The sequence below is a fragment of the Phoca vitulina genome, unplaced genomic scaffold (assembly GCF_004348235.1).
Source record: "Phoca vitulina isolate PV1807 unplaced genomic scaffold, GSC_HSeal_1.0 scaffold33, whole genome shotgun sequence".
Taxonomy (NCBI): domain Eukaryota; kingdom Metazoa; phylum Chordata; class Mammalia; order Carnivora; family Phocidae; genus Phoca; species Phoca vitulina.
Window position 1 is genome coordinate 11991852 of NW_022589736.1, and position 144179 is coordinate 12136030.

Here is a 144179-nt window from a genome sequence, read left to right on the forward strand (position 1 = left end):
GCCCCTCCCCCGCCGTCTATCCTCCCGAATATCGCCTCGGATTCACTTCTCCGCACATTCTACCTTCCAGAAAGTGGTCGCTTTTCTGTTCAGAGAGTTGTTGCTCTTCTTTTCTTCGATCTCCTGTTGAGTTTGTAGGTGTTCAGAATGGTTTGATCCCTATCCAGCTGAATTCCTGAGAGGAGATGAAATCCAGGTCTCCTACTCCTCTGCCATCTTGCTCCGCCCCCTCACCTGATTTTTTTAAGCATCATCTTGGGGGAAGGAATTGTGTCTTATTACTTCCAGTGAGGAGGAGTCATCCATGACTGAGAGGTTTTGGCTGTGCTTCTGCTGATAATAACCTATGGATATTGGAGCAGGAACAAGAAATGAAAAAGAAATTGGTGATATAGACTTCAACTTCCAGAAATTGAACAAAGTTGTTTTCCCTTGCATGTTTTAAAATTTGTTTACAAAACAGGCTCCATTTGTTGTTTTCTATTTTATTCTTTAATGTTCACTCCAGCCATTTTTTTAAATTGGATAGGAAGCCATTTTCTTGTAGAGAAATGCTTAATTTAGGAGCTTAAATAACCTTCAAGTTCATGGTTGCTGACTTTGCTGCAATTTAAATAACTCTTAAGTGATGTGACTTTCCCTGCTTTCTATTGATATTATGACCTACTGATGATTCATATTTCTGAGAGGAGTATAAAGTCAGGTAGACAGGGGTGCCTGAGTGGCTCAGATGGTTGAGCTTCTGCCTTTGGCTGGGGTCATGATCCCAGGGTCCTGGGATCGAGCCCCGCATTGGGCTCCTTGCTCAGCAGGGAGCCTGCTTTTCCCTCTACCTATGCCTGTCCCCCTGCTTGTGCACTTTCTCTCTCTCTCTGTGTGTCAAATAAATAAATAAAATCTTTAAAAAAAAAAGTTAGGTAGACAGCAATTTATCGAGATTATTACTATTTATGTTTTATCATTGACTATGATACTGAAGAAAAAATACGATGAAAGATAAGATCTCTCAGAACAAAATGAAAGATCTGGCTAGTTTTATAAGATTACATCATTTGAGAAGATAGCTATCTGAGGAATATTTACTGATTGGACAGTTCTGTAGTGAGAAATTTAAAGGACATACTAAAATTTAAGAGGTACACAGGGCGGGTATGAGTCTTAAAAGAGAGAGAGACAGATCTAAAAGAATACCTAGGAAGGTCAGAGGCCAGACGAAGGATCAAAGAAAGAGAAAGAAAGGATAATTTAGAGGACGGATTCCCAAATGATTGAATGTCGCCTCCTGCCAGTTTCCAAACTGGAGCTAAAACTCAGTGTCAGTGTGACCCCTTCATTTCCCTTACCTCCAGATTACCTAATTAATCATCATTTTCTTTTAGCCTCAAAAATGTTTTTTTCCTTTAAAAAAAACCCCACAGTCATGTTCACATTTCAGACTCATACCAGCATCTGACGTACTACGTAATGCGAGTTTCTCATAAAAGACATTACTAACCTTATGGCTTCAGAACCAATCCGCTATTGTTTCCAAATACATCTCTCTAAAGTTCAAATCCAACACATCCTTGCCTCCACTTTCGAATACTGATAGGTCTGTCTCTTCCTTTTCCTCTTCTTCCCCATCCCATTTACCTATGTTTCCCTTTTTGGAAATTCGCTCCTAAGGTCATTAGGTGGAACCTAGCAAGAACAGGATGCCCCAGGACAGAGGGGCACTGAAGATGGGGTGCTGGAGCAGCCAGCCCCCAGCACCAACACAGGGTGTTGGAGACTGACCAGGTAGGGTCTTGTTGGCACTGTATGGCATCTCTCTACCCATGTCAGAGCCTAGCAGGATGAGAAAGGCATTCATGCAAGGTGTGGGGAGGCCGACCAGGGGAGAGATGTGTGAGGCAGGGCCAGGTGAGGAGGGAATCTGTACAGGGCTGGAGGTCAGAGGAGATCCTTTTACCCAATGTTGGAACAAGGTGTGGAAGGTGATGCTGGGGAAGGCTGCCCATCACAGAGACTTGGAGCCCAAGAAGGGTGATGAGGGCTTCCTTAATAGGAACCTTAACAGGGCCCCTCCAGGTGTTTCTGAGCCTGGGCAGGGTGAGGGGGATGCACCACAACCAAGGGTGGTGGTGGCGTAAGCAGGGTTCTGGAGGCAGAGTAGGGTAAAAAGATACTGGTAGGGTTGGGGCAATTGTATGACAAAAAGAGATCGATGTATGTAGGAAGAATAATTGAGTAAGTAAAGATAATGACAGTCATGCTTATCAATCTCCGAGAATAGAACTACAAATAGAGAAAGGGGAAAGAAGAAAAACAAACAGAATGAGCCGATTGGGAATTAAAGATGTTGGTGTGCACTCAACCTGTATGGGTAGATCCAGAACACAGATGTAAATGTGAGTAAGAGTGTGTATGCGTGTATGCCTCTGTGTACACAGATACATCCACACACGTCTCCTGGCTCTACCCACCGAGAGAACCTGGGAACAGCAGTAATGCAACAGCAATGAGCTGACCTAGTGCTTGGATCTTGATTAATAAATATCATTCTTCCCTTAGAAGAACCTGGCTGATTCCAGGTATGGGGAAGAGAATTTATAAGATCTCAGAATATCTTGTTTCTAAAACTAAGGAGGTGTGTGCTCAAAGAATGGCAGGAACAAGTAAAAGGACACAGGGGCCAGCTTGTAGGGGCTCCCACTGATTAAATATAGGACAGCCTGAGCATCAAAATAAGTAATAAGAAGAAATAATAACCCACTGAATAAAATAGGACCCCAGGGAAGAAATTAAAATTTGATAAGGAATGGGAAGGGGCGCCTGGGTGGCTCAGATGGTTAAGCGTCTGCCTTCAGCTCAGGTCATGATCCCAGGGTCCTGGGATCGAGCCCCGCATCGGGCTCCCTGCTCCGCGGGGAGCCTGCTTCTCCCTCTGCCTCTCTCTCTCTCTCTCTGTCTCTCATGAATAAATAAATAAAAATCTAAAAAAAAAAAAAAAAAAAAACTTGATAAGGAATGGGAAATGCGTGTGTCTACAAATACACCTTCCTACAAAAAATTAATTACATATGAATGAAAAAGAAACTTTATGATAGAAAAGCCTAGCAGATACCACCTAGATGGAGTAATCAAACTTAATATTGCCAGTCCGGGGACATATGAGAAAATTGTTGTGCCACTTTATAAGACACAATGAGAAGAACTGTTATAACTTCATAAAATTCCTGTCAAAGATGCATACCCTGAAAATAGTCCTAAAGAGACATCAGGGAGAACCCAGGTAAGAAACATTCTATGCAGTAACTGGCCCATACTGTTCAAAAGTGCTAAATTCAAGGAAAAAAAAAAAAAAGACTAAGGACCTAACTGAAGGAATCTAAAAAGAAATGACAACAAAATGTGGTACATGATCGTGGATATGGTCCATTTGCTGTAAATGGCACTGACAGAATTTGGATGGGGAGTGAAGATGAGATGGTGGTCATGCATTGATGTTAATTTCCTGATTGTTCTGGTTGTATTTTCATAATACCCTTATTTGTAGAAAATACAATTAAAGTATTCAGAAGTATGTATTTTTTAAAAGATGGTTTTAATGACACTAAAGCATGTGTCAGGCACAGGTAATGGCCCAATTTCCTTTTCTAAACTCCACACACACACATATCCTACTCTCCCACCCATACCATATATATTATCATCACACTTCGGTTTTGCACATACAGTCTTACCTGATTTTCTTCTGCTGTTCTATTTGTAAATCTCTTGCTTATTAAGATAAAACTCAATGGTAATGCATTTATAAAAAGTTGTATGACTCCACTAGGCACTTTACATTATTCTCTCCCTAGTAGAGACAATGCATTCTTCTTTAAAAATCAGCAGTTAACCTGGGATGCCTGGGTGGCTCAATGGGTTAAATGTCTGCCTTTGGCTCAGGTCGTGATCTCAGGGTTGTGGGATTGAGCCCCTGGTTGGGCTCCCTGCTCAATGAGGAGTCTCCTTTCCCTCTGCCCACCCGCCCCGGTCGTGCTCTCTCTCTCTCTTAAATAAATAGATAAAATCTCTTTAAAAAATTAGCAGTTAGCCCTGCTTTGCATTTTAATAATTTGTTGATGACACTTATTTTTCCTCTAGAATGTAAGGAATTTTATTATTATTATTATTATTATTAATTATTGACATATTGTTAAATTTCCAGTGCTCACTTCCCATAATATCCAACAGTAGTAGGTGCTCAAATATATTTTGAATAAATGAATGAGTGAATGAATATTCATTCATTATGTCAACCTTAGGTGTTTTGTATGTCACAGCTATTAGCCTGTCTTTCTGTGACAGTAATATTTTAATTAGATGAGCATGTCGATATACTGCTGAACAAAATTGTGGATGTCAAAAAGCTTTTTGACATAGATGATACTTTATAATGCATTTTAACATTTTCTGCTTGAAGATCACAAAGAAATCCACTGCTTTGTCTCCTGACCTGCTTCCCTCTCCTCAGGGTCCCTTTCCAAACCACAAATAAATCAAGAGATCTCAGTGTTCCCTCCATAGCCACCCTGCAATTGCAGAGGCCAGGGGTTCTCAGACTCGAGCATGTATCACAGTCACCTGGAGGGTTTGTTAAAAAATGAATTTCTGGGCCCAACCCCAGAGTTTCTTTTCCAGTAGGTCTGGGCTGGGAGCCAACAATGTGCATTCCTAACAAATTCACAGTTGGTACGATGCTGTTGTCTTGGTGACCACCCTTTGAGAACCACTAGCCTAGGTTTTTTCCCACAACCATGAGGTCAGCTAATTCTGACCGTGACTCGGATCATGAATCCTCTCAGTCAATGTGAAAAAGGGAGGACCCCCTGCCCCTACAGATCAATCATACTTTCCCAAGCAATCATTTAGACTGGGTAAGCAGAGGTGATGTACACTGTGCAATATCTCCACTCCTCCATCATTTCCAGACTGTTCCACTGAGTTTTGGGGTAATCCCATAACAGACTTCCCAGGTCCACCTAAGTCATTGTTGGACTGGATGGAACTCAATTCTCCCTTCCACATCCACTCCTCCATAACCCACTCTAGGAGAGGCTGGTCTTCTTCCATAAGGCCCAGTATCTCAATTTTCAATGGGACTGTTGCATCCCAGCAATTAATCCCTTATATTCTTGTTGAATCTTTGCTCCTTTAAAGCTCAAGACTTGTCTTCCTTTCCAGCTTGATCATCTATCTACCACCTCTTCAGATATTGAAGACTTTGCATCACATTCTTCCTCTCCTCTAAAGTATGGCTCTCCTCGCAGGAGACCTCAGTGCCTAGGGATTATGATGGCTTCTCATCTCCATCAACTCCCTCAATTCCAAAGACAATTTCCCCTACTTTAAGAGACTCCTTCCCAAAGGAAAATTCTGAGCCTTGTCATCTCTGAAATTATAAAATCATGCATTCCATTCTCCAAAAATCATCTGTCTTTTAATATACCTCATTTACACTTAAAATAATGTGTATTGATGCCTCTACTGTCTTCTCATAGAGAAGAATTAAAGGGCTTCACCATCTTATTTACCACCCCCCTGCCTACACACATCGTGTTTATTGGGCAGCCTGGTTCTTTTTCTTCCCTCTGTAGAAAATGCCAAATTCTCACATTCTTAGTAAAAAAGGTATTCCGCCTACACCCTGCTCCTTGGATTTCACCTTCTACAATCTAGTGTATAAATATTACTGGTGAAGCCCTTTCTGTTCTTTATTGTCAACCAGTCCCTCTCTAACTGTATCCTCCCATCATTATACATGTTCCAACCCCTATAGCATTACATGCCTCATAGCTACATGTCTTACATAAACTCTCTACATTTGCTCTCACCTTTCTTTCACATCCCCCAAACTCTGTAATTCACTGTAGCCCTCAGCACATGCCACCAAACCCACTCTTTCCAAGGTTAACAAATAGTACAAACTAGATCACACTCTCTCGGTTCTTCTCTTTCCTTCTCTCCTTGTAGATCCCTCTCCTGCCTTCTGTCACTTATGTGCAATTATTCAGTAGAGCGGTACCTAAACCTTCTCTTAGTTACCTCATTCACTACAATGTTCCACTGTTTCCTCCAAATATTGGATTAAGGGGGGACTTGTTAGCTAGAATTATATACTAGATGAATCCCTGTTCAACAATCAGAAAAAAATAGTTATTTTCAGACAAACTGAGAGGCTTTAATATTCACAGACTAATTTCTAAAAAGTGTACCTCACAAAAAGGAAATATAGTTGGGACTTGCTAGTTGTTCCAGTCTGAGAAATTCTGCTTTTTAATTCAATTGTTTATTGTAATGATTGGCATGGTTGAGTTCATACCTACTATTGTGCCTTCTGTTTTCTATTTGTTCTATCACACATTTTTTTTTGTACTCATGTTTCTTCTTTCCTGCCTTTTTAGTTATCAATTGATATATTTTAAAGTATTCTTTTTTTTATTTCCACTATTGGTTATTTGGCTTTATTTTTACTGGGTGCTCTAGGAATTCAAAATATATCTTTAAATTATTAGCATACACTCAGAATTGATATGGTACCACTTCACCTAAAATATACAACAGTATAAATTCAATTTTTCCCAATCCTTTGTGCTATTTTTATCATACTTTACCACTGGATATGTAATAAACCCATAATGTGATGTGTGTTATGTTTAACAGTTCCTTGTCTTTTAAAAAATTAAGAAGTCAGTTTTTAATATTTACCCACCTATTTGCCATTTTGTTTCTCATTCCATCATGTTAATCAGAGTTTCTTCTATTACTACTTTTTTTTAACCAGAATAACATCCTTTAGAATTTCTCATAGTCAAGATCTGCTAGTGACAAATTATTTCAGCTTTTGTTTGTTTAAAAACTTATTTATTTCGCACTCATATTTGAAAGACATTTTGCCAGATATAAAATTCTAGGATGGCTGGTTTTATTTTTCCTGTTAGCACTTTTGTAATCTCATTGCAATATCCTATGGTGTCCATTTTTTCCCTAGTAAAAGTCACCATTTGTTTCATTTTACTGTTTTCCTGTAATATGTATAGGTATGCTTTTTGTTTTTTATCTGTTTGTACTTCTTAAGATTTGTTGAACTTCTGAAATCTGTAAGGTGGTAATTTTAACCCAATTTCAGGAAATTTTGGTATATATATCTCCTATTCTTTTGCTATTCTTGTTTTGTACGTTAGATCCTGTAATGTTGTTGTACAGATCCCTGGGACTCTCTTCATTTTTATTCTTCTTCCCCCACCCTTTTAACTTTCTCATTTCTGATGGTATAATTTCTGTTTATTTGTTTCAAGTTTATTGATCCTATCTTCCACAGTTCTCATCTGTTCTTAGGTTTCCCTAGTTTATTTTTTATTTCAGTTATTTACGTTTTAATTCTAGAATCTTTTCCTTATTGCTTGCCATTCTCTGCTGTAATTCCCACTCTAATTTTTCACCCTATACTTTCCTTTACATCTTTGAACATATTTATAATCACTCTCTTAAAATCCTCATCTGCTAATTCCACCTTCGGTTAGGTTTATTTTGCCAGGTTCGTTCATCCATCCTTCCTTCCTTGATTATAGGACAACTGTATCTTGCTGTTTCACTGTCTTCTAATTTCTTTTGATCTAACTTGAACATTATAGTTGGAAAATGAACATAGCAGAGCTATGTTGTCTGCCATTAAAGGATGCTGAGATTTGTTCTTATAGTTAATTAAATTATTTTGTAATCCTGAGAGTCTTTAGAATATTTATTTTTAGGTAAGATCTGTTTTGGTTTTGTGGTTAGTCCTAGCACATGGCTCTTGTATGTCTCTTTACCTCCCAGTTCTGCTGCAGCTTATCATTACTAGGCCTCCAAAAGTCACCATGCCCTGTATGCCCCAGGACACCAATGGGAAATCTACACTAAGAATTCTATATTCCCTCTTTTGTGCAGATCCCTCACACCAGGGTCCTGCCCCACAAATAATCCCAATTGTTTCAATAGCCTAACTTCTGTACTCTGATCAAGGCCTCCTCAGATTAGTGATATCATCATGTTCTGGGTGGGCTACCATCCTCTGCTGTGGTCGGGAAGACACCCCAGGCACAAAGCCAGGTCAGATATGAAACATACCTCATATGTTGTCCTTCTTCTCAGAATTAGTCTTGCTATGCAGGAAAATAGTTACTTTATATATTTTGTCAAGACTGAGAGAAATTATTCTATCAGGTTGGGTTGCAGAAATCTGCATTGAATTTTAACCTTTATTTGCTCGGTTACTGCTGGTGCACATTTTTTGCAGGCTTACCTTTTTTGCTAATTTTATCAATTTGAAAAAAAGAGATTTTGCAGTCAGGTTTGTCTGCCATATTCCATTAGAAATCTCCAATTATTATTTTAATTATTTATTTTTTTAAAAAGGTTGACAGTATGGTAACAACAGTATCATTTTCCATGCATTTGTAGAAAATGGAATTCAATGGGTATAAAATTTGATTTCCAATTCATTTTACTCAAAAGACTGTAGATATTTTCCCTTCATATTTTCTTTTCAAATTTAATGATGTATAAAATCTGAGAGGCCTACCTAATTTTGTTTCCTTGAATGTAACCTGTTTTTGCTACATAACCATTGATAGGATTCTTTCTTTGACTCTTTAAATATTTTTGTAAAGATATCTGGCTACATGCCAGTTTATTGATTTTCCTTGGCAGACGATAAATCTTATCAATCTTCATACACAAATATTTCTTTGAATTAGGTAATACTGTATCCATTAGATCTTTGACTACTGCATCTTCTCAAATGTTTTTTGTTATATCTTTTAAACAAATACAAACTCTTTACATGTTGGTTCTTCTTGTTTTGTCCTTCATAACCATTGTTTCTCTATCACTTTTTTTCTGTACATTCTGATTCAATTTTTTGATGAATCAGTCATGTTAGTAATTATAGTCCATGTAGATCTTTGTTATACTATTGACTTATCTCCTTCCAAATCTTGAGCATATCTTTCCATCTCCTTCTTCATTTCAACCTGATGATTTTGCAGGTCTGTCTTTTATCTGTAGTTAGTTGGCTGTGTAGTTTTGAACAGAAGTAGTTTACTTTCTCATAGATAGAAAGTGAAAATATAAAGGCAAGTTAGAAATTAGTGAATTAATATTATAAGGTTAATTAACATGTACAGGTCCTTAAATCCTTAAGAAGCAATAGACACAATAAGGAGGAAAACTTAGGTATGTTTGCCATCACAAAAAGTAGAGAGCTGATGTTTCACCAAATGGAAGAAAAGTTGCAGGTGAGATTGTTCAGAGCATGCTCCAGTGTGTATTGCCTTACATTTGGATCTCCTTACATTTTAAGCATTGCTAGAGCCAAGTAATGATTATGGTCAGACTGATAAAAAAGGAAACTCTAAATAAAGCAAAGTGTTTAAGTGGGCAAACCGTATGTGGTCTAAATCTCCATTGTGATGATTTTTTTGATGTGTCAACTTGTGTAGGTTACAGTCTAGTTATTCAATCAGACACTAATCGAGGTGTTACTGCAGATATAATTAAAATTTAACCAAATAAGTAAGATTATCCTGGGTTATCTATACAGACATGATTCAATCAGTTAAAATGCATTAAAAGCAAAGCTGAAGCTTCCCCAAGAAAACGCAATTCAGTCTGTGGTCAGTAGCTTCTACCCATGTCTGTGAGTTTGAGTTTGCCCATGATATTCCCTTATCCCTTTCCTGGAGGCCTAGCCTAGAGACTTCAGACCCTCACAGTAGTTCTGAAAGCAAATTTCTTATAATAAATCTGTGTGTGTGTGTGTGTGTATCTGTCTGTCTGTTCCTCCCCCTCCTTTGTGTATATCTGTTATATATCATATATTACATATTATATATGTGTTTGTGTGCATTAGATGTGTGTGTGTGTGTGTGTGTGTGTGTGTGTGTGTGTGTGTATAGATAGAGAATTAGTTAGGGTGCAACCAGAGAGGTAGAAAATATATTCAGGACTGTGCCTGATCCATCCATCTTTAGGGAAGGTCTTTGGAAGAAGTGTTTTTGGTTTTGGGTTAGATTTTGGGGAGAAGTGGGAATGGTTGTTCTGCAGATAGTCACTGAAGTTATGAAGAGAAAAACTGAGGTTAATGATAAAAGGAATAAATTACATCTGCATTCTCAAGAGCTTCCTTGGGGCTGTATTTTTTTTTTCCACCTGATTTTGGTAGATCCAGTGTAAAGAGGACAGCAGTTGATGGATCTACAAATTGGCCTCAAGTCCCCTCTCTGCCTTGTACTGCACAAAAAGTTGCTTTATGGGAGCAGAACTGTATATTACAACACAGTACTGCTTATTTTAAATGGTAATGCATCACGAAATAACTGTCATCTGACTATAGAAAAAAAATTCCACTTTTAATCTTATAAACAATATGGAAAATGACTGTTACTTGAGAGTTTTTCCCATTGAGCCATTTATGAAACTATCTGACCCATCGATAATAGTCTATTTAGGTTCATTAACCTAAAATTTCATTCATGAGGCATAGTGGAATGAGCTCTAAAATTGTATGTTAATTATTGAAATATGAGTTTCTATAAGCTCATTAATTTTCAAAAGTTATTTAGAAACCCTCAGGGGTTCCATTAACCCCATGCTGTAGCTACATTCTGCAGGCAGGCAGTAGAGATTAAGAAGACCACTTCTATTTATGTAACTTAGAGGTTTGGGGTCAGCCTTGAGTTTGAAGTCCAACTCTGCTGTTTATTATCAGTCTGAACTAGCTAGAAAAACTCTGCCATAGTATTATCCTTTGCAAAAATGCAAGAAATATTTATAGAATTGAGTGCTATGTGGATTAAATACAACAGAAGAAATGTTTTAAAAGAAGTGAAATTTATCCCTTGTGTTATTTTATGGGACTTTTGTAAGCTTTTATTTGCAAATGAAAAGCCTTTCCTCTAGTTCTAAAATTATATTTACCTATGTAGATCTTTACTATGTCACAGATCAGAGTTTTTCCTGTGTTTGTCTTTTTCTAATGATTCTAATGATTTCTAATGTTAAGCTATATATATAGTACATGTATGTGTATATATGTGAATAAATGTGTGTATACATGTGTATTTGAATCATATATATACTGTGTGTGTACATATATATATATTACCTAAAAGTTGCAGCAACATAGTTCAATATGTTTTTAGGCTTGTCCAGTCAAACTCTGTAGAAAAGAAGATTGATTGAAAGGAAGAAAGAGAGAGAGAGAATAGAGAAATTACCATAATGTTGATTTTGAGAAGAAGTCTTAGGTAAATTAGTGACATAATAACAGTAATTTGTTTTATGGCCTCTATAAGCCAGAAAGAAACCCATTTCTCTGTTATCAGGATTCTCATGAAAAAATTTCGGTAGTATTCTAGAAGATGGAAAGATGTGCCATTTCCCCTCGCGAATTAACTTTATAGGTTGGCATCATAGGGATTTACTTGTTCTGCATAATTGAAAAATTTCAAGCTTATTTTTTAAGATATTTATTTAAGGCAAAGGATATGTATCTATCAGAATAGCCAGGTATGTTATGTTAAGGAACAGCCTCAAAATATCAGTGGCTTAAAGCAGTAAAAGTGTATTTCTTGCTCTTGCTGTCCTATCTCATGCCTAGTCTCCAGGAAAGAGAGCCTCTGTCTCTCTCCCTATCTCCCTGTCATTTGGGGGCTCCCTGTCATTCTTCCCTCTTAACCTGTGAATATGTACAATCGCTGACCTAGGAGTAGAGAAAGATGGAGAATTACCATCAGTGCCCACATGTCATTGTGAAAACAAGTCATGCAGTCACTTAACCTCAGGGTTTCAGGGAAGCACAGTCTTGTGTGTCCACAGAGAAAAGCCAGCAGAGTTGCTGACTCTCACTAAGGACTACCATGATGACCAGTCTTGCATCTTCAATGTCATCACAGACCAGTAGAACAGGCAACGTGGGATTAGATAAGCCTGTTATTTGTGTAATATTCAACATTTTATTTTATTCTCTGTGATTTCAATTGCAGTGATGCTTTGTTTCATCTAGCAATGACTTCTTTTTTAAGATGTATTTATTAATTTGAGAGAGAGAGAGAGGACAGAGGGAGAGGGAGAGAAATCCTCAAGCAGACTCCCCACTGAGCATGGAGCTATATGCAGGGCTCCATCCCAGAACCCCAAGATCATAACCTGAGGCGAAATCAAGAGTCAGATGCTCAACTGACAGAGCCACCCAGGCCCCCCTCATCTAGTAATGACTTCTGATCAAAATTACCATTTACTTTTTTCCTGGCGGTCTTATGAATGAAATGTTTAAGTTTTATTAAGCTCAGATGAATGATTCTAAGTATAATTGTTACCATTTTGTTTCATACTTAATAAATGTTATTCAATTCTGAGTCAAAGTAGCAGACAACATGTATGAAATGGAGCACACAGAAAGTATACTGGACCTTCACTTCATTCTGCTAATAGGAAAAAGTCTATAATCTTTTTTTTTTTTTTCAGTCTGCACTGTCATGAAACATCAAAAACTACCCAAACATATCCTAATTTCTGGATATTCTATTTTTTGGACAGTAATAGAGAAAAAAAGAAATCTCAAACTTTCCAAAAATGTTGCCAAAACTTTTGGGGGTCAGCTTGGTTGACAGAAATCTAGTTTACCTAAGCGCGTCTTGTACAGAAGATACACATTGTATTACTTAAAATGTCATTATCATGCAGAAAGCAGAAGAAAGTGAATTACAGGCTTATTTGTAACAATGTATACATTTGAAGTGATAACATTGTTTTCTTCTGAATGCTTAACCTTATAGTTTATACCATCATAGACTTTGAAAATAAATATGAAATCTAGTTAATTGAGATATATGTTTGTTTATAAGAAGTATGAAAGCCTCTAATAGAATGAGAGCCCTCTTTCCCACAAAATCAAATATGAACACTTTTGTTTTAGTGTCAATATGTGTGATAAGGAATGTTTTGAGGGTAGTAGAGGATTGTATCTACCTCAGGTAAGAGAATTGAAACTAAGGAATGATGCTTTGATTTACTTACAGTTCATGGATATGTAAGGCCAATTGCTGTATGTTTTGGAAAACACAGACTCTGATTGTTAATATTCTTTATTCTTCATTCTATTAAAGAAAACAATAATTCTAAGGGTGCCTGGGTGGCTCAGTAGGTTAAGCATCTGCCTTCAGCTCATGTTATGATACCAGGGTCCTGGGATCAAGCCCAGAATCTGGCTCCCTGCTCAGCCGGGAACCTGCTTCTCCCTCTCCTGCCCCCCGCCCCTGCTTGTGTTCTCTCTGCCAAATAAATAAAAAAGAAATCTTAAAAAAGAAGAAAGAAAGAAAGAAAGAAAGAAAACAATATTTCCAGAAAGTCAAAGGAAAGACTTGTACACCTGGCTGTATTTGCCAAATATCTTTTAATATATTAAAATAATTATATGCCAGTGCTATTGCTTTTATGCCCATTTCTTTTTTCATTTTTACAAGTGACTTTCATTCTCAATCATCTGAAAATCTTCTGAAGCACTCATGCATTAATTTTTAAATGAAACTTTCTTATGCACTCAGGCTCTGTGTGTAAATCAGATCAGGAATTTTATGTTTTATTTTTGAAACCAGCTGTATCTTTGTGCTCTACCAGTCTTAGAAGTGGATCTTTGCTTAGTCTTTCAATGATAGGAAAGCAGTGGACCTCAGATTTAAGGAGTGGTGGTAACAAGATCAATTAGAAAGGCACCATTGCTTCTTTGTTCTAGATGCAATGTATTTTCCAAAGTCATCCCACACTGTAAAGGCATTTCTGAGTCTTTGTCCATTTATTCAGAGAGGCAACATGGCTCAGTGGTCTGAAATAACAGGCTGGAAGATCAAGGACTGTGAGTTCTGGTATTACATAGAAGAAAAAAAAAAGAAAAAGTGTTGCTTGGGCTTTTGAGATGCCTTTAAAATGCTTCTTTAATATTGTGTTCCATTTATTCTTTCCTTTCTTGTTATCATTCAGGTGGCATTTATCATATGGGTCATGGATACAAAAGTAAAAGTCAAGGCTGCCCCAATGACTAAGAAACACCATAGGAACACATAGAGATGGATCTTGCAGAGACAGCAGCTTCCTTCTTGTTTGATTAACACCTGGAAGATTCTCAAAATAGTTGAAAAGTAAGTATTGGCGTAATAGAAGGAATGGGATGCAATTAAGAATCAAGGCTCAGAAAGCTGGGTAAAAGCAATGCGTTATTGCAAAATTGAAACTATGGGGATATTTATGTAATGCTCATTTAAAATAGGGCATGAGGGTATGCCCCAATTAAGATGTCCATTCCCTTCTATATTTCTCTAAAACTGTCAGAATAAGTCATTCTAATATCAGGTTCCCTTTTCAGATCATATGTAAATTTTAGTGTGTTCTGCTGAGTTATGTTTGTAATCATACATCATTTTTTTTCTCTTTCATGCCTGATGTGGGCTTTCAACATTCTAAATTTCATGAAATTAAAAGTGAGGAAGCTATTCAGTAATGGCATAAATTGAAACAGAGCCAAATAAATGCTGAGTAGAAATGAGCTTCAGCAGTTTCTGACAGATCAGAGTTGGATTTACTACTCTAATTTATAAGGCAAGGCCAATATAAGGCACTCCTTCCTTTCAACAATTTCTTCAGAGTGGAAATTATTTACAGAGCCACAATCTGCGTCTTGCAAAGATTTTCTTTCTGTTGCTTTTGAAGGCCTCCTTTATGACCCTAGAATATAATTAAACTCAGTTGCAGTCACGTATATTTATCTGTCCTCTGCTAATAATGAGTTTTTATTTTAAAGGATCCATAGTAAGATTTCTGATGTGATTTTAAGTGTTACACATTGTGAGGAAGAATTCTATTGTGTACATATGATAGAAATTGCCAAGAGCTTCATCAGTGCCACACTATATATTTTAAAAGGCAAACTGTTTCTGCAACTCAGTCTATTTTTTAATTCCAAGACAGGTGATTTTTTAATGTCAAAGAAACTCTAAGCTGAAATAATTTAGGAACTGGAAGCAATAGGAAATAGATGTGTCATAGAAGTGTAAATGCCATGATTAACATGTTTTCTTCAGCCTTCCTCAGGAAAAAAAATAAACACGTGTAATTAAACGATGCATAAATCTTATTTACTTGGTGTCCTGTCCCGGTGAAATCATATCAAATTTCTCAGCTTGGAAATTTTCTTAAATGTGCTAAATTCTTCACTTTTGCCTTACCAGAATAAATGTCCTACTTCTGTTAGTAATAGTTCACAAAAAAATTATAATGCAGGTTTATAAAATTTCAACATTTTGGCTGTTTTTGATCAGCGAACATCCATTGTGGAACAGGCTGTCTAACATGTTCATGGTTGATTTCTTTTTCAGAAGTCTTAAAGCATAAAAATTATTTTTATGAACAATTTTAAAACTGCAAACACTTCCCTAGCTACAAAACAAGTTTCGTGGCTTGGAAATGCTGAAATCATGGATCTTCATGTTGAAATTCATAGAAGTTTTATAAAACGGCAAAGTTTGAAATGAATTCTTGTTAATCAATTCATTTTATGTGGTTTAGGCCAATGTTACCTTCACAGGATTAAAAAAAAAATCATTAATGATAAAAAATATTTTTAGACTAGTAAGCACTCAACAAGTATTAATTCTCCCTTTAGATTAATCATCTTCTAATCCAATAATTTTCCAAATGTAGTAATTTCATTGCAACATCTCTGATAGGTATCTTGGAAATCAACGGCATTCTATTTCAATCTTCTTGTTTTAGAAATGGAAAAACTATTTAGAAATGGTCCTATTGAAGTGATTAGACCAAGATTACATAGCTAAGAGCTGATAAAGTACCAGAATTTAGGGGGTTTTTTTCATCCAAAATCTGTAGTGTTATTTTCAAATGCTTTTCTTTTGTCTGTTTCTTTAAATAGCATTAAAACAACTGAAAGGAGCCTATTGGAGCTAATGCAACAAAATAGAAACAATGATCTATGTCTCATTTTTATTATAAAATGTATATACTTCCCTTTTCAGCATTTGACAAGAAATGTCTTTGTTCTGAGGCTGCCTGCCATGCAGGTGTACACACATTCACACACATGGGCACGCACCAGACTCTAGCACAGCATTCTGTATTTAAGCTCATCCCACCTTCCTGCCTTTTGCCCCCTGTCCCCTGTCTCTACTCCACAATGCTTCCAGTTTGATCTTTCTAGACTAAAAACCTGACCGTGTTTCTCCTCCAATGAAAATTCTTTCAGTATCTCATAGATGACATATAAAATATTTTTTGACAAAGCCATTAGTCTGCTGTTGAGCCAAACTTTGTTCCAATCTCTTCTTGATTTCTTTTAAAGAAATTTTTATTTTGGAGTAAGTTTAGACTTACATAAAAGTTGCGATGATAGTACAAGCTCTCATAGACCCCCTCACCCAATTTGCCCGAAGGTAAATATCTTATGTTACCATGGTATAGTTAACAGAACGAGGAAGCCAACGTTGAAACATGACTCTTAACCAAACTCCTTATTTTATTCAGATTGTGCTAGTTTTCACCTAATGTCATTTATTAGGTGAAAATAATTCCCAGATTCACCCCCAGGATACTACACTACACTGCATCATCCTGTTTCCCTAGTCATTTCTGGCCTATGACAGTTTCTCAGTCTTTCTAATTTGTCCTGACCTTGATAGTTTTTGAGTGCTAGTCAGGTATTTTGTAGAATGCCCCTTAGTTTGGGTTTAGCTGATGGTTCCCTCATGATTACACTGGGGTGATAGGTTTGGGGGAAAGCATTACAGAGATGAAGTCTCTCTCTCATCACATCATACATCATAGGAGTACGTGATATCAAAATGACTCCATTAACCTTGGTGACTTGGTCAAGGTAGTGTTAGAAAGCTTTCTTCCTGGGAAGTTACTATTTTGTTTTTCCTTTCCATACTCTATTTGGAAGTGAAACTGCCCATACTCAAAAAAGTTGGGAGTTTTTTAAAAACTCTATCTCCTAGAGGGGGAAATATCTACAAATACTATTTATAATTCTTCACATATATTTGTTTCATACCTTGGGTTATAATCTAATACTGTGTCATTTGTCTTACTGTTTGAATTGTTCCATCTTTGGCCATTTGGAGCTCTTTTTGGCAGGTGAAGTTTCTTTGGATTTTCTGGCCTGACAAAACACTCCAGGCTCATCTTGTGTATTTGCTACCCTAGCCCTGCAATCATCCTCTCATCCAAGAAGTTTTAGGTTGTTTTATAGGGAAATGAAGTTTAGTCCTTGTACTCTTTACTCCCAATTTGTAGCATTCTGTCTCAGCACTTGTGCATAGCATTTGTTTGTGCTACACTCAACATCATGTTTCCACAAAGCAATTAACATTTTCATAGCATTTTCAAGTCTAATAGGATATTCTGACAGAATTTCCCACTTTGTAGAAAATTTCTGCTAAGACACTAAAAAGGACCAGGATGCCCTGCATTTTAAATTCAGAGGACCTCCAAGGATTGGTTCTCATTCAGGATCAGGCATTTTCCCACAGTTGTTGCTACAAGTTGTGAGGACAGCTCCATAACCAAACTACCCAACTTCCCAGCCAACAGAAGAAGAACCCTGCAAAGAGGGGGGAAATAATTAGAATTATTAGAGCATACAAAAATGTTTTTCTTTTTCCTCCTAGATATTCCCTTTTCTCTCCCTAAAGCCAAGTTAAGGGAAGTCCAAGAGGATCCTTTATGATGTTCAGGTATATCTAAAAGAAGAAAATGTGGCTGACTTCTCTTCTGGTGCTTCCCCAGCACACTCCCCCTTTTTGCTATCTAAAACCATCCTATCCTGGTTTTACTTAAGTTTTTTTTGGTAATGTACTCATCCCCTGAGAATGAATCATGATGGTTCTGGGCCAGTTGGTCATTTCCTTCCCCTTTGCCAGTGATGAGTCTAGATGTGGTCGTGTGACTTAGTCATGTGACTGTAAGTCCTTGATGGGACTCAGGGGCTTCCTGACAAAAGTGAACACTGCACAAGAAGGTCCTTTGGTCCCCTTCTCTTGCAGACTGTTTCAAAAGGACGCTATTGTGTACGAAAACAATGCCTAATCCTGAGTCTTGGTAATCATCATAAGTACAAAAGTAAAATGTATAAGAAAAATAATGATAAAAGATATCTAGTTGCTTGATGACATTTTGAGTCCATTGGCCTCTGGACATCCTGTTAGGCAAACAGTGAATGTTAGGATCATCATCAGTGGAGTTTTTCTGATTATTATATGTCAATATAGAGACATTGAGAGCTTTTCCCCTGGATGAATGTTTGCCAAGCTGTAGAACCTCCAGACTCCCCTTGGTACTGCTTTCCAAGCAGGGATTCATTGGAAAGAGTTCAAGGAGTCCAGGAGTATGTCCAGTTGTCTCGTTCAGACCCTTTTGTGCCTCTTCAGTGCTTGACATATGTTTCCTGAAGGTGGGGAGTATACTTGTACATACAGTGTCATCCCTTTTCTGATCCACAGACTTCTGAATGAAGGAGATCTACTTTAGCATCCCATGACACAGTGCTTGAAGGAACTGTCATATTTTGGATCTAGGAAGGCTATGAGGATACTCCTCACCCCATTCCAGTACTCTCTGGTTCTCCAAGAGTGAACAAGAGGGCCTCATCTGTTCATATGGCTCCATATGGGGGAGCCCAGAGGTACAGATGAGCATGAGCTATAGGGATGCTCAGATGACTGCTCTGTCAAAGATGGTGAACCCAACCTGGACAACAGACCAGGAATATGAACTGCTGCAGGGCCAAAGGGAGTTAATGCTGTTTCTCTGAGGAGGAGTTCCTCAGCAATGGAGATACACAGTGAGGGTGAACAGTTGGTCCCCCAAATCAGACACATACCACCTATCTGGAGACAGTTCCTACAGCAGAGGCCACCAGCACCAGATGGAATCAGCCAGACTAGCACAGTCAGTTTCATAAGGGGGCCTCTGCCACCCAGCTGTCTGCCGCATACCCTCCTTGTCACACCAAGGTTCTGGGAGCACAGCTCCAGGCTGAGCTCAGGAAAGAGAAGAGCTGTGCTCTAAGCTGATTATCACACTCTAAATGACAGGAATGAGTGGCGATACATCAATAAATGATTACACTTGGCATATTTCTTTTCCCTCAGACTGTTCATTTTTTGGAGTGAGGAACCATATTTTTTGTTTTATGTCTGTAGCCTCTGTTTAAGACCTCTCAACCTGGGATCGGGGGAATGGTGGTGGTGGTTATTCTTCCTCCTTTAGAATGTTCAGAAATGAGTAGTTTTTGTTTTGGGCTTTTTTGCTTTTTGGTTGTCACTATGACTAGGGAATGCTCAAGGCATTTAGTTGGTGGGAACGAGTAATGAATTCTAAATGGCGTGCAAGATAGTGCTCCATGGTGGAGAGATGATTGAATGAATGAATTTATCTATCTCTTGTTTATATAATAAATGCAATCAAATTTTTTTCTAACAATGGAAAACATGGCTTCCAGAACAAATGAAAAGGGATTTTGAAGTCTTTAAAACTCAAACATTAATATAAAAATAAAGCCACATTTTAAAAAATAAAAATAAAGCTATACTTTATATAGAACAAAGAGGTGATCTACTTTACCACCTTCTGTAGTCACATTTTAATGTGAATTTTGTTAATTTGTTTACTAGAAGACAGAACATACTTTTAATCAACTAAAATTACAAATTTTCTTCCTTTAATATATCTCCCTAAGGATCTCCTCATAGTATAGCTCATACATACGCTGTCCTAAAAACAGAATTCCTATCCAACGTGCCACTTTCTTCCACATCCAACCTCTTACTCGGTGTCCCTTCTTTGTGCCCCTTTTCAGTGCTATCTTCAATCATCCAAAATCTAACACTGCTGTAGGGCTGCGATTAAGAGAGTGTGAATCCAAATAGAAGCTCTGCCCTGAGTTTTATTTTTGTCACTCAACATATTCAGCTTATTCCATCTGCATGATTGCTGAGCCTCTGAGAATGCTAATTTCTCAAGCTATTCTTCTAAGTGCAAGGCTCTTCAGGAAGGATGAGGCTACCCAACCCAGTAAAATGATAGGAAATAGAGGGAGTCAGGGAGCTGAGAGTGCTGACATTTCTTTAACAAAGTCACTACTCTCTTCTGTGAAGTGTCAATGTCTTGGTCTCTTTCTTCCTGCCAAAACTGTGCACGTATGGGACTCCAGCCTTCGTTACAAGGGGAGCCATGACCCCCATCGGGCCACCATCTGTCTGCTTGGAGCAGGTGGTCTCATAGGGAAAGCAGCTCACTGTGGTTATAGCTCATTAGAAGATGTGCTGACATTGATTTCAGGTCTTTGCATTCAATTATTTTCTTCAAGTCTGTTTACCTATACATTGAGGGAATCTGTGGTATAATAATAGAAAAAGACATTTTCTGTGCTATAAAGATATTCTAATACATAATGGAAGCCGCTGGTCTGACTTCCGAAGCAGCGCTCAAATAGGGGACACATCTATTTCCAACATTTCTGTAATATGAAATATTCAGTGAGCCACCACCTCCCACCCCAAACAAAGGGGTAAGTATTTGGAAAGTCTTCAAAGTATTTTCAAGGTAAAGATGCCTTTTTTTCTTTTCTTTTCTTTTTCTTTTTTTTTTTTGCCAGAATTTGAAATTCCATTTTCTTACTTAAATCTGATTCAAAACATGACTAGAAATAGTACAAGTACTGGCATACTGGGACATTTTAATTCCTCAAAGTTCCGGCTGGAAATTCAGCAAAAACTGTTTTCTCTTGGCACTTCCCAAGAAATGGCCCAGATTTCAGAACAGGCGATGAAGTAGAAGAAAAATAGGGAGCCCAACTACCTCCAAAACAACAGTAGCAAGAAGAGCTATCAAATGTTTTGGTATCTAAGGTTCAGCTTTTTTTAAGTTGCAGCAGGAGAGCTGTCTCAGTTCCTGAGACTACAGATGGATAAAAACAGATTTGGAGAAAGGTGGAGACTTTCTTATTCCCTAGTTATAAAACCAGCACCAGAGGGAATATTTTACTTTATCCTAAAGCCTTTAATCCCCTGCCCGTGCCTCCCTAATGCCCCTCACCAGCAAATTTGCATCGCATCTTGGAATAGGTGGTATGTAAATAGAGCTCCCTGAACACATTTCCTCCTCCTCCACAAAGCATCACTCCAGAAGAAGCACAGTGGTTTAGTTTACAGCTCAAAAAAGCCCTTGTCCCTGCTCCCCTGGCCACTGGCTGTTTTCCATGTCCCTGACAATTATATATATCTGAATATTCTAAGAATCAAGTTTTAATGCTCTGTCGTCATTGTTCAAAAGTACATTTGTACGTGGTAGATCATGAGCCTGTTTTTTTTTAAATATCAGAATGCCATTCAAAGTACTTACACCCATTTCCTTGCCTACTTTGCATGCTTGAGAAATCTTAAAGCATCGTTTTTCTCTGGAAGTTTACCTTGTCTTGGTCTGTTCTATTTTTAAATTAGATTTGACTCCGACTCTTGTGTATATGAGTGTTTGTGTGCATGTGTGTCTGTGTGTCTGTCCTGCATGTCTCTGTGTCTGCTTCAGGTCTGGGTGTGTATGTGTGTGTGACAGGGAGTGGGGTACTCTGGACTGGGGGTGAGACATCAGAGTATGTAAAACCCACAGAGAGATCATGGATTATCTGGTGGACTGAAATGTCACAGAGCTCCCCAAACAGATATTCTTCTCCAGTCATACACACGAGGAAATGCTCAGCAAGGTCCTACTTCCTAGTCTAGAGAAGGTGTAACATTTCTCAGTGGGGTTAATCGTAATGGATCAGATGACAATATAGCACAGTGATTTTCTTAAGAGAAAATGCTCTGGAAAATTAACACTTTTCGACAATATAAGGAATAACAGCCTCAATCCTTTGCCCTAGAAGGGCATAGGACTCTGCATGTACACGGGCTGCTCTGAATCTCAAGTAATGATTTCTCTGATGTGGTAATATTACAGCTACCATGCGCTCCAAGAACGCAGGGCTAATTGTACGGTGTCAGATGGTAGGTGTGTCAGTGGTAAAATTTTAAGAGGCACATCAGTGAAGCTTTCTAGAGCATAATAGCACTGATTAGCCAGCCCTGTGGCGTGGCAGCAGTGTACTTCGCCGCCGACTGTTAGCTGCTAGTGCTGGGCCCACTTGAGCCTCAGAAAAACACAGTGATGCCCCGGGAGAAAGTAGCTGCCGCTCCAGCATTTTTCATGGGGGATTAGCTATTGGTGTGGGAAAAGATCGGGTTAGGGGCAATTGCAATACTCCCCTGGCAGGCTTTGCGGATGCCTGATTGTTGCATTCTGGTCAGCTCTGACTTGAACAGAGACCCCTTTCATGCTGTCCTCACCAAGGCCGGCAATGCCACACCTGGGTGGGGTCCTAGCCTCCTGTTCCTAGGCAGCGCTATAGAGAAGTCACCCAGAGTTTTGACAGGTGGTGAAAGCAGGGCTGTGGGGGGCTGTAGTTACTGCCTGGGTCATAGGCCACATTTCCTGAATCCCCCAGTGTTATAATGTCCCTGTTTGGCATGGAACCAGTGCATGGCCATAGACAGGTGCCAACTTCTTTCCTTGTGTGGTGTTTGCATGACGTCACCCACCCAGCTATGCCTACTGTTTCCTCTGTAATTTTTTTTTTAAGATTTTATTTATTTATTTGAGAGAGAGGATGAGAGGAGAAAGAGAGCACATGAGAGGGGGGAGGGTCAGAGGGAGAAACAGACCCCCCGCTGAGCAGGGAGCCCGATGCGGGAGATCCCAGGACTCCAGGATCATGACCTGAGCCGAAGGCAGTTGCTCAACCAACTGAGCCACCCAGGCGCCCCTCTTCTGTAATTTTTTTTTTTCCTGCTTCACACCATGCTTTCCATTTCCGGAGTTTTGCGCCTAAACCAGACCCTCATGCCCTGACTCTAGGCCCAGGAAACCAACCACAGCAGGACCCACCACTGCCAGAACAGGGTTCCTTCCACAGCAGGTGTCAGACCTGCCTTGTCTGCATTTCAGGCTGTGTATCAACTGTCTAATTCCCTCTGCCTCTACTGCCTCATCCCTCCCCTCCTTCGCCAGGCAAAGCTTTTAACACTGATAGGCCAGCGTCTTTTCCTCTCTTGTACACATGGTTTGCTCCCTTTCCATTGTATGTCTTTGTTCTTGCTTCTCTAGTCCACTTGTGGAATACTCGCTTCTCTATCGCCTTCTGTGAAAGCTACAACATATACTAACTGTTCAAAATTTGTCTCCCTTAAAATAGTCTTTCCTGGGGGCGCCTGGGTGGCTCAGTCGTTAAGCGTCTGCCTTCGGCTCAGGTCATGATCCCAGAGTCCTGGGATCGAGCCCCACATCGGGCTCCCTGCTCGGTGGGAAGCCTGCTTCTCCCTCTCCCACTCCCCCTGCTTGTGTTCCCTCTCTCGCTGTGTCTCTCTCTGTCAAATAAATAAAATATTAAAAAAAAAAAGTCTTTCCTGAAAAGTCATTTTTATTGGATTACAGGCTGCATCCACTGTGGACCCTCACTGGTTAAGAATCAAGACCCTGACCCCTTTAAACCCAAGTTAAGATCCTGGTTCTCCTATTTGGTGTATGTCTCAGATTTCTGACTCATAAAACATAGAGGATGTCACAGTAATGTAGAGAGGATTTAATGGGATAATGTCCATAAAATGCTAGACACATGGTAAATATTCAAGAAATAGTACTAATCACTGTTACTGTTTTTGCTGTTGAGCTAGTATTCTTATCCAGGTTTTTATAGCACTTCTGTACATGGGTTGAACTTATTACCATTCATTAATAAAATATCACATATGTAGATTCATTTGAGCCTTCAATAGCCCAAAGACAGGGACCATAACCCTGCATTCTTTGACTTTTCCCTCAAAACACATAGCTTTAGACTTGTGCCTGGGGTCAGCATTCAGTCAATACTGAGGAGTGACTGCCTGCTATTAAGAATTTGCAAATGGAAAAACATACTCTGGGTTTTTTTTTGTTGTTTACATAAGAAATATATTATTTCATTACATCATTTTCATCTTGTCTCTTTTCTCCGAACCTACAAAAAGTATGGGAAAGAGCTGATTTGTGTACATCTTTTAAAATTCAAATGTTCAATAAGTGATAAGCCAGACTTCTTGTTCCTTCAATCCTTCAATATTTTTTTCTCCACATCACTAAAATTAGGATTTTAAATTTATATAAGCAAATTAAAAAAAACTTAATCCCAACCATGGATTATAAATCAGCCCTTGTATTTTTATTGTTGTTGTTGTTGCTTATATTTCATAGTGTTTTTAAGTGACAATATCATAATATTCCCTATGATGTGAGATTTACTAGAGCTGTACGTGTTTCCTCCTAATCTTGAATGTGTACTCTGAATCCTCCCTACCCCCAAAGGTTGCCACTTTACCATTGTGCTTATGGAATCTCCTATTTTAAGAACATAAAGAACATGAATAATAATAGACAATATGCATCAAGCACTTACTCTGGCTAAGCTCTTCACATGCTTTGTGTTACTGCAGACCCTCCAACATGGGATTAGACAGGCACGAGATTTATTGAGAAAACAGCTGTGAAGGATAAAGGGAAGGGAGCCAAAGAAAACAGGAAGAACCTTTAGTCAGTGATACAGGAGACTGGGGAGCAGTGTCTCAATCTCTAAGGCAGTCCAAAGAAAGATTCAGCCAGGAACTTTGAGAGGAGCTCTTATGCCAAATTTCCCCATTAAAGGTCTTCCTCATCTCGTAGGAATTGGGTTTGCCTTCGTACCTTTGTTGAACACAGGGGTGAATCCAGGAAGTCAGCACCTGGGGCCATCAGTCAATCTGCTCCCTGCAGTGGGAGAGCTGAGCCGTGCACTTGCATGGTGATTACATGCACAAACTCCTTTAATCTCACAGCAGATTAAAAAAAAAAACAAAACAAAAACAAACACAGAGAGGTTACACAGCTTACCCAAAGTCATACAGCTAATGAGTGACATAGCTTGGATGGTAACACAAGTAGTCTGATTTCAGAGCCCCTAACAGGTGGGTAGCTAGCTAGCTAGAGTGTTCACAAAACAAAGTAGCTGTGGTAGATCTGATATTCAGTGTTATCTAATTCAAACTGTAACCAACTCTATTCCTTTTAGAAATGTCATAAATCATTATTAATCTCCCAAATTAGTCATAAGAAGTTATGATAAGTACTTTTGGAGAGTACCTTGTATACTTCAATATAGATAGCTTATTTAGACCAAATGTTGAGATATTTAGGAAGGAAATAAAACTTCAATCTCTTTTTTCTTTTGTCTTTAAAATCAGCCATTTGCCTGGATGATAGATGGTAGTATTTCATCCTTTAAATAAATGAATAACAGGAATTTCCTGAAATGATGCTATATTTTTATCAACCAATTTCCTTTTGAAAATTATTCTTTCTGTGGCTTGCTCTTTTACAAGGACCAAGTATTTCCTTTCAGAAGGATGTCACTATTTTGCTTATTTGTTTGTTTCCTATCTTCAGTTCTACTTTACATACTTCTGTTGACCACTTGTATTAGTTAGGATAGGCTAGGGTTAAGTAACAAAAAATCCCAGACATAGAAGTAGTCATGTTGACATAAATGTGATTATACATGGATCCAAGCTCCTTCCATCTTGTGGCTACTCCCATGAGAGAAATTCATGGTGGTCCACCATCAGTGGTTTTTTATGGATCAGAGCTAGAAGTGGCACATACCATTCTTGCTTACATTTGAGGGTCCTAATTCATGTGAACACATCTAACTACATGGCAGACTTGTGAGATATAGTCTAGGGCCAACAAGTTTTGGTTAGCTAGTTAGCATTCTCTGCCAAGTCTTATTGATGTTCCTGTAATCTCTTTAGTACTCCAAGTTATCTCAGTGAGGACCACCCCCTCCATCTTTATCTTTTCAGTTTGGAACCGGTTCCAATAGCTTTTCTTTCTAAGATTTATTTATTTATTTATTTTAGAGAAAGAGAGAGAAAGAGAACATGAGGAGGGGTAGAGGGGAAGGGAGAGAATCTCAAGCCTTCTCCACACTGAGCATGGAGCCTGATGCAGGGCTTGATCTCACAACCCATGAGATCATGACCTGAGCTGAAACCAAGAGTCGGACACTTAACTGACTGAGCCAGCTAAGTGCCCTTCCGATAGCCTTTCTATACGTATATGAAGTCTCATGTAAACATCTGGGTTATAAGGTGTGACACAAGCAATCACAATAGCCCAACCCATTATGGCAAACTATTGCAGTCGTTTTATCAACTTACTCCAGAAAATCTGGCTTAAGAAATAGTACTCATTCCAAAAATGTTCAAAATAGGCCCTTAGGGGCAAAAGCCTTAGCTGTCACTTTTATTGACCATTTCTATTTTTGAGGTAGGGAACCAATATGACTGTGGCCCCTTCAGGATAAAGACTATCTCTATCAGCACTGGAATGATGTAGTTACTGGGTGTGATTCAGTAGAATGAACACTAGATTGAAAATTAGGAAAGAGTAGAGCTGGTTTCAGACTTGCCTCTTATTAGTCATGGAAACATAAAAATGTAATTGATCTCTCTGAGCTCATGTTCGCCCATCGGTACATGGGAATCTTGCCCCTCTGGTTTCACAGTTATGGTGGGTTAGGTACATGAATGTGCTTTTGAAAACCATGGCTTGGGTGCCAAGGGGTGGCAATGTTTGTTATATTCACATCAGAAGATAACAGATCAACCTTTGTTGAACTCCTAGTTTGTTCACATCCTGTACAAGGAACTATAGAGTGATAAACATGAATTAGGAACCATAAGTTAAGTGTTCAAGATAAAAGAAACAGGCACAAAAATATGATAAAAGATAAAAGATAGAGGCTCAAAGAAAATATGAAAGCAATTGCAAACTAAAACTGCTTGGCAGAGCTGAGAGGATGCTAGAGATAATCTTTTGATCAGTGTGGTATGGAATGAATTAGGAGAGCCTTGCTGATCACCTCTGCTGGAGTTTGTGGTCCATGCCTTGAAGTAACCAACACTGCTGGAGCTGCCAATCCCACATCGGATTCCTTGTGTGTATCCCTTGAGATTCACAAACTCCGAATTTAATTCTTTCAAGTGTACTACTAAAAGTTCTAGTATTTGAAAGTGTGCTGCCAACACAGAAAAGCTGAAAATAACCACAAATACTGGAATAAAATAATATTGGCTAACATTTAGTAATAATACCTTATTGGTTAGAGCTATGGTAGCTGCTGGACCAAATAAACTAAAAATCGTCAATGAATTAAGACAATAGAGATTTAATTGCTACTTATGTAAAGTCAGTTGGTAGCAGGATGGAATGGGGACTCTGTTCCATGAGGTTATTCAGGCACCCAAGCTGTTGAAGGCTCTACCATTTTTCAGTACATAGTTTCCAGGGCTACTCTGGTTATTGACATCTAATCAACTGACATGGAGAGAGAGAGAGAATCTGTATGGGTAATTTCTTATGAGTTAGACCTGAAAGTAATGTGTGTCACTTTCTGCCCATCCCACTGGTTATAACTCAGTTAAATAGACTCATGAAACTGCAAAGGATGCTTTGAAATATAACATATTCGAGCACCCTCCCCCCAAAATACACAGTTTCAAAGATGAAACATTTAAGGTTTTTTCATATAGGAACTTACATTTGTATAGTTCTTGTACCATTATAGATCTCTTTCATCCACTTTGACTCATTGGATTACAAATGAGTCAAAATCCTGTGAATTATTTTAGTCAACATCCTTATTTTTGGAAACAGAATCAGAGGTTCATGGCTATATGAATTGCTGTGGTCACATACCTGAAAATTTGAGGGTCCAGTACTTAAAGTACTTCAAGTCTTCTAACTACAAAGCCCACTTTCTTTATATCGCTGATTGCACTCCCCCTTGTCACATGCTTTCGTGGGAAAGAAAGAAAAACACAGGAATTAATGGATCCTGTCTTAAAATTCCTTATAAGAAAGTACATAAAGCTACTTAGGAATAACCGTAAAAGCAGTATATGGAGTAATAGAACCTAATATATTAAGGCCAAAAGCAATGAGATTTGGTAAGATAATTCATTGAGGCTACCACTCATATAGTATCTACTCATTCTGAAACCTGAGATTTATCTCTAGGTTTTCAGTAAGGTTTCTTGGAAATAGAGAATGTTCCAGACATAGCTCTGGAAAAGCTATTTCTTGTCCTGGTCCTGAAAATGGGTTCTACCAAAAACTGTTTCCATTCCTGGGATCTGATGTATCCTCAAGCATGATTCGTGGAGCATGCTAAAAGGAGAACAGTTCTGTATGAAAACACCAACAAGAACAAAACAAAAAACCCATAAAAATAAAAAAAACTATGAGAAAAAAATAGGTTTAATAGTTTTCGATTCAGCCAACATATATTATCTAATATAAACTAGACACTGCAGATGATTTCACACATATTATTTTGTTTGTTCAAATGAAATTATGTAGAAGCAAAATAGGATTTGTATTGTCTAGAGATATAAATTATTTATGTTATCCTTGGATCTCTTTAGTATGAGTAAATGGTATTTGGCTTGAGTATTTTTTGCTGGGTTATTGCAAACTTTCTAAAAGTTGGCTTAATTTTTTAATAAAATGGCAGATTAGGCAGCAGGAGGAGATACCAAAAGTGCATGTGGTTTTTTACCCTCTACCTTTAGAAAATGAGTACTGTTTCCATACTCGTTGGCTCTGTAACCATGAGCAATTCATTTTTCTGAGCCTCAGGATCTTCATATAGTAAATGATCATCTTAATCAACTTTTCCTGTCTCTGGTGCTGATTTAGCTATAAGCATCAAATGTTCATTGTGTTTCCTAAGCTATAAAGCATTATGTTGATGTCAGGTGGTATCTGATGGCCATTGGACAGATGAGACAGCCGAGGTCCTGAGTGGCATCAGGACTTGCTAGGTGTCACAGAGTCAGGGGGAAGATAATGCAAACCTAGACTCACTACCTCTAGGATGACCTTCTTCATTTTTTACTTGAAATTTAATTGCTTTATATTCAAAGGACTTGAATAGAATGTTTATAGTTTCTTTTGATCTTTCCTAAGATTAAAGTGGATAAAATATAAAACCACAAACATTTTGTTTAGTGGATAGAAGAAGCAGGGGCAATGGCCTCCCCCATTACACTGAGTGGCTGGCTCCATGAACCAATGTTTATGCATTTAAATCACAAAAAGCTCAAGAGGCCCCAACTTAGCTGTATTTTGTAAGCATTTGAACAGGAGACACATACACAAACACAAATGTGCACACGCGTGAGCGCCCGTGCACCCACGCATGCTACTTCGGAAATTGGAGCCCTCTTCCCATGGCCTGGGTAAAATGGCCCAAATTTGTATGGGGGTGAGTTTTAGGGACTCAAAGGATATGATTTTTGTCCTGTGATAAAATAAACATTAGCTCCTCCTTATATTTTCACTGCAATTAGTGTCTGAAATCCGTGTCTGAGGGTCAACTTTGGGAATTCATTTCATATTCTGGTAAGAATTAGGCAATAACAATTTGGAACATAGAATGTTGGCTGAACAAATAGACCCTCGAAGCAGGCTTTTTAAATAAATGGTGTGTTGGGGGCGAATAGCATTGCTAAGTGTGCCCAGAGTCATTGTGGCATTAGGGGCATTTTGATCAATTGAAATAACAAAGTAATTAACACCTGCTGTGTGTTACAGCAGGGAATAAGGTAAATTGCCATTCTCCTGGAAGCTTCTGCCTTCTACAAACGTTGTGTTGAAGTAGAGGCACCAGGAATATCGATGTGCTTGTATGCAGATCTCTTACAGAAAGAAGAGGCCTGCAGAATATGTTTGTAAATTTAAATACACACATATGTCTCTTCTTCCAAGAAGATTTTGGTCTCCAAGGATAAGTTTAAAGGCTAGGCCAAATAATACTTAACTCTACCGAACAGCAATTTCTCTCTTAGATGTAGCATTTCCATCAGTTTCAAAAGACAGAGGCTCCTAATATGTCAGTAAGCTGTTCCTTAAAAACCTGATGTTATGAGCTCAGTTGTATCCCCAAAAATGTATATGTTAAAGTCCTAACCCTCAGTATCTCAGAATGTGACTATATTTGGAGATAAGATCTTTAAAGAGATAATTACATTAAAATGAGGCTATTAGACTGGGCACTAATCCAGTATGACTGGAGTCCTTATAAGAAGAGAAGATTAAGGGGCACCTGGGTGGCTCCATCAGTTGAGTGTCTAATTCTTGGTTTCAGCTCAGGTCGTGATTTCATGGGTTCCCTGCTTTGGGCTCTGTGCTCAGTGGGGAGTGTGCTTGAAGAGGTCTCTCCCTCTGCCCCTCCCCCAACTCGTGTGTGTGTGTGTGTGTGTGTGTGTGTGTGTGTGTGTGAGCGCGTGCATTTGCTCTCTCAAATAAATAAATAAATCTTTAAAAAAAAGAAGATTAAGACACAGACACAAAGGGAAGACTATGTGAAGACACAGAAAGAAGATAGACTAAGAAGAGGGGCCTTAGGAAAAACCAACCCTTCTAATACCTTGATCTTGGACTTCTAGCCTCCAGAATTGTGAGAAAATGTTTCTGTTGATTAAGCCATCCAGTCTGTGGTACTTTGTTGTGGCAGCCCTAGCAAACTAATACATCTGAATTCACAAGAAGAACACTAAGTTAGGTTCCTGGACCCAATTCCAGTGTGTGTGTGTGTGTGTGTGTGTGCGCGTGTGTGTGTGTGTATGTGTGTGTAGGTTTCCACTCAGCAGCAAGCAGCGTGTCTGAGAATTCAGCTCAATTCTGACACTACCTGCCCAAAGACAGAATCATATTCCACAGGTAAAGGGCTCAGTCCCAGAAGGCCACTCTCCACTACAGAGGCCAGTCATAAGCTCAGGTTGTTACTTGTGCTTCTGACTGACCAGCTATAAAATGGAGATTCCCTTGACCCCTTCCCTGGGTTCAATTAATTTGCTAGAGGGACCATAGATGGCCAGTTTATTACAAAGGATATTAAAGAACACAAATCAACAGATACATGGAGGTACCTAGGGTAAGATCCTGAACAAAGGGGTTTCCGTCCTTGTGGAGCTTGGGTCCTAGCATGGTGGTTTGTGAAGGTGTCTGGTTCCCCAATGTGGAAACTCTCTGAAACCCCTCCTTTTGGGTTTTTATGGAGACTTTCTTTTGCAGGTGTGACTGATTAAATAATTTGCCATTGGTGAGTGATTGAACCTCCAGCCCCTCTCCCATCCCCTGAATCAGAGGGTGGGACTAGAAGTTCCAACCCTCCATTCCTCGTTGGTTCCCCTGGCAACCAACCCTCATTCTTAGGAGCTTTGCAAAAATTACCTTCATTAACATAAATCCAGTTGTGGTAGAAAGAGCTTGTTCAGAATAACAAGACACCCATGTTACCTTGATAGTTCTGAAGCGATTTCAGGAATTGAGGACAAGAAACCAAATATTCTGGGGCGCCTGGGTGGCTCAGTTGGTTAAGCGACTGCCTTCGGCTCAGGTCATGATCCTGGAGTCCCAGGATCGAGTCCCACATCGGGCTCCCTGCTCGGCAGGGAGTCTGCTTCTCCCTCTGACCCTCCTCCCTCTCATGCTCTCTGTCTCTCATTCTCTCTCTCTCAAATAAATAAATAAAATCTTTAAAAAAAAAATAAAATAAAATAAAATTAAAAAAAAGAAACCAAATATTCTAACAAAAGATTGTCTCATTGCTCCTATTGCTCAGGAAATTCCAAGGGTTTGGGGAGCTGTAAGCCAGGAACTGTGGATAAAGACATATACATATATATATATATATATATATATAAAACATTTCTTACAAGTTCTAATACCATAGACACCATATCTGAAGCCACCATTTTATTTTTGATTGAAATTATTGTCATTATTTGAAAGACACATCTGAGTTAGGCATGTGGGTTGGTGCTTGGGATGCATTAGTGAAAAGACAGTGTGCTGTTTCTAAGACATAAACAGGTTACTGGAACCTGGCATCTCCCTTATGAAAAGGGGCAAAACAAATTAAATAGCTATATTTTAAGATTCTATTATTCCAAAAATCATCATTGAAGTTGTAGGGGTAAGAAGAGAAATGAAAAAAAAAAAAGTGACATTATCAATTTAGTAAATAAGCAAAAGATTGGATTTAGCATTGGGGTAAGAAAAGCAAAAACAAACAAACAAACAAAAAAACCAAACAAACTACCTTTTAAATCAGAAAAGCTGAAAGTTTTGCCCAGAGTCTAGTATTACATAATTCTTACGTCTTAGATAATTTTTTTCATCTTTTGGGCTTTAATTTCCTCTCAGACCCCTTCAAACTGTGATACTTTCCAACTCCTGACTTTACATTTTTCACAAATGAATATTATATTTTAAATATTAGGTTTAGGGGGTGCCTGGGTGGCTCAGTCAGTTAAGTGTCTGCCTTTGGCTCAGGTCATGATCTCAGGGTCCTGGGATCGAGTCCCAGATCAGGCTCCCTGCTTGGAGAGGAGTCTGCTTCTCCCTCTCCTCTGCTCCTCCCCACCACTCATGCTCTTTCTTGTACTCTCTATCTCTCAAATAAATAAATAAAATCTTAAAAAAATAAGAAGTAAATAAATAAATATTAGGTATAGGTTTATACAGTATTATACTAGTGCATACTTGCTAATCTACTTGGGAAAGTGTATTTTCTTGCTTCTTATGAAAATACATACTCATTGATGACACTTAAAAAGGAGAAGTAAAAAATAAAAATAATAAAAAATTTAAAAATAAAATAAGAATTTTAAAAATTTTTTAAAAGGAAAGAAAGAAAAGTCACCTATTCTGTCACTTTCCAGAAAAAAAATGACAGTATTCATTCCAGGCTCTTTTTTATATTTAAGTGTAGGTACACATTCCTGATTTATTTTCCCATATTGGTAGCACAGTTGTTCTAGAACATGATTTATAACCTGATTTTTACTTATTATTACCCATATTTTCATTTTTTAATTTTTTTTAAAGATTTTATTTATTTAGTAGAGAGAGAGAGCACAAGCAGGGGAGACGGAGAAGTAGGCTCCCTGCTCTGCTGAGGCTCGATGTGGGGCTCGATCCCAGGGGTCATGACCTGAGCCAAAGGCAGATACTTAACTGACTGAGTGACCCAGGCACCCCATATATTACCCATATTTTCAATGTGGTGAATAGTCATTAGTACTACTAACCAAATATTTCTAGTTCTCCTAATTTCAGGTACATGGTAGAGTTCCTGGAGCCCTAAGGTTTGGGTGGGGCCATAAGTTTAGTTTGACCAATGAAGTTTTAGTGGAAATAACTTGTGTTACTTCTGGGAAAGAACACTTAATTTCCAGAGGATAACCCGCCAAAGCTCTTTTCCTTTCTGCCATGGTGCTGGCAAGGATCAAGATAGTGCCTGTTCTGTTCACCTCTCTATTAGGTTTTCATTGCTACTGCAACAAATCACCACAAACTTGGTGGCTTTAAACAACACAAATTTATTCTCTTACAGTTCTCTAGGCCAGAAGTTGAAAATGAGTATTACAAGACTAAAATCAAGATGTCAGCAGGGGACTGTGCTCCTTCTGGAGACCCTAAGGAAGAACTCATTTCCTTGCCTTTTCCATCATCTATGGCTGCATTTCTTGACTTCCTCCTTCTCACTTTGACTCTGCTTCCCTCTGCTTCTGTCATATGGCCTTCTTTTCTCCTGCCAGGAATCAAATCTCCCTTTCCTCCCTCCTATAAGGATATTTGTGATTATATATAGGGCCCACCTGAATAATCCAAGGATAATCTCCCCATCTCAAGATCCTTAATGTAACCACATCTAGGGAAGACCCCTTTCCAATTAAGGTAACATTCACAGATTCCACAGATCTGGATCTGGATACGACTGAGGCTCATTATTCACCCTACCTCAGGTTTATCCCACAGTAAGGAAAAGTGGAGCAAAACTCCCATTAAGCCCACCAAGGACATGTGATGTAAACTATGTACAAACCTATATTTCTATAATCCACTAGGATATGAGAATTTTTTTTAAAGATTTATTTATTTATTTATTTGAAAGAGAAAGAGAGAGCACGAATGGGAGGGGCAGAGGGAAAGGGAGAGAGAATCCCAGGCAGACTCCATGCTGAAGCATGGAGCATGACATGGGGCTCGATCTCATGCCCCTGAGATCACTACCCAAGCTGAAACCTGGTGACTGCACCACCCAGGAACCCTGAGAATTTGTTGTTTTTATCACAAGATAACCTAGAACATACTGATAATGGTATTAATTTAATATTTGTTGACATTATTACTTTCAGTGGTTGAATCTTTTTAGAATCTTGCCATATATCATAGCTAATGTAATAAATAACATAATGGAAGTTAAGTTGCATCTAATGTTTCAGTGAATATCCTAACTGATACATTCTTGTGCACATCTCTGCTTACCCTCTTAGAGAAAAGCTCTAGATAATGGACTCCTGGATCAAGGGATATATACACTCCTAAGGATGGTCCACCTATGGTTAAAGGGCTTCTAGAAATGTATGCCCAGACTCCTCAACAGTAGCATTTCAGGAGAACAATTAATTAATTAGCTAATTAATTAATTAATTTTTGCCCTTTCTTAGGGAAGCCTTTTGTTAACTAGTCTGATAAGATAAACTTGGGTAATTGAACTGATCAAGACTCTGTGGAACTTCCCAGTTCTCTTGTGGATTAGCCTAATAGGGCAGAGGGTGTATTTCATGATTCTGCTTTAAAAAGATCTATACTGACATGTTTTCTGTATATAGAAATGTGAAGAGCATTGGGATGAAAGAGGGGGTGATTACAAAAAAGAAATTAGTGAATATATAACCTCACTCAGATAGAGTCTGACTGAAAGGAAAACAAAACTAGTATCTACTGACACTTTTTATGGGAAGGTCCTGTGTTGCAAACTATCCCCTTTATTTTCAGTGACTTCTCTTCTTTCCCCAACCTTTTGTAACTCTTGAATGGCATCCACTTTTGTTTGCAGAATTGGTTCTCTGATGGGAGGGAGAGAATGTGTTTGGGCCAATGGAATGGTGACTTTCCCACCACCCCATCAATCATGGGGGTGAAACTGACAAAGCACAGCAACTCAGCCTCCATCCCAGCAGGAACTAAGTATATCATCTGCCCAAGCACCTGATCTCCACTTGCCAGGGCTGAGAAAATCCAGGAGCCCTAGGAAGGCAGATGTCAAAAGGACATGCTGCCAGGTGGAGATGACAATAATTTTTCCATAAATTGGCTATTTCTGCTTCTATCCGCCTCCCCCATCCCTGTCATACTTTCCAGTACTATTTAGAACAGTCATTTCAGCCTTAGTCTGTTGGATCACCTGCCCCCTTTGTCAGACCTGGTGAGCCATTTGGCGGGGATGGCATTGGCCATCTGTGCTGTTAGAATGAGGCTCTTTTTCATTGCTTACCTGTCTCTTCCATTCCAGAGATTCTTGGCTTAGGGGAGTCAGGTGCTTCACTTTTCTGGGCTTCTTGCCATTAACTGGGTAGGTTTCAAATCTTAGATTGGCCTTTCAGGTAGGAAAATCTACAGGAGATTACATTTTCTTGGCAATTTCCTTTCCATTCCCAGAGTGCTGAAATTTACTTGGCTGTCCCCATTGGCTCATTCTATTGAACCATCCACTTTAAAGGATTAACTCTTATCTTAAAAGTCTGATCAGCCAAGGTAAATGAGATTCCATATAATCTGAACAATAAAGTGATGAATGGGCTGCTTTCCATTTCTTGGGGGGGAATATATACATACACACACACACACACACACACACACACACATGCTCAGGAGTGGAATTAAGATTATTGCACAGGATTTTCCAGGTTTTAAAATACTGTTAACAGATAGTTAGGCCTGTAGGAATAGCCTCAATTAAGTATGTACCACTCACACTGTTTTAGGTTTTCTTGGATTGCACATGCTTTCATTTCAAGTAAAAGGCAAACCTGGAAAACCAAAATCCTTCACTTTTGGACCAAATATAGGGGAGCCTGTTTTATAAAAATGTACCACCTGGGGGGAAATGATCCTCATATAACCCAGAAATCACATGAGTTCAGCAGTTTTCTGCCATGGCTTAATTTTCTTTTGGAAAATATAGGCAAAAATCAGTAAAACCCATGATTAAGTTGGAATATTTTAAAATCTATTTGGTGAAGTAGGAGCACAACATGAAAGTAACCTTTATAGGGCAATGCACAATAACCCAGTTTGGAAAACTGGTTCAGGACTTGTCTCTATCTCATGGTTGATCTTAACAAATTACTCAAAACCGCCTGTCCCTTTCTTTGTTTATATTTAAACCAGGGGAAAATAATGTTTCTCTTCTCCCTAGCTCATAGCAATATCATAAGCATAAAAGTAATTAATGGTTATGCAGACCTTAGAAGTACTGCAGTACCATAAAAATAAAAAGAAAATGTATTAGACTGTAATAAATCCTCATTTACCTAGACAGTTTTAATTTAGAATGTGGTGTAATATAGAGAGACACACTTATGAAGTTTACATTTGTATTATATGGGAAGTAGTTTGCTAAGCAAATTGAAAGGGTAAATAGTCTTTCTAGAAGAATATATCTAAGAACTATATGCAATTAAAAGCTCTTGAGTAATTATTTAAAATAGAGGATGGGGTGCCTGGGTGGCTCAGTCAGTTAAGCATCTGCTGTTGGTGCTCTGTTCGTGATTTCAGGGTCCTGGGATCTAGCCCCACATTGGGCTCCCTGCTCACGGGAGTCTGCTTCTCCCTCTCCCTCTGCACAACCCCCCCACTTGTGCTGTCTCTCTCTCTCAAATAAATAAATAAATAAAATCTTCAAAAAAATTAAATAAGATAAAATAAAATACAGGATGAAAGATCTCCAAATTAACTATCTATTGGTACAACCATACCTTTATTTTTTTTTTTTTGAAAGGTTTTATTTATTTATTTGACAGAGAGAGACACAGCGAGAGAGGGAACACAAGCAGGGGGAGTGGGAGAGGGAGAAGCAGGCCTCCTGCAGAGCAGGGAGCCCGATGTGGGGCTCGATCCCAGGACCCTGAGATCATGACCTGAGCTGAAGGCAGACGCTTAACGACTGAGCCACCCAGGCGCCCCACAACCATACCTTTAAAAAGACCATTATTTATACAAAATAAATTAATAAGATAACATATTAGTCCTAGACATTTAGTAGTTTTGTTTTCCCCTTTTTCCCATCTCCATTTTAGAACCTGACTATAATATGACCCCAAAATTATATTTTCATTTTTCATTAAAGTATGAAGACATTGGAGCTCACGATGAATTGAGGGAGAGCTACCTATAAATATGCAGGGAATATGGTTGCAAAACAACATGTTGTGGTAGTATGAAAAAAGGGAGCATTTAATACTCACTATTAAGATGTCAGTTGGACTTTAGAAATGAGTAGAATTTCAGTAACACAGATGGGGAAAAGAGTATCCCAAGGGGACAGCTTAAAAAGAAAGCCATGTAAGTGCATGATGTATTCAGAAATTACCAAATAGTTCACCATTGTTGGATAACAAGGTGCAAAAAGTAAATTTAAAAAAAAAATAGAGCAGGCATGTGGGTGACTCAGTTCGTTGAGCATCTAACTCTTGATTTCAGCTCAAGTCATGATCTCAGGTCATGGGATGAAGCCGTACATGGGGCTCCATGCTCAGTGGGGAGTCTGCTTCTCTCCCTCTTCCCCTCCCTCTCCCTTTGCCCCTCCCACCATTCACTTGCACATTCTCTCCCTCTCTAAAATAAATAAATCTTTCAAAAAAAAATACAGCATGTGACATAGACCTGCTTTGTGTGCCATGCTATGAAATTTAGAGTTTATTCTGAAGAAAAGGAGAACATCTGAGTACATGTAAGAAGGGGATGGTATGAGATATGTGATTTTTCGAAAAGCTTCAGAGTGAGATTTTAGAATGGCCTTTACTATGGAGAGGAGTTTGGGCTAGTATTCAGGTCAGAAATGAAGAATCAGCAAGGAAATCTGATGCAGACTTAGACTGGTAAAGTTTAATGGTCTGCTTTGGAGGCTACCTCAAAGAAGACCCAAGATGAAGCAGTTCATCAAAACAACATCCAAATTTCATGTTTCCTGGATTGAGACACTGAGAAATAGTTGAGAATTTGCCTGTTTAGCTATAAAGGGAGATAAAAATATAATTTGTGACCATTCAACTGAAGAATATTAAGTCCCCAAAGCGTGTAAAATCAGAAGAAATGAGGATTGAGAGCATACCAGAAAAGCTTATAACAAATGGGACGTAAAGAAGAAGAGTCAGTGAAGGAACCCACAAAAGAATCTCTATAGGGAAATTAAAAGTACAAGGTGCCTGGAGTGTTACTGAGGCCAAGGGAAAAGAGAATTCAGGAAAAAACATTCTCAGAACTTTCAGATGCCACGGACTAGGGTTAAACCATTGGTATTTGATAATGTAAAGATATTGATGACCTTTGAAAGTATAATTTCAAAGGAGAGAATAAGAAAAAATAAAGAACAGGGAGTAGAGCAAACAGTAGGTGTTGAATGATAAGGACCATAGGGAATAGGCATTTTCCTCTTAAAACTAAAAGCAGAGAATGGAAGATGTTTATGGAGGATAAAGAAAAAATCACTGAAGAGGGTAAGACTAGAGATTGAAGAGATCAAAGAGGTAGTTCATGGAGATAAGTCCTATGGAATGTAAGAGTAGATGGTTTTAAGATGTAAATCTTAAATCTTAGAGGTGTAAATCTTAGGGAGGTGCAGTGTAAATCTTAGAAAAATGGCTTCAAAGTTCTTGGAGACAGGAAAATAGTCAATATTACTGAAGCTATGGAGTTCTGAAGTGATAACAAAGAAATTGGAGGAATTGACATTAGTTGTACTTGCTTTTCTTCCTTGAGATCGAAGCTCCATTAGTGGAAAAAAGTGAGTGTAGGGTGATTGCATATGCAGAGAAGATTAGGAAATATTCAGATGTGGGATGGGCTAGGGAATTAACTAGGGATGAAAATGATATTGGCTAGTAGCACCTTGAGCAAAGCTAATGTCAAATCACGACTCTATCATTTCATTATGCATATTAATCTTTTTTTTATAAAAGTAAGATCTGTTTAGCATGAAAACATGGAAAAGAGATTATAATGCTAAAAATACGTGTCAGATGTCTTACTGTATTTTATTACTTAACAATTTAAATATATATATAAGTATGTGTATATTTGTATGTGAGGGTGATTATATATTGTAAGGGTCATGACAGGAAAAAGGCAACACCCTATCAAATGCAGTAATTGAGGAGAATTTCGCAAAGGTTCATTTACAAACACGTTGGTAGGGTAAAGAGAAATCAAGAAGAATTGGCGAACTGTCCTGGGAATGAAGTATCCTAGAGCAAGCCACAGGTTGGCTAGCTGCCCTTCCCTGAGAGGGAAATAGGAAAGAGCATTAATGAGATCTGTAGCTTTAGAGAGGGCCTTTCAATAGGAACTATGATGCTTGGCAGACATTGGTAAGTCTGGGAGATTAAATCCAGGGAAGCCAGTCTCTAGCAGGACAGAGATGGCTAGAATGGATCTGCAGGGAGCAACAGACAATAAAGAACAAAATATGTTTTTTTCAGAATTGGATTTCAGCATCTCTGAAGCAGAAACAAAGAAATAGATGCTTGGATTTACTTCGTGTCTGAAATTGGGGAGTAGGGGTGTGTAGGGAGGAGCAGTAGGATTTAGTAGGAGGCAGGGGAATCTAGACCACGATGAGAGAAGCTTGAATAACTCAGATCATAGCTCAACAGTGTTCAAGGGACAAGTGTTCAAGTTTGATAAGACCAGCAAATTTTTTTCCTCTTTATCATTAAATGGAGGGAGTAGCAATAGCCTGCTGGACCTAGAAACTCTTTCACTGGACTGGACAATTTCCTGAACATTTTGAAGAAAAAGTAAAGGCAACTCTGGTTTGAAGTCATTTAAATATCTCAGGTAAAAATCTGAGTATTGTAAATGTACTATTTTTTTCATATTTTTATTTTCTGAATCAAAATGTGTCTTACTGTGGATCTTTCTTTTTTTCTTCTTCTTCCAAAGAACTGTTTTTATATTTATCTTAACTCTTAAAATCAAGGACACTTTAACATATAGGAAGTATTGTGGTGGAGAAGTTATAAAAAAAGAAAAACAAGAAAGCCTGAGGTTGACATGATAATTACTAAAACAAACTTTCAATCAAAATGCTTCTAAATATTCTTTTGGCAGGTGCTTATTGATGCAAATTGAAAGGAAGATGGAGTAAGCAGAATGCCATTTAAAACTTAATTAAATTAAGACTTAAACATCGGTCCCATCTTTCAGAGTACTCAGTAAACAGGGGACAAAACCAGGTTATAACCAATGAGGAGAGGAGAAACAAACATTAAGAAGTAGCTAAGCTTATTTTTCAATTTATCACTTCCACCCCAAATGAGAGATGAGAAAAGAAGATTAAAAAAAAAAAAGAGTTTCCTAAAGACTCTTTGGTGGCAGCTTTGAAATTGCATCAATTATATTTATGCCATCACCATCCACTGCTGTCATCCATACAACATGACCCCACATTTTTGAGGAAATTCCATAGCACTTGGTTATGCGTCTTTTAGAAATGCAAAGAAATCTTGCTAAAGGAACTCAACACAGACGGACCTTGTTGGAATGGTTATATATTTGCTACAGAGACCTTGCTTGCAAGTTTACTGGGAATTGTGGAGTAGACGTCATTATTCTAGTCTCTTAATCAGGTTTCCTTATTCTGTTCCAGATACCAGGAAACTATCTGGTTTTATGGTTGCCTTACATAAAATCTGTTTTAGTCCATCCAATATGAGTGTTCTGTCATAGACTTTAAGTGGACTTAGGAGTTATCTTGGTCAGTCTCTAATACTCAAAATTTAAATGACTTATGTGTGATAAAAATGTGTCAAGCATCATTATAAACACTGCTTTTGCGAGGCACTAGGATTATAGAGATATAACACCATTTCTCTCCATCAAGGAGTTTACATTCTATTATTAGCAGCAGTTATGTAAATAAATAAATGTCACACTGTGTACCACATGCTACAATTCCAGCAGAGTTCAAAGTACTCCGAGAGGTTAACAACACAGGAAGTGCCTGACTCTATCTAGGAATACCTGCACAAGCTTCCTTACATGAGGTGACGTAAATTGAGTCCTAGAACACCTGAGCAAAGTAGGATTTTAAGTCTCTATTTAATTTGAAGCTTAGAGGTTTAGGTTTAGAGTCTCTTTTAGCTCTGTGTACTGGTAAAAACTCTTACTCAGAGTTATTAAAAGAAGTGGGTCAGAAAATTACTCCAAATGCATTTTTAATATAAATAATCACACCTAGGCACAGGTGGACAAAGAACTGAAAATGAAGATATCTTCAGAAACTCTGAAATCAATGTTGATGTTATTAAATTATATTTAACATACATGAATTGGAAGCTTATGTGCAGAAATCCTGTATTAGGACATGTGAATGTATTTGAAGTGACAAAGGCAAAGACCTTAACCCCAGGGCACTTTACGTTTGAGAAAGGGAGATGTACCCACACAAGAAAGAAGCCTATATCCAAAAACCACATGAAAGCAGTTATGTGCAGGTGCACAAGAGCTATAATCTGGTGACGGAAAGAGCAAAAATTCTATCAAGGAGAACTTCAAATGTTTTCTAGAGGAAGTGAGGATTTATGTTCACGTAGTTTGAATTGATTTCTCAACCATAGTGGGAGACTTGCCCCAGTGATGGATTGTACTGATCCATGTGTGTCCAGGACCAACTTTGGAATGATCACACATTTATAAATTGAGCACCCATGTGTTAATCCATAAGAAATGCAATAATATGACGCTCCCATGCTGGAATCAACTATGACCTTGATCTCAGTGTCTCATGCAATCTCTTTACACTATGGTGCCAAGCCACATCAGTGAGTTCCAACCAGTGGAAAAGAGAGAATAAAGATACAACCAAGTGTCTGTGAATTACACATAATTTTCAAATTGTTTTATTTACTCAGAAAACTTATGCTAATCTAATACAACAAATGAGGGTATGTCTGCCAGTAAATATTAATTTTTCAAGCAGGTATCAAATGAAGAAAAGTTACCAATTGACGACTAAAGAAAGTTGGAGGTACATCCAACTTCCCTGACAAGCCTATTTTCTGACATTGGCAGGACATGTTCTTAGATAGCAGCAGACTTACAAGATCAAGCACTTGGCTCCATATAATACCATAGGAACTTCAAAACTTCATAATATCCTCATCTGTAAAATGGGACCAATTGGCCTGTCAAAACTCAGGGAATAGATTAAAAATGACTGAGCAGAGTGATTTTTAAAAACAGCAAATAGAAAGTGCCATATAAATGCTAAATAATCATATTAAATTTCTAGGCACTATGGCAAGTGGCACTAGATAAATGCTGAGTAGATTTGGGCCTATTTGATTTGCATTTAACTTCAAGAAAATAGAGTTTTTGAAGTAATTTTGTTTTTACACTATAGCTTCTAAAAAGCCATAAATCTTGTTTGTGTCTCTGAGGCTCTGTGAAACTCTTGATTGAAATGAAATGTATCATCTGGTTTCTGTGTTGATTTTTGCTTGAGCAAAGAAAGTGAGTAGATTCTCCAGGCTGCAAAAGCATATGAGATATAGCTGCACTTTTTCTAATGCAGAATTTCTCTGCCTATTGCCATGAGAAATGAAACTGTGCTTTCCTATAAAAACTTAGTAGGGTAGCTTTTTAGTGTTTGGCAAGAAAAGACACAATTGTAAAAGGTGTGAACTAAATTGTATTACTGAATATAATACACTGGACCTAGTTTACCACTGTGGAGGCAGTGAACATGTGTTTGAGGGCAAGACACTCAAATGTGTATAATCTCTGCCCTAGCAATGAGTTTATGGATTTCCTTTGTATACATATTTGAAGTCATCACTAAATTTAGTTGCCACATAAAAGACAGTTCCCCTGAAGAGTCACCTGTAACCACACTGGGTAAGAAAAGGAAGCTTTTGTTATATTTAGCCCTTGCAGGATGGGGTCTGTTTGTTTCTATAGCATAACCCTGTCTATACTGACAAATACATCACCATTAAACTATTTTTTTTCTTCTCATTAGAGCAAGATAAAATCAACAGATTTTAATTATTGTCTAAATAAAGCATGCACTTTTTATCTTGTACCCTTCAAGAAGATTTAGACAAGGAAAGAAAAGATGAAAGTCTAAATTTTTTTCCAATTAATACTCTCTTTTATGGAAATTATGCTTGCTTGCTTCTTTGCATTTCAATAAAGAAGTTTTAAATGCTTCCCTAAAGCCCAAGTTTCAAAAAGTGGCTTGGACAGAATTGTAGGGATTACTGTATAGTACGGGCTGCCATCACCTCCATTCTTTGAGAAAAATGTCAGCTTTGGGCTTGAGGACCATATGGACATTTGAAAATTCCCACCTTCAGGTGGTGAACTTTGGCAGGGCTGGCTTCATGGGGGTGTCACCTGTGTGACACAGGACCCTGCGCTTAGAAGAGTCCTGTGAATTGTTTAATCCTCTACTATCACCAAAATTCTTAAGAATTTCAAACAAGAGACCCTGCATTTCCAATTTGCACCAGGATCCAAAATTTATGTAGCTGTCCTGACTTGGGATCATACTTGGTATTGCCTGGCATGCCTGACACTGCATTTTCTAGGGAATCTAGAAACTCTTTGTTAGGTCTCTGCCTATTGGTGTCCAGAAATTGTGTTCTCCTTTTGATTTAACAAGGCAAATTATACTTTCCTCCGAAGAGGCTAGGAAACTTCAAGGTTGATAGGTACCTTATAATCCCACTTCATCTTCGGTATTTCCAACCTCAAAGGAAGGAAAAGAACTAAAATATGCCTTACATTTGGAATATCTAAGGCCTGGAAAAATAAGTACAAATATTTCTCAGGGATCCCAGCATTATATGATTTATTTAAGTTCTGTAGTTAAGAGTCCAGTAACACAGTCTGCTGTTCAACTTGTACTAAAGCTGCCAACTCAGAAGCCTCACCACATTAGAGGCCACGAACAACTAGTGGGACTAATGGTAAAATAACAAAGTGAATTAGAATAATCATTGTTAAATAAGAAAAAAAGTTAATGTAAGTTTTACTTTTAATGTTAACAAACATTTAAAATTGTCCCTTCATTGTTTTCGTATGAGTTGTTGCTAACTTTGTAGCCTCAAAATCATGTTTTGACTGCACTAGATAGTTCTTTTCATTAAATCTAAAATAGGCTGCCCAGGTTGCAGTTAGACATTACATTTAATTTTGAGTCTTATTCATTTAGATCTCTCCATATTTAATTTACCACTCCTCCTCCCTTCCCCTCTCACTCTCCTCACCCACACCTATAATGTTTTGCCTTTCATGTGAATATTTGTCTCCCTCACTAGACAATAAAACATCAAAGGTAGTAGTATCTTGCTCTTTATATTCCCACTTCATTGCACAGTGCAGGCATTCAGAGAGTGTTTGACTGACTGAATTGTTCCACTGTCAATTTAGGGAAATTGAGTCAGTAGCCAGTGAAACAAATCTATGAAATTTTTGACAGTGAAACAATATGACTCCCATCAGCAAGCCTTCCCTACATTGCTTTTTATGAATATGCCATGTCTGTAATTAAAGATAAATCCTACTGGGTTTAAAAAAATGAACTCAATAACTTTAAAGAGAGAAAGAAATATTTTGGGTGAAAGAAAAAAAACATCTGCCCATTAACAGGCGCTAAGCAAATATTTAAGGAATGAGGCTGAACAAAAAACATTGCCTTCACTTGAATGCTGCTATTATTGTATTAATTATGAAAACATAGAGTATACCATGTGGCAGAGAGATGGCTAAATGTTTCATCTGTGTTATCTCAATCTAGTATACTTATTTTAATAAGTAGCTAATATAATTATTTTAATCTTACAAATGAGGAAACTGATACAGAGAAAGGTTGAGTAATTTGCCTGAGGTCATCTAGCTGATAACTGATAGAGGCAAGATTTAAAGCTTGGTCAGTTTACCTCCATAGTCTGTAGTCTTAATCAGTAGGCAAAACTAGTAGGGGTAGGTTTTATTGTTGTCCACATATTTGCTGCCCTTCCCTACCAGACTCATTCCTATGGCAGGATTATATTTCTGACCTCACTGAAGTCACATTTGGCCATGTGACTTGCTTTGGACAATTAAATATGAGTGCAAGTGATATGTGCCCCTTCTAAGTAAATTTAAGAACGATGGTGTTGTTTCTCCACCCGTTTCCCCCCCTCTCTTGAAGGCGAAAAATGTTTTAGATAAGGCTGCTTCTTCTTCCTAGGATGTGTCCTAAAATGAAGAATCAAGGATAGCCCATGATAACTGTCGGTTAGAGAAAAATTATTCTTTGTTGTAAGCCACTGAGATGTGGGATATATTCATTACAAGAGGATAACTTAGCTGATTAATGCACTGCATTCCTTTTGAAAGTTCATTAAAATTTTACGTATAGATAAAGCAATTGACAATTCTGTGTTCTATGTGTAACAGCATTCTGTAGAAAGATTATTTTATGCACAGGGCCTAAAGTATTGTCTTCAGAAGGAAAAAAAACAAGATGGTGTAGTGTGGAAAATAATGGATTTGGAATAAAGGATCAGAAATCTGGCTTGACTCAGTTGCTTCACATTGGACAAGTCACTTAACCTCTCTGATTTTTAGTTTGTCCATCTGTAAAATGAGAGTGCTTCATAGGAAATGAGAGTTCCTCATAGGAAAAGAACACTTTAGCTTTAAAATTTTATGAATAGTAAATTCAATGCAATCTCAATCAAAATTCCTGAAAACTATTTCATAGAAAACTACCAACTGATTATAAGGTTTATATGGAATGTCAAAAGACACAGTACAGCCAATACAATCCTGAAGAGGAAGAACAAAGTTGGAGAACTGACACTACTCAACTTCAAGACTTAATAGTGACCTACAGTAATCAAAGTACTGTGGCACTGGTGAAAGAATAGACACTTGGTAGAGAGTAAAGAGTCCAGAAATAGTTACACTCAAATATAGTCAACTAACTGTGCCCCTTTGATAAAGGAGCAAAGGTAATTCAGAGGGGGAAAAAAGTAATCTTTTCAATAAATGGTGCTGAAACATTGAATATTAATATGCAAGAAAATCAAGAAAAATATCTGATACTTGTCAAAAAATTAACTCAAAAAGAATCATAAACCTAAATATAAAATGCATAACTTCTGGAAGAAAACATAGGAGAAAAATGTAGTTGACCTTGGATTTGAGATGATGAGGTTTTAAATTCAACACCAAAATCATAATCCATGAAAGAAAATATTTATAAGTTGGATTTAACTTAAAATTTATGTTCTGAAAAATATACTGTTAAGAGAATAAAAAGACAAGCCCTAGACTGGGAGAAAATTTTGCAGAACAAACAATTGATAAAGGTCTTTTATCCAAAGTATATAAACAACTCTTAAAACTCAACAACAGGGGCGCCTGGGTGGCTCAGTTGGTTAAGCGACTGCCTTCAGCTCAGGTCATGATCCTGGAGTCCCAGGATCGAGTCCCACATTGGGCTCCCTGCTCAGCAGGGAGTCTGCTTCTCCCTCTGACCCTCCCCCTTCTCATGTGCTCTCTCTCTCTCATTCTCTCTCTCAAATAAATAAAATCTTTGAAAAAAAAAAAAAAAAACCTCAACAACAGATGAAAAAAACAGGCAAGAAAAAGAAATAAAAAGACATCCAAATTGGAAAGAAAGAAGTAAAATTATCTCTTTTCCTGGATGGCATGTCCTTATATACAAAACCATAAAGATTCTCCCCCTGCCAAAAGGAAACTGTTAGAGTAAACAAATTCAGTAAAGTTGTAAGATACAAAATCAAGACACAAAACTCAATTGTATTTCTATATGCTCACAATGAGCAATCCAAAAATACAAAAAAAGGAAGAAAAAAATTATTTCCATTTACAAGAGCATCCAAAAGAATCAAATACTTAGGAATAAACTTAAACAAGGAGACAAAAGTGTTGTACACTGAAAACTACAAAACATTTCTGAAAGAAATTAAAGAAGACACAAACAAATGGAAAGACATCCCATGTTCATGGATTGGAAGAGTTAGTATTGTTAAGATGTCAATACTACCCAAAGTAATCTACAAATTTAATGCGAGCCCTATCAAACTCCCAGTGACATTTTTAAGAGAAATAGAATAACCCATTCTAAAATTCATATGGAATCTCACGGGAACTCAAATGGCCAAAAGAATCATTAAAAACAAGAACATTATTGTGTAGGTGGCATCTGTTGCTTATTGTCAGGAGTAAGAGTCTGAGAACTTTTACCCACTGCATCTTGGTATCAGAGTCACCAGGGAAACACAACATAGTCAGGGATCAAATGAAACAATAACGTTACTCACACAGAGACAGAGCAAGATTAACTTCGGTAGTGGGAGTCAGTTCCTCCTGGCCAGTGGGTCCCTCCCAGATGCTGATACATGGAAGTTGTCCTATGCACACCCTTCTTGTGCACCTGCAGAGGGACTCCATCCCCTCCCTACAAGGGAGAGATATAGCAGTAGGATTGGACAGATGCCATATGATGCACACACTTAAGCAGAACAAAGAAGCACACACTAAATTTGAGACAGGGAGAGATATTCCCACATAATGTGGTAAGTTCAGCACAGGCTGTGAGGACTCTTTATCTCTTGGTAAAGAAGTATTCCAGGTCCAAGGCTCATTCTTATGTAGCTGAATATGGGTCAAAGAACTTTATTCATGAGACTGCCTTAACAAAATTAGATGATTAACACTTCCTTATTTCAAAATTTATTACAAAGCTACAGTAATTAAGTCAGTATGGTACTGGCATAAAGACAGACATATAGACCAAGAGAATAGGATAGAAAGTCCAGGAATACACTCTTATACAAAGGGCCAAATAGTATTTGACAAGGGATTTAATATAAGATAATTCAAGGGGGAAAGGACAGTCTCTTTTACAAATGGTATTTGGGAAAACTGGATATCTACATGGACTCTTATCTTACATCATACATAAAAACAATTAAAAATGGATTAAAGCCTAAATATAAGACCTAAAACTATAAAACTCTTAGAAGAAAACATATGGGAAAACTTCGTCACATTGGATTTAGCAAGGATTCTCAGTTATGACACCAAAACACAGGCAACAAAAGGAAAAACAAATAAATTGGACTACATCAAAATTTAAAACTGCTGTGCATCAAAGGACACAATCAATAGAGTGAAAGGACAATCTATGAAATGAGAAAAAAATATCAGCAAGTGATATATCTGATAATGGGTTAATATTCAGAATATATAAAGAACTTCTGCAACTCAATATTAAAAAATCAAATAGCCTGATTAAAAATGATCAAGGGACTGGAATAGACATTTCCCAAAGATGATATACAAATGGCCAATATAGAGATTTTCAATATCACTAATTATTATGGAGTTGGAAATCAAAATGATAATTATATCACCTGATACCTATTAGGATGGCTACCATCAAAGAATCAGGAAATAACAAGAATTGGTGAGGATTTGGAGAGATAGGAATCCTTGTACACTTTTGATGGGAATGCAAAATGGTACAGCCACTGTGGAAAATAGTACGGTGGTTCTTCAAAAAGTTAAAAATAGGATTACTAAATAAAACATCCATTCCACTTCTGTGTATGTATCCAAAAGAATTGAAATCATAATTTCAAAGAGATATTTGCACATGCATGTTCACAATGGCACTATTCACAGTGTCCAGGAGGTGGAAGCAACCCAAGTGTCCACCAACAGATGAGTGAATAAATAAAATGTAGATTATACATACAGTATAACCTACAATGTAGGTTATACATACCCAGCCTTAAAAAGAAAGAAAATATGACACATGCTACAACATGGATGAATCTTGAGAATCTTGTTGTTGTTTATTTTTTTTTTTTTAGGATAACAAAAAAATATTTTACTTTGTTGTTATTTATTGAGTATAGACTTTTAGTTTTGCAAGATGAAAAGTTCTAGAGATTGCACAACAATGTGAATATACTTAACACTATTAACTTACACTTAGAAATGGTTAATGTGATCAACTTTGTATTATGGTTTTTTTTCCCCATAAATTTTTAAAAGGCTCAACAATAAGAAAACAACACAATTTAAAAAATGGGCAATGATCTGAGCAGAAGACATTCCACCAAAGAAAATACACAGGTGGCAAATAAGTATATGAAAAGATTCTCAACATATTCGTCAACAGTGATTTTAATTGCAAATCAAAACAACAATGAGATACCTTCACAACTTTTAAAATGGCTAAAATTTAAAAAAGTAGTAATACTAATTTCTGACAAAAATATGGAGCAAAAGGAACTCTCATTCATTGCTGGTAGGAAAGTAAAACAATGCATTTACTTTGTAAGATAGTTCCCAGTTTCTTACAAAGCTAAACATAGACTTGCCAAACCATATAGCAATCGCATTTATAGCTATTTATCTGATTTAATTGAAAACTTATTTCCAGGGCGCCTGGGTGGCTCAGTTGAGCGACTGCCTTCAGCTCAGGTCATGATCCTGTAGTCCCAAGGATCGAGTCTCACATTGGTCTCCCCGCTTAGTGGGGAGTCTGCTGCTCCCTCTGACCCTCTCCCCTCTCATGCTCTCACTCTCTCTCTAATAAATAAATAAAATCTTTAAGAAAGAAAAGAAAACTTACTTCCACACCAAAATCAAAATAAATGTTTATAGTATTTTTGTTCATAATGGACAGACCCAGAAGCTAGCATGAGGTTGTTCAAAAGGTAAATGAATAAACAAAGTGGAGGACATACACAATATAAAATAATTTGGCTATAAAAAGAAGTATCTAAGGACACAAAAAGACCTGAATTAATCTTTTTTTAACGATTTATTTATTGCGAGAGAGAGAGACAGAAAGCGAGCATGGGGGAGGGCCAGAGGGAGAGAAACTCAAGCAGACTCCATGCTGAACTTAATTCAGGGCTTGATCTCACAACCCTGAGATCATGACCTGAGCCAAAATCAAGAGTCAGATGCCCAACCATCTGAGCCACCCTGGTGCCCCAACCAGAATTAATCTTAAATGCACATTGCTATATGAAAGAAACCATGTTGAAAGAGCTACATACTGAATGATTCCATCTATATGACATTCTGGAAAGAAAAAACAAAACTATAGAGGCAGAAAAAGTTCAGTGGTTACCAGGGGTTGAGGAAAGAAGTAAAGATTGAATGGGTGATGCACAAGAAATCTTGAGGATGGTGAAACTATTCAGTATGATAGTGAACAGGTCAATCCATGACATCATACATCATCAAAACTCATAACACAAAGAGTAAACTTCATGCAAGTTTGAGTATTCCAAGGAAGGAATGCACACTGTCACAAGAGAATCCAACTGTATTTCAAATGTGTGAAACCACCTCAGTCAAGGGGATGTGGGGGGAAAGAGCTGACCTAAGTAACTGAAACTGAGTAGAGTCTGTAAGACTAAGGGCAAAGGAACTGCACATAAGCACTGCACTACAGGTGGTTGTTTCACACGTGAGTGTTGGGTATGATTATCAATTCTGTTACTGCTAGACATATATACTGGGAATTGAACAATTAAGTAAAAATGGAGATGGATGGCGGGAGCCAGGTTTTCAACTATTATAGAGGGAATTTACAGATAAGGGAACAAGGCTAGAGTGATCCATGATATAATGGATTACAGTTGGACATTTCAGGTTGTACTCAGGTTTTCCTTAAAACCGATACAGATGGTTACACATAGAAATATTTATTTGGATTAGTATACATACATACATTTTCTTGCTTTGTCAGCTGAGAGATCCTAAAAGAAATGACACCCCAGTAGGAACAAGCACACCCAGCACCCGGTCCTGGTTTCTAATTCTAATTCTACAGTAAAAAGAACCAGGACTTCCTTGGAGAAATGTCTGATTCTAGCACTGAACATATGCAAGATGATCTTGGAGTATCTTATTGTGCTGGAAAATAAGGAATGCTTTAAACACACACACACACACACACACACACACACAGATTGATTAGGGTAAGTCAAAGGGACCCAGGAGCCAATTGAAAGAGGTTCTAATGACCAAAGGCTAGAACATTTGAAGAACAAAATAAAGTCGTAGTATAAATTAAATTTCCGTAAATACATACTGATAAAAATAAATGGTTAAGTAAGTAAATAAGTTCTGGAGAAGTCATAAATACTCCATGCAAAGGAATTCCAAAACATTTATGCAGCCACATTATCGTCAAGAGCAAAAGCACAAATCTTCACTCCTTAAATGTGGGCTGTGCTTATAATGACTTCCCCCCCCAAAGAGTATGATATGGAGAGGGAAAAGTGAGTAACTTTCCAATGGGGAAAACTGCCAAACTCTACTCAGCCAGGGAAGGTCAATATCAACAGAGATAAGTCATGGCACTAGTATGTACCCTTAATGTGGTGTGATGAACATGGCACTCTAACTTTCTGCTCTCCCAACAACCCATAGCCCCATCTAATCATGAGAAAAGCATCAGAAGATTCTAGTAGAGAATCATCTTAAAAAATACTTGACCAAAACTGTCTCCTCAAAATTGTCTAGTTCATCAAATACAAGAGAAGTCTGAGACACTGACACAGTGCAGAGGGACCTAAAGAGACATAATGACTAAATTCAATGCGGTGTCCTGAATGGAATCCTGAAATGATAAAAGGGCATTAGGTCAAAGTAAATGTAATCTGAATAAACAGTGAACTTTAGTGTATCAGCATTGGTTTGTTTATTGTAACAAATGAATCATACTGATGTAAGACATTAGTAATAGGGGAAATTTTGTATAAATTGTATGGGAACTCTCTGTACAATCTTAATTTTTCAGTAAATCTAATACTATTCTAAAAAATAAAGTCTTTTAAAAATCGTTTTTTCTGGAAATATAAAATTGTTTTAAAAAATAAGGCCTATGTAAAAATATTAATTATTTTTTTAATCCATGATAGGAAGACGCAATCATTACATATGGTTTACTTTGCACATTCCAAAGCTTTATTTTATTCACATTGTATTTAGTAGTGGCAAGTGAACATATGGTCTCCTATTACCTAAAAATATGAAATCTTCCAAGATAATTCCATCTGATTTTCTCATGAATCTCGGAAGCAGGAGTTCTCTTTGGGTCAACCTAAATGTTTTAAGAAAAAATGTTACTTCAAAAACAGGTTAATTCTTAAAATCTACAAGATATCAAAATTTAACCTATAAATTACCCTGAAACTAGGAGTAAAATATTTAAGGTTCTCCTACAGATCTGCAAATGGCTTTAGTAAGTTTCCATTCTCCTACCTCAAAACCATCCCTCCTCCTCTCAACTTCTTTACCTAACTGGGCAGAATCTCAAGGTACAATGTGTTTGAAATCTTGGCAACTAAAAATGCCTCATCACAACCACTGCACACATGCACTTTGGGACTCTCATAACAAAATGTGACTGTCATTGTGAGGTAGTGGTTATCCTCTACCTCTTCTGAGAGTAGTTTCACTCTCTTCAGTGGTTGGCATTTCCCAGATTTCAGATATGTCAATTCTGCTTTTCCCCAACTCCACCATTTATTATTTTCAAATTCAGGATCTTATAAAAATAAATCTGTACATCAGCAGGCTCAAAATGCTGTAAAAAGTACCTCTGCTGCAGCATGCTTTGCTTCAAATGTATTGGTCAGGAAGAATGTTTTCCTCTTGTCTCTTTGATCCCTGATTATTGCTTTTGTAGGAGCTGCATTTTCCTCAGCAGATTAGCCTTTTCCAGCATGTCATCTAGCTGGAATCATACAGGATGTAGCCTTTTCAAATTGGCTTCTTTCATTTAACAGTATGCATTTAAAGTTCCTCCATGTCTTTTCGTGGCTTGATAGCTCATTTCCCTTGTCTGGATGCACCACAATTTATTGATCCATTCACTTACTGAAGGACATCTTGTTTTCTTCCAAATGTTGGCAATTATGAATAAAGCTGCTTTAAATATCTGTGTTAGGTTTTTGTGTGAACATAGTCTTCTGTTCCTCTGGGTAAATACCAAGGAGTGCAATTGCTGGATTGTATGGTAAGAGTATGCTTGGTTTTTTAAGAAATTGCCCAACTGTCTTCCAAAGTGGTTTTAGCATTTTGTATTCCACCAGCAATGAATGAGAGTTCCTGCTGCTCCACATCCTCACCAGTATTTGGTGTTCTTAGTGTTCTGTATTTTGGCCATCCTAATAAGACTGTAATGGTTTCTCATTTTAATTTGCATTTCTCTGATGACATATGATCTGAAGTTTCTTTTCATATGCTTATTTGTCATCTGTATCTTCTTTGGTGAACTGTCTGGTAAGATCTTTGGTCCATTTTTAACATGGGTTGTTTGTTTTCTTATTATTAGGTTTTAAAAGTTCTTCGTATATTTTGGATAACAGTCCTTTATTCAGTGTGTCTTTTGCACATGTTTTCTCCCAGTCTGTGGCTTGTCTTCTCATTTTCTTGATATTATCTTTCACAAAGCAGAAGTTTTTAATTTTAATGAAGTACAGCTTATCCAATATTTCTTTCATGTATTGTATCTTTGATGTTATATCTAAAAAGGCATCACCATACCCAATTGATGTTATCTTCCAGGATTTTATAGTTTTTGTTTCACATTTAGGTCTATGATCCATTTTGAGTTAATTCTTTTGAAAGTTGTAAGGTCTGTGTCTAGATTTATATTTTTGTTCAGTCATTCCAGCACCACTTTTTGAAGACTATCTTTGCTCCATTGTATTACCTTTTATACTTTGTCAAAGACCAGTTGACTATATTCATAAGGATCAATATGTGGGCTCTCTGTTTTGTTCCATTGATCTTTTTGTCTGTTTCCCTAATACCACACTTTCTTGATTACTGTGGTTTCATAGTAAGTCTTGAAATAGGGTACTGTCACTCCTCCAAATTTGTTCTTCTCCTTCAATATTGTGTTGCCCATTCTTGGTCTTTTTGACACTCCAAATAAAATTTAGAGTCAACTTGTTCATATCCACTAAATAACTTGCCAGGATTGTTATTGCAATTGCCCTGAATGTACAGATCAAGTTGGGACAAACTGACATCTTGACATATTGTCTTCTTATCCAGTTTTTTGGTTCTTTGATTCTGTTCATCAGTTTTATAGTTTTCTTCATATAGATTTTGTACATATTTTGTTAGACTTATACCTAAGTATTTCATTTTTTGGGGTGCTAATGTAAATGATAATACCTTTTTAATTTCAAATTCCACTAATTTATTGTTGGTATATAGCAAAGCCATAAACTTTTGTGCATTATTCTTGTATTCTGCAAATTTTCTATATTCATATATTAGTTCCACGATTTTGTTGATTCTTTCAGATTTTCTCTATAGACATTCATGTCATCTGTGAACAAAGACAGTTTTATGTCTTCCTTCCCAATCTGTATACCTTTATTTTTTTGCCTTATTTTGCCATATTGCATTAGTAAGGACTTCCAGTACAGTGTTGAAAAGAAGTGTTGAGGACATCTTTGCCTATACCTGATCATAGTGGGAAAACTTCAAGTTTCTCACCGTTAAGTGTGATATTAGCTGTAGGGTTTTTGTAGATAGTCCTTATCAAGCTGAGAAAACTGTCCTCTATTCCTAGTTTACTGGGAGTTTTTAACATGAGTTGATACTGGATTTTGTCAAAAGCTTTTTCTGCATCTATTGATAAGATCATGTGATTTTTATTTTTTAGTCTGTTGATGTGGTAGGTTACATTAATGATTTTCAAACATTGATTTGGCCTCACATATCTGGGATAAATCCCACTTGGTTATGTTGTATAATTTTTGTACTCTTTTGTATCCAAAGTTGTTAATACTTGTTGAGGATTTTTCATCTATATTTATGAGAGATATCGGTCCATATTTTTATTTCTTTGACTGTCTTTGTCTGGTTTTGGTATTAGGATAATGCTGGCCTAATATAATGAGTTAGGAAGTATCCCACCCCTGCTTCTCTCCTCTGAAAAAGATTGTAGAGAATTGGTACAATTTCTTTCTTAAATGTTTGATACAATTCACCAGTGAACACATTTGGGCCTGATGATCTTTGTTTTGGGCAGTTATTCATTATTGATTCAATATATTTAATAGACACAAGCCTATTCAGACATTTTATTTCTTCTTATGTGAACTTTGGCAGATTTTGTCTTTCAAGAAAGTGATCCATTTTATGTAGGTTATCAAATTTGTGGGCATAGAGCTATTCATAGTATTTCTTTAGTATCTTTTTAATGTCCATGATATCTGCAGTGATGTGCCATCTTTAATTTCTGATATTAGTAATTTATGTCATCTCTTTTATTTTCTTAAGTAGCCCAATTAGAGGATTATCAATTTAATTGAATTTTTCAAAAAGCCAGGTCTTAGTTTCTTTGGTTTTTGAGGATTCTATTGATACAGCTTCTGAGAGAGTCTTTCCTCAGCTGTGTCCAGTCTACTAATAAGTCCAACCAAAGAGATTCTTCATTTCTATTACAGTTGTTTTTATACTTAGAATTTCTTTTTCATTCTTTCATAGGATTTCCATCTCTCTGGTCAGAGTGTCTGTTCTTGCATATAGTCTTCTTTATCCATTAGAGCCCTTAAATTCCCAATCTGATCATTTCAATCTCCCTGCCATATCTGAGTCTAGATCTGAATCTTGCTCTGTCTCTTCAAATTGTGTTGTTGTTTTTTTTTTTTGTTTTGGGTTTTTTTTGTTTTTTGTTTTTTGTTTTTGCCTTTTGGTATACCTTGTAATTTCTTATTGATAGCCAGATATGATGTACTGGGTAAAAGCACCTGCTATGAATAGGTTTTTAGTAGTGTGGTGGTTAGGTGTACAGGATGAGAAGCATTCTGTAGTACTATGACACAGTCCCAGTCTTTTAATGAACCTATGCCTCTGGACTGTGAACTTCTCAAGTGTTTCTCATTTATTTTCTACCCTTAGGTAGGACAGGATGGCTAAAATAAGCTGGGGTTGGGTAGTTCCCTTCCCCAGGTGTCAGTTATGCTCTGATAACAGCCCAGCAGGTTAGGCTCTGGTTAATTAGTTTCCCCTGAGGGCAAGTCTTGTTAAGAAGAAAAGAGTGTTCTGGCATATTTCAAAATGGTACCGTTTCCACTTCCCTGACATAAGGCCGAGAGGATTTTTCTCCAATATTTACTGTGTGGACCTGGTTGAGCTCCTAAAGGTAAGTTTCTCAATATTCTGGGGCCCTTCCTATGACTGGGTGCCCCTGGAGTTTTAACTCTCAGACTTATCTGCACTGAATCTCCAGCACTTCGTCAGTTACAGTTCAGGTTTTCCTTCCTGCACCATTTTCTGCTCCTGAGTCTCTGCTCTGGTAAGCCATGATGACCTACATTTGTTTCTCGGTCTCTCCAGTCTTAAAGGCAACAGTTTGCTCTGTGTCCTCTTCTCTCTTATGAATCCAAGGAGAGCTGTTAATTTTTTCAGTCTGTTCAGTTTTTTATGTGTTGTTAGAATGGAGTGGTGACTTCCAAGCTCCTCACTGATGTGGAGAACAAAGGCAAAGGAAATGTAGGAAAATAAAAAAAGATTTCCTTTGCAGGCCATTGGCAAGTACTTAAGACTGACAGGGTGACCTTCCTCCAGGAACTCAACAGCCTGGATGTTGATACTTTACTAGAGGAGAGGCAAAAGGCAACCTTAGCTTGACATTAGCCCAACTTCCAGGATTCTGTAAATCTTCTTTAACATATAAAAATTCCTTTGGAAACTTCCTTTATCTCTACCCCCTTCCCCTGGCCCCAAGATATATCTTAGTAATCATCCTCCAAGCATATGGCTCACTGATAGACACCTGAAGGGCCTCATGACTAAGGTTTTACTTGACAGTAGTAAATGACCTTACCCTAACAGCAGCTAGCCCTTCAAGGTCCTGGAAACCTTTCTTCCAAAATTCCTTAGAGATATCCTGCTATCCTTAACCCCCTCCTAACTTGAAAGTATATAATTGGCCACTCAGAACAACCCTTCTGCAGCTCTTTCTGCCCACGGGTCCTGTCTCTGTGCTTTAATAAAACCACATTTTTTGCACTGAAGACCTCTCAAGAATTCCTTCTTGCTCCCAAACCCCAACATTTCACATAACTTACATGTGGAACTGGAAAGTGGTGGTTAAATTGTGCCTTTACATCAGTTTTGCCACACTGTTTTATGGGAATTTTATTAGGAAGGTAGCCAGTTGAACAGAGAAAAGTACTGAGACTTAGAGGCAGACCACCTGATTTGAATCTTGCCTCTACCATTTGCTAATCGGATGTGCTTAGATGTCTCAGATCTCAGCTTTTTCAGTTTTAAAAAATGAAATGAGAAAAAAAACTCATTGGTTTGATCTGTGCATCAAATGAGATCATTTATATCCAGAGGATAGCTCTGTGCCTCTCACATAGTGGGTTCTCAATAAATATTTACTCTTTTTCTTCCACATTACATTTGGGAGGGCTCTTTCTTTTTTAATGAGAAATATGGTTAATGTATAACAAGAAAGGGGAAAATCATAGCTAATATCTGAAAATAATAATTAGTGGAATTGAAAAATTAAAATTCAAGGCCCCAAAGACCTAGATGGACTTCTTTAATATGTGTTTATACAGAATATGAAATGGAAAAAGAAGGAATTGTTTATACACACATACACACACATACACATATATATATATCATATATATATTATACTGTGCACACACTTTCTTTTTTTTCACTTTATAGTTTGAAATCTTTTTTATGTTATGTTAATCAACATACATTATATCATTAGTTTTTGATGTAGTGTTCCATGATTCCTTGTTTGCATATAACACCCAGTGCTCCATTCAGTACATGCCCTCTAATACCAATCACCAGGCTAACCCATCCCTCCAACCCCCCTCCCCTCTAGAACCCTCAGTTTGTTTCTCAGAGTCCATAGTCTCTCATGGTTCTTCTCCCCCGCTGATTTCCCCCCCTTCATTCTTCCCCTCCTGCTATCTTCTTCTTCTTCTTTTTTTTTTTTTTTAACATATAATGTATTATTTGTTTCAGAGGTACAGGTCTGTGATTCAACAGTCTTAACACAATTCACAGCACTCACCATAGCACATACCCTCCCCAATGTCTATCACCCAGCCACCCCATCCCTCCAACCCCCACCACTCCAGCAACCCTCAGTTTGTTTCCTGAGATTAAGAATTCCTCATATCAGTGAGGTCATATGATACATGTCTTTCTCTGATTGACTTATTTCGCTCAGCATAATACCCTTCAGCTCCATCATGTTGTTGCAAATGGCAAGCTTTCATTCCTTTTGATGGCTGCATAATATTCCATTATATATATGTACCACCTCTTCTTTATCCATCTGTCGATGGACATCTTGGCTCTTTCCACACTTTGGCTATTGTGGACATTGCTGCTATAAACATCGGGGTGTACGTACCCCTTCAGATCCCTACATTTGTATCTTTGGGGTAAATACCCAGTAGTGCAGTTGCTAGGTTGTGTGGTAGCTCTATTTTCAACGTTTTGAGGAACCTTCATAGTGTTTTTCAGAGTGGCTGCACAAGCTTCCACTCCCACCAACAGTGTAGGAGGGTTCCCCTTTCTCCACATCCTTGCCAACATCTGTCGTTTCCTGACTTGTTAATTTTAGCCATTCTGACTGGTGTGAGGTGGTATCTCATTGAGGTTTTGATTTGGATTTCCCTGATGCCAAGCGATGTTGAGTACTTTTTCATGTGTCTGTTGGCCATTTGGATGTCTTCTTTGGAAAAATGTCTGTTCATGTCTTCTGCCCATTTCTTGATTGGATCATTTGTTCTTTGGGTGTTGAGTTTAAGAAGTTCTTTATAGATTTTGGATACTAGCCCTTTATCTGATATGTCATTTGCAAATATCTTCTCCCATTCTGTCGATTGTCTTTTGGTTTTGTGGACTGTTTCTTTTGCTGTGCAAAAGCTTTTTATCTTGATGAAGTCCCAGTAGTTCATTTTTGCCCTTCCCTTGCCTTTGGCGATTTTTCTAGGAAGAAGTTGCTGCGGTTGAGGTCGAAGAGGTTGCTGCCTGTGTTCTCCTTTAGGATTTTGATGGACTCCTGTCTCACATTTAGGTCTTTCAACCATTTGGAGTCTATTTTTGTGTGTGGTGTAAGGAAATGGTCCAGTTTCATTCTTCTGCATGTGGCTGTCCAATTTTCCCAACACCATTTGTTGAAGAGACTGTCTTTTTTCCATTGGACATTTTTCCTGCTTTGTCAAAGATTAGTTGACCATAGAGTTGAGGGTCCATTACTGGGCTCTCTATTCTGTTCCGTTGATCTATGTGTCTGTTTTTGTGCCAGTACCATACTGTCTTGATGATGACAGCTTTGTAATAGAGCTGGAAGTCCGGAAGTGTGAGGCTGCCAGCTTTGCTTTTCTTTTTCAGCATTCCTCTGGCTATTCAGGTCTTTTCTGGTTCCATACAAATTTTAGGATTATTTGTTCCATTTCTTTGAAAAAAGTGGATGGTATTTTGATAGGGATTGCTTTGAATGTGTAGATTGCTCTAGGTAACATTGACATCTTCACAGTATTTTTTCTTCCAATCCCTGAACATGGAACGTTTTTCCATTTCTTTGTGTCTTCCTCAATTTCTTTCATGAGTGTTTTATAGTTTTCTGAGTACAGATTCTTTGCCTCTTTGGTTAGATTTATTCCTAGGTATCTTATGTTTTTGGGTGCAGATGTGAATGGGATCGACTCCTTAATTTCTATTCTTCTGTCTTGTTGGTGTATAGGAATGCCACTGATTTCTGTGCATTGATTTTATAACCCGCCACTTGACTGAATTCCTGTATGAGTTCTAGCAGTTTTCAGGTGGAGTCTTTTGGGTTTTCCACATAAAGCATCATATCATATGCAAAGAGTGAGAGTTTGACTTCATCTTTGCCAATTTGGATGCCATTTATTTCTTTTTGTAGTCTGATTGCTGTGGCTAGGACTTCTAATACTATGGTTTTTGCTTTGTTTTGTTTTGTTTTTCTAAAGATTTTATCTTATCTATTTGACAGAGAGAGAGAGAGAGAGAGAGAGAGACAGCTAGAGAGAGAACACAAGCAGCGGAGTGGGAGAGGGAGAAGCAGGCTCCCGGCCGAGCAGGGAGCCCGACGCCGGGCTCAATCTCAGGACCCTGAGATCATGACCCGAGCCGAAGGCAGACGCTTAACAACTGAGCCACCCAGGCGCCCCCTAATACTATGTTGAATAGCAGTGGTGATAGTGGACATCCCTGCCGTGTTCCTGACCTTAGGGGGAAAGCTCTCAGTTTTTCCCCATTGAGAATGATATTCGCTGTAGGTTTTTCATAGATGGCTTTTATGATATTGAGGTATGTACCCTCTATCCCTATACTCTGAAGAGTTTTGATCAAGAAAGGATGCTGTACTTTGTCAAATGCTTTTTCTGCATCTATTGAGAGGATCAAATGGTTCTTGTTCCTTTTTTTATTAATGTATTGTATCACATTGATTGATTTGCGGATGTTGAACCAACCTTGCAGCCCAGGGATAAATCCCACTTGGTCGTGGTGAATAATCCTTTTAATGTACTGTTGGGTCCTACTGGCTAGTATTTTGGTGAGAATTTTTGCATCCATGTTCATCAAGGATATTGGTCTGTAATTCTCCTTTTTGATGGGGTCTTTGTCTGGTTTTGGGATCAAGGTGATGGTGGCCTCATAAAACAAGTCTGGAAGTTTTCCTTCCATTTCTATTTTTTGGAACAGTTTCAGAAGAATAAGTATTAATTCTTCTTGAAATGTTTGGTAGAATTCCCCTGGGAAGCCATCTGGCCCTGGGCTTTTGTTTTTTGGGAGATTTTCGATGACTGCTTCAATTTCCTTAGTGGTTATAGGTCTGTTCAGGTTTTCTGTTTCTTCCTGGTTCAGTTTTGGTAGTTGATACATCTCTTGGAATGCATCCATTTCTTCCAGGTTATCTAATTTGCTGGCATACAGTTGCTCATAATATGTTCTCATAATTGTTTGTATTTCCTGGTGTTGGTTGTGATCTCTCCTCTTTCATTCATGATTTTATTTGGGTCCTTTCTCTTTTCTTTTTGATAAGTCTGGCCAGGGGTTTATCAATCTTGTTAATTCTTTCAAAGAACCAGCTCCTTGTTTCATTGATCTGTTCTACTGTTCTTTTGGTTTCTATTTCATTGATTTCTGCTCTGATCTTTATTATTTCTCTTCTCCTGCTGGGTTTAGGCTTTATTTGCTGTTCGTTCTCCAGCTCCTTTAGGTGTAGTGTTTGGTTGTATATATGAGACCTTGTTTCTTGAGAAAGGCTTGTATTGCTAAATACTTTCCTCTTAGGACTGCCTTTGCTGCATCCCAAAGATTTTGAACAGTTGCGTTTTCATTTTCATTGGTTTCCATGAATTTTTTAATTCTTCTTCAATTTCCTGGTTGACCCATTCATTCTTTAGTAGGATGCTCTTTAGCATCCTACTAAAATACATGCTCCATGTATTTGAGTTCTTTCTGACTTTCCTCTTGTGATTGAGTTCTAGTTTCAAAGCATTGTGTTCTGAAAATATGCAGGGAATAGATCCCAATCTTTTGGTACCAGTTGAGACCCGATTTGTGACCTAGGATATAATCTATTCTGGAGAATGTTCCATGGGCACTAGAGAAGAATGTGTATTCTGTTGCTTTGAGATGGAATGTTCTGAATATATCTGTGGAGTCCATTTGGTCCAGTGTATCATTTAAAGTCTTTATTTCCTTGTTGATCTTTTGCTTAGATGATCTGTCCATTTCAGTGAGGGGGGTGTTAAAGTCCCCCACTATTATTGTATTGTTGTCAATGTGTTTCTTTGCTTTTGTTATTAATTGCCTTATATAATTGGCTGCTCCCATGTTAGGGGCATAGATATTTACAATTGTTAGATCTTCTTGTTGGATAGACCCTTTAAGTAGGATATAGTATCCTTCCTTATCTCTTATTATAGTCTTTGGATTAAAATCTAATTTGTCTTATATAAGAATTGCCACCCCAGCTTTCTTTTGGTGTGCATTAGCATGGTAAATTGTTTTCCACCCCCTCACTTTCAATCTGGGGGTGTCTTTGGGTCTAAAATGAGTCTCTTGCAGACAGCATATCGATGGGTCTTGTTTTTTTTTTTATCCAATCTGATAGCCTGTGTCTTTTGATTGGGGCATTTAGCCCATTTACATTCAGGGTAACTATTGAAAGATAGGAATTCAGTGCCATTGTATTGCCTGTAAGGTGACTATTACTGTATATTGTCTGTGTTCCTTTCTGATCTATGTTGCTTTTAGACTCTCTCTTTGCTTAGAGGACCCCTTTCAAGATTTCTTGTAGGGCTGGTTTCGTGTTTGCAAATTCCTTTAGTTTTTGTTTGTCCTGGAAGCTTTTTATCTCTCCTTCTATTTTCAATGACAGCCTAGCTGGATATAGTATTCTTGGCTGCATATTTTTCTCATTTAGTGCTCTGAATATATCATGCTAGTCCTTTCTGGCCTGCCAGGTCTCTGTGGGTAGGTCTGTTGCCAATCTAATGTTTCTACCATTATAGGTTACAGGTCTCTTCTCCCCAGCTGCTTTCAGGATTTTCTCTTTGTCTCTGAGACTCATAAGTTTTACTATTAGATGTTGGGGTGTTGACATATATATATTGATTTTGAGAGGGGTTCTCTGTGCCTGCTGGATTTTGATGCCAGTTTCCTTCCCCAAATTAGGGAAGTTCTCTGCTATAATTTGCTCCAGTATACCTTCTGCCCCTCTCTCTCCTTCTTCTGGGATCCCAATTATTCTAATATTGTTTCATCTTATGGTATCACTTATCTCTCGAATTCTGCCCTCGTGATCCAGTAGTTGTTTATCTCTCTTTTTCTCAGCTTCTTTATTGTCCATCATTTGGTCTTCTATCTCACTGATTCTTTCTTCTGCCTCATTTATCCTCGCAGTTAGAGCCTCCATTTTTTGTTGCATCTCATTAATAGCGTTTTTTATTTCAACTTGGTTAGATTTTAGTTCTTTTATTTCTCCAGAAGGGTTTCTCTAATATCTTCCATGCTTTTTTCAAGCCCAGCTAGTATCTTTAAAATCATAATTCTGAACTCTAGTTCCGACATCTTACTAATGTCAGTATTGATTAGGTCCGTGGCAGTTGGTACTGCCTCTTGTTCTTTTTGTTGAGGTGATTTTTTCCGTCTTGTCATTTTGTCCAGAGGAGAATAGATGAATGAGAGAACAAAATGCTAACAGAGTAACAATGTCCCCCGAAAATATACACCAAACAAATCAGAAAAGACCTGAAACCAGGGGGAAAGAAAGGGAAAGACAGAAAAAAGAAAAAGAAAAAGATAAAGATAAAAACAAACAAAAACAAAACAAACAAACAAACAAACAAAAGAATATGATCAAATATGATCAGGCTGGTGCATAGATCAGTGCCACACACTAGATTTTGGGCATATTTTGGTCTGTTAGAAGAAAGTGCCTCCCAAAATTTTAAAGAAAGAAAAACTTATATATGTACAAAAATAAGGGTAAATATGATGAAGGGATGGAATATGACTGTAAAGATGAAAATTATAAAAGATTTTATAAAAGGAATTGATAAGAAGTTGGTTGAGAAAAGAAAGAAGAGGATTTAAAAAAAAAGAAAGAATGTGATCAGGCAGGAGACTAGAACAAAGCCATACACTAGAGATTTAGGATATATTTTGGTTAGAAGAAACTATCCCAAAATTTTAAAGAGAGAACAACTTATATATATATATATACATATATATATATATATACATGTATATATATATATGTATATACCAAAAATAAGGGTAACTACTATGAAGGGATAGAATATGACTCTAAAAATGAAAAATAAAAAATTTTTTTAAAAAAGGGATTGATACAATGTTGGTTGAAAAGGGAAAAAGAAAAATTAAAAGAAAGTTAAAAAAAAAATAATTAACTTTGAAAGACTAAAGAATCATGGGAAAAAAGCCATGAATTCTATTTGCGGTATTCCCCTAGTGCTGGAGTTCTGCCGTTCTTATTGATCGGTAAATTTGGTCTTGGCTGGCTGTTCTCGCTGATCTTCTGGGGGAGGGGCCTGTCACAGTGGTCCTCAGATGTCTTTGCCGGAGGCGGAATTGCCCCGCCCTTTGCCAGTCAGGGCTAAGTAATCTGCTTGGGTTTGCTCTCGGGAGCTTTTGTTCCCTGCAAGCTTTCCGGATAGCTTTGGAGGACGAGAGTGAAAATGGCAGCCTCCCAATCTCCACCCCGGAGGAGCCGAGAACTTGGATTCCCGCTCCTCAGTGCGCCCCCAGAGAAAAGCAGTCAATCACTCCCGTCTCCCCGGTCTCCGGCTGCACTCTGTGCTCCCCCAGCCTGTGACCGAGTGTTTCTATCTCTGGCGCACAACCCTGTGTGGAGTCTCCAAACCCAGCAGATCCCTGCAGTGCGCTCCTGCGCCACTTCTCCCGGGGGAGGGAGGGGAGTCTCCCCGGATCTGCCGCTTGTTGGGTCCCTGCTGGAGGAGCAGTGGCCCGACTGTGCCGCGGATCACGGTTTATGGCAACCCCAAGCTGAAAGCCCACTCCTTGGCTCTGTCTCTGCAGCTGGCTTCCCCCCTCCGATACCTGGGAGCTCTGCCGCACTCAGGCACCCTTGGTCTTCCCGTGACCCCGAGGGTCCTGAGACCACACTGTCCCAGCGAGGGTTCCACCCCCTGCTTAGCCATTGGAACGACGTCCCTCAGCGGAGCCGACTTCTAAAAGTTCCGATTTTGTGCTCTGCTGCTCTGTCACTTGCCAGTAGCGGCTGACAGAGACCCCTTCCCCCACTGTCTATCTTCCCGAACATTGCCTCAGATTCACTTCTCCGCAAGTCCTACCTTCCAGAAAGTGGTCTCTTTTCTGTTCAGAGAGTTGTTGCTATTCTTTTCTTTGATCTCCTTTTGAGTTCGTAGGTGTTCAGAATTGTTTGATCCCTATCCAGCTGAATTCCTGGGACCAGATGAAATTTAGGTCTCCTACTCCTCCACCATCTTTCTCCTCCTCCCTGTGCACACACTTTCTGACTAAAATTAAGTCTCTTATATATCTTAAGAAAATATGTGTAAAATAATTTCAAGGATATGATACAATATTATTTAAAATAAACATTGGAAATAATTCAACTAAGTAAATGATGGTCCATATATAAAATGAAATATGAAATTTTCAAAATTGTAGGGTAGATACCCATTAAAAAAAGACAAAACAAATAAAAAAAGCCAGTAACTCAGAGAAAACATTCATAATACAAAGAAATCACATTTATTTATATAAAAACATAAAGCAAATCAATTAATCAAAAAAATGTAGTGGCAAATATTTTAACATTCCCTTCACAACAGTCACTTTAAAAGGTGCTCAACCTTATTAATAGGAAAATGCAAAATAAAACCACGATGTAATACTATCACACACATATAAGAATGTCTAAAATTGAAAAATAATATTGTGTTAGCAAGGATGCAGAGAAACTATAACTCTCCTACATTACTGGTATGAATGTAAAATCTTGTAAGCCTTTAGGAAAACTAGGAAGTTCCTCATAAAATTAACCAGACATTTCTTATCTAGCAAGACATTCCCAGTCCTATATGCCCAAGAAAAATAAGTTTATATGTATACAAAAAGATTTGTACAAGAATATACATAACACCTTTATATAAAATAGGGGCACCTGGGTGGTCAGTTGGCTGAGCATCCAACTCTTTGGTGGGGTCTTTAGGATTTTGTATATAGAACATCATATCATCTGCAAAGGTAATTTTACTTCTCTTTCCTATTTGGATGCCTTTTATTTCTTTTCCCTACCTGATTGCTATGGCTATGATTTTTTAGTACTATGTTGAATAGGAGTGGTGAGAGTAGACACCTTTGTGTGGTTCCTGATACTAGAGGAAGAGCTTTCAACTTTTTACCATTGATTCTGATGATGTCTGTGAGTTTTTCATATATGGGCTTTATTGTGTTGAGGTATGTTTTTTTCTATACCTAATTTGCTCAGTGTTTTTTTTTAATCATGAATGGATATTATACTTTGTCAAGTGCTTTTTCTGCATCTATTGAGATGATTTTTATTTTTCATTCTATTAATGTTGTATATCACATTTATTGATTTGCATATGTTAAATAATATTCACATCCCAGGGATAAACCCCACTTGATCATGGTAAAAGACCCTTATAGTATGCATTGAATTTGGTTTGCTGCATTTGTTGAGAATTTTTGCATCTATATTCACAGGGATAGCCCTATATTTTTCTTTTCTTGTAGTATCCTTATCTGGCTTTCGTATCAGGTAATGGTGGCTTCATAAATAAATGTGAATTTGGAACAATGCTTTTGGAGAAGTTTGAGAAGAAATGGCATTAGTTCTTCTTTAAATGTTTAGTGGAAATCACCAGTGAGACCATCTGGTCTGAGGCATTTCTGTCCTGGGAGATTTTTTATTATAGTTTCAATTTCCTTACTTGGTACTAATCTGCTCAGATTTTCCATTTCTTCATGATTCAGGCTGAATCATGTTCAGACCAAATATACTATATGTGGATTATGTTTCTAAAAATTAATCCATTTCTCTAGGTTATTCAGTTTGGAATATACCTGTTATGAGAAGTTTCTTATAATCATTTGTCTTTCTATAATATCAGTTGTAATGTCTCATTTTTCAGTTATGACCATAGATGAGTCCTCTCTCTGTTTTTCTGAGTTAGTCTAGCTAAAGTTTTGTGAATTTTGTTTATCTTTTTAGAAAAAAAACTTAGTTTTACTGATCTTCCTGTTTTCTTTCTGCTCTGATCTTTGCTATTTCCTTTCTTCTCACTGTGGGCTTAGTTCTTTTTTACTTCCATGAGGTGTAAAGTGAGGTTGTTTATTTGAGATATTTTTGTTTCTTCAATGTAGGCATTTATCATTATAAACCTCCCTCTTAGAACTAATTTTGTAGCATCCCATAAGTTATAATATGTTGTCCTTCCATTTTCAGTTATTTCAAGATAGTTCTTGTTTTCCCTTTTGATTTCTTCTTTGACCCATTGGTAATTCAGGAGCATGCTACTTAATCCCACGTATTTGTTAATTTTCCAAATTTCCTCTTGTTATTTATTTCTACTTTTGTGGTTGGAAAGAATACTGAGGTGGGATTTTATTCTTCTTAAATTTACTAAGACTTGTTTTGTGAACCGTCATGTGATCTGTCCTGCAGCATTAGAGTTAATACCTATTCTTCTCAAACTATTCCAAAAAAATAGAAATGGAAGGAAAACTTTGAAACTCTTTCTATGAGGCCAGCATTACCCTAATTCCAAAAGCAGACAAACACTCCACTAAAAAAGAGAACTACTGGCCAATGCTGAACATGGATGCAAAAATTCTCAACAAAATACTAGCAAATCGAATCCAGGAGTACATTAAAAGAATCATTCACCCTGATCAACTGGGATTTATTCTTGGGATGCAAGGGTGGTTCAATATTTGTGAATCAATCAATGTGATACACCACATTAATGAAAGAAAGCATAAGAACCATATGATCCTCTCAAGAGATGCAGAAAAATCATTTGACAAAGTACAACATCCATTTATAATAAAACCCTCAATATCATAAAGGCCATATACAAAAAACCCAAAGCTAATATCATCATCAATGGGGAAAACCTGAGAGCTTTTCCTCTATGGTCAGGAACAAGACGGGGATGTCCATTCTCACCGCATTATTTAACATAATACTGGAAGCCCTAGCCTCAGCATCAGACAACAAAAAGAAATATCAAAATCAGCAAGGAAGAAGTCAAACTTTCACTATTTGTAGATGATGTTTACTCTATAGAAAACCCAAAAAACACCACCAAAAAATTCAGTAAAGTCACAGTATACAAAATCAACATATAGAAAAGTCACAGGGTACAAAATCAACATATAGAAATCTGTTGCATTTCTATACAGTGATAATGAAGCAGCAGAAAGAGAAATCAAGTTATCAGTCCCATTTAGAATTGTAGCAAAAACCATAAGATATCTAGAAATAAGCCTAACCAAAGAGGTAAAAGATCTGTACTCTGAAAACTATAAAACACTGATGAAAGAAATTAAAGAGGACACAATGAAATGGGAAAATATTCCGCTCATGGAATGAAAGAACAAATATTGTTAAAATGTCTATACTATCCAAAGCAATCTACACATTTAATGCAGTCCCTGTCAAAATAGCACCAGCATTTTTCACAGAGCTAGAACAACAGTCCTAAAATTTGTATAGAACCACAAAATACCCTGAATAGCCAAAGCAAATCTTGAAAAAGAAGAGCAAAGCTGGAGGCATCACAATGGACTTGCAGTTATATTTTACAAAGCTGTAGTATGGTACTGGCACAAAAACAGATGCATAGATCAATGGAACAGAAAACCAGAAATGAACCCACAACTATATGGTCAACTAATCTTCAACAAAGCAGAAAAGAATATCCAATGGAAAAAAGTCTCTTCAACAAATGGTGTTGGGAAAACTGGACAGCAACATGCAAAACAATGAAACTGGACCACTTTCTAACACCATACACAAAAATAAATTTAAAAAGATCTAAATGGGAGACAGGAAACCATCAAAATCCTAGAGGAGATCATGAGCAATAACCTCTTTGACATCAGCCATGGCAACTTCTTACTAGATATGTCCCCTGAGGTAAGGGAAACAAAAGCAAAAATAAACATTTGGGATTTAATGATAAAGAGCTTCTGCATAGTGAAGGAAACAATCAACAAAACTAAAAGGTAACATTTGGAATGGGGGGGATATATTTGCAAATTACATATCTGATAAAGGGTTAGTATCCAAAATATATAGAGAATGTATAAAACTCAACACCCCAAAAACACATAATCCAGTTAAAAAATGGGCAGAAGACATGAATAGACATTTTTCCAAAGAAGACATCTAGATGGCTCACAGACACATGAAAAGATGCTCAATATCACTCATCATCAGGGAAATGCAAATTAAAACTATGATCAGATACAACCTCACACCTGTCAGGATGACTAAAATTTAACAACACAGGAGGGCACCTGGGTGGCTCAGTTGGTTAAGCGACTGCCTTCGGCTCAGGTCATGATCCTGGAGTCCCGGGATCGAGTCCCGCATCGGGCTCCCTGCTCGGCAGGGAGTCTGCTTCTCCCTCTGACCTTCCCCCCTCTCATGTGCTCTCTCTCTCTCTCTCACTCTCTCAAATAAATGAATAAACAAAATCTTTAAAAAAAAAAAAATTTAACAACACAGGAAACAACAGATGTTGGCAAGGATGTAGAGAAAGGGGAACCCTCTTACACTGTTGGTGGGAATGGAAACTGGTGTAACCACTGGAAAATAGTATGGAGGTTCCTCAAAAATTTAAAAATAGAGAACTACCCTATGATCCAGCAATTGCACTACTAGGTATCTACCCAAAGGATACAAAAATACTGATTCAAAGGAATACATGTTTCTAGTAGCATTATTTACGATAGCCATATTATGGAAACAGCCCAAGTGTCCATTAACTGATAAATGGGTAAAGATGTAGTATAAGGACACCTGGGTGGCACAGTAGGTTAAGTGAGCAACTCTTGGTTTCGGGTCAGGTTGTGATTTCAGGGTCATGAGATCGAGACCCTCCGTGGGCTCCAAGCTCAGCAGAGAGTCTACTTGAGATTCTCTCTCCTTCTCCCCCTCCTTAGGCTCCCCCCCCAAAACCAATAAATTGGGGCACCTGGGTGGCTCAGTTGGTTAGTGTCTGACTCTTGATTTCAGCTCAGATCATTATCTCAGAGTCCTGGAATCAAGCCCCAAATGGGCTGTGTGCTCAGCACTCAGCGTAGAGTCTGCTTGGGATTCTTTCTCCCTCTCCCTTTGCCCCTCCCCCCACTTGTGCTTGCTCTCTCCAAATAAATAAATAAATAAATAAAATTTAAATAAATCTTTAAAAAAGATGTGGTATATATACCAATGGTTTATTACTCAGCCATCAAAAACAATGAAATCTTGCCATATTCAATAATGTGGATGGAGCTAAAGAGTATGATGCTAAGTGAAATAAGTCAGAGAAAGACAAATACCATAGGATTTCATGCATATGTGGAACTTAAGAAACAAAACATGAACATGGGCGGGGTGGGGGGGTGCACGCAGGGAAAGAGAAAGGCAAATCAGAAACAGACTTTTAACTATAGAGAACAATTTAAGGGTTACTAAAGGGGAGTTGAGGGTAGGGGGCATGTTAAATGGGTTAAGGAGTGCACTTGTTATGATGAGCATTGGGTGTTGTATGTAAGTGATGAATCACTAAAGTTAACACCTGAAACTAATATTACACTATGTTAACTAACTGGAATTTAAATAAAAACTTGAGGGGCACCTGGGTGGCTCAGTGAGTTAAGTGTCTGACTCTTGATTTTGGCTCAGGTCATAATCTCAGGGTCCTGGGATTGAGTCCTGAATCCAGCTCCCCACTGAGAGGGGAGTCTGCTTGAGCATTTTCTCCTTCTCCCTCGCCCCTCCCCCCGCTCTCTTTCTCTTTCTCCTGCTTTCTTTCTAAAATAAATAAATCTTTAAAAATAAATAAAAACGTGAAAAAAAATAGAGTGGGTGGTTGAAGTCTCCTATTATGATTGCTTTTGTCCCATGAGATCTGTATTTGCTTAATATATTCAGGTGCTTTGATAAGTATATTTATTTATAATTGTTATATATTCTTGATTAATTGACCCCTTTATCATTATATAATGGTGACCTTTGTCTCTTATTACCATTTTTGATTGAAAATCTATTTTGTCTGATATTAGTATAGCTGTTCCTTTTTTTTTTTTTTTAAGATTTTATTTATTTATTTGACAGAGAGAGAGAGAGCGAGAGAGGGAATACAAGCAGGGGGAGAGGGAGAGGAAGAAGCAGGCTTCCCACAGGGCAGGGAGCCCGATGCGGGGCTCGATCCCAGGACCCTGGGATCATGACCTGAGCCGAAGGCAGACACTTAACGACTGAGCCACCCAGGCGCCCCTGTCCCTGCTCTCTCTTGTTCTCCACTTGTGTGTAGTATCTTTCCCGTCTGTTCACTTTGAATCTATGTGTATCTTCAGAGCTGTGTTGAGTCTCTTGTAGGCAGCATACACTGCATTTTGTCTTTTTTTTTTTTATCTAGCCACTCAATGCCTTTTGATTAGAGAATTGAACTCCTTGACATTTACAGTAATTATTGATAGGTATTACTAATATCACCCTATTAATTTTTTCCGGTGTGTTTTATAGTTCCATTTTTCCCTTCTTCTTTTCTTTCTGCCTTCCTTTGTAAATTCATAATTTTCCAGAGGGGTATGCTTTGGTTCCCATCTCTTTATGTTTTGTGTACCTTCTGTAGATTTCTGCTTTGTAGTGTCCATGAGGTTTATATAAAGCATCTTATAGATATAACCATCTATTTTATGCTGATAACTTAACTTTGATTACCACAGAAAACTTTATCTTTTTACCCCCTTTTACATTTTCATGACACCATTTACTTTTTTTTATAGTGTATCTATTAACAGATTATTGAAATTATTGGTATTTTTAATATTTTTGTCCCTTAAATTTTATTCTAGATTTATATAGTTGTACATTACCATTTTACAGTATTAGGGTATTCAGAATGTGATGATGTCAGGATACTAATTAGCATCCTTTTTTTCTAGCTTGAAAAATCCTTTTAGCATTTCTTGTAATGCAGGTTTAGTACTGATGAATTCCCTTAGCTTTTATTATTATTATTATTATTATTATTATTATTATTATTATTAGGAAAAGTCTTTATTTCACCTTTAATTATGAAGGAGAACTATCCTGAGTAAAGTATTCTTGGTTGGCAGTTTCTTTCTTTTAGCACTTTGAGTGTGTTATCATTCTCTCATGTCCTGTAAGGTCTCTGCTGATAAATCTGCTGATAGCCTTACGGTGGTTTCCTTTAATGAAAAAATGTTTTCTTCTCTTGCTGCTTTTAAGATTCTCTCTCAGTCTTTGGTTTTAGACAATTTTATTATTATGTGTCTTGGAGAAGAATGTTTTCAATTGAAATTTTGAGGTGACCTGTTAGCTTCATCAACTTGTATATCCAAATCTCTCCTAATGTTTGGGAATTTCCCAGCCATTATTTCTTCAAATAAACTTTCTCTTCCTTTCTTCCTCTCTTCTCCTTTTGGGAGTCTTATAATGCTTATGTTATTCTTTTGATGGTATCCCATATCTCCCATAGTTTTTTTTTTATTCCTTTTTTTTCCTTCTTGCTTTCTTTCATCTTCTAATTGTGTAATTTCAATTGATCTGTCTTCTACCTCACTAACTCTCACTTCTGCTTGTTCCAGTCTGATGGTCAGAGTTCCCTGTTGAATTCTTCAGTTTAGCCAGTGTATTCTTCAGGTTCAAAATTCCTTTGATTCTTTTTGTTGAACTTCTCCTTTTGTTATTGCACTAGTTTTCGTCTATCATTAAATTGCTTATCTATGTTTTCTTTTATCTGTCTGAGCATCTGTAGAACAATTATTTTTGAATTATTTTTCAAATTCTTTGTCTTTGGGGGTCACTGAATTCCCTTAGTGCCATCATGTTTTCCTGATTTTTGTGTGATCCCTGTAGCCTTGCAAAGGTGTCTGTGCATTTGAAGAAGCAGTCACCTCCTAAAGACTTTATAGGCTAATTTTGGTAAGGCATCCTTTCACCTGTGAATAAGGGCATGCTCGATCATGCTGTGACTCTGTATCTAGTGGTGCAGCATGCCAAGTCCAGGGTGGTGTGGCAGCACCAGATCCAAGGTGTGAGGTCCCTGGTTCAGGCTATCAGGGTCCATAGTATTTACAGTTGTGTGGCCCTTGGCAAGCACTGCTACAAGTGCTGTTGGACTTCTAAGAGGTGCCTCCAAGACTTATAAGGACCTGGGCAGGCATTAGTGGTGGCTGGAGTCAGTGGTGTGCATACACTTGGCTGTAGGAACCAGTTTCAGGTGCCTATATACTGGCAGAAGCCACTTGTGGACACGTTCATATTGATGGGGGTCAGGGCAGGTAGCAAGGGCCAGGGCCAATGATGGGCTCACTGGCATCTGCAGAGACCTAGATGTCAGCATGCTTTCCTGTGGCTTCATACTCTATCCCTGGATAAACCAGTGACAAGGGTAGGGCTGGGAGGCCTGCAGATCCACATCTGGAGGGACTAGCTGCAGGCAAGCATGGGGTGCCTGCCAGTGATAGAAGCGGGGCCTGATCTGGACCCACAAGCAGCCATGAGGTCCCTGGAGGTCCATGTGCTCTCCTGTGGCTGCTCTCTCTGCCCCTGGGCATGCACACTGGAGTGGAAGTGGCTGGCAAGAGTTGGGCAGGAGGCTTGCAGATGTACAACTGGAGGGGCTATCGACAGGTAGGTGTGGTGGTGCCAGTCAGTGACAGAAGGCAAGGCCTGATCAGCACCTCCAATCAGTGTCAGGGTCCTTGGATGCCCGTGTGCTCTCCTCCGGTTGCACACTCTTCTTCCTGGATGTGCACATTGAGAACATGCTGGAGTAAAGCTAGAGGGGCTACCTACAGGTGGGCATGGTGTTGCCAGTCAGTGACAGGAGCAGGGCCTGAGCTGGGCCCATGAGCAGTTGTGGCTCTATCAGTACATTCACCCAGAGTTACACACTCTCCTCAATTTGTGTGTGTGCACGCACACACTGCAGTGGAGGCCAATGACAGATGTCATGCCAGTGGTATGCAGGTAGAGTTGGAGGGGGGAACAGTGCTGGGGGTCAGCTAAGAGCACCTAGGCTGGTGTCTTGCACTGAAGCAGCTACAGAAGCCCAGGCTGGTTGTGGGCGTATCTCCCCAGCTCCTACTGGGTCAAGAAGGGACTCGGGTGGCTTATGTCTTATACTTGCACAGCTTCCAATACCTTATCAATTTGGCTCCAGTGTGTGTGTGTGTGTGGGGGGGGTTGGTGATGAGGGAGAGACTGAGGCAGCTCTTGTTAGTGAATGTATGTACTCATGGGTTGGCTGGGTGACTTCTTCGGTGGCAGAAGCTGCTGAATTTGTCTCTAGGGCAGGTATATGTGAACTGCACCCATTCCCACTGTGCGTTTGCTTATAACAGCTTCTGCTTTTCCTCCATGTTCCTAGCCAGCTCTCTGATGACTTGGCTGGGGGAAAGCTGAGGTAAGACCTTCACACATTGCCAGAGAGGGTAGAGGTCATTCACTCCTCTCTCCCTTTCTTGGTGAGAGGAACCCCTGCTATCTGGGAAATTTCTCTTTAGTCTGAGCAATGCCAGCTTGGGGGTGGGATGATGCAGGCAAAATGAAGTTTTCTTCCTTCTCTTCTGTGATTATTCTCAGTTTTGTTTTGTTTTGTTTGTTTTTTGTTCCATGGCATTGTTAAAACTTCCTAAGTGGATTCTAGAGGTCTTCCAGAGCTGTTTTTGTTTGTGGTTAGCTATCTAATCGTTGATCTTTGTCGGGGGACAGGAAAGCTGGAATCTTCTACATCACTATTACTTTCCAGAATCCTAAACCTTTAAAGTTTGTTTAGTGAGGTTGTAGGATATAAAAATCAATATGTAAAAATCAACTGTGTTCTCTTATACTAGCTATGAACATTCAATTGGATTGTTTTAAAATGTCACTTATAATAATATTGAAAAGTATGAAATATATAGGAATTAATCTGAAAAATATATGCAAGACCTCTCCACTAAAAACTATGAAACTTTGCTGGGATAAATTTAAAAGGGTCTAAGAAATTGGAGAATATAACTTGATCATGAATTAGAGTGAGTAGTATTGCTAAAATGCCAGTTTTCCCCAACTTGATTCAGAACAATCCTAACCAAAATCTCTCCAGGCTTTTTGTTTGGTTTTTTGGTAGAATTTTATAAGCTAATGTAAAAATTTTTATGGCAATGTAGAAAATCTAGAATATCCCAAATACCTTTGAGAAAAAAACAAGTTGAAATACAAAGAGTACGTGTGTTATTTGTGAGTGCGTAACTAATTTTTTAACAAAGTATAAAAACAATTAAATTGAGAATAGTCTTTTAAACAAATAGTGCTAAGCATTGATATAGAAAATGAAATTTCATATCTTCATTGTATCATATACAAAAATTAACTCAAAATGGATCATAGACCAAAATATGGTATTCCAGAGAACAAAATATAAAACCTAAAACTACAAAACTTACAGAAAAACTTGAGATTAAGCAAAGATTTTTTTTAAAGATTTTATTTATTTGAGAGAGAGAGAGATAGTAAGAGAGAGCACAAGCCGGGGCAGGGAGTGGGAGAAGCAGGCTCCCCACCAAGCAGGGAGCCAGACACAGGGCTTGATTCCAGGACTCCGGCATCATGACCGGGGCCCAAAGCAGATACTTAACTGACTGAGCCACCCAGGTGCCCCGAAGCAAAGATTTCTTGACTATGGTGCTAAAACCATGAAAAAAATTGAAAAATTAGACTTTACCAAAATTAAAATTTTCTGTTTCAAAAGACATTGTCATAGAATAGAATAAAATATTTGCAAAGCATTTATGTGATAAAGGACTTATATCCAGAATATAAAAAAAAAAGAACTTCCACAACTCAATAATGATGAAACAACCCAATTTGGCAAAAATTTAAACACACTTCACTAAACATGATAATTCTAGAGATATGTTGCACAATATTGTGCCTGTAGTTAACAATACTGGATTGTATACTTAAAAATTTGTTAAGAGGGTAGATTTCATGTGAAGTGTTCTTACTGTAATAAAAATAAATAAAATGAGGGGACACATAATAGCAAGTGAAAAGATATTTAATACCTTTAGTCATTAGGGAAATGCAAATTGAAACAATGAGATACTCCCTATTAGAATGGCAAAAATCTAAAAAGACTGATCATACCAAATGTTGCTGGGAATATGGAGGAACTGGGATTGTCATACACTGCTTATAAGACTATAAAGTGGTACAAGCACTTTAAAAATCAGTGGGACAATTTCTTTTTTTTTTTTTTTTTTTTTAAAGATTTTATTTATTTATTTGACAGAGAGAGACACAGCGAGAGAGGGAACACAAGCAGGGGGAGTGGGAGAGGGAGAAGCAGGCTCCCCGCAGAGCAGGGAGCCTGATGCGGGGCTCGATCCCAGGACCCTGGGACCATGACCTGAGCCGAAGGCAGACACTTAACAGCTGAGCCACCCAGGCACCCCTGGGACAATTTCTTAAAAAGTTAAATATGTAGCTTCTGCCTGATGCAGCCATTTTACTCTTGGATATTTACAGAGAAGAAATGAAAACTGATGTCCACACAAAGACTGACATATGAATGTTCATAACAACTTTGTCACAAACTAGAAACAACTCAAATGTCCAGACCTAGGTGAATGAATAACCAAATTGTACTATAGCCATACAATGAAAAACTACTCAGCATGAAAAAGGAATGAACTACTGATTCATGCAACTACGTGAGTGGACCTCAAAAAAAATATGCTTGATAGAAGAAGTCAAACGAAAAAGAATACATGCTGTTTGATTCCATTCATATGAAATGCTAAAAAAATGCAAACCGATCTCCTCCATGAGAAACAAATCAGTGGTTGCCTAGGGCTAGGGACCAGTGAGGGGGAACATGAGTATGAGGCAAGTTCAAGGATAATGAAAATGTTCATTATCTTGATTATGGTAATGACTTTACAGGTATCTTCATCTTTTCAGGCTGCTGTATGAGAATATCATACACTGGGTGGCTTATAAACAAGAGAAATTTATTTCTTAAGTTAATAAGATTTGGAAGTCCAAGATCAAGGCATTGGTTGATTTAGTATCTAATGAGAAATCACTTCCTTGTTCATAGATGTCTTCTTGCTGTGTCCTCACAGGGCAGAAGAGGTGAGGAAGCTCTCTGAGATCCCTTTTATAAAGGCACTAATTCCATTCATGAGGGATCATGATCACTCCCAAGGCCCCAAATCACCTCCCAAAGGCCCCACCTCCAGATACCACCACATTTGGGATTAGGTTCCAACATATGAATCTTGAAGGAACATAAATATTCCATCTGTAGTAACAGATATATACATGTGTTACAACTCATCCAATTTTACATTTTAAATATCTGAAATTTATTGCAGTTCAATTATCCCTCAGTAAAACTGGGGAGAAAATCACAAAAGATAGAGCTGCCTACATAATGTATCCCTTTTCATGATCCTCACTTTAAGTTATTCATTGTCCACGTATTTATTTAGTGTCTACTCTCCTCCAGAAACCGTCCTCCTCATGAAATATGGTCACAGTCAAAACTGTTTCTCTGTCTTCGTGGAACTCTAGCAGGGAACACGGAGTCTGAACGAGTAGCTACACAGATGCTTAGTGCTAGAAATGGGAAGAAAAAAAAAAAACAGTGGGTCTCTATAATGGTGCCTCATTTAGTCTAGGACAGATCCCTGGCCAAGGAGTGATGTGTAAGTGAAATTTGAAAGAGAAATAGAATTGCCACAACTTTCTGTCAGATGGGACAGTGTATGGGATATCTTGTGGTGAGAAAAAGGATGTATTCTGAAGAGCTGTATTGGAAGGTGGAGACAGAGAGAAACAAGGTGATGCTAGAGAATCGGCCAGAGCCAAAATACATGGAGCTTTACAAGCTGTGTTAGGGATTCAGGTTTGTGTCCTAAAGATGATGGAAACCATGTTGGACTTTAAAGTGACATAATTAGGGGTGCCTGGGTGGCTCAGTCCATTAAGTGTCTGTTGGCTCAGGTCATGATCTCAGGGTCCTGGGATCCAGTCCCTCATTGGGCTCCCTGCTCAGCAGGGAGTCTGCTTCTCCCTCTGCCACTCCCCCTGCTTGTGCTCTCTCTCTGTCAAATAAATAAAATCCTTAAAAAAAAAGTGACATAATTAGATCAGCTATAGAGGGAGAGGGCTCAGCCCACAACATTGCCACAATTCTGGAATTCCAATTGTAAATGCTATGTTGGGTCAGAGTCCACCTGGCTTCAGATTGTGTGTCTTAGAGACATTTTCTAGGTGGGTATGGTTTGTGTGGTGTCCCCACATCAGAGACGCATCCCTACGGATCTCTGTTTTCCCGTATGTGTTTCCCATCCAGTAGTGAACGTTGGCTTGAAGCTTTTTATGGCCCTTTGCAAGTCATGTTCCTGTCAGAGGGATAACACATGATATGTGCTGACTGTAATATAATGTCCTGTATTATTGATCCTTAAAATACTTTGTTCCAGCATCAATTGATGATAATGAGTACTCTGATATACTAGAAAAGCCTGTCCATCCTCTGTTTATACCCTTTGACTTAAACTCAGCTTATGTCAGAAAAACTTGAATGGATGTCACCACCTCATAATCCTGACTAACCTTTGCTCTTTCCTCAAGCTTTTGGAGGAAGCTGAAAAAGTGTTCTGTCCACACACAGCTGCTGGGTACTCTGTCATTTAGTCAATTACATCCACATTAAAGCTGACATGTTAGAATGGGTGCTCCCTGCCAGCACTTTGCTGCTTGCCCTCCTTTCTCTCCCCCTTCGCCATTCCCAGCCCCTCCCATGCATTCCACATCATTTCATTTATAATTAGGAGGAGGTGAGAAGGGTAAATAAAAAACAACTTAAAATTTTAACACATTGTTGTCATTTTGTGTGAGTGCCAATGACATACTAAAATCACCAAATGCACAAATTACCAAATTGGTGAGTGAATTTTCCATGCTTGCTGCCCATTGCTGTTTGCATTTCAACCTCCTGCATAATGATACTTCATGATATGTGAAATAGCAAACGGTTTGCTTGCATATACATTATTGGAATTCTGAAAATCTAGGTATGTTCTCATGCATATTTAAGTTTTTCAAATATGGCATTACATACTACTTTTTAAGAGATAGTCCATAATAAATATTATATAAGATTAGGTTGGATGAGTAATTGAGATATTATGTGATACAACTCGTTAACTATATTTTAACTATTTATCGAATCATACACACCCAATTTGAAGGAAATAACATAAAAATTTGTTATGTAATATGAAGAGACTAAGAAATGTAGTTCATGAGAACATTCTAATTATATTTAGAAAAACCCATTTTCTCAAAAAAAAGAAAAAAGAAAAATCCATATTCTCATACTCTAATGGCTTTGGTTGTTCCAAATTCAGAATATTTCTCATGAACCCAGGTTTACCCCCCCATAAGAATATGTACAAGATGAGAAAAGACAGGAAGACCTACAGGATTAGGGAGACTTTCCCCAAACCAGTATCTATAACTTTATTGACTGCCCTGTAAACTTTATAACTTAGCTAAGGGCGCTATGTGGTATGGGTGAAGGGTATGCTTTTCTTTGAAAAGAAGAAGAAAATTTTAGAAAAGGATGTGTCTGGAAACCAAAGAGTGGATTATGCCATCTGTCAAGTAGTATCTTTCTATTGCACATTCAAAAATGGGAAATGCACTCCAGAAGAATTTGTAGACCCACTGCACACATTGGGAAACAGAGTCAGGCCAGAAGCCTGTTTATCACCCAACCCTCAGAAGTCCCCACCTTGACTGATAGACTTCCTCAGGTTTAATGCCAACTCAGTCAGGGTCCAGTAACCCCAAACATCCCTATTTCCCTTTCTGAAAGACTCAGTGACTCAAGCTAATGGCTCCAAGTCCTTTTGAGAAGGAAAGCGAAAGAAGCATGGACAGTACACACTTGTGACAGCTTAGCAGGCACTTCTTCAAAAGGATCTGACCTCGTCCCATCCTACAGAGGATGTCTGCAGAGCTTTCCAAGGATGGCAGCACTCCTCTCATCAAACATTGCTCCACAATTCTGTGAAGAGTGTCCTCTAAGCCCTCCCAGATGGGTGAGTCAATCACACATTAGAAATCCACTCCAACATTCCTGTTTCCTTAAGCCATTAGATGTATTCCTCTACATGACAGCAAGGAAATTGCACGTTTCAGTTTCATTTAACATAGACCAATATGACATTCAGGTTTCAGTCGACATGTGAGCAAATTGTGAGGGCCTTTGCCAGTTGTTCAAGCTAACATAAGGAATCCAGAATCCCTCATAAGTGCACCCATATTGGTACATTTGGCCATTCCAGCCTTATTTTCCTTCCACCCTGGACAAATACAGTCATAGTCCATTGATGAACACGTATATTCCTGCTGATATAAACCACATTTTGCAATTTTGTCAGTGTGTAAATTGACTCCTCCCAGGTCAGACGTGGTACTCATTTCCCTGGGTTAGGTTGGATTTGGCTCTAGTATGTATGTGGAGGCCATGAGTGGTAGCGACAATGGACCTTTTGCAATGTAAGGTCATTACAGTATCCTCATGGTAGGAGAATCTACTTTCTCAGACGGGGAAGGAGGAGCACTATCTGCTGGTAAGGAAGGTTTAAAGGAATTTATAGGGAGGATTCATTTGAATCTACCTTCATTCATCTCCATTCCAATTCTTGGGCACCATTCTTTCCCTACCAGTGCCTTGACATTCGCATAAGTGATTCAGTAAGGATGAGAAATCAACTTGAATCATAACTTGGAGCTAAAAGAGATTATTTTTTTAAAAGATTTAATTTATTTATTTGACAGAGAGACAGAGACACAGCGAGAGAGGGAACACAAGCAGGGGGAGTGGGAGAGGGAGAAGCAGGCTTCCCGCTGAGCAGAGAGCCCGATGCGGGGCTCGATTTGAGGACCCTGGGATCATGACCTGACCTGAAGGCGGACCTTTAACGACTGAGCCACCCAGGTGCCCCTAAAAGAGATTATTTTATGTTAATGATAGAATTGCCTGTCCCAGATTCTCTTATATTGTGCCTGGAGTTGTTCCTTTTTCATTCTAGTCCTTTTCCAACGCAATAAAAAGTGGTTAGCATAGTCTTTCAGGATGGCCCCTTTGTTTTCCAAAGTATTCTCTTTGACAGGCACATTACTTCAGGCAACATTTGGCGTCTTATGCCTTAAAAAAAAAAAAAAAAAAAAAGATGTCCCTATTATGAACATTGTAGTAGGCTTCAGTAGATAATTAAAACAGTGAAGTAAATGCTAGTGTTCTCTATTCAGAAGTTACCTATCTCAGTATGTTGGGTTTTGGAAGCAAATTTTTCTTAGACACTTGGCTTAAAATTCAAGGTTTTGCCACCATAGACAACACCTTGAAGAGACTCAATCTAAATTCTTTGACTAAATTGAGTATCGGAGAAAGCCCATATTAGCACACAATTCAGTTTCTTATATACTGATGATAATGCATTAATTAAAAATATACTTTTATTTTTAAGAGCAAAATCACAATTATATAGCAGGAAAAAAAAAAAAGAGTTTAAACAAATGCAACCTGTGTCCTTGTTACCACCAGAGAGATCCCCCTGCAATGTTCCCTGAGGCTCTGAGCTTTTTGACTGCCCTTTGTCCTACTCCCTCAGGTTCTTTCTATTTCTGGCCAATTTAAGGTTTCAATGGATTATAAACAGTGCATTTACTATAAAGAAGACATTAAGTTTCATCCGTGGCATTTCTAATTATCTCTGGAGTTGTTCTCCATTCACATTTGATAAGGTATATGACTGGCTTTCTGCTTCTCTGTTTTCTGTTTTCATTCCATTCCTTTGTGAGGAAAAAAGAAGTCAATGTATTCCTAGTTTCTTGCTGAAAAATAGAAAAAAGTGGGATTGTGTCTGTAAACTAGATTTCCTAATGGTGGTCTGTTGCCATCAACAGAGCATTGCCTTGCAAACAAGTCTACTTTAGGAGGTCACACTTCATACCTCATGATCCTCATCAATGCCATTTTTACAGAAATTACTGAAGAAAATGTAACATGTAGTCTACTGTCTCCAGATAGTTTTATACTATCAACCAGGTTTCTGGCCAAAAGTTGGAACCAGTTTTATCCCTTAGATATTTTTAAAGTAATTAAAAATAAAATGACTTAGACATAAAATATAGAACTATCTTACTAAAAATAAAAAAATATGCAAAAACTCTGAGGTAAGATCATAGGAAGAAAAATCTGTAGAGGCTGCTTTTAGGCAAATAGGCTTGAGGGATGGAATGTACAAAGGATCACAGCGACCCCGGGGCTGAGTACAGGCAGGCCCATCAGGTGACCCACCTCAAAATATCCATAGGCCCTAACTAACCAATGGAATACTGATAAGCAGGCACAGTGACCAAAAAAGGGAGAATTCCCTATGTCCCCCTACCTCCTCACCTTCCCCCTTTAAATACAGCCCCCACCCACTGCCTCCTTGCAGACTGTCTCTGCTCTGCTGTCCTGCCCAATGCTCCCTTGGGGTGTATACAATAAACTTCTAGCTCCTTTGTTCTGCCTCAGGTGAATCCTTTCGCTGCCCACGCCACCGCCGCCCCACATTTGGGGACCCCCATCATTTTGAGAGGCACCCCATTTGGTGGCCCCACATAGGGAGACTGTGACCCCACCACATTTGAGGGGAACCCCCTGCAGAAGGAGCCTTTGCAGTTCCAGGACTGTCCCCTGGATTCTCTGGGAATTTCTCATGACCTTCCCTCTGTGGACTCACTCTAGCTCTCCTTGGGGAGCTGATGACCTCCAGCCGAGGTGACTCCTCGGTGAGGATCTGAACTCCAAGGGGGAACCAGCCCCACCGCCCTTCCTTGGAAAGGGTGAGGGATTTCCCCTTTTGCTCTTCAGAGGTACCTTCCCTCCATCTCCTTTCTCTTTTCGGCCCTTCGGCAGTCTAACCCTAGTACTCCTCAGACAACTGAGGGCCTCTGGCCAGGTTGGCTCCCTGGTGTGGTCTGAACGTCCGAGGGCCAACAGGTGGGATGGCTGCACCTGTGAGGAAGGACCCCTTTCTTCTGCTTTCTCGCTCTGCCCTCAAGGTCTGTTCCCAGAGTCCGGTGTGAGTGGCAGCTTGTCCAGGGTGAAACCACACACATTATGGACTTGGTTGGGACCCTTTCTTGATGCTGGCTGACTCTCAGTGCCCTGACTTCCTTGGGCCTCTGCCCCTTGTCCTCTCTTCCTCCAGGTCCAGCAGACATCTTGATCTGTGGGCAAACACAATCCTATGCATCTGAGTGGTGAGTCCTACTCCTCCTTTCACCCACCCAGTCTGGCCAAGCCGGTGTCAGGCTCCCCTTGTTGCCAGGGGACGCCCCCACGGGAAGTACCATGCCATTTGCCTCAACCCTCTTGGTGGGACATGCCAAAAGAGTCACCCATATTTGCCTCAACTCCTCTTCGTGGTGGGATACCACCAGAAGAGTCCGGCTACTGGTAGAGGTGTGGTCCTTTTTCAGATCAGTGGGATGACCATGAGTCAGAACTCTATTCCCTTTGGAGGGAGACCCTTTTGGGAATCATCAGCCAGTCTTTCCCACCCCCTCTCTTCCTTGGACTCACCCTGGGGCTGTGGTCTTAAAAGCTGGAACAAATTTGACCCCCAACTCCTGATGTTTCTGGCCTCAGTACAAACTCCCAGATCAAGAGTCATGGCCCTCCCATGGAACTCTCTCTAATACTATTTTGCAGCTTGACCTCCTTTGCTAGAACTCCTCCAAATGGTCGGAAGTGCTATATGTGTCTTGCTCAGTTTCATGGCCCTAAATCAGGACCCTGACCTAAGAGTCTTTTGCAGAAGGTATTTGGCCAATAACCAGCCACCTCCCGACTTATTGGACGTCTCCTCTTTAACTGTTCCAACTCCTAATAGATGTGGGGGCTTCTCCCTCGTTTATTTCTGAGCTGATGAGGTTAAGTACAAGGAACCCCCTTTCTCAGGCTTCTAGCAGCACCTCGCCTCTTTGACCTCCCCCTCCTCCTGTCGCCGCACCACCTTGCATGTGGCCTGCACACACTGCCCACTTCGGAGTGCCCCACTGGTGCCTCAGGTGAAAATTGACAATGGGGAACAAATAGATTGACTTTTAAATGGACCCAGGTGGAACATAATTTGGTATTTAAACTAATTGAAACTTATTCTACCAAGGTTTACTAAAGGTCAAATAACTTCATGATATCTCTATTGCAATTTGTCAGCAAGACATGACCTACAATAATGGTTAATTTTGTCTGTCTCAAAGTTTTCATGGGTAATTGTTAAGATAGCTTTTAAAGTCTTTGGTAACCTGAAACTAAAGTGTTGCTTGAATGGTAGATTGGATTGAATTCAGTGGACATCTAGGTCTTTTCCAAATAGGATGAAATTCTAAAGCATTGATTACTAAACATAAGGTTTGTGCTTTTGACTTCTTATTGCAAAGAAACTAAGGATATTTGGATCATTTGGAAAACATGCTTTGTACTTGATTGATTCAGAAATTTGCCATCTAAAGGGTTCTGATGTAACCATTCATAACTGGTTACTACTTAGTTTTCACTGGAGCCTAAGGTTTTTAAGAGTTAAAATTCTACTAAATGTAATTAAGACTGATGGAAATAAGAAAGCAACTCTGTAAGAAAGATATAAGGAATGGGAATACATTTTTGTTGAAGGAAAAGGAAAGTTGTAGAAGGTTTGTGAAGGGAAGTCTTTGGAAAGTAATTCTATGTGTGGTTAGGATGGACTAAGGTTGAAATGAGTGCATTTTAAAAGTACACTGGTATGAGATTGAAAGTCTACTTTCTCTCAGTTAAAAAGACAACATTTTCTTGAATGGTTGGTTTGCTCTTTAAGAAAATATAAACAAAGTTGTTTTCTCTTTTCTTTGGCCAGAAAAACCAGTTTCACTGTGTTATCTTTATTTCGTCTTTGATGATCCATAATCCTATTTAGGGATGTGCTTTAAAATTTTCTAAGGTTTTAACAAACTTCCCCAAAATTTAAATTGTAAACAAAGTCTTTTTGACCAATTAGTCTTGTTCATTTAGTATGTTACCTTCTGGTATAAGGTCACCACTGTATATTCTGATTATTGAAATGTTATGTCACAGAAATAACAATTTCCTTATCACTTGCATCATAATGAACTCTCCTATTAGATCGTTAACAGTGTCCATTTCTGAGTTTTTTTGTCATTTATAGGTGTTCTTATTGTTTTGCAAAATGTATTTCATCTTCAAGGGGATTCATAAAAAGGACTTTTAGGACAAATACAGGCATTTGATATCTTTAAGATCAGAAAACTAAAATGGGTAAAAATTTCCAGGACTAACTAAAAAACTGCATTCAGACTGAATAAGAATTAGTAACATGGGATTAAAGGAATTAAGAAAGATGATTATAGTTTTTATAACTTTTATTTGAAACATTGCTGGTTCTCTAATGTTTGCTCTTCCAGATTAAGGAAACTTTCTCTTAAGATATCTATGACTTACAAAAATATGATAAAATATTCATTTGTGAACAAATTCAAGCATTTAACTTTTCTCTCTACCTGAACCCTCTGAAATTCAAAAAGTCTCAGTGAGTATTCTTTCTTCCATGGCAATCATAATCATTTGCATAAGTTCAATAAGAATCTGTTCTCCTTGTAACAGGACACCATTGGAAACATTGGTTATTTTACTAAGGCTTTGACAGGAATGTCGTATTTGAGAGAGACATGCATAGACTCAGATATGACCAAATAGCTTTAAGGAACTTAGGTTGACTTTATGAAACACAGCCATAAAGCCCCTTGGAAATGTTGGCCTGATACCTTGTTTACAGTGTTCCCAGCAGCCTTGCCAGGTAAGTGAAGAATGTCACTGTCTGGCAGGTGCAGGAACCTCAGGATATTTGGGGACGTCAAGAAAAGGAATTCACCCAAATCTACAGGTCCTGCAGACGTGCCCGATGGTAAGTATTTGGTTTGGCTTCTGGCCTTGAGAGGATACTAAAAATTCAATCGAGATTCCTTATGAAAAGTTCAGCAAAGCAGATTCTGAAAGATCTATATGGCTGATTACTATTCTCACTGAGCTTATATAAATATATAGGCCAAGTTTGTTAAAAATTGGACTTGTTTTGCAAACAAATTAGTCTTGATTTGGCTATCTCCGGAAATAAAGGTGATTTGGAGAGAAAAATTATTTTTCAATAACCCACCTTTATGGATGTTAAATTCTAGTTCTGATTGTCTTTGAATCTTGTTTGCCTAAGCTAGACAACTTGGGGTAAACTGCAGAGAAACTGCCACAATAGCTCATGTATAGAACATCTTTGTGCTTATTGTTCTGTGGGGACAATAACAGGACCCCACGGACATAAGATTTTTTGAACAGGTGGAAAATGGGATTGAATCTCCAATAATTATATAACTCAACTATCACCTTGACCAATTCTGTGTGGCTGGAATAACAGAATCATTCCTTAAAAGCCAGTATGTACCCCACTCCATGGAGTTGACTATGGACTTGTAGCAATAATGGATGGCCCCAATTTCCCTATGATTGGATTAGGTGATGCCCTTGGGAATGCCCTTATCATGAGACCAGTCTTCTCCCTCTGGCAGTGATTCCTTGTAATTAGGTTATTGTTAAGGCTAGACTTCAAACAGAGGGCTTCTTAATGGCTTTATCCTTGGCCATATATATTTATCCTAGAAGCCACCTCTATTGATACAAAATTGCAAGTAGAGACTTTAGCCAAGCATATAGCAGCCACCTTTAACTAAGTTCGACATGCAAATTCAAAAGATGGCCCTCCAAAACCTAATGGCCCTTGATATCCTGATTGCAGCTCAAGGAGAAACCTATGCCTTATTAAAACAGTGTTCTGTATATACTCCAAATTACCACAAAAATGTGACAGAGTTGCTAGAAGACCTGAATACTCAAACTGGTGCTATAACCAATCCCTCTCTTTCCTTTAATGATTGGTTAAATTCCTGGACTGGAGGAAGATTTTTGTCAACTATCAAAGGATATCCCTAGGGCAAACATTCTTTGCCATTAATGACCACCAAAACTAGTACAATCCCGAACCTGACCCCTCTTTCTTAGGTATTGTATATCCAAAACTTTCATCCAGGGATCAGGTACACCTTCAGACCCTTTGCAGAACAAAAAGCCTCTCGAACCTGACAGGACCAAGCCCTATCATGTTCTCTTGACCGCTCCAACAGTGGTAAAACTTAACAGCTTCTCCCATGGACTTATCTTTCCAAAATCAAGACCACTCTGGTCCCAGATGAGGAGACCTCCATCCACCAAGTATAGCTATGAGCAGGTTGGAGATCTATGACTGCTAGTCAACTGAGACTCAGTGATACATACCCAGAGGCCTAGAGGCTCATGAATCTGGCCCATTGCCAATCCCTACTCTCTCACATTCAATCATTCTATGATATTATCTTAGAAAACCTCCCTCAATACTTTTCTCCCAAAATTCTAATGATTTCTCCTTCCAAATTCCAAGACTTAATTCTTGACCTTTGCCTTCAGGGTAACCCTTCTGAATTTACTTGGTCAAAAATCATAACTTACCTGGAGTTGCCCACCCCCCCATGTCCTGCTCTTACAATATAATCCTCACCCCTTTTTGGGCTAAGCTTTGTCTTTCTCATTAGAACCTTTTGATGTCCTCCTTCCGGGACCGTGCAACACAGGGATGGTTTTCCTGGAAAGAAAGCCATTCATGGCCCTCCTGTCTTTATCCCTTCTTAGGGACCCCTGTCCTCAATACTCCTAATTATTGGTCCCCCTCTCTTTAATCTCTTTGTTAAATCTGTCTCTTCTAAAATCCAACAATTCCATATACAAATGATAGTTTGACAGGGATTCCAGCCCATACCATCGGAAGGTCCCCTTCCCCAAATCCCATGGACCTGACCATCAAGGAATTTCACTCAAATTGCCTATCTGCACATTAATATAATACCACTCTCTGATCTATGACTGCCCAGAACCCCTGATGGACTGACAAGTTTAGGTAGGGACATCTCTGTGCCCCTCGTTCAGCAGAAAGAAGCTACTGAGACCTCTGCCCAAATGCCAAAGATTTGTCATTGTTGATCTGTTGGGGGGTGGGGGTGGAGAAATGTAGAGGCTGCTTTTAGGCAACAGGTATGAGCAATGGGAACTTGACCAAGGCACAAGGGTCACAGTGACCACCTGGCTGAATACAGGCAGGCCCATCAGGCGGCCTACGTCAAAATATCCACAGGCCCTAACTAACCAATGGGCTACTTAAAACCAGGCACAGTTACCAGAAAAGGAAGAATTCCCTATGCTGCTATCCCTCCTCACCTTTCCCCTTTAAATACAGCCCCCACCCACTGCCTCCTTGCAGATAGTCTCTCCTCTGCTGTCCTGCCCTATGCTCCCTTGGGGTGTATGCAATAAACTTCTAGCTCCTTTGTTCTGCCTCAGGTGAATCCTTTCACTGCCCATACCACTGACTTTTTACCCCATCGTTGCCCCAAATTTGGGGACCCCCATCTGATCGAGAGGCACCCCATTTGGGCACCACAAAATCTAGAACACACTTTATGGAAGTATTACTGGAGTATTCTCTTGAATTATAAAGGAACAGTTTTCAAGATCTCATGATCTAGGATAGAATAGTTTAGCCGGTATGTATGTAATGTAGTCTTAGAGGTAAAATCATGAAACATCTTAGATAAATTCATGAATACAGAGTGGTTAGAAATAAGATGTTGGAAATAAATAAGTAAACCAAAAGTAAAAATCCCTACCAGTTAATTTTTCACTGCCACTTACTAGACCTTCATTATCTTTTAAAGTACCTTATAAAGTGTAGTTTAAATGAGCCTGGAGTTTTAATTTTTTTCCAATGTATTTTCCAGATTTAATTAGCATTCAGTACAGTCCTTAAATGTTTGAGGGGTTTGGTTATGGGAAATATGTTATCTTCTTCCAAATCTAGGGACATAAAACAGTCTTTAAACACATTTAAATAAAATCTAAATACTTTAAAAATTGCAACCCAAAGTGTATGTTTTTAAAGGCTGTGAGTAATTTAAGAGGCTCAGAGGCTTTGTCTTGAACAGATGCGTGAGAACAATCTGAAAGGGAGCACATCTAACGGGGAAACAGTGGATGATGAAATTATGTATGTATTTATAGTACTTACATTGTTCATGAGCTCTTTATATAACTACCTTTTCACTTTGGGATTTTTTTCCATGGTGTGTGTTGCGATCTTATCTGTTTGCCTTTCTTTTCTTTGGGGACAATGGGTTATTTAGTATCTGTTTTTAAAATGTGTTTAGGGGTGTGCATTTTAACAGCCTTTTCTAGTTGCATTATTTGCCTGATTTCCTCTCTGTGACATCTTTCCCTTATAAAGCAAACAAAGAAAATAATTTGGGGTTTGGGTAGAAGAGAGAGAATATTGTGATATGAATGGGTATGGAACAAACCAAGAGAAGTTTTAAGTCTCTTAAATGTGTTTTGCCCAAAATCCTTTCTTGTTTTTTTGCTTTTTGGATTTGTCATGGAATTAATAATATTAAGTATTATTAATAGGAACTGTAATTTATCGTAAGCCTTTACTTTAGTGCTTCCTATGCATTTACACACATGCATTATTGTATTTAATGCTCACAGTGACTTAGGAGGCAGATGTTATTATATCCTTTTTTTACAGGGGGCTGAATAGTTTCTCTATAACTACATGGTCAGCACATAAAACAACTGAGAAGGTAGCCCGATGCTATAGGACTCAAAACCCCATGCAATTTATGACACTCAGACCACACAAGGAATAGGTATAAGGATTAGTCCATATTTTGCAAGGGCTGGAGGTAGAGAAGGAAATATGGTGAAAGTAGTAATAGAAGCAATAACAACGATAATAATACTAACAATTGCCATTTAGGACCATTGAAGGGCCAGGAATCAATCTGGGGACTTCGCCTAAAGTATATTTATCTTCCTAATGACCTCTAAGGAGTGGTATGTTTATTCCCATTCTGAGATCACCGAATTAAAGTCAGGAAAATTAGGTATCTCATTCAAAGCTATGTACCTAGCACACTATAGGTGCAGGAGTCCAACTGGGATGTGGGTTCCAAATTCTATACTTAATCTACTGTCCCGTGGTAAGCCGCATTTCTTCTCTGCCTGTGATTTCATCTCAGAAAATCTGCCTGCTGGAATAGTGTTTTTGTCTTTTTTTTTTTTTTTAAATCCTAGTGTAATGTGACATTTATACAGCACAATGATTGGAGATATCATTGTATTCACCCCATTCATTTCAATTTAAAGGAGAAAGAAAAAAAAAACACTTTCTGAATATGGTGGAGCAGGGCTGGCCACAGGTGTGGAAATCTTCCACATAAGCCAAAAATCTCTTAGCAAATGATAATATTCTCATTGGACAAGGATATAAAGTATGATATTAGGTCACCAAAATTTTGAGATCTCTCATAATACTAACAGAAAATAAAGCAAAAAGAATGTAAAGTTTTCACTAAAAGGCTCATCTGAAAGCAGGATTTAATTTTATGAATAATAGCATACAGGCTAAATTATTTGGTAGCAACCTAGAAATACTGGAGTTACCAAGGCCCAGGATCTGAATCAAGAAGAAACAGACCATTGTTCTAAGGCTTTCCCAAAGATCTGAAGGAAGGTAATTCGTCAGTTAGGATTTTAAATGTTTGGGTTAAAATTCAAGTTGCCTCTGTGAAAGCTTTCCATTTTGGATTAAAGAAAAGAAATATATATCTGTATGTTTATGTGCACACTGTATCAGTCTGCTTGGGCTGCCATAACAAAATACCCCAGATCGGGTGCCTCAAACAACACAGTTCTAGAGGCTGGGAAGTCTAAGATCAAGGTGCCATCAAGGTACATTTCATTCTGAGGCCTTCTCTTGGCTCATAGGTGGCTGCTATTTTCCTGGGTGCTCAAATGGCTTCTTCTTTTTCTGCCTCTTCTTTCTTTGGTGTCTTATAAAGATGGGAAGGTCCTATCCTTGTGACCTCATCTAACCTGCATTGCCTCCCAAAGGCACCAACTCTAAATGCTGTTATCATACTGGGGGTTAGGTCTTCAACATATGCATTTGGCAGGGAGGGCGTAGCCCATCATATTCTGCCCCTGGCCTTCCAAAATTCATGTCCTCACATGTAAAATACATTTATTCTATCTCAGCAGCCCCCAAAGTCTTAGTTCATTCCTGTATCAATCTCAAGTCTAAAGTCCAAAGTCTCATCTAAATAGCATCTAAATCAGATATGGAGGAGCCTCAAGGTAAAATTCATCTTGAGGCAAAATTCCTTTTCAGCTGTGAACCTGTGAAACCAGACAAGTTATGCATTTCCAAAATAAAAAGGACAAGTGTTAGACAGACATTTCCACTTCAAAAGGAATAAATAGAAAAGAAGGAAGAGGTGGTGGGTCCCCCCCAAGTCCAAAACTTAGCAAGGCAAATTCTATTAGGTTTTGAGCCTCAAGAATAATCCCCTTTGGTTTGATGCTGTCCACTGGGGCAGCATCATCATCCTCAGGCTCTCTTGGCTCTCTTCAGACCACATGGCTCTTTTCAATGGCCCCACCATGTGGCTCTCTGAGGTTTCTGCTGATGGACCTGAAACCAAGGGGCAGGTAGGCTTGCCATATGTGCCTATGAACTCTGGGCCTGCGAAGGGGGTGGTAACCCTGGTGATTGATGACTCATCTTTGGGATCTTTCTTCCCTTCTTGAAAGCTAGCTCACATTCCCGGCTGAATAGCTCCACAGTCCCATCTTTGCAAAATCCAACAAGCCTGGACGCCTGCCTGCCTTCTGTCCCACCTTCTCTGTCCCTCCTTTAATTCAAACTGGCAGTGTCTCTGCTGGTATTATTCCACCTTATTAATGAGTCACACTCATGAGTTCTCTATCAAATCATTTTCAACCACACACTTAGTGTTCTCTTCAGAACAAGTGTTCTTGTTGTTTTGCAATATGGACAGAGAATTTTCCAAATCATCAAGTTCTGATTCCTTTTGGCTTAACAATTCTTTTATTTTTTAAAAAAGATTTATTTATTTGAGAGAGAGAGCATGAGCAGGAGGGGCAGAGAGAGAGGGAGAGAGAATCTAAAGCAGACTCCAAGCTGAGCATGGAGCCCCATTTTGGGCTTGATCTCAGGACCCTGAGATCTTGACCTGAGCTGAAACCAAGGGTCAGACGCCCAAAGACTGTGCCACCCAGGCATCCCACTTAACAATTCTTTCTTCAACTCATCTCTCTCTCTTCACATTTACTATAAATTGTCAGGAGGAACCAAGGCACATTTTCAGTCCTTTTTCCAGAAATCTGAGCTAGATATCCCGTTTCATCACCAGCAAGTTCTCTTTCCACAATACACTAACACACAGTTCAGTCAAGTTCTTGGCTACTTTGGAACAAGAATCACCTTTCCTCCAGTTTCTGATAACATGTTCCTCATTTCCATCTGAGACCTCTCCAGAATCACCCTTAACGTACATATTTCTAAATTCTTCCAGTCTCTACCCATTACCCAGTTTCAGAGCTGCTCCCACATGTTCCACATTCATTCATTACAGCAGCATCCCACTTCTCAGGACCAAAATCTGTCTTAGTTAGCCCGGGATGCCAAAACAAAGTACCACAGACTTGATGGCTTATAAACCATACATTTATTTCTCAGAAGTCTAAGGTCAGGTGCCAGCATGGTTGGGTTCTAAGAGCTCTATTCCTGGCCTGTAGAGGGCCACCTGGTCACTGTGTTTATATGGTGGAAAGAGCAGGCAAGCTATCTACTGTCTCTACTTATAAGGGCACTAATCCCCTCATGGAGGCCCCACCCTATGGCCGCATGTAAACCTAAATACCTCCCAAAGGCCCCATCTCCAAATTCCACCATATTGGAGGTTAGGAGACACCATATGCATTTTGGGCAGACACAAGCATCCAGTACCTAATATATACATACATACCTCTATGTGTATGTGTAGACAGATAGTTATATATATTCTAACTACGTATTCTAACTATAGATACAGAAATACCATTAGTAGAATCAGGTATAAAAATAGAAGTGATGACATCTCCTTCCACTCTTTACATGCATATTGCACAGAAGCTGTTTTTGAAACAGCTGGTAGAAGTGTTACCTTTTTTTCTTGGTGTGAAAGTGAGTGTGGTGAAACCAGTGATTTATTTCTAATCAGCATCACAGATAGGCTGACAATAATAGCTCCCAAAATTGAGACGCCTGTGCCTCCTTAGAGAAAACTGAGCAACACCCCATAGTGTTACCTTAAACTTGAAGTTAAAATCCACTGGTCACTGTCTACAAACCCTCTCCGTTCTTTTTTTTTTTTTTTTTTTTAAGGGCATTAATAGTAATTTCTATCTAATTCACAGATTTATAATACTATTTACAATAGTACTATTATATTAGTACTAATACTATTTATAATACTATTTATAATTTAATAATATATAACATACTATTTATAATTTAATAATATACTATAATTTATCATATTTATAGCATGTTTCTATGGAAATAATTTTGGATATGTAAAAATGCATATCTCCTGCACTATGTCTACTCTAGTGTTACTTACATTAGTAAGAGAGCTGAGGTAGCAAATGGTAGGGAATGTTTAAATAAACCATGGTATAGTGACATATCCAATGTTATGGAGTCATTAAAATAATTTTATTTAAACAAATGAGAGAATAGAAATAGAAAAAAAAATCAGAATTGGATTGGGAAAAAAAACTGGTAGGGTGAACACAAGCACCTAATTTCCCCCCCCCCAAATCTCTGTGAAATGTTATAATAAATTGTGTTCAAGGAAATAAAATCATAAGTGCACTGGAAAACAAGGAAAGACATTTGTAGGAAAAAAAAATTCTGAGGAATTCCTAAGAGCTAGAAGTGAAATGAGATCAGAATCAGAGAAACAAGAGTGTAGAAAATGAAGATCCAAAACACATGCAGGAAGAGACCATGGTTGCTTAGGAGCAGTTTCAGGGAAGCCCAAAATAACCTAGAGCAGGGGCAGAAGGGCACCATATTGAAATTGGGGAAATGCAGTCTCACAGAAAGCCATTGACTTGTTCAACCTTAAACCATTTGGATTGAGCAGGGGGCAACATGTCCACATATGACCAAGCATCAACTGTGACTCTTGGGTACAGAGCTGAGACAGTACCCAGGTGCCTCCAGATTCCAAGACGGAATTCTAAGGAGGGGCTGTATGTCCAAGGCCGACTTTCCATCATGATCACCAGATGCAAGTTCTTAGAGTCATAACCAACCTCAGCTAAACCTAGTGAGGCAGATCTCACAGAGAAACAAGATATGGTAAACCAAGAATTATATATATATACTTATATATTTATAATGTATAATATATAAAATACATATAAATAAAAATATAATTCAAATAAAATATATAATTATATAATTATAATACATATTTAATATATATACACACACACCCATTAAGGAGGGATAGCAAATTGACACCCCCCAAAAAAACAATGCTTTCACTGCAAATTGAATACCTAAAAAATAAGTTCCCCTAATATCCTTCTAAGATATGTGTGAAACATGGAAATTTAAACATGTTTTCAAAATAAAAATAGACTGAATTGCTGAAAAGAAACTCTAATAAAACCAGTCAATGAACTAGAATATCAAAGTATTTTTCCAGAATGTAGTACATTTCCTGTAAAGTAGACATAAGATACAAAAGAAAAATAGAGACACCTAGGATATATCCAGAAATTCCAACAACCATTCAGAAAGAGAATATTGTGAAAAGCTAAATGTATATATAGTTATAACTACATTTATATACAAAAAGACATAACTGACAGACTGGAAATACAACTTTGAAAAAAATAGAATCTATAGAAGATTATGAAACTATTTTAAAAGCAGCAAATGAAACTCAGGAATAAAAAAAAATTAAATGTGAAACCTAAATGGCTGGAGTAAATTAGAGATAAACACATACGACAAAAGAATTAGGAAACTGATGAACATTACCCAAAAAGAGTATGGCTTAAAACATCTAGAAAAAGATGGGCTCCTGGGTGGCTCAGTCGGTTTAGTGCCCGGCTCTTGATTTCAGCTCAGGTCATGATCTCAGGGTCCTTGGATCGAGCCCCACATTGGGCTCCCTGCTTAGTGGGGAGTCTGCTTCTCCTTCTCCCCCCTTCCCCTGCTTGTGTTCTCTCTCTCTCAAATAAATCTTAACAAAAAAAATGTAGAAAAAGAGATGGAAAAATAGGAAAAAGAGGTTAAAACACAAAATCCAAATTAAAAAAAAAAATGAATAACCAGTGTTACGGAGGAAATTTAAAAGAGAATCAGACAAAGCAATATCAAAAAAATAGTAGCTAAGAATTTGCCTAGACTTGTTGAAATTCACCATTCTTCAAATCTTGGAATCCCAACAAAATCCAGGGAGGAAGGAAGGGAGGAAGAGATGGAGGGGTCAAGAGAGAAGAAAAGTCCCAATGTTTGTACTTAAACACATGCCAGTGAAGCTACAGACCAGCAGTGAAAAGTGTTATGGGCACTCACAGAGATTTCATTGATCATCTACCAAAAGACATTGGGCTGACTGGAGACTGCGCAGCAGGAAGTAGCAGTTGAATACTGTCTTCAGTTTATGCAGAATGAATGCAGAAAATAACTGTTTACTTTGATTGCTACAACTACCAGACATCTTTCAAATATGAGGGTGAAACAAAGTAATTTCAAACAAAGACTGAGATATTGGGGCACCTGCGTGACTCGGTTAAGCGTCTGCCTTGGGGTCAGGTCATGATCCCAGGGTCCTGGGATGGAGTCCCTTGTCAGGCTCCCTGCTCAACGGGGAGCCTGCTTCTCCCTCTGCCTCTGTCCCTCCCCACCCCTCTAGTGCGCTCTCTCTCTCTCCCCCCCCTCCCTCTCTCTCTCAAATAAATAACATAAAATAAATAAATAAATAAAAAGACAGGTATTTACTACCAGCAGAACAACTTCAGTACAGGGAATCATGAAAGAAATACTTCAGGCTCAAAGAAAATTATTTCAGATAGCAAGTCTAAAATGCAAAAAGGACTGGTGAACAAAGATGTTGAGAAGTTTGTGGGGAAGTCAAAATAAATGTACCAAACAATAAAATGTTAAGGGAAAAAATAGGATAAGACTAAAACACTAGACCACAATATATTAAATTGAGACGGGGTCAATGAGAGCTAAACCTTTCTAAAGTCCTTGAATTCGCTGAGAGTGAAGTAAAGATACCTATGAAATTTAGACTATGTTAAATTTAGAAAATCATAGCCTCCAATTTCCAAACACAAAAAGGAAGGGAAAGGAAACAAGAAGAAAATTGACAGAATCAGTAGGGGAGAGAGCAAGAAAGGTGAGAAAAAGGAGCAGCAGAAAAGGACAAGTAAATGAAAAACATAAGAAAGAAAAAAAATATTCGTTCTGCCAAGAGAACATAAGAAAGGAAGAACCAAGAAGAAAATATCAGGACACGTAGAAAATGTTTAATGATAGAAATAAATCAGAAATCACATAAATGCAAATTCATTAAATGCTCTAGAGAAAAGACAAAGATTCTCTGAAAGGATCAAAACAGCTAATTGATATTTCCAAATACACACTGTGGGATTTGGTTGGCTAACATTTATTTGGAGTTTTTCCTTGATGTTCATGAGTGATATTATGGAAATATGATTTTCTTTCTTTATATTCTTTTTACTTGATTTTGCTAACAAAGTTATATTAGCTTCATAAAGTCAGATGATTATGTGTCGCCCCCATTTTTCTTTTCTGCTCTTGGGAGTTTGTATAATGCTGAAATTATCTCTCCCTTGAATATTTGATAGAAGATGCCTGAAACATCATAAGGGCCTATAATGTTTTTATTGAGTTTTTTGCTGTTGTGGAGAGATAAATTCTTATCTATAGATTGAAAATCTTTAGTTGTGAATCATCTCTTCAGGTTTTCTATTTCTTCAGTATGCATTGGTAAATTATATTTTTTAGTGAATGGCAATTGTTGTCTATTTTCAAATTTGTCATAAAGGCCTTTTTTTGTGTGTTTTCTCATGTAATACTTAAGACTTCTATAATTAATCCCAGCTATAATTAATCTTTGTGTTTCTAATATTTCTTACCTGTGCTTTTTTTTTACTTTGTTTTGTCATGCCAAATATTTATAAAGGATCAGTTTTCATCCTGTTGATCTTTTCTGTTATATCTTTATTTTTAATGGAATTAACTTCTGCTTGTATCTTTACAATTTCCTCTCCTCAACTTTTATTAGCTTTACTTTGTTCTTTGACTGAAAGGGGGAAAATCTTAGTCCTGGCTCTGACATTCCGCCACTCACTTGTCGTTGGAAAAGTTATATACATGTTCTGTTTTTTTGTTTTTTGGTTTTTGGTTTTTGGTTTCTTTTGGACCTGGGCATTCTCGTTGTTTAGGAGAGGTTGCTGCCCCTTCTTTCTGCATCATTAAGTTTAGACAAAAGACAAATGTGAATTTATCTGGGATTAATACTTGCCAGTTTAAACCATGAAGCTTGGAAAGCCAATTAGAATATGTATAAGTTTGTAAATCACTGTAACTCACTTGTAGAAATTATCAACCTCAATATGCCTTGACTAAACTTTAATAGTGCCCAAAACTGAAAAAAAAAAAGTTCCTTTGCTACTAATTTCAAAAGTAATTGTTTTATGAAGTATATCTTCATATATTCAAAGAATTTGTATTACTTGTCTTATACTAAGATATTATGTTAACTCCACAAAGGAGATATAGAAAGTTATATAAATATAAGGGAATTGTCTATTTCTATTCCATAGAAGAAAATTAAATGTTTGCATGATAAACAAAGTTCCTAGCATGATGTTTTTGCACATTTCTTGAAAGACATTTTATTAAAACACCATACAAATTAAATTCTTAAATTAACATTGATACCCCTTCCTTAAGGGAAGTATATTTAAAATTAAATTTGTGTGTGATTACCTCAAACATAGCCTTATTAACAGCCACCTAGATGTTTGTGGGTTTTCATGCATTAAATTTTTGTTCCAGATTATTCATGGTTTGTTAATTGGTGTGATACTTGATGAATATTGATGGTGCGTATTGTGGAAATAATTTCCATATGAAAGGGGGTAAAAGCATTTCCTGCCCAAGCAAAACTCTGGAAATAGAAATAAAAGAATTCTGAAAGGCGGAATTTAGAATATGAGTTGACCCTCTTATTTAACAGTTAAGAATTCTCTATAACTAAGCATCCCAAAGTGTATGTGTGCCAGATTATAGATGAATACTTTAATGATGTCCAAAACAAATTAGGAAATTAATTGATTCATTAAGGCCCTGTTTAAATGTCTAATGCAGAGGTTAAATGTTTGCTTTATTTAAATGAGATGTTCAGGCTTTAGAAAAATCTAGATTTAACTTCTGAGACACCATGTTCTAGGAGTGTTTATATTTCTCGTTTTACATAATGTACAGCAGGTACATCGATTCAGCCAATATGTTTGTATAGGGAAGACCTTAATCAACTCATGGGATCTTCTTTAGCCAGCACATGATTATTATTTATCAAGCTGATAAATCCACAGATTATTATATTTATAATAAGTAGTTTTGCAAATTTAATGACATTGGAGTCTGTTCAATGTCTCTATTTCAAAGAACAGCACATTAAGTGCTCAGTAGATACTTGTTAGTTTCTCTCTTAAATATGTATTTTTAAAGAACTCTAACACTGTGGTAGATACCATTGAGACACTATTTCATTTCATCGTTACCACTTCACTGCAAAATCAGTATAATCCTAACAATGCACATGAAGAAACTGAGGCTTGAGAAATTGAGTTGCTCAATGTTTTATTCCAGAATCTTCTTATTTAGGTAGCTATGACCTTCTTGGAATTAGGAGTAAGACAGAAGTTGAGATTTTTGGGGGGGTTTCTTAACTATTTTATTTGTCAGACTTGTGAGAATAAGGAAGGGATATGATATGACACAGTCCCAGACACCTCTTTCTTTGAAATTAGATCATACTTTCTGACATCCCATTCTTATAAATACACTACTTGTAATCTGTGTTTATTCTGTGCCCTCGATTACTCTCGAATACTCATGGAAGACAGAGTTGATGGTGATGAAAACAGGAGTGTGTATGTGGGGGGAAGAAATGAATATTAAAACCACTTCCCTAATTCTTGCATGCATTTTTGCAGCAAGATCTGCTCTTGCAGAGCTATGCTTGCTTTATGGTCAGTCTGCATTATCTTTGGCTTCTCTCCTAGGCAGCTTCCTATCAGTTCAGGCATCTTTATTTTTGAATCATATGCCAGTGCCTTGCCACTTAGTGGACTGTCTGCTTTATCCTCTAACCAGTAAAAATTAATTAACCCCATGAATTCTACCCAGAGCAGTAACTAAATAAGCCAGGACTTGATTTCCAAGTCTAATTCTCTTCTCAAAAACAAAGGTTCTCTTTAGATATCAGTCCTTTGGAGTCTAATCATATGCATTCCTCTTCTTCTTCTTCCCTTTTTTTTCTTTTTTTTAAAGAGAGGGAGAGGAAGGGGGAGGGGCAGAGGGTGGCAGAGAATCCCACAACCCCAAGATCATGACCTGAGCTGAAAGCAAGAGTTGGACACTTAACCAACTGATCAACCCAGGTGCCCCTCATATGCATTATTCTTGATGGAAACCATGTATTCTTGTTTTTCAAAAATTGACTATTAACATAGAAAGACTGGTGCATTATATATATCCTGAAACCATACTAGGTTTGAAATAATTTAGATACTCCAGACAATTTTCTGAATTTCAAACATATTCCCCTGAGTTATGTAGCAGCAAGCCAATTACTTCCTGAAAGCCAACCTTTCGCCAGCCTCCCCTATCCTTGCCCAATGGGCTCATGAACAAAGTCGTCATGATAGTAGGCAAATCCAGCAACTTGGAATTCCACTTTCCAAAACCAGCCCAGATAGAGCCACCTCTGAGTGTCTAACATGCCAATAACAGGGACTAAAACTGAATGTCTGACCCAGTACCAATCCAAAGGTCACCAGCCAGCCACCTAGGACAGGACGATTACTTTCAACTACGTCCATCATGAAAGAGGAAATCATTTACTCATTACTACTCACTTAACCTGCTGGAAATTTTTTTGCCCAAATCACCATCTCTGGATTTACAGAGTGCCCTAAGCATTGTAGAGCATCCCTTTCTTCTGATGATGCAACTTTATTGTGGTGTAACAAACCACTTCAACACATAGTGGGTTCACAAAATAATCATTTTATTATCTTTTATTCCTGTGTGATTGGTCAGTTGGGTAATTCCTCTGTTGCATGTGATGTCAGTTGTTACTGCAAGTCATTGGGCAGGTCAGCGGGCTGGAATGTCTAAGCTGTCTGTCACAGAGGTGGTGGATGTCCTGAAGCCTAGGGTCAGATAGATGGCTGGACTTTTCTCCATGTGTGTGTGTAGTTTCAAAATCTTGATTCTTCATGTGGCCTTTCCACATAGTTTGTCCATAAAGGTAGCCCAACTTCTTAGATGGCAGCTCAACACTCATAAAACCACAAAAAGAAAAAGTTACCAGGTTTTCCTAAGGTTTAGACACAGAACATCCTCGGATTGTTTAAAGCATTTGCATGCCAGCACAGTTTCAAGGACAGAGAAAATAAATTCTGCCTCTAGAAGGGAATAAAGAGAAAAAAGTGTGCCATCTTTTAGTCCATCATAGGGAGGAAGGCATTCAAGGTCAAACCAAGAACATTTGCCTCTATTTTAAGGAGGGACAAAGCACATTGTGTTTGAGAGCCAGGGCATGGGAGGTAAGGAAAAGAATAGCATGAGACCGGACCAGAAAAATCCATGTCTTACAGGCCTCATTGAGTCTGTGGGACTTTATTATACACGATATGGAAGGAAACCATTAAAGAATTTAAATAGGGAAGTTAAATAACTAGATTTCACTTTTAGCAGGTTACCCTGGCTAGAATGGGAAATCGTTTGGCAGAGAGCAGGATTGGAGGTAGAAAGACCATTCAGTAACCCACTGTGATAATATGGGAGAGGGATGATGGTTTCTTAGAATAGAGTGAGAAAGTGGAAATGAAGAAAAGCAGACTGCTTCAAAAGATATTTAAGCAATATAATCATAGGACCTTTTGATTGTTTAAATGTGAATATACCAATCTCTGGCTTGAATCCCTCGGTAGCTGATTTATTCCATTACCAAGGCAGGAAACCTGCAGAAGCAGGTTTGAAGGGGAATAATCATTTATTCTGTTGGGGATTTGTTGAGTTTAAGTTCCTGTGAGATATCCAGATGAAAATGTTAAGTAGGCAGTCATCTCCTTGAGTATGGAGGCCATAAGAGAGGTCTGGGGGTACAGAGAAATGTGGTGTCTTCAAACCATGAAATATAAAGTGGCTCAAATGGTCACAGATTCATATTCAGTAGCCTAGTGCATCAGATTCCTCTGGGGGATTACTCCCTATTTTGTAGGTCTCCCCAAGAACTCCAGTCACTGTTGTGGCAACCACTTTTGCACTTAAGAGATTTGGCCAGGTGCAACTTGACAGTTCCTGACCTTGGTCCCTACAGTAAACCATTGTTTCCATCCCTGGGGCTTCTCAGAAGCTGTGGTATGGGACACCCTATGGGTTCTTCCCCACAAGTGGGCAGGTCCACTCAAAAGTATAGGGAAATTAGGGGCACCTGGGTGGCTCAGTCAGTTAAGCAGCTGCTTTTGGCTCAGGTCATGATCCTGGGGTCCTGGGATCAAGCCCTGAGTTGGGCTCCCTGCTCAGTGGGGAGCCTGCTTCTCCCTCTCCCTCTCCCACTCCCCCTGCTTGTGCTCTCTGTCTTTCTCTCTCTCTCTGTCAAATAAATAAATAAAATCTTAAAAAAAAAAGTATAGGGAAATTAGTGCCTATCAGATTCCACTCGGCCAGTGGAAGACAAAAGCCAGTAGATAAACAAATGTTTCCTTTGATCCCCTGGGCAGAAACTTCTGCTTTGATCCCCTGGGCAGAAACTTCTGAGATGCATTTCATACAATTCCTAAGAAAACTCTGGGGGTTGAAGGCCCATCATAGGTAACAGTGGAGATGACTTGATTGCCTGTTCATGTGTTGACCTTCTTGCTCTGCTCACTCTTTTTGTCCCTCAACCAGCACTCAGGGATCGTTCTCAAATAAACTGTCTCCACAGAAGCTTTTGTCTCAGGTTCTCTCTCTTTCAGGAGAAGCCAGGCTAAGACACATGGACAAGATTTTTAAAAAATACAATGTTGACTGAAAAGAATAAGAAGAAAGAGTGAGATACATAGCACTATACTACTTATGTAAACTAAAAGTACATACACGTACAACAAAAGTCCTATATTTTAAAGGATATATGTATATCTACCCATATATAGATACACATACATATAGAGATTTATATATATGCATATATGTGTTCATGAGACATTTACATGTCTGTTTATATAAATGTTTTAATATGTTTACATGTAAAATATGTTTATATATGCATAATGACATACATTTAAAACATAATGGAGACTTTTGAGGAGTTGGGAATGCAAGGAATTTGAAATAAAGGAGAGGAGAATAAAATCAGACAAAATGTGGACTCATGATGATACCACGTTGAGACTTGAAAAATTATTTACTCAACTCATTACCCCCTAGGACCAATTTTTTATGGAAAGACAGAGCAAGAGAGAAAACAGAAAGATAGGAAAAAATGGACATGTCTCAAAGATATTTTATACCAAAAAATATTCTTTAACCTCTTGATTACTTTTTGGAGGAACATACACTTAATAAGAAAATAAGAAAAACAGGAATATTAAGGACTTTCTGGATGACATTTACATCTGTTCTTCTCAGACATCTTTCTCTGTTTATGGAACTACCGAGTCTTGCTTGTTTAAGTATCTGCTAGTCTTGACTGGCACTGTGGCTACAGCACAGAATAGTTGAAAATGTAGAATGGGGATGTTGTTGCCCTCCTAAATTCAAACCATTCACCTCATCTGATTTTACTTATTTCATCTGCTTGTGCATTGTTTCTACTTGACCTGCTTGCTGAAAATACTGCTTACTGAGTTTGGAGGATAGGGCAAGGGAAAGACACTTTCCATCCTAAAATTAACAATGCCGCTTTGCTTCTTCATACATAAGCATTTTGAATTTTCATCCAGCCTCTCTGGGTATTTCAAGAACTACTATAATTATTTTGCCAGCATTTTAAAAATTTGCATTCTGCTTTTTTCTTAATGTGTGAAATGTTATCAGAAAAAAAAAAAAATCTTCAAGGCAAATGTGGCCCATGCTTCCTGATCCATTGGTGAGATGCCCAGTTTCCATGTGCTCTTTGGTTAAATTCCCTTAAGAGAAGGCATGTCTGGTGGTTGATCTGGCACAGATTCTATTTTCGAGAAAATAAAAGAGACTTCTGATCAAGAAAGATAACAGAACTTCCTATATCTATGGAGTGAGAGACAATGTAGTGGGAGTATGTATAATTTACAACAGCTAGATTTTCCTCTTGTAATTTATCTTTGCCCCAACAAGTTAAAGCCTTTTCCTGTCACCAAAACGAAGGGGAAGGCAGGGCCTAGCCCTCAGTCACAGGTGTGAACAGCAGGAACAGGTGAGCTGAGAGCTGAAAAATCCAAACCTCAGCAGGACTGTTTCCCAAGACAACTTGCCCGAGGACCGGGGTTGCTGTCAGGCCTACAGAGACTTTTCAAGATGATCCCTAGTTCCAATCACTCGTATTTCTTCTCCCTAAATATTTAGTCGCATGGCTAAAAAATTTATAAGTTTCAAAAAATTCCTGCAGCCTATTTAAAATTAGAGTTTCCCAGCTAAAAGGCAGATGACATAAAATTTCAATAAGCTCATTTGAAGCATCTCAGACTCGCCGCAAAATTGTTTCCCCCCAGGGAGCACTAGACACTTTAAAGAGACAACCAGGTATGGCAGAAAGAACAATAGTAGAAAAAGGTGCTGTCAAAAATCTCATCTTTGCTGCCTATGAGCTGTATGAACATAGACAAATTTTTAAAATCCTATGAGGCTCTCCACATCTACAAAAGTGGAGGTCAAAATATTGATGTCTCTTAACACATAGCAGACTACTGGGCACATAGTAGGGTTTTCCATTGTTACATCTTTCTTCTTTCCTGCTACTCTCCTTGCCTCAATATCTAAGAGGTGAAGGCTTCATTCCTATTGACTGAAAGCTTATCCAAACTATTTATGATTCAGTACCTTATCTGTATGTTATCTTCTCCCTCCCTCTTACTCTTTTTTAATAAACCCTTTATACGTTGCTTTTCTGTGTGTGTTGGGGGGGCACGGGGAGAGCATTATACCTTTCAATACTAAATGAGAATGAATTCTCAATTGTGAAGAATTTTTGAAGTAGCCTATGCCTTTTTAAAATCATACATACCATACAGCAGTACTGTTATGATTATAAAAGTTATTCTATAATACACAAGTTGGTAAACAAGTGATACTCCTTTTCTTCTTTTCTTTCCTTTTTTTTTTCCCCATCCACCAAATTTAATCTACTCTGACACTACTCTCCTGGCTGGGGAAAAAAATGCGATCTCTGTCATTATCAAGGTGCCTTCCTTCCTTCCTTTGTATGAGATAAGAATCCGGGTCTTGCCTGGGTGCAGACCAAGTCGTGCATGTAGAGCGTTGCCCCTTTACTAGCATGCAAATAGATCTTAACAGGTTATCTCTAATCCTTTTATCAAACTCCCTGGTAATATTTTTTTCTCAATATTTTAAAGTTGAGGAAGATGAAGTTCAGAGACTCTTAGTGATTTACCGTTCACAAAGCTAGCATATGATGAAGCAAACATTTAACACAGGATTGCCTAGTTGTAAAAATTGCACTCTTTGAACTGCATCATGCTCTATCCCAGAGAATATCAGAGTATCGTGATGCACAACAACCTTTTAATGTAACATTTGATGCAGATATATCTGTGGCATTAACTTCCAGATTACCTCTGGTGTGAGTCTTGTAGATTCCTTTTAACTGAAACTCACAGTCAGAAGCTTAGAAATATACCCTCACTAGTTTTAGCAGACTTCATTTTAAAGCAATGTGACGGGGACGCCTGAGTGGCTTAGTCGGTTGAGTGTTGCACTCTTGGTTTTGGTTCAGGGTCATGATCTCAGGGTCATGGGATGGAGCCCCGTGTGTCTCAGGCTCCAAGCTCAGCAAGGAGTCTGCTTCTCTCTCCTCACTCTGGCCCTCCCCTGACTTGCATTCTCTCTCTCTCTTTCTCAAATAAATTAAATAGATCTTAAAAAATGATAAAGCAGTGCAACCGTGATATATTAGAGAGAAATATAATCAAAAGAAAGAAAAATAAGTAACAAATAGTTATTAGCTCTAAAAGAGTTTTTCAGCATCTCCCAAGGAGTGGCTGATTCATTTATGAATAGAGAATCTTTATCTAGACCACATATGCATGCCATTGCCTTTCATGGAATGGCCCACCTGTGGTATATTCTTGTGCAGTTGTTTTGCTATCATCACTTTCTGACTCAGTTTGCCATATTGTTATGTTGGTGTGCTGGTCTAATGTCTGATGAATATATTCTTAGTGATCCAGATTATCCACATAGAGTTCTCTGAGCACCCTAGATAGGAGGACTTAAGTATAGTGTATGACAGGGTAGTCAGACAACTGGAATTAGAGTACTTACATCATAAGCCCAGTTCTACTGGGTTGTATTACATTAGAGAAATTATGAAATATGTCTGAGCCACGATTTCATGATCAGTAAGATGATGGCAATGACAACATCAACTCTCTAGGATTGTGTGAAGGTCAAATAGGGTAATGAATATATTTTATACAGAGCACTATGTCATGATATGTTAGCTGTGGAAAAAAGAACAAAGCATATATTAGTACAGCTGTTCCCTCAAAGCCCTAAATTCCTGAAATTTACCTGATCAGGGATATCCTCTTCTTTGGGCTTATGTCTTCTGTTTTGTATCAGCTTTGTTTTCTTAACAGAGATTGCCCTAGAAATAGCTCCCCTTTACAGTTCTGTATGTAATGTAGTTTATTGGCTTCTCAAAGATCCTGTGTAAAAGGAAGACCTGTTTTCACTACAAAGGTGACATCTTCTCCCTCCTGGAGTTAACTTTTGTGCAATAACAATTAAGGGTCATTGACTTGGTCTCTCCTGACACTTTGGATATATTGTCTTCAAACCCTGATTAAAATATTATAAAGGGATTGCCCCCCCAAAAGAGCCAATTTTATGGCTCTCCTGAAGCCGTCAAATTTTTCCTTAGTTCTTAGTTCATACCGGAGAGGCACTGGGGCTCATTATGCAAATTTAAATGACTTATACACAACCCAAATCACCTTAGGTTATACTAATGAGTTCTAGATAAGAAAGAATGAACACAAAATTGCATCAAGGGTATTTAGGAATAACTGCCCAACGGAAAGAATAATGAGGTAAATCGTAAAGGAAAGCTATGGAAAGATTTTTAAAATAATATATCAAACCTTCAATCGTTTTTAAAAGTATGTTCACCTGCTAATGTGTGGTACATCTGAACTGGGTATGTGAGTAGGAAACCTTGCAGAATATTAAGCACCAGTGAACTTGCTAAGGTGGGGTCTTGGTTAAAAGACCAGATTTTGTCTTTTCCAGTGCCAGCCTTGAAGGCAAGAGATCCCCACTCTACCCCCAAAAAACTGCAAAGCTGGTGACAAGAGATTTTAGTGAGATATTTCACTGTACCTGACAAGGATGGAAACTGTTGAAAACACTGGGTCTTGCAGCAACATGTAACTCTTCACTAACCCTAGGAGCTACCTGGCCACATGGGAATTCAGACCTAAATGAAAGCGTCCAGGACTCAAAAAAGCAGAAGAAACATGGGCTAAAATAAAACCAAAGAACAGAGATTTTTTTTCAGAACCCTGCCCCTTCAGGAATTCTCAGTTTGGGGATCTGCATTAATGTCCCTCTCAGAACATATTAGGAAGGGTTCAATGTCTAAGGAAAGAGTCCATTTCAGAGCATTTAAGCTGAAAGAAATTTATTATCTGATGAAGTTTGAGCAGAAATGGTATTAGATGACTTAAAACTAGTTCAGAGGATGAAGAAACAAACTCTAAGCTGAGTTTCCAGGAATGACTCCTAAATCCATACTGCAAAAGTGGGTCACCAAAGTGCTACTGCTTCCACCTCAATCAGAAAGCTGTAGAATAAAAAAAAAAAAAAGTCAGAAAAACTTCTGGGTCCAAGACCACACTGTCCCTGCCTCAGTCCATTCTCAGTGCATGTCCCAAGTCCTGCCTCTGTCCTCATTTGACTCCTTCAAATCCAGGACTCCAAGAGGAAATCTGATTGGCAGAACCTAAAACACACGTGGGTACCCTACCCTTAAGAGAGTGTTAGAAATAGAGTTTTTAGCTTGTCAGTCTTTGTGTACTAGAAGCCATCACATTGTGTATTGAATGAGCAAGTTCATAGTTTCTGCCAAACTGCTCTTGAAATCCCCAGATGGTCCTGATCTTACAGAATATGATTCCAAGGAAGGGAGTAAAACTGACATCTCTTGAGGAAAAGAAATGGTGCAGGAGAAAATAGACTCTTCTGTGTATGAGAGGAAGATGTTGCTCCACATACAGATGTGTAAAGGGGTACAGGAATCATTCTTTTTTGTTTTGCAATGTCTGCTGTTTATCCTCTTTAGATAGTGCTTCTCTCTGAGTTTGTCTTATTACCCTATTTGTGGTGGTACTTGGGTATTTGTTATGGCTAAGAAAGATGAACTTAACTGCTATCCCTACCAATAGTGGCCTCCTGGGTGTGCCAATACTGAGCAAGTGGCCTATGCAAGGGGTTCTTTCCGACGTATTTGCAAGAAAGCATACTTGGGCAAAGGCGGGGGAGGGGGGAGGCATTAAGGATAAGCACTATGACCACGTGAATTTTTCTATTTTGATATGAAATGAAACTAATCAACTTAATAATAGAAATAGAACTAGAGTATTGAATAAGCTTGGTGATTATAGTTGGAATAGCTAATATTTGAAACAATAGAATAGCAGAAAAACAATATCTTATGTGAAGATTTCATTCTAATGTTAGCTTATAAAGTAAAAATTATGTATAGTCAAATTAACCTTGACAATTTCAAATCACCTATAACATGTAGTATATTTGTATATAGGCCTAGAGTGGAGTCCTTATGAATCCTAAGATTAATATCCACTTAGACCAAAAGAAGGAATAAAAAGAAAGGCTGTATTCAGATGTCTGGGCATTCAAAATACTGACCATTGGGAAAATGATCAAATTCTAAGATGGGAATGAATGTTAGATGGAGAATTTTAAAATGTTTGCCTGAAAAGATTACTCAATTTAGTGTTTTTTTATTAAGAACATTAATTATAATATATGTTACTGTTTGATATTATAAGAACTAATCAATACAAAAGAGTCAACTCTTCAAAAGGGTGCAAAATTAGCTCTCCAATTATCATGTGCTTATGGAAAGACACAACTATTTAGAATGGAGATGGAACTTGAAAAGTTTGGACATTGTTCCTGATTCTGTCATTAATAACCTTAAAATAAGACATTCCCTTTACTTTTCCATATCTTATTCTTCCTTTTGGGAAATGGGGTTATAGCCATAGCTCCCATCACTGAATACATTATTAGAGTGAATTTTCTAACCCTCCTGACTACCAGACCTTCTCCAACCTGGCCATTCCACCAGGCTGCCCCTCATCATTCATGACTTAGCTCAATACTTACTTCTTCAGGTGACCTCCCATCTCAACTGATCCTGTAGGACATACTCTAATTACCTCTATTAAAGATGAAACTATGTATTGTAATTCTTCATTTGTTTATCTTCAGTCTAGAAAGTTCCTTGTGATTATTAGCTATTTCTCTACATCTTAATACAGTGCTTGATTAATGATAAATGCTCAATAAATGTATATTCAAGAAATAGAAAATAATAGAATCTTAGGAATGAAAGGGAGTAATTTTTAAATTTCTGATTCAGTGTTGGAATCTCTTTGTAATATTCTTAATATATGGATTCTAGGCTTTTATACAATTAAAAAAATGGAAGCCCATATTGTTACTTTACTTCTTCCTTAAATTAAATGAGGGTGTCTTCCTCTAACTTCAAAAAGTATTTACCCAGAAGATATTTTGACCATGTGTTAGTTTTATTCTAGTTAATATAAGACCTTGTCCCTGACTTCAAGAAGCTCTAAAGTTAGTAGAGAAAACAGACCTGAAGATGAGCAATTATAACACTCATATTTACCAAGCTTTATATGATTAAAAAGTGAATGTCTGGGGTGCCTGGGTGGCTCAGTCAGTTAAGCACCTGCCTTCGGCTCTGGTCATGAGCCCCACATCGGGCTCCCTGCTCAGCAGTCTGCTTCTCCCTCTCCCTCTGCTGCTCCCCCTGCTTATGTGTGCGCTCTCTCTCTCAGTGTGTCAGATAAATAGATAAAATCTTTAAAAAAAAAAAAGTGGTCTGTGCTTTAAGACCAAGGGGTTGCCTAAATATATTACTTCCAGTAGCACACTGAGTGATGACTAGGACATTATGTAGAAACTTCTACCAGATGGCATTCCAGATGTGTCACAGAGAATTACAAATAATAATAGTGTTTATTATATCCTAGGCACTATTCTAAGAAATTTACATTATTAAATCATTTAATATTAACATAACACAGTGAGGTTGGTATTGGGACACAAAGAAGCTAAGTAACATGCCTAAGGTCCCACAGCTAGCACGCAGGAGGGTTGGGATGTCCACAGTGACAGTTTGGTTCTTGAGTTTGGACTCAGCCACCATGCCACACTGCAAGACAGAAGCTCTTTCCCATGGGAGCTTCATGAAAAGGAACTGTCATTTGCTTGAATTCTGCTATTACCTAAGCAAACACAAAGTATAAAAACAGTATCTAGAACCAAATAAATACATATTCTATATGTTGGAAGTTTGAACAATTATATGAAGACAGAGATTCTCTGGACTTTGCAGATGAGCCCTGAATGGAGAGAGCAACCATATTAATTCTATCCTCAAAAAAAAAAGATGAACTGAAGTAGAATCCCAACTGAGGGGAGAATAAACTCTGGAGAGAACAGGGCCACAGACGATTGTCATAGTCACACCTACCAAATGATTGAGTCCATTGACTAGTGGAGACACAGTGGGATACATTTGCATATATTTCACACACATACACACATGATATATAGAGATTGCATCCATTATCTTGAAAAATATGTATTAAATATTTCACAACACTAATTTACTAATAGCAATGTAAAAGGTCAGCATAAAAGAGTGATAGTTATTTAACAGTCAAGATTCTGGTACCCATAGAGGACAGATCAAATAAGCTGCATATCTCATTAAGTGATGCCTAAACAAAATCTTTCCTCCTACATGGTGTGCCACACATTATGACACCACATATCACTCTATGTATATGTGACATTATGGAAACAGAGAGGATGCAGGAGCCATTTGGAACTACATATAAAACAAATGCATTTTCCTCATGATGATCCTTCAAATATCTCCCCGAGGCCCTTCTTCTCCAGCTTAATTGTTCTCTTGTTGTACAGGTTTATCCTTGATGTATATATGATATCTGAGACTTCACCACCCTATTCATCCTCCTCTTAATGCATTCTCATTGGCAGTATGCCACTTCAGACAACCCAGAATCGAATGCAATACTGCACATCTGATGTATTCATGTGATGCCCAGAAGACTGATATATGCATTGACCTTGACTTCCTCACCCGGTTCTATTACTGTGCCTACATTGGCATTTACTATTATTATCTGATGCACTTCTAGAATAGATTGACCTTTTGTTTTTTTCATATGAACAACTATTAATCTGGGTCTCCCCTATTCTGTAACTTATTTCATCTTGTTAGGGTTAGCCTATTTTTCTGATCCAGGATGATTATAGGGGGTTAGTTGGTATCTCTTTACAGTGATTCTATCAGCAAATCAAATTGGTAAACTCAGTTTCCAGTCATTCATAGATTTGATAAGTAGATATTTACTATCAGTAACGTTGTTACTAAAATATCAACATGTGATAATTATTGCAAAAATTCTTTGAAATATTTGGAGGAAAATCTCATTACAAGTAAAAGAATACTTTGTTTACATTTAATGTAATTATTAAAACTATGGGGTTTAAATCTACCATCTTATTATTTTCTCACTGTCCTCTCTGATTTATGTTCCTTTTTCCCCTTAATTTTTCTCTTTATTTTGATTTATCAAATATCTTTTAGTAATTCATTCCAATTCCTTTACTAATTTTTTTATCCAAACTACATTATATATTTAATATAGCATTTGAGAATATAATATCTAGATATAGATATTAATATTATACCACTTAGTGATTAATGTAAAAATTTTACAACAGTGTAATTCCATTTATACCCCTCTCTTCCTTTATACTCTTGTTATGAGATTATTTATCACAATTTAAAAAAAAAAATCCCTGCCTTCTAATGGTTACATGTGGTTCTGCTGTAAGTCTACTTTTACAAACTGATTTTTCTCTTTATATCTCCTTTTTAAATAAATTATGGATTATAGGGCGCCTGGGTGTCTCAGTTGGTTAAGCAACTGCCTTCGGCTCAGGTCATGATCCTGGAGTCCCGGGATCGAGTCCCGCATCGGGCTCCCTGCTCAGCAGGGAGTCTGCTTCTCCCTCTGACCCTCCTCCCTCTCATGCTCTCTGTCTCTCATTCTCTCTCTCTCAAATAAATAAATAAAATCTTTAAAAAAAATAAATAAAAATAAATAAATAAATAAATAAATTATGGATTATATCCTGTTGAGACTCTGGATTCTATTATCTTTCTCTGAGGAATCTGAAAACTTTTATTCTAGTAGGCAATTAAGTTGCTACAAATCAACTTGGACTGATAGAAGCTTGATTTTTTTTTTTTAATATTGTTAAGGTAAATCTTTTACTTTTGTCTTAATCCTAGTGTAAATGCTGTAGTCCTTGGGTAGTACATCTACCCATAAATCCCAAAGCCCTTTTGGGATTTCAAAATATTTGCCAAGCCCCTCTAACTTGATGAGACCTGAATTCTTAATTCAGTCTTTTATGTGGTGTGCAGCTGCTGAGATCCCTGTCAGCTCTTTCAGGCTTTAACTGCCATTTTCCTCCTGAGCTCCCCTGGTGACTTGCCTTGCACATACACTCTTCAGGGTTTGAAGTATTTAAAGAGAGTCTGTATGCCAGTTTGGGGGCTTCTCCCTCTGTGGCACCATTCATTTTGGAATTCCCTCACCTCTTTTTGGAATTCTCAGCTACTTTGCATCCCCAGACTTCATCCTCTTGCACATCAGGCTAATCAAACTTCGTCTTGATCTTATTCATCCCTGGCTGGGGGGTGGGGCGAGTGGGAGTTCCCTTCAGGGCAAAAGTTATTGCATCTAGGTCTTACCCATTGTGGTTTCCTTCTGTCAAAAATTGAGGCCCCTCCAGTTTCTACTTGATTTTGGTCACTTTCTAGTTCTTCAAACACCTTTTTAAATATAATTTTTATCAGCAGGAAAACTAGTCCAACAAAAGCAACTCTGCAATTACTGAAAATCAGAACCTAAAGATATTTTAAAACATGAATTCATTTTTTATCTAAAAGAATGAATTATATGTGTGAGGTAACAGAAGTATAATAACACAGTGTGAAGATCTGACTCTGAATTGCCGTTCTAACCTAGATCACATCTCTGACTGTGGGTAAGTTGCTCCTTCTGTAAGCTTCATTTTCCTCCTCTTTAAAAAATGGCCCTTTTCCTTGGGATGCTGTGATTCTCAAAAGATATTAGTTCCTTATCCAATCCCTCAACTGAAGGAGACTGAATTTAACATTTTGAAGCAATGTAAACACTACTGGGGAGGGCAGAGCTCTGAGAGTTACTGTAGATCCCCAGGTTGCCTAAAGCAAGTAAGAATCTCTTTTGTTAAGTTCTACAGGTAACAATACATAGCCTTACTTGTGTCTCATTCCTTGCTCTTGACTTTGCCTCCTTTGTGGGAAAGAGAGATCCAGGTAAAAGTTGCCTTCCCCAGTAATTTTTTTTTTTTTTTTAAAGATTTTATTTATTTATTTGACAGAGAGAGACAGAGTGAGAGAGGGAACACAAGCGGGGGGAGGGGAGAGGGAGAAGCAGGCTTCCCGCAGAGTGGGGAGCCCGATGCGGGGCTTGATCCCAGGACCCTGGGATCATGACCTGAGCCGAAGGCAGACGCTTAACGACTGAGCCACCCAGGCGCCCCTCCCCAGTAATTTTTAACTGCAAGAAAAGGTGGTGCTACTGGCCTATCTGCTGTTGTTTTCATTAGATCTCTTTGAGAAATGAGTTAGAGAAATAGAAATTGGTGGAGTTTTTTTTGTTTTTCTTTGTTTGTTTTGAAAAGCATCAGCCACAAAGAAAATTATGGCACAGAGAGGTTTAATAAAAAAGGAGAGTTGTGTTTCTATTTGGATATATCATGGAAAAGGATTGTTTTCTTGACTGAAGCCAATAAGTATGCCATATGATTCCTCTTCTACTCAAAAAGTTATTTTCCAACCTGTTTATTGTGGTACTTTTTAGTACTTTTAACTTGTTCCCTCAAATTAGCTATATAATCAACTATTATAAAATAGTTTCAACAGCATTGCGCATATATATATAAATCATACTACTAGGAGAAAATTCTACTTGTGAAATATTGGATATTGAAGCTTATAAACTAGAATTTGGATTTTTTATAAAATTCACATTCCTAAAATTTTGGAGTCTCCTAGTCCATGATTTTATTTATCTACCTTTATTCAGAATAAACAAATTGAAAAAGAAAGGGGGAACAAAACACATACATTCCTACACTTACATTTCAGATTTAGACTGTGAAGGGCAGTCCTGGAGTGAGGACACTACTGTGCTATAGAAGGATCTCCCCTTCACTAGAAAAGGAAACCAGCAATGGCACCTCTCAGAAGTCTTTCCAGATAAATTGCTATGCTAATAAAGTTCCTAACACTGGGTAGAAAAAGGAGGAGCTTCAGGCAGGATAAATACACATGTGCTAAAAGATACACATGAAGGGAGAAAGAGAGGGGAAAGGTGGAGAATAGAGAACACTAGGATTATAAAATTACTGTAATACACAGAAGGTGAAGTGTCATTATATCAGGAGACAAAGTTATGTTAAGGAAAAACAATAGTCTTTATTATCAGACAGCTGGGTGTGAATCTTGATTCTACCTAATTCTTGGTGTAATTGTGGAAATTACTTCTCTGAGTTTTAGCCTTCTCATATGTAAAAATGGCAATAATATTCAAAAACCCACATATATTTCAATGTTATTATGAAGATTAAATTAGTTACCTGATGTGAAAATATGTACCCTGATATCATACGGTAGAAACAGGTAGAATGAAGTTGTGAATCAAATGAGTGAGCCAAACTTCCAAATTCGCTCTTGTTTGGATGTATGTTTTTGGCAATTTTTTAAAAATTATTTTTAAAGAAAAGCAAAATCAAAAAGATATTGGACTTCACTGTCTATAAGGAAGAATTACTTTTTATTTCATATAAATATATAATTGATCTGTACAATACAGATAGATCACTAACATTATTTCAGCATTTTATGTATTTCAATGAACAAGTTAAATTTTCCATTTATAAGTTTTAAAGAGCAGGCTGAAAACCTGCTACAAAAGATTTTTTTTTTTTTTTTAAATTACGTGTTCCAACAAGGGTCAGAGCTAAAGAGATAGCTACGGTTACTAATGTTCACATCCTAAGTGATGTTCCAGGTGGAAAACAATACATGAGCTAATTCATTCACACATCTATTTGATCCAGTGGCAAGGTTTAGCAGCAGTATTCACTTGAGCTGACCTCAGGTAGATTGGAGCTACATGGCTCATCTCTTCTTTAACTGCATTTTACTGAGCATTTTTTTCTTTTGAGAGAGAGAGAGCAAGAGAGTGAGCATGAGTGGGGGAGGGGCAGAGGGAAAGGAAGAGAATTTTTTTTTTTAATAAAGATCTTATTTATTTGAGAAAGATAGACAGAGAGATGAGAGAGAGCATGAGCGGGGAGGAGAGTGAGAAGCAGACTTCTCACTGAGCAGGGAGCCTGACGAGGGGTTCGATCACAGGACCCTGGGATCATGACCCAAGCCGAAGGCAGATGCTTAACCAACTGAGCCACCCAGACACCCCAAGAGAATCTTAAACAGGCTCCATGCTCAGCTTGATCTTATGACCCTGAGATCATGACCTGAGTTGAAATCAAGAGGTAGATACTTAACTGACTGAACCACCCCAGGAACATTTATTTATTTTTTTTTTTTTTTTATTTAAAGTTTTTTTTTTTTTTTTAATTTATTTATTAGAGAGCGAGCGAGAGAGAAACAGCATGAGAGGGGAGAGGGTCAGAGGGAGAAGCAGGCTCCCTGCTGAGCAGGGAGCCCGATGTGGGACTCGATCCCGGGACTCCGGGATCATGACCCGAGCCGAAGGCAGTCGCTTAACCAACTGAGCCACCCAGGCGCCCCCCCAGGAACATTTATTAACCTAAACAATCTTATCTGTATAATCTCTTATACCTTTGTCAACAATCCTCTAAGGCTGATACTATTTTCTCTTCTTCACAATAGAGGCAGCTGAAGTTCAGGAAGTTTTCCCAAAGTCACAGGCCCAGCAAGAGACATAGCTGGATTCAGAATCCCATATTTTATGCATCAAAGCTCCACTGTTGTGTATACCCTCCCCAAGTGGACAGTCATGGAAATCTCAATGGCTTCTATATTGGTTAAGAAGATCAGAGTAACCCATACTGTGTTTGTTGCAAGTGTTCCACCATTTTGCAAGTTGGAAGAATGTGAAACAGAACACCAAGAGATTTCTTTGGTTGAGAAAGTAAGCCACAAAGTGACAGCCTCATGAATGTGTGAGTGTGTGTGTAAATGTGTGGTCATCCATGTAAATCAGAAGTGCTTCCAGACACTGTGCTTTGGCCACACTCATTGTTTATGAGATAATTGTGTATACATACTGATTGCAAGTATTTTTGTTTCTGTAGCAAACTGCTAGATGGAATCTACATAATCCCCTGTCCCCTACTTATTTTCCCTCAGTTGTTACCTGGATACATTGAATGAAAACCCTAAATCTCTGGCAGCTCCCCAAAGTAGGCAGTGTGAGAGTGCTCAAAGCATGTGGTTTGGGAATATTTCTTGAGCACATTAGCCAGAGAAAGTCTTTGTCCACATCATTAAACAAGTGATTTCAAAGAAGATTATTTTCTACAGGTAGTTAATGGTCAAAATAGACACGAGGTGAGTTTTTCAGGAGCCATTTCAGTCTGAATGCTGGGAAAATACTACCTTTGTAGATGAGCATATGTTTGATTACATCATATTCTTAACTTTTCAGCAGTTTTTTTTTCACTCATACTTTGTAACTCCCTGCCCCCCCCATATTACTTGAAGATTTCTTGTCATCCAATGTAATTTTGAAACCAAAAGAATATTGGACACCTCTATAAGGTTAATTGGCAACAACTAGATTTTCAGTAAAGGAGGTTTGGATAGATAAAACTGAAGAAATCGCCAAAGACCTCACAGGACAACCATAAAGGAATAAGTTAAGGATTTCTAGTTAATGGTTTATTTTATGTACTAATCCAGTTTCATTCACTCATGGCTCAATACATATTGGTTGGGGATAAAACAGTGAATAAAACTATAGAGTTTTGCCCCCTCAAATGAATAGATCCAAGCAAATAGGCAATTACAGTGCAGTAGGTTACAGCCATTTATAATACAGCATGATTTGATAGATGAAGAGAGGCCCCTGACTCAAGAAGGATGGTGGGAATGGTTCTTGAAGGAGTTGGTGATGAAAATGGGCTGAAAGGACAAGTATGAGATCTACTGAGAATGAATCTATGGAAAGAAACACTTTGAGAAGAGAGTTCAGCTTTGTACATGTTGTTTTTACGGTGTCTCAAATACATACTAATAATAGCTAATGTTTCCACTGCTAAAAATGTGTCAGACAAGTTTTAAATGTTGTCTTCAGTGCTCTCAATAGCCTGATGTGGTAGATATTTTTATCCCCCTTTTTATATCAAGGTTGAAATAAATATTTGTGAGTCATTACTGCATTGATAGTAATTGAAGCCATGGGAGGGTTTGAAGTTGTCCAATGGAGATAGAAACTGGAAGAAGAGGGCTTATGAAATATCCTGAGGAATATCACAAAGTAGGCAGAGAGTGAACAACTAAAAAGATGGAAGAAAAGCAAAGAGAGTGCTGTATAATGGAAACAAGGGAAAAATTCACATAAAGAAGACATGAGTGGTCCACCATGCCAGAAGAGAAGTCAGGGATCATAACAACCAAGTATGGTGACAAGGAATGGGTGCCATTTTGCAGGGAGCTAAAGAGAGAACAGAAAGTAAGGACCTAGAGGCAGTGAGGAAAATAAAATGCATTCAAATACAAGGCTGAAAGGAAAGCAGAGAGAGTTAGCAGTACAGAGTGGAACATGGGTTTGGGGGGCTTTGTTGATTTGTAGGCCTGATTCCTATAAAAAGGTGCCAAAGGGAGCTGAAGAGGGTGGGAAATAAATCCAAGCAGAACATTAGCTCAGGCTGGGAGGAGAAACATTTCTTTAATTTATTTGAGAGAGAGAGAATGAGAGAGAGCAAGCACATGAGAGGGGGGAGGGTCAGAGGGAGAAGCAGACTCCCTGCTGAGCAGGGAGCCCGATGCGGGACTCGATCCAGGGACTCCAGGATCATGACCTGAGCCGAAGGCAGTCGCTTAACCAACTGAGCCACCCAGGCGCCCTGGAGAAACATTTCTTTAACATAGCAGGAAGGAAGGAGAGAGAGAAGGTTGCTTCTGAATAGGGGCATGTGTATATATTCTATCTTCTCTGTCATAACTCCTGCTCTTCATGTAGATTGTATTATGGAATTTAGTCAGGCTTAAATTAGCCAACCAACACTACCCTGATTCTGTTGAGGTTCATGAAGACAGTGGGTTGTGTTTATTTGCTTTTTATCTAGTCAGTCACATACTGGTTAGTATTTACTTTCAATTGTAAAGAGCATTTTAAAAAATCAAGAGTGAGCATAAAATTAACATATCCCACCACCTCATTTATTCATTTTCTTCTGATCTGGTCACTGTTCTTACACATTGGGAAATGCTGTCAGGATTTCCTACTCATATTAATATTTTGAATTTCAGAGGGTGGTGAAAAAGTTTGGTAACTTAGATATAGCTTTGAGACAAACACGTCTACACCATCTTGGTTCTTGTATTGGAATCCTTTTTGTTCAGCATTGCTGCAAAAGTTATTTTCGGAACATCATATGGATTTTTCATTGAAACATCTGTGTTAACTTTTATTATCCCTGGTCTGCTTTGTAATTTTGGAAACAGATATAAAGGAACGAGGAACCCAAAGCACAGTAATATAGTGGGAAGCATCCTTCATAAGTCAATTGAGGAATTTAATAATCTCTTTAGAAATAAGCTCTGCAGCTATGAGAAAAATGTGTGGGTTAAAGGCCTTCCAATTAAGAAAGGTTTCTCTGTGGATTTATAGGCTGGTGGTTCACTCTTCCTGTTCGTGTTTCCATAGCAACTGTCAGGTAGATTTTCTGCTACTTGCTAGGAAGTTGGAAATGTTGAGTCTGGTTGAGCCTTTTCAATTCAGTGAAGCTTAAATGAAATTCTTTGCAAGGAACTGGCATTTAGCCTGGGTCATTTATTCATATCTAGAAGAAAAAATCAATTATAGTAATCAAATGTGCAAATTTTTTTATTGGGATTATTTTTGGTACATATTTTGTGCTGTAATCTATTTTTAATGTCAGGGTACTAAAGGTTTGAAGGGCTGCAGCTGGCCTCTTTGCCATCTGATGGCTTGTGGCTTTAATTACAGCCCAAGACCTAGGAAAGCATTCCTTTTGCTGGTCTACTTTTGCAAGCTATAATCACCCCTGGTGATATTCAGAAGCAAACGAGGATCCAGGAGACTCATTAGGTTGAGACACCTATACTGCACAAAATACAATGCACAACCTTTTATTCTTTTATTTTTTCTGTCCTGTTGGTTATTTGAATTACATCCTGGGAAATAAATAATTTATATGCCATTATTTAAAGTTCTTGGGAGTACGGTATCTTCATTTTCCCTTCAGGTTAAACCCACTTGGGCGTCACTCACTGTGGTTCATATCAACCCACGTTGACTGATGTGTGACAGCTCCATGTAGGACACTGTCCTTTAATCCTTAAAAACAAATCAAGTCTGTAGGTGGGTAAAGTGAGCACACTGCCATCGCCCCGTATATAACGTACGTATATGCCACGGGAAGGACAGACATCTAAGGGACGTTACTTAGTGTCTTCTTTTGTTAGCGTCTTTGCTTACTGGCATAGAAACAGCTGCTCCTACAGAAAATAAGGCACAATTCTTATTTCACACTGTGGTTCTATTTATATACCAGCTCCCCTGTGGACATTTTTTATAAGATATATTATTTACAGCAATAGCTTTGAATGCATATTTCAGTTCATTTCTCTCCACCGCTCTTCTCTTGTCATATGTATACCACGCCTTTATCTATTGTAGTGATGCTTCATATTATATAGTAAGATTGATTATTGGTAAAAATACAAATAAAACTGAAAGAGAGAGAGAGAGAGAGAGAGAGAGAGAGAGAGTTTATAAAAAAAAAAAAAAAAGCCAGAGCTGAAATGTCTTTTACTTACTTGCCTTGCCTTGTCTTATTTTCTTCCTCTTTGGTCTGGAAACTGTGCTTTCTTCTAGTAAGCTAAATAAAAACTTTCTGAGAGAAGCAATTGAAGCCGAAGGAAGCTCACTCTTCAGTCGCTATACTAGGAAGTGGAAATGAAGTCTCTCAGCTCTGCTCTCAGCTTTATTTACTCTAAAAGGTGGGCAATTTTCTCTTAAAATAAATCTTACTTGGAGTTGCCTGGCTCCGTCAGAAGATACTCCTATACCCAAGAGCAGAGAGTCAGAGAAAAGTGAGATTCTGAACATTTGTCCGGGTGTGGTATCCTGCAGAGGGACTGGACTGACTTAGTTAGGAAAATATATTAAAATAGGTGCATGAAGGGATAAATTGTTGGGCACAGAGATAATTCTGACTCAGGCTTTGACACTTGCAAGCAGACCATTCTGGGTAAAATAATGAAGTGAAAGCATCTTGCTTTGGGAGGGCAGCAAGGACTGGATTTTGGCTGTCACTACTTGGGAAAAGCGAGGCTGTCTCTGCGGCTGGCATTTACACATTGGATCAGAGCTTCCTCACACCTTCTCTTCCTCCCAGGCAGGTGCCCCTTCTGCCATTAGTCCCTCTGGCCCAGCACGGGGCCAGGCTGGGCACATGCCCATGGGACCAAGGACACCTCACACTGCTCCTTGGCTTAGTGTGGTTTTCATTCTGTAGATGGGCTCTTTCAGGCTCTCCTGTTGTCCCTGACTTCAAAGTCCCTCAGTCCTCGAGGTCATGGCTCCTGCTGAATATACCACTAGCCTCCAGGCTAGCCTAGCTCTCTTCTAGACTTACTTCCTGGAAAAAATACCATCCTTTTCTGACTGGGCCTCAGATCCACTACTTTGGCTTCACAGTGAGACAACTTCTTAGTTTTTCTGGAGCTGCCTGCTCAGCTCCTGTCTTTTCTCTGGCTGATGGCAAGTGTCTTACTTAGCGCTGCTGAGCTGAGCCACTCAACGGGCTAAGATAACTTTTTCCCAGGGGCGCCTGGGTGGCTCAGTCGTTAAGCGTCTGCCTTCGGCTCAGGTCATGATCCCAGGGTCCTGGGATCGAGCCCTGCATCGGGCTCCCTGCCCCACAGGAAGTCTGCTTCTCCCTCTCCCACTCCCCCTGCTTGTGTTCTCTCTCTCGCTGTCTCTCTCTCTCTCAAAAAATAAATAAAATCTTTAAAAAAAAAAAAAAAAAAAAGATAACTTTTTCCCAGCTTCTCACTTCTCCACCTCCCCACATTCACCCCATTATCCCATCCTGACCTTTCTGGCTTTCTTCGCTTTCCTTTACCTCGCGGCCTTCTGCTTTGGGCTAGCCTGTTCATCTTCTCTGAGACTATCAGTCAGGTGTCCATTCCCTACAGCTGGGGTCACCACTCCTGGCTGTACCCATACACTCTGAGGCTTTGCTTAAATACCAATTCAGATGTTAGTAAGAATCTCTCTTTAGCCCTAGCAAGCTTCCCTCTGATGTAGCGTATCAGAGCTCTAACAATCATTAGCTATGAGAGGTTAGGCAAGTTTCTTAACTTCTCCAAGCCTCGGTTTCTGCATCTCTGAAATGGGTGCAATTGTACATAAATTTCAAGATTGCCATGAAGATTAAATTAGTTAATGCATGTCCAATCTGTAGTACTGTGTGTGCCACTTATAATGTACTTCATAAATACTAGCTTTTATTACGTTCTTGTGGGTTTTTTTTTTTTTGTTACAAAGAGCTCAAGCTTTACAATCTTGAATTTCTCCTCCGCCTTTATTTACCACCTATGTGTCCTTGAGTAGGTTTTAAAAATTCACCGAGTTGGTTTCCCTTCTAATAAAATGAGGAAAATCATAACTGCCTCCTGGGACTGTTAGGGGCAATAACTAAGTGGAGGGATTGGTGGCATTCAGCACAATGCTCACTGGACAGTAATAATAAGTTTCTCTACTCCTTAAGCTTGTCGATTTCCTAAACTTCTATGAATTTTTCTTCTTATCTTTAACTCCCCGTTGTGTGCCTGAGACACCTACTCATAATCTTCCTCCATTGCACTATCTCCTTTCTTAAAAATGATCTCCCTTTCTTCTCTGATCCTTAGGGAAATCTGTTTTCCCAATGCCAAAAATCTTAAAATACCAGAAGGCAAGCCATCTGCTCTCCACCTCTTTCCTCTTTACAGAGCTAGATGAATATTTTTAAGAGGCTGCTTCCAAAGGCAAAGGAGCATCTCTGCTTCCTAGGGTAGGGTGGCAAGTTGTGAAGAGATCGTGTTTTACCATGGTGCAGGCAGTGAAGAGAAAGAGGTGTGTCTTCTGAGCACCCCTAACCCAAGGAGCTTACTCCTGACTCCCAAGCATGAACTTGTCCTACTGGTAGGCCTGGGAAGCACTTGGGGGGTATTCTACATGCAATTTTTGGCATCCTTGTCTCACTTTCGCATTTGCATTTTTCCCCGGATATGGCCCTAATTTCCTTGTTATGCTTGTGGTCTCTGGAAGTACAAAATTTGAAATTGTTCTTGTCAAATACGCTCCTTCCAGATTGGCTAACTTGAAGATCAGAGCTTTCCGCACAAGAAAAGACTTTCTGGCTCCATGTGTCAGTTCCCTTTCATGTAGCTGGATCTTTCAATTTGTAGCATAACCCCTGCAGCACTATAGAGAAAAGACGATATGTCTGAAATGCTGAACTGCAGTCACCCCTGCCTAACATTATGTTTCCACAGGCATTTTATAAAAAGCTGCAAAACCAAGGGGTCTGAGATCTGACACCTGAAAATGGCTGCAATCACTCAAAGGCACCCCTTTTCCTATCTCTTGCTGATTGACCCCATCCCATTGTGCCTTTCAATACACAGCCCACAACTCTGTATTTAGGGCGATGACCAGCTATACATACAGGCTCCAAACACTTCTCACTCCCCCTTTGGATAGCTTCCCCTGTGAGTTTGGTGTTGGACTCAGAAGAACTGCATTCCTGTCTCGGCTCAGCTGCTTATGGTATGATATTATACACCTTCCCAGAGCTTTCTGAGGTTTCATGCCCTATAAAATAATGAGCAGTAGTGACAGTGAATAATATTGTCGAGTACTTGCTGCCTACCAGATATTATTTTGAGTGTTTTCTGTATGAGCATGCGTGTGGCACCAATTCCTTTAAACCTCATCCCCATTCTTATGAATGAGGTCCTTTTGCAAGAGAGGAAATTGAAACCCAAACTCTACCAGGTGGTAAGTGGTAGGGCTGGAATTTGAACTCACAGAGTCTTTGCTCTAGAGCCCACCTGCTTAACCATAAGTTACTTGTTTGTCACAAACACAACTACAATCCAGTTTCATTATCCATATTAACTATGCCCTATACAGTTACTGTGAACTCTGAATTAGCAGATACTGAACACTGTTCATTGGGGAAATACTACCCTCGGGAAATGCAGGGCTGGGTTCCTGCAAGCCTCTAACCTCATTTTCATCAACCCATCAGTACATAACCTTGTGTTAAGTGAGTTTCTATTTAAAGGCACCTTACTTAATATATATTGTTGATTCATTAACATTGAACTCACAGCCACTGGCATTTTAACTCCTGCCTGAATGAAGTTTATTGAACACACCTATTTTCTTTATGAGGCACATCACAGTCTCCTTATGCTTAGGAATACTATTCAGCATTTCAGTACTTCTTGCAGGCCATGTTAAACAGCAAAATCACCCAAAAAAGGACAAAACTGCAAAAAGACATGGCATTAAATAGACCCCAAAAAGGACACTCCTTTATATGAGAGCTGAGGCAAGAAGGGAGAATGTCGCCTTGTTCAACCTCAGCTGGGAATGTGCACATCAGGCGACTCAGAGTTTTTGCTGCTCTGTGCATGTCCCTGAATGACTGGGAAAGCACTGTCAGTTACTGATTTGGGGGTTCACAGACATTTTAGTGGGTAGGTGAATTTGCAAATACAGAATCTGGAATAATGAGGGTCAACAGTATATAATGACTGGAAAAATAAATCTCAGAAGATCTTCCAACAAGAGTAGGACTAGTAGATGTGGGTGAGGGTACAGTCCAGGCGGGGGCACCCCCATGCACAGGCGTGGGTGGATTGCGCTGCCAACACAAGCGAGGTCTTTCTATGTCTCCCCAAATGAAAGAAAGAAAATGAGATATTCTGGGCAACTGTCCACATATTAAATGTGCCTTTATATCCAAGAAATACGTGTTTATCTTGAATTCTCATTTTTTGATTTCCGGAAGGTGTTTTAATTCATAGATACACAACCTCTCCATCTACAACTTATATTTACCTTTCTCTGCAATAAACTGTAATGGCATGTGAGTAGCAGATATTAAGGTGTATTTTCTTTAGGGAGAGGGTAAATGATTGCTGGGATAAAATAGTGGAGATCACTTCCTTCCTGCCCCACTTCTGGCTCTTGGTGTGCCTAGCTCTGGAGCCTTCTGGAACCAGCACATGTGACCAGGTCTCCTCAAACATTAAAGGTGACCTGATTTATAAACTGAGAAGTACAGATGACTGAGCTGGGGGGAAAAAAAAGCTGGGTTTCTGGTGTGGTTCTTTTAAACCTTGCTACTCCAAGATGGCATGTGGACCAGCAGCACTGGCATGACCTGGGAGCTTGTTAAAAATACAGAAGCTCAGGCCTCGCCCCAGACAGATTGCATTTTTACAAGCTATGCATGTGCTTCAGGTGCACATTCAAGTATGAGAAGCAGTGCTTTTTGAGATCAAGCCCAGATCCCAGTTTGCATCTCTTCATAATATTAAGCACTTGCTAATTCTTCTCTTCTGCTCTCTGCAATCTTAACTCTGGCCACAGCTTTTGCATAGTTCCAAGGTTACCAAGATCCCACAAAACCCCAAGACCCTCTGTGGCTTTTGCACCAGGTCACCACTGAGCAGTACGCCCCTGGCCAACTTGCCCCAGCTCCATTTTTTTTTTTTAAACATTCATTCTTATTCTCAGCCAGCTGGTTGTGGTTTATTCTCCATGACCAATACCTAAGCTGAAGTCTTTAAGTTTCAAAATAGCTCACTCTGCCCTTTTGATCGACTATATGATGTTTTCCTTGTCATATATCCTACATGGCAAATTGTGACTTTTTAAGCTAACTCTGAGCAGAATATATGTAGGAGAGTTTTTAATAATTCATATGTTGTTTTTTGTTTTACCAAAGCTTCTATCCCCAATTTTTTACTAACTCAGAGGCCCTTGATGCTTAAAGCTAGACAATCATTAAGTATCAGAAGATTCAGTTCAAATCATAGCTTTTCCACTTAGTCAGTCTTTTCTCCAGTTTGCCATTCAGTAGAATAACAGGAGGGCAGTAGCCGCTGTTCTATTTCATAGCCTCTGTGTAAGAATCAAATTAGAAAGTGACAAAGTACTTTCAGAAGCATAAAATACTATTCAAATGGTAAATTATTTTTATTACTGTTACTAGCAAGGATAACTCACAGCACCGATGCTCTTAAAAGTCAGCAATTTGCTAATATGCAGAAGGACATATGTATATATATTCATTTTCAGGCAGAAAAAATGTTTTTGGTATAATAAGTATTATACTTCTATAATCACTAGTTGCAGTTACAGAACCAGATCACATCTTGTAGCCATTTGGATATTTGCTTTGACAGTGACTGGTAGACAATTGGAACAGACAGGGTGACACCCCACTTCTCTTTCTATATATTCTGAGGTTCTTAAAATGCAATGAAAGTATCTGGACCATTTTTAATGGAAATGTCATCCTTGATATTTATAAGACCATCATAGAGATCAACTCCCTTAAATGCCTCTTTTCAAGCTGCTTTTGCAAAGCACAATTGGCCGTGACGTTAAATAGTCCTGCCCAGCACACATGGCAATATATTTTTTGAGCAAGCATATGGAAGGCTGTGATAGATAACCTTAACTCCTCCTCAGAATCAGAATCTGGTTGCCCCTCTGTTTTCAAAGGTTAAGTAAGATATGTGTCATTTGAGGGACCATTGTCTGGATAAATACTTAACGTTTCAACTCGCAGCTACCCATATAAGCACTTAACCCACATTTGTTAATGAACAGAAGGACCCCCAGTGCCTAAGTCATCTGCTAGTGGTAAGTGAGGTGTTTGGTGGGGTGTACTTACTCATCTGAGCCATTAGAATTCAATTTAGTGCCTTCTTGCTTCTGGAGTAAATGTAACCTGCAGAGCTGGCCATGTCTGCAAACACTAAATAGTACCCAGTGGAATGAGGTAGAGATGGAATAATGTATTTTCCTGAGCCAAGAGTAGGCTGACAAACAGCCAAGTGCATCACTGGAGGTAATAGAACCCGGAAGTTGTTTTTTGTTGGTTGGTTGGTTGGTTTCGGGGGAGTTTTGGCCATTTCCCTTAATTCCGAAGATATTGTTTTCTAGTTAATGCCATGTGGTTCTGGGGCTCGGTATGACCACCCAGCATGGGATTCTTCCACCCAGGAATGTGTGTGCACACAAAAACAGCATCCTGAAACTCTTCTTGTCTGTTCTGCAAGGAACAGGTGGACAGCTTCTCCTGATGGTATTCTTTTTTTTCCTTTTTCAGATTTTATACTGCTTTTCATTCCAGGGTTCTGTTTGTTTTATTTATGTTTTAGGTTTGGTTCAAAATGAGATGTCTAATAAGAACTTTGGAAAAATACATTTTCTTCATTTAAAAAGAGTTGGCAGACAATTACACCAGAAGTGATAATATCATATTAATAACTTTAAATTGCACTTCCTGGTAATTAAGCCTGTTAAAAGCTCAGCCTCCTCTCCTCAGAGAAGTTTACTGCCAAGCGCTGAGGATTCGAGATGGGAAAGATCTGTTCCTGACCATAGGATGTTTACAAAGGAGTGAAGACAAAAGGGTGGATTCGGTAGGGTGATGGGCACTTTCATAAATGTTAGTAGTGGTAGTGGCTGCAGAAGCAGAGAGGAAGGGAGCCAGGCTGGGGGTTCCAGGGAGGTTTCTTGGAAGAGATGTTGCCTATGTGTTAAAAGATGAGCAGGAATATAGCAGATGAAGGGGATGGGAAAGGAAATTCCAGGAAAGAGAAATTGCACAAGCCAAAGTACAGAAGTGTGAAGAAACTTCATGCACAGTGAATGCCAAGCAGCTTGGAATTACTAGAGGACAGTAGTCCTTTGGAGAACAGAGGAGGGCGAGGGTGGAGGGAAGGCGGCAGCCAGGTAATGCCATGTACAGGAATTCTGGCTTTATCTGTAGTTGGCAGGGGGCTGATTGAGGGGTTTGAGTGAGGAAATGAGAAGATGGGAATTTGTTAAACCAGCGCTGCTCTGCCATCACCCTGAGGAGTTGGAAATTCATTGGATGGTTTTGGAGGAGTGAAAAGGGAGTCCTGAGGGAGAGGTTATAAAATGGTCATGATGTTTCTGGTTCAAGTTCCCAGGTGGGTGGTGCTGCCATTTATGGGAAGAAGGAGGCCAGGAAGAAAAAGAGGTGTGGTTAGAGATCCTAACTTCAGCTGCGGAGCCTGTGAAATGTCCAAATGGAGTTGAGCGTTCAGGGAAGCTCTATGTGTAAAGCTCAAGGGAAAAGTGTAAACTACCATTTTAAGACATTTTTTAACACAGTTTGTTGGTGACTCTTCTAATTTATATCTGCATATTTTAATTCAATATGTTAACCAACTTAGACCCTCCATCCTAACCAATATAATAATGATGTGGTTATCATTTCAATAGCTGGGATTCCTGTGTCTTCTTGAGGGTTTCTTTCTTGTTTTCTTCAGTGGTTAATATTTTTTGCAATGAGGTTATTTTTGGTCATTAACTTCTTATTTATTTAAAAATGTAGAACATGCTCATTTGTGATTATATATTATATATAAAAAAGGAAAGCATTTGCCATCAAAGGTGATATTCATATTCCTAAGTTTTAGGTATTGTTCACTTAAAATAAATCTGACTCCTTTTCAGATCCAAGTAGCAAAAACAAAATATTATTCATCCTACACTGGGAGGTTTCATATTATTTAGAAGTATATGTCACTTGATGGCTTTTTGTGAATAGTTCAGTGACTTTTTATTAAGAAAAAATCTTCCATTCCCATTTTAATATATTCTTTCAAATATCATAGATGATTGCAAAAATATTCTTCTAGACATCTATGGAAAAGTTTATTGTAAAATATTTCAGCTTCTGCTTATTTTTTGTATAATAAAAAAAGAATAAGTGAATCTATATCTGTTGTTGCTATGGTAACTAACACATTTTTATATATTGAGAAAGAACATGAACATTTCTAAATGTATTTCCATCCTTCTGATATATGTTTCTGTATATACAAGACCATATACATGGGGTGACTTTAAGTCCAGAAACTCTAGGACATCCCATCTTGTAGCTACTCTGAACCCTTGACCCCACATAGAGACATGCTGTCAGACCTGGAGTTAGTTGGGTGGACACTAATTGTACACATTGTGCAAGACAGGAATTGATCATGTTAATTCAAAAGAAGATTGTAAAACAAGGGTGCCTGGGTGGTTCAGTTGGTTAAGCATCTGACTTCAGCTTAGATCATGATCTCAGGGTCCTGGGATCGAGCCCTGTGTTCAGCTCCCTGCTCAGCAGGGAGTCTGCTTGTCCCTCCGCCCTTCCCCCTGCTAATGCGTGCGCTCACTCGCTCTCTCTCTCAAATAAATAAAATCTTAAAAAAAATAAAAGAAGATGATAAAACATTCCTAACAGGATATTTATGCTTCAGCTGTTTGTTAAATTCTATAAATGTCTCAGGCTGTTTTTTAGATAGATTTCAAACCTGAAAATCCTCGGTAAACCACCTATCTGCCTGAACCCTAGGTTGGCTCTAAATCATGCACATTGTACATTCATTCATTCATTAACAGATAGTTATGACAAACTTCTTAGTTTAGAACTTGTGCTAGATTAATGATCTAGAGGAGGTACCAATTACATACCAGATAACTATACAAAGTATGCAAAATGATAACTGCCAGCATGGAAATCTAGAGAAGGGTCAACTAAGCCTGAGGCATCAAGGAAGATTTGGAGGAGGATGGAGAGGGGAGGCACTCCCTAAATCACATCTTAAAGAATGAGTCTTCCCCTATAGGACATTCTTATCTAAAAAAATATAATGCCTATACAGACAACTGAGCTAAGGTATAACAAATACAACAAAGAATATCCACATGTGCTTAAAAACCAGTTTATGTGTGTATGTACATACATGTGTGTGATGGGAAAAAAAATCAAAGCTGCTGCATCATTGGATAATGAGAACTCAGTTTGGTTTAACTACATTTATTGAATTTCTATCAAGTATAAGGCACTCCTAGATTCAGAGGTGACTCCCCAGGGGTTCATTCCCAAAACGTAAACAACTTAAAAAGGAATTATAATCTTGATCTACAATAAGACTTTTAAAATATATCTATATTTAAAAGTATAATTTCACTAAACACTTATTTTATGGTAAATAAATTTAAATTCTTAGATCATTTATATTAGTTATATTAGTTTATTAGTTATATTAGTTTATTAGTTTATTAGTTTATTCCTTGAAAACAAGCAACCATGAAGATTCAGTAGAATCTTCAGCATTTACAGAAATAAATAAGAAATACAAATGAATTAAAAAAAGAAACTCAAAGCAAAAACCACTAAACCACAAGTCAAGAAAACTTGGAACTAATTGTTTCTCTGCTAACTTACTCACTTGCAGTTTGGCTTTAAGCAGTGCCCTAATCTCATAAAATCAGGGACTTGGGATAAAGTACCAGAACTTTGACTGGCACAGAGAAATCAGGGATGGGTGAAAAGGGTGCTTGATCTTGAGACATGTTCTAGTGTAGAGATAACAGGAAGTTTCTTTAGTGCAATGAGGTTGCTGTAGAAAACAGAGAACTTAAATCCAGTATTTCCATGACTTCATTTCTTGACACCAGCTAAGGCTATATGACCTGGAAACCATCCATTCATTTTAGACTCATATATAAAGTATGAAAAAAATAATAGGGAAAGTTATATATTATATATTTATAATATTTAAAAGAGTATGACAGGAATATACAGAAATATTAGTAGAAAAAAATCAAAAGTACAAAGTGTTCCCTAAATGATGTTTTTATTATAAGTAAGAAGTAGCATTTCTAATCAATAAAAAATGGAATATTATTTAATAAATACCATTAATTAACTAGCTAAACTAACCAACTAGCAGAAACTGAAAAGAAAAAAAAATTGACAAATGAAATATTCGAGTCTGTGAAAATTTTAAAAACTTCTCTGACATAAGTCATAAAATTGAAAAGGACTCCATAAACTGAGAAAATAATTGGAAAATGTATGTTAGGCAAAGTACTAAAGCCCTTAATATTTTTTAATGCATACTATTTTCTCACCTATTAATTTAGCAATTTAAAAAAAAATTACTAATGCCCAGCATTGGTTTGCTCATGAAAAAGCTGACTATTCAATGCATTACCCCAGGAGGTAAAAATTGGTAACTTTTGTGGAGTAATTTTTGAATATGAATGAACAGTCTTTAAAATATGAAAACATTTTGATGTAACAGTTCCAGTTCCAGGAACGTATCCTAATTAAAGAGTTAAATAATCATGGATGTGTACAAAGATGCAGTCACTAGGGTTTTCAACACAGCAATATTAATGGTGAAAAAAACACCATTACCCACAATGTCCCAAATTGGGTGACTGATTAAATAAATTATTATATACATTATATATTGTTATGGGATAATAATTTATTATGTAGTTATTTAAATATCAACTATATTTATTCTCATGGAAATATTTTCATCAACAAATTGCACTGAGCTAACCAAGCCCAACGGATACAGTATGCTTCTATTTTTGAATGTCTTAAATTATCTGCTACTCTGAGATAATTGTCATTGACATTGCCTATATTGTATTTTGTTTTGTTACATGCATTTTGTATATAAAATGGAGTTGAAATATAGAGGCCAAAGACATGGTGAAGAAGAAAAAGGAAAAGATCTGAACATGTGGCATGCCGGAGAAGAAAGATTTAGCAAAGGGTCAGGAGTCTCCTAGGAGAATTTAACCTGGAAGAGAGTTTTATAGAACAGGTGTAGGAAAACTGGAGGTGGGAATGATTTGCAGCTAAAGAATTAGGATAAACTTGCATATGGTCTAAGCAAATATGGCAGGAGTAGGACATGAGGACCAAGGAAATTATGTACCTAACACATAATTTGGAAAGTCAATCATGGGATAGAAAAACTAATCAGAAGAACAAAGATGGATTCTCAGGCAGAGAGGAAAAAGTTTCCAAGGAAGCAAAACAAGAGTCCTGTTGAGCCTCTAAAACAGAGGCTGGAAGGCTATCACCTGCCTGTGTTTGTACACCCATGAGCTAAGAATTTTTAATGGTTGGGAAAAAAAATCAAAAGAGTATTATATAATTCTTCACATGTGAAAATATGAGATTCAGATTTTAGTGTCAGTAAATAAAGTTTTATTGGAAGGCTGCCATGTTCATCTGTTTATGTATTGCCATGGCTGCTTTCACACCATAAGGCAGAGTTGAGTAGTCAGAACACATGGCCCATAAGGCTTAAAATATTTACTATCTGGCTCTCTACAGAAGGTTTCCTGACCCCTGATCTAAAAACTAAAGGAGACATTAAGGAACAGGCAAATATTTAGGAAAGAAATCAAATGAGAATTACTTGTTTGAAGTTAGGAGTAAAGTAGATCCTGAAAGGTTAAGTAATTGTTATTCATGGTTTAGAGGACAGGGACCATTAGAACCTTGGTCCACACTAGCCCTATCACCAGTTAGCTCTTCAGCAGCTCCATTCCACCTTGATGATATAATCAATCCCACATTGTCTCAAGGGTTCAACCCCTCCTGCTAAATCTCTAATACAGTCAAGGCTCTTTCGGCTTCAAAAATCAGAAGTCATCCCTATCTTGTTCTAATGAGAAGTCAAATTTGTGAGAAAATTGTACAGGGAGCTTAAGGAAGCAATGTTCAACTGGACCCTACAGGAACTGGAAAACCAGCACGTTCTGAGGGTCCCAGTTTCTCTGACATCTTCCCTCTGGGGTCCCTATCTTCCTACTCTTCCTCCCCTCATGGAAGTCTGGCTTTCCCTGCTTATTCTCTAACTTTCACATGCCTAAAGGGGGCAGCCAATTCATTGTCTCTGTAGTAGTAACATCTCTGCCTTAGAATCCAGCACCAAAACTGGACTGTCCTTCTGCAACCCTCCTCTTTCAGATTACTGGGGAGAGACCAAGAGGATAAGTCCTGCCAATTGATTGATTGCATTGGCAAGGGTGTGTGCCCCTGATCCCATCAACTGTGGTGGGGCAGCTGAATTACAAAGCCCACATCACATTTACTAGGGCCTTACATTGGGTAGACAATGATAACTAAGGGTAGAAAATGGTAAAATATATAACACATATATATAGTGAGAGACTTTTCCTTCAAACTTCAGCTCAAACCACCTCTTCTGAAGAGCCTTTATTTACTATGCAGTCTGATTTAGAAGCCTTTTCTCTGTACTTCCAGAGCATCTGTTCATATCTCAAGCTTGGGCAAATTTATTAAGGGTAAAGTTGCATCTTTATCACTTGGGTCTTTACCACAGTTCTAGCACATAATATGTGTTCAATAAACGCACATTGAAAGGATTAATTAGTATGCAAATGAATAACCCAAGGCTTGTGGGTGAAACACAGGTGAGGTTGATTAGGTAGATGAAAGATAAGGGTGGATATTTTTTAAATGCAGGAATTTGATTAATTGGTTGTGAGTTACCCTTTATACATCCTAAACATATATGAAATTATGTATATGTAAAACCATCACTCATATCTATCATCTATCTATCTATCTGTCTATCTAAATCTATCTATATATCCATCTCTCCATCTATCTATCTATCTGTATGACCAGATTGAGCAATAGGCTTAATCCAATCCCAGTCAAAATCCCATCAGGATTTTTTGTGAATATCACCAGCTAATTCTAAAATTTGTATGGAAAAGCAAAGGAATTAACAGTGAAAACAACTTCTGACAAAGAACTTGTATCCAGAATACATAAAGAACTCTCAAAACTCAATAAGAAAACATCAAACAAAAGTCCCAATTTGAAAAATGGGCAAAATATTTGAACATACACTTCACCAAAGGAGATATACAGATGGCAAATGAGCTCATAAACAGATGCTCAAAATCATTAGTCATTTGGGAAATGCACATTAAAACCACAATGAGATACCATTATAAACATATTAGAATGGCTATTATCAAAAAACCACTGACAATACCAAATGCTGGCAGGGATTTGGAGCAAGTGGAACTCTTATACACTGCTGCTGGGAATGCACAATGGCACAGCAACTTTAGAAAACAGTTTGACAATTTCTCATTAGACTAAACACATATCACATGATCCAGCAGTCCCATTCCTCAGTACTTACCCTAGCAAAGTGAAAGCTTACATTCCCACAAACAAAAATTTACATCTTCACACACATAAAAAGTCAGTGTGAAGTCAGTACCACTCAGAGCATCATAATTTGTCAATGTTTATATTTGATCAGAATAAATAAGGAAAATATGTGAAGTAAATAAACCAATAGGAAAAATATTTGATTTCAACTTTTCCTTAAAAATCTGTGTGACAGAAAGTAGAATAGTGATTGCTAAGGCCTACAAGGCGGGAAGAATGCAGAGTTATTGTTTAATGGGTATAGAGTTTCAATTTTATAAGATGAAAAGAGTTACGGAGATGGATGGTGGTGATGGTTGTACAACATTATAAATGTATAATATCAATGAAGCATATACTTAAGAGTTAAAAATTTTTTACAATAAAAATTATAAATTTTTATTTAAATAAAAATATTTTTTTAATCTTTTTATTTTTTTTTAAGATTTTATTTATTTATTTGACAGAGAGAGAGACAGCGAGAGAGGGAACACAAGCAGAGGGAGTGGGAGAGGGAGAAGCAGGCTTCCCACCGAGCAGGGAGCCCGATGTGGGGCTCGATCCCAGGACCCTGTTATCATGACCTGAGCCGAAGGCAGACACTTAACGACTGAGCCATCCAGTTGCCCCTAAGTAAAAATATTTAGCACAATAAAAAATTGAAAACAATATTCAAAGATACTACTAATCAAATTCTAAAATCTCAAAAACTTTACAAACTAAAAAAATTAGAAATTAAAAAGTTATGAAACAAAGATAAAACTGTGTGAATTTATCTTTATGCAATGCAGCAGAAAACAAAGTTAATCTGGTTTGGCCCAGTAATTTAGATAAATATCATTGGTACAGTAGATTCAAGTTAAATTTAAAAATTCTGATCTTTCACCTGTTACATCATAAAATTATAAGGATACTCTACTGCACACCTCAAGAACAAATTGGTCATTGGTATAGAAATGTGCACTGATCGAGACATTTTTGACCCTGCCAATAATACAATGCATTATTCTAAAGAGTTTATGAGTGCTTTGAACTGTACCCAGCTGGTATTTGCAGAACTGGGTATGTTCTACTTTTTAGTAACGTCAAAAGGTAAATACAATGGTTTGCTTTATGGGTTGTCATTTTGCCATTAGGGTTGACAAGGCTAATATCCCACCCTGCATTCTTTCCCTGACCTTAAGAGATTAGAATGACATTCAGTAGATTTTAGATGTTTAAACATCCTGGTGCTGCTAATGTTATTTTCTTTTCCAGTTCCAAAGCTAACTGGATAAAAATTCCCAAGACCCTACCCAGGCTCCTATAAAGTAGAATGAATATTTGCTCCTCTGCCCCCATCTAATGTTCTTCTCCTCTTTAATGGTAAAACTATCCTGTGCACTATTTCTCTATTTATATCTCAGACAATTCAACTCCAGGCAGGTGGTTCTATTGAAAGATAAACAAACTTGTAATAAACCCCCACTGGTTCCTAAATAGCCAACTGTGCTGACAAGGCAGGCTGCAGGTGACTGAACTCATCCAGGGATGTTGGTCATTTACTACAAAGCTGGGGACCCACAGCGTCTTTGGCCAAGAAACAGCTGGTACTGTCAGCATTTTTATCTCTTAACAGAAATCAAAATCAATGGTCATACAACCGGTTAAAATATCAGGTGGCTTTTCATCTAATATACCAAACACCAAAAATACCATATCATCTCTATTGCCTTTACATAATGTACTTATTGATCCCTGAGAACTTTTAGAGAATTTGTTGAACATTCTTACCTTGGAAAATGTGATTTGGTCTAGTTGGAGTGGCCTCAGACATCTCAGGACACATGCCTTCTCACTTCCATATTGCTCCTTTTTCTGTCTTCCCTCACCAATGGGATGAGATCTACATTCTTGCATGAAAAGATTGGTTAAAGAATGACAAGAATTCCTCCCTCAGGGGTGGATTTCTGCAAACTCTCTTTTTCAATTCCCATTGCCATCCATGGTTTCATTGGATCTTTATAGTGAATGAGCTCGTATTGGCTCTTCTTATGTCCTAATTAATTAAGTCTACCACTATAGTATGAGCTATTCCTCTGGTCACAAATCTATTCTTCACAATTGTATTTTTTTCCCATTGAGGTATAATTGACATAAAACATTTTTTTAGTTTCCAGTTGCACAACAGGATTTGATATATGTATCTATTGCACAATGATCACCACAACAAATATAGTTAACATCCATCATCATATATAGTTACAATTTTTTCTTGTGATGTGGACACAAGAAATCAAAATCTATTCTCTTAGCAACTTTCATATATGTAGTACAGTATGTTGACTGTGGTCACCATGCTGTACATTACATCCCATGACTTATTTATGTTATAACTGGAAGTTTATACCTTTTGACCCATTTTACCCACCCCTTACCTCCTGCCTCTGGCAACCATCAATCTGTTCTCTCTACCTATGAGTTGCTTTTGTTATTTTGTAGAATCCAGATATGAGTGAGATCATATGGTGTTTGTCTTTCTCTGTCTGACTTATCTCACTTAGCTAATGCCCTTAAGGTCCATCTGTGTTGTCGCAAATGGCAAAATTCCATTCTTTTTTATGCCTGAATAATATTCCATTGTGTGTATGTATGTGTGTGTGTTTATTTCCATTCATCCATCAACAGACACTAAAACAGACATTTGGGGGCAAATGTCTTTTTGAGTTAGTGTTTTTGTTTTCTTCAAATAAGACCCAGAAGTAAATTGCTAGATCATGCAGTAGTTCTATTTTTAGTTTTTTTTTTAGGACCTCCATACTGTTTTCTATAGTGGCTGCACCAATGTATATTTCTACCAGCAGTGCACAAGGATTCCTTTTCTGTACAACCTTGTCAATACTTGCTATTTCTTGTCTTTTTGATAAGAGCCATTCTAATGGGTGTGAGATGACATCTTATTGCAGTTTTAATTTGCATTTTCTTGAGAATTAGTGATGTTGAGCACTTTTTCATGTACCTGTTGGTCATCTGTGTATCTTCTTTGAAAAAATGTCTATTCATATCTTCTTCCCATTTTTTAATTGGAATGTGGGGTTTTTTGGCTACTGAGTTGTATGAATTCTTTACATATCTTGGATATTAACTCTTTACCAGATATATGATTTTCATATGTTTTCTCCTATTCAGTAGGTTGCCTTTTCATTTTGTTGGTGATTTCCTTTGCTGTGCAGAAGCTTTTTAGTTTGATGTAGTCCCATTTGTTTAGTTTTGCTTCTGTTGCCTTTGCATTTGGATCCAAAATAGCAGAAAGACCAATGTCAAAGAATTCACCACATATGTTTTCTTCTAGGAGTTTTATGGTTTCAGGTCCTATATTCAAGTCTTTAATCCATTTTGAATTAATTTTTGTGTATGGCATCCAGATAGTGGTCCGGTTACATTATTTTGCTTGTGGCTTTCACAATTACATTTTGACTTCCCTCATCCAAGGCTTCTCAAGTTTCTTTAGGTATGAGGAATGTCTACTGGCCAGTAGCATCTTTCCAAGGTATGGCCCAATCCTATGCACAATTATTATTCATTAAGGAAATGGGGAATCTGCCCTTGAAAAGCATATAAAAGAAGTAGATAGACAATTAGTTACAATATATTTGCCATGTATGGATGTAACACAGAAACAATACTTTATGATGTTGAGTACATTTTTAGACACGAAAGAAAGAAGTAAATTGTGTCAGCAGATGAGGCTGGCAAGGTGTTTTAGAGACCAAAACACAGAGGGATTTATAGAATGATAGAGGAGCATCTGAAAATTTATAGCAGAAAACCAACATCATCAGATTTCCATTTTAAGAGTACACTTTGGTAGAAGTCTGGAGGCTAGGTTTGAGACAGATGAGAATCAAGTCAACAAAACCCTCCATTGGATTGCTGTCATAATTTAGGAGCCAGTATGTTCCAAGAGCCATGTATATGAAAATCTGTATCTGAAAGGTTTTTAAAGAATTATTTGTTTAAATCCTAGGTTCTCAGCTCCAAAAACAATCTGGATAGGTAATAGGTGCAGGAACTTGGAAATCCCAAAACAAAATCTTCTGTCTTTTCATTTCTGCTTAATAAGTAAGATTATTGGGGCACCTAGGTGGCTCAGTTGGTTAAGCGTCTAACTCTTGGTTTTGGCTCAGGTCTTGATCTCATGGTGGTGAGATTGAGCCCCATGTCCCTCCACACTCAGTGCGGAGTCGGTTTCAGATTCTCTTTCCCTCTCCCTGTGCTCCTCTCCCCAACTCATGCATGTGCACTCTCTCTCTCTCTCAAATAAATAAATAAAATCTTAAAAAAATAAGATTATTTACTGGAGATGTCGGAAGATAGTTTAGTAATGGTGTAGAAATACAGAATGGCAAAGAAATGAATACTTATCAATTGTTGAACAAGTGTAGCTTGCAACAGGAGGAAGTTAGGTAAGATCTAAGATCAGATGAAGCTTTTTTAACTTTTCATCAGTATTATTGAGCAATGGGATATAGACATATACACATACAAAGTTTTTTGCCTATCAGAATGTCTTAAATTTAGATTTTTCTGAATAGCAGGCAAGGTAACCTCTCAAGTCCCTTTCATTATATTTTGGAAGAGAAGAAAAGAAGTTACATGCTTTCTAAAGACAAATTTTACTGCATATACTTCTTTTATTTTCCAGAGTGTAAGCTAATTTATTGATTTACAATTCTTGTTAAGTTTTCATTGTTCTAATGCCCTGTCTGTGCTGCTTGAAAGTGGTATCCAGTCACAATTTCTAAAAAACAAACAAAAGTAAAACCATAACCCATTATAACTAGAGGTTTCATGGAACAAGATACAGCATTACAAAGCCATAATTGATATTCATCATCTTTCTGCACTTTCCATCCCAGTTTGCTCTTATATTCAGCTGTACTTCTGCTGGTCTGGGTTTTTTGTCCCATGGAGTAACCCAGACTTGTTTCTGAGGGAGCTGAGCCCCCCGTTATTATGTACTTCTTAAACTGTGGCTATTTCAGCTGCCCGTTCATAGCTATCACTATGCATGGAAGCACCATGGATGTTCCCCAGTAACATCCAGGGGTTGTAGACATTCTTGTCCCCACTCTCATTATATAGGAGTCCTATACCTTTATGATAATCAGGATCATTACTCCTGCCAATATAGGAATTCTTTTTTTCTGCCTGCTAAACTACAGGCATGAGGTGTCCCCAAATGACCACATGGCAGTTTGATTGAGGTTTGGCAGAATCCTTTTTCTGTACCTTGAAAGAAGTGTTCCCCTTCTACCAGGAACCAGGATCTCTAATGAAACAAAATCTACAGTTTTGCTGGTAACAAGCACAAAGTCTCCAAGTAAATTGATTAGAATTAATGATGAGAGTGAGCAACTCCTCTTTCCACCCCTTGGTTCCCAGATCCATATTTATCACTGTGTCATGACACAGTACCATGTAATTGTATCTTGAAAGACAGCACCTCAACTCACAGAATGTCATCTCCATGCTGTGGCTGAGCTCTACCTTTAAGAAGATTGCATTACTATCAGGCTATCAGATTCCTGTGATGTAATTCATAGGAGGACTAGTGGCTTCATAGTCATATGCCCATTGTCATACTTACTTTACTGTAAAGTGGGTCCCTGAGCCCTCTGACACTGAGGCACTGTAGGCAAGGAAGACACATCCATACTTGGAATATGTATCATTCTTGAGAAAATAAGTCATAGAAGGGTAGGAGTTGTCTAATGTTACTAGCTTGCCAACAAGGGGCTAAATCATCTCCTTAAGGAATTGTAGAGGCAATCTTAAGTAGCTAGAATAAGCTTGGTGAGATGGAGTTAATGCTAATTCAACTATGCATGGCTTTCATTGCTGCCATCATGACCCTTTTGTTTATGGGGAAACAGTGGGAAAGCCAAGGGCAGTTACTGGCTAGCATCTACTGAATGAGACATTCTGGACAGCTAGTTTTCAGTCCTTTCTCTGAAATGGAATATTCCAGTGGATATTCTATGGTTGAAATTGACATGAGACGGAGTTCTACACACTTTGTGTCTGTTCCCATAGGTCCATCCATATACATTTCTTTGCCTCTGACCCCTAAGCCATTCACCCCTGCCAATGAGACATGTTTATTCCTAACTCAGACTACATTTTTCTTCAAACAAAGTGCATGACCAAATGCACTGCCCAGGCTACTGATTCTGAGAAGATTTCTCCTGATCACTGTTCTTTGGGTATATCCTTGTATGGGTCTTTAGTGGATTAGGAGCTCTTTATTGGTTTGCATTAACAAACAAGCTGTTCTACCCATCAGCTGGTCATGGTGTGAACTGAGGTAAGGTATTGATGTGACACAGGTAGATAAATGGAGTATGAACCCCTAGTTCCTGTAATTTATCTGTACTCTGAAGACCTGGGTGGGACCAATTCTGAATGAAGGTTTTCCATTGCATAATGTATCACTGCTGTGTCCACTTAGTCTGATTTAGTGATTATGCCAATACTAGCTCATGAGGCATAGCTCAGGTCACATCATCAATTAATATTGCCTGGTTAAGTATTCATTATTAGGAGATAGTGGGATGCAACTAGCTGCCTTTCATATGGCATAACCTGATTTCAGAATCCTATACTTCTTCACTGCCAATCTCCTATCCATATCTTCATCTACTCTATTAGTCCAAATTCTCCAAAACAAAAAACAAAAAACAAAAAAACAGAATCAATAGGATGAATGGTTGGATGGATAGGTGATAGGTAGGTAGGTAGATAGATAGATAGATAGGGACAGAAATTTTAAAGAATTGGCTCATGCACACAATTGTGGCAGTGGAAAGTCCAACATTTGTGGGGCAAACCAGCCAGCAGGCTGGAAATTCAAGTATAATTTCTATGTTGTAGTTTTGAGGTGGAATTTGTTCTTCAAACCTCAGTCTTTCTCTTAAAGTCTTCACTGACTGGGTGAAACCCAACTGTATTACAGAGAATAATCTGTTTTACTTAAAATCAACTGATTGTAAATGTATCGATTTATTTAAAAAAAAAATACCTTCACAGTAATATCTACACTAGTGTTTAAACAACTGGGCACCATAACCTAGCCATGTGGACATATAAAATTAACCATCATATCCACTGTGTATCCTCTAGATCTTTGCATCTAGCAGGCTACATTGACTAAACAGAACTGCTTTTATCTTGTCTCATAGCCTGAAACTGGACTATAATCCTCTTACTCTCAGTTCTTCTCAAAAAGGACAGCCTTCTGAGTTAATCAAGAAAGGAATTCCTAAGTGTGGTATGGGCTACCTCCAAAATCAGAAAGGAATTTTCAAGTGTTGTGTCTTCTTCTTATCGATAGAAGCTAAAAGGTAGAGTATCCTGTTTTTCATGTTGGGGGGGATATGTATGTCACAGAACAATGGACTCCTAAAAACGCAAACCCAATGAGAAGGAACCCTTAATAATTGTAGTATTTTTCTCCCACTTTCTGGTGCTCTGGGGTATCACCAAGGCATTCAGAGTATTTGTCAAATTTTCCTTTCTAGGCCTGATTTAATAAGGTATCATCAATATTATAGACCAATATAAATGAAAGAATGTCAAGTAGATCAAGTTATCTTTGGGTTATATTATGCCAAAGAGTAGGAGAAGTAAGATAGCTCTGGGTCAAGATTATAAACATGTTCCTTTATTCATCCTAGTTGAATGTGACATGCTCTTGTTTCTCCTTATCACAAGGATGGAAAATAATGCCTTTTCAGGATCAGTAGTCACATACCAAGTTCCAAAGGCTGTATTTATCTGTCCAAGTAAAAATATGATATTTGACATGGCAGCTTTGATTGTTTAAGTATAACTGGTAAAATTTATGCTTAGCCCAATGGTTTATGGAGGGCCATTCCAGTGAATTACATTTTTTTGTGTGTGTGATGTGGAATGCCACCCCTGCATACTTTAAGACTATAAGAGCAGTATTATTCAATACCATCCCACCTGATTTGTGTTATTGCTTTTGACTTAGTTTCTTGGCTGGTGGGGAGTGGAATGTTCAAGAGCTTCCACTTGACTTGTCTACTGTTATGGCTCTTATTCTATAAGGCAAGTAACCTCTGCCAGGAATCTGCCCACTGTTAGATACATTCATCCTAATTTTTCTACTCAGAGACTATGGAAAAAACTATAGGGTAGGTCTGGGGACCCATTAGACTAAAGATCAGAAAAACTTTTTCTCTAAAGGGCCAGAGTAAATACTTTAGGTTTTGCAGATTATATGGTATCTATTGCAGCTATTCAGATTTGCTGTGGGAGCTCAAAAGCAGACATAGACATTAAAAAGGAAATGTGTCTGTGTTCCAATAAATATTTACATATATTGATGATGGGCAGAATTTGGCCATGGGCCAGTTTGTTGACTCCTCATTAGACCCTTGTGTGATGAACTTGGGCCAGGACTCTATGTATCACCTGACCTCTATAGATTCTTACCTTAACAGAGGGACCATGATAACATTTTGGTTCCTCTGGTATTAGTGTCGTCTCAGATCATATATCCTGTAGGCCTCAAAAGATCTGGGTATTCCCGTTTTCTTAGTATGCTCTGCTAAATTGCCTTAGAAGAGGATTGGGAGAAAAGTACAATTATACTATATACTTCCTGTGACATTTCAGGGCTCTTCCTTTGGGGACTCGGGTTCTCTTTCAATAGATGGGCCCAAGATCTGAGAATTTGCTCATCTCTGGAATGGGAAGAAGGGGACATGACTTTTCATTGCAAAAGCTGACATCTGCTTTCTGTTTCTTTGCTCTTGATTTCTTGTCATTGTTGTTATAAACTCAAGTAGAGTACCCTTGCTGCTGGACCATCTATCTCACACCACAGATCTTTGCAAGTCAAAATGCCCTATTTGCCATTCTGCCTTTGCTGCATGTTTCAGTAATTATATCCATCTTGCTTCTGTTGGTTAAATGCTGTCACGTGGCCTTGAGTTTTCTAGACTCCTCTTATCTCAAAAACAATAGGAATCCCAGTTTCAAAGCAGCCTTTCCCACTATCGAGCCTGTCTTACAAAGGATAGTCACCCCTGATCTTTCTCCACATATAAAATGAGATTGAAAACAAAAAGAGGTATGCCACTGGTTGATGTTTGTTTTAAAAAGACAAGATTAAAACACTTGACTGAGTGTGAAGAAAGCAATTCATTGTCTGTTACAAAATGAGTTCAGAGTGCTTCTAATCCATGTCTGGCATAACAGGGGGAAAAAAAGGTACTTAACATATTCCTCCCCACTGAAACCATATGAAGAAGTTACTTCTTGCTATCTCTCTTCATTTGCCAGCTGAAGAATCATATTTTCTTCCCCAAGTAGCATCTAACTGGTAGCATATATGGTGATGAAATTGGTTAGGTATGGAATGTGAAGGCAATTTTAATACTGAATTTATTTAGTCCAGAACATTTCTTTTTGTACATGTAAGTGTATCTTAAACAAATCAATTCCATCTGATTAAACTCACTTTACATGGTTAATGTACCGTGGACACTCTTTCTCCTCTGGTGCTTTTCCCAAAGATCACAGGAAGAGCATTTAGATGTTTGCTTTGCATGTCACCCCAATGCACACAAAATCCAATAGATTCAAAAGGAAACATTGCATTAAATTAATTCAGCTTCAAGTTCAAAGGCTCATCATGTATGATAGACAAAACCAAAGGAAATGATAAGATGCAGTGTCACATTTCATTTAGTATCTAAATCCACTCACAACAAGGTAATATCTAATTCACTGTAGCCTCTCTGTATCCTCATATGGCATAGATCCTCAGGGAAAGAAAAAAGCTCAAAGAACCTGGAGTTGGCAAATATAATGTGAAGTTATAAATGACTTAGAGCAGTGGTTCTCAACCTTGGTTGCACTTTATAATCACCTAGGGAGCTAGTAAAATTCTCAATTCTCTAGCCTCATCCCAGAATAATTAATTCAGAATTTCTGGGGTTAAAACCTAGGCATCATTTTTTTTGTTTGTTTAAAGATCCCCAGGTAATTCCAATGTGTGAGCAAGGTCAAAATCCTCTGATTTAGAGAGTGGCTACCAAAGGTTGATGTGCTTCAAATCACCTAGAAAGCTTGTTAAAACTCAGATTACTGGGCCCCATCTTGTTTCTCAATCAGTAGGTCCATAAATTGCATTTTAAACAAGTTCCCAGGTGATGTTCTTACTGTTGGTCTAAGGAGCACAGTTTGGGAACCACTACTTCAGAAGACCACAGTGAATTTTAGATAAGAAGTAAATCCTATGGTGTTGCCATTGATATGGTCATAGAAAGATGACAAAACATAACTTTTAGTAATTCTGTGATGGGTATGGGGACATCTGCTACCTGTGAGTTCTG

The 144179-nt window shown here is 38.1% G+C and overlaps 1 long non-coding RNA gene across 1 annotated transcript; it reads right to left on the minus strand.

Moving 5' to 3' along the window:
• Positions 1-277: 277 nt before the first annotated feature.
• On the minus strand, positions 278-120935 carry LOC116645648. Its single transcript, XR_004301986.1, has 5 exons — positions 120266-120935; positions 27937-28034; positions 24886-25002; positions 24602-24686; positions 278-344 (listed from the first exon to the last, which is right to left on the minus strand). It is a non-coding gene; the product is annotated as an uncharacterized LOC116645648 (long non-coding RNA).
• Positions 120936-144179: the final 23244 nt, after the last annotated feature.